The 126,829-nt window shown below is 42.4% G+C and overlaps 1 protein-coding gene across 2 annotated transcripts; it reads left to right on the plus strand.

Moving 5' to 3' along the window:
• Nucleotides 1-47,149: 47,149 nt before the first annotated feature.
• Nucleotides 47,150-119,533, plus strand: PDK3 (pyruvate dehydrogenase kinase 3). 2 transcript variants are annotated; one of them, XM_079764679.1, is made up of 12 exons: nt 47,150-47,912; nt 68,061-68,202; nt 72,114-72,185; nt 79,009-79,193; nt 82,303-82,392; nt 95,551-95,628; nt 105,281-105,357; nt 106,878-106,979; nt 107,395-107,505; nt 110,266-110,379; nt 112,585-112,724; nt 116,464-119,533. In XM_079764679.1, exons 1-12 carry the CDS (start codon nt 47,807-47,809, stop codon nt 116,492-116,494), a joined length of 1,248 nt encoding a protein of 415 aa, XP_079620805.1. In that variant the 5' UTR covers nt 47,150-47,806; the 3' UTR covers nt 116,495-119,533. The 2 variants fall into 2 exon arrangements, with proteins under 2 accessions (XP_079620805.1, XP_079620806.1); XM_079764680.1 differs by having other exon boundaries at nt 112,585-112,716; nt 116,464-119,532.
• Nucleotides 119,534-126,829: the final 7,296 nt, after the last annotated feature.

Here is a 126,829-nt window from a genome sequence, read left to right on the forward strand (position 1 = left end):
TAATAAGTTAAATAACTCAATTAAAAAATTAGCAAAGGATTTGAATAGATATTTCTCCAAAGAAGATATACAAATGGCTGATAAACGTATGAAAAGATGCTCATTATCATTAGTTATTAGAGAAATGCAAATCAAAGCCATAATGATGTATTACTTTCCATCTACTAGGATGGCTTATAATAAAAAAAGACAGACAATAGCAAGTGTTGTCAAGGATGTGGAGACATTGCAACCCTCATCCACTGCTGGGGGAAGCATACAATGGTGCTGCTGCTTTGCAAAACAGCTCGTCAGTTCTCTAAAATAGTAAACACAGACTTACCATATGACCCAGTATGGAGTATATTCTCTAATCCTCTGGACACCAATTGGATGTCCAACATTCTATTTATTTTTAAATTAATCTTTATTAATTTGTTGAGAGTATTACAGATGTCCTTCTCTCCCCGCCCCCCGCAATTGACCCTCCTCCACCCAGTTCCCGCCCCACCCCAAGCCTTCACCACCCTATTGTCTGTGTCCATAGGTAATGCATATATGCATATAAGATCTTTGTTTAATCTCTTCTCATCCTCCCATCCTCCTTCCCTCTGAGAATCGTCAGTCGGTTCCATTTTCATGCCTCTGATTTATTTTATTCACCAGTTTATTTTGTTCGTTAGATTTCTTATTCATTTATTTTAGATTCAATTGTTGATAGATATGTATTTATTTTCTTCTTCTTCTTCTTCTTCTTCTTCTTCTTCTTCTTCTTCTTCTTCTTCTTCTTCTTCTTCTTCTTCCTCTTCCTCCTCCTCCTCTTCCTCCTTCTCCTCTTCTTAAAGACTATCCTTCAACATTTCATGTAATACTGGTTTGGTGGTGATGAACTCCTTTAGCTTTTTCTTGTCTGGGAGTGGCAAGAAATATTCAAAGTGATGAATAGCAAGGACCTACAACCAAGATTACTCAACCCAGCAAAGCTGTCATTTAGAATTGAAGGTCAGATAAAGAGCTTCATAGCCAACATTCAATTTAATTCTGACACTAACTACCTGGAGTTAGTGTCAGATTCCATGTATTTAATGGTTCAGTCCCACAAGTCTGCCCATATTCCAGACACCATTCATAAGTACTGGGACACAAGTACTTCTGACTGGCTTTAAATCAAAGGTTCCCATGGCCCACTCCTCAGGTTCAGTAGTTTTCTAGAATGGCTCACAGAACTCAGGGAAAGACTTTACTTATATTTGTCAGTTTATTGTAAAGCATACAACTCAGGAACAGCCAGATGAAGCAGTGCATAGGGCAAGGTCTGGAGAGGGAAGGAGTTGTGGAACTTTCATGCCTCTCCAGGTGCACCATCCTCCCAGCAAGTCCATGTGTTCACCGATCTGAAAACTCTCTGAATCTTATTGTTCCAGAGTTTTGATAGAGCTCCATCTCTAGCACCACCTCCCCTTAGGTCTGTGGGTGGGGCTGAAAGTTCTAATCCTCAGATCACACAGTCTTTATAGTGATCAACCCTATCCTATGGCAATCTAGGGGTCCTACAATAAGTCACCTCATTAGCATAAACTCAGGTGTTATTGAAAGGAGCTTGTTGTGACTAACCACAACAACAAAAAAAACACTATCACTTAGGAAATTTCAAGGCTTTTAGGAGCTCTTTGCTAGGAACTATGGGCAAAGACAAAATATATTTTTGTATTAGACCACACCCAGCAATTTCACTCCTAGATATATACCCAAGGAAAATGAAAGCATATATCCACACAAAAACTTCTACATGAATGTTCATAGCAGCATCATTCATAATAGCCAAAAAATAGAAACAACCCAATGTCTACCAACTGATGAATGGATAAGCAAAATATGATATATCCCTACAATGGGATAACATTTGGTAATAAAAAGGAATGAAGTTCTGATAAGTGCTGTAACATGGATGATCCTGAAAACCATGCTAAGGGAAAGAAGCCAAACACACAAAAAACACATACCCTATTATTCTATTTATGTTTTTTACTAAAGCACAATGTACAAATATTTTTATATTGTAACTAGTCGATCTCAAACTTGGCTGCTTATTGGACTCCCTGGGGAGCTTTAAAATGTAATGGTAGCGCAGCTGGTGTGGCTCAGTGGTTGAGTGTTGACCTATGAACCAGGAGGTCATAGTTCGATTCCCGATCAGGGCACATGCCTGGCTTGCAGATATTGTAAGTGTGCAGGTGGACATATTTTCACAAACTGAACATATCTATGTAACCAATACCCAGAAACTGTCTTCATGCCGTCTTTTCAATTGAATATAAGCTGGCAATGCATCAAATCGGCAAGTGCACCCACCCCTTGGGGGCAGGGCCAGTAATGATGTCATAGACTGTCACTTAATGTGCACTCATGTCTTTGTTCTCTCTGCTCTCCTGCTTTCAGCACTTTGGTATCTGGTAACATCAACTCTCAATCTGAGCATCAGCTCTACCTTGAGTTTTGGGTGGCTTCAGTAGCTGAGTGGGCAGCTGGCGAGTTGGGCTGGCATGGGTGAGCAGATTGACTAGGCACACGGTGCCCTCTTACCCATCCCACACACCTGACAGAGGCCGATAAGGAAGCCTAAGCAGTTGTGAGAAAGGACCAGATGTTCTCAAACTTGGCTGCTTATTGGACTCCCTGGGGAGCTTTAAAATGTAATGGTAGCCCAGCTGGTGTGGCTCAGTGGTAGAGTGTTGACCTATGAACCAAGAGGTCATAGTGCGATTCCCGATCAGGGCTCGTGCCCGGGTTGCGGGCTGTGCAGGAGGCAGCCAATCAATGAATCTCTCTCATCATTGATGTTTTTATCTCTTTCTTCCTCTCTGACATTAATAAAAATATATGTTAAAAAATATAATGATACCTGGGACCTACCCCTCAGAGATTCCAATTTGATTGGCCTGGGCATGGAGATTTTTAAAAATACCTAAGTGAAAAATAAAATTAAAATACCTAAGTGATTCCACTGTGTAACCAAGGCACAAAACCTGTTCTCTAACCTCAGATTCTCTTTAGCTTGTGTGGGTGTGCTGCTCAGGGTCAACATTACTTGCGGATTGAACGCCATGTGTCACTGACTGTCATGTTTTTGTAATTCACATAAACCCTTTTTGTGTGTTGGCTTTCTCTAGAGGATTTGTGTAACACTATTTTGACAAGATCCACTCTCTCCATAGGTTGACTGACAGTGTCTAAGGTGAATGGATAAGCATGTGGACATGCCAGGTCATTTAGCCTGAATGGGTAGTAAGATGTCTTAAAACAGTGAGTTACAAAAGTCATTCTTGAGCATATTTGACATGCACTCCTCTCTCTCCTGAAGATGATGTGCCTTGATAAAATAGCATGCCTACTGGAAGAACTGATGCTTTCAGGGGTATAAATTACACAAGGGAGCCCAGCTGGCGTGGCTCAGTGGTTGAGCATTGACCTATGAACCAGGAGGTCACGGTTTGATTCCCAGTCAGGGCACATGCCCGGGTTGTGGGCTTGATCCCCAGTAGGGGGCGTGCAGGAGGCAGCCGATCGATGATTCTCATCACTGATGTTTCTATCACTCTCTCCCTCTCCCTTTCCCTCTGAAATCAATAAAAAATATATTTTAAAAAATAAATGACACAAGTGAGATTTGCAAAGCTCGGTGTGCCTGGCCCATTTGCATTGTTCCCCCGCTGTTTCCTGCAGAGGTCACAAGCCTTTAGAAGGGCACTCTGCAGCCAGGGGGCGACTTTCCCAAACAGGGACCTAGATGGCATACTTGAAAGATAATTAAAGAAGGCTTCTTTTAATAAATTGCCTTCAAGAGGGAAAAGGAAATGCCTGTTTTATGAGCCCAAAACAAATGGGCTGAACAGACATCAAACACTTCAAGTAGAAAAGGAAGAAAAAGACATTTGAGCAGAGAAGAGAGATGAGTCTGGGGTAAGCTGGCGCTCCCAGGGTGTGAACGGTGTGTGGCTGACCCCAGTAGGGGGATGAGCAGCTGTTGGCCGGTGTAAGCCGAGCCTTCTAGGTACCGAGGCACAGGAAACATGGGCAAATGTCTGTGTTAGACAAAGGAAGCAACAGTGAAAGTAAAAGCCCAGATATGGAAATACCTCCTGACTCCTGGGGAAATGGCCAGCTCTCCCCAATTGCTACTCTCCTATATGTTTCCATGAGAATGCTGACGTGTGGGCTGGAGTTCCCAGGAACCTCATCCTGTCCAGAGGAGTGCTTGGTGGATCCTGGCCAGAAAGTCTGTTCCAGCGGAGCTCAGAGCTGATACACTTTTCCCAAGCGATTTCAAAGCGGTGGTGGGTTCTGTCTTGTATTTATACAACCAACAGAAAGAATCTGTTTTAGAGAAAACAGCCAAAGAAGGCAGCTGAGGGTAGCAATTTCATAGCCTGCTCTGTAATTTAGTCTGGTATTCTCTGCTGAAGAAGAAAATAGTCTCTGTGTTAACAACAGACAGTGGAGGATGAGTGGAGGAAGGTTCAAGCAATTTGGACCCTGGTCTTGGAATTTTCTATGTCTTGGGAAGGGAGGAAAAACTTTTGACTTTCCTCCCCCACCCCATTTTAACATCACAGGAAGGCATTGCTTATTTTCAGAGGAGACAGACACGCAAATTAAGATATCGATGGACAGATAGATAAACATAGCAGGGTGGGCAGTAATAACAGAGAGAATGAGAGGAAATGAGAGTATTGGTCAAGAGCATGGGCTCTGAAGACAGACTGCTGCCTGGGATTGAGTCACAGCCGCCACTGAGTAATAATTGACCTTGAGCGGGTTATGCAACATCTCTGTGTCCCAGTGTCCTTATCTGTAAAACGGGATAATAAGAGTACATATGTCATAGAGCCTGGCATAAAGTGAGCCAATAAAAGTTCACTAATGATCATCATGATCATTAGAATAACTTCCCAGGATACTATGAGAGAACAGATGAAGATGAACTATCCTAGCCTAAAGCAGTCAGAATCATCTCCCCAGGCCAGGGAAGGTGGTGGCTTGGGCTGAGTCTCAAATGATGGAGAGGAATTGGCAAGAGAGGAGGGAGATGGCATTTCTAGTCTAGGCAGAGGTGTGGGATCTGTGGGTGAGAAACAGGGTGTTTGTAAGGAATATTTCCAGTGATTCATATTTTTTTTGAGTCAAAATTCCCTCCATGTGTGAAAAATAGGTGAATACATATATGGAAGTCACAATGTTTTATTTCCAGTCCACAGAAAATGACTGGGGTACAAGGAGGTGATGTCCCTGAGTCTCTCAAGGGTCTGTAGTCTACAGTTTAGAAATCATTGCTGGAGACCTGGCCAGTGTTGCTCAGTGGTAAGAGCATGGGCCCGTGCACTGAGGATCTCAGGTTTGATTCCCAGTCAAAGGCACATGCCTGGGTTATAGGTTTAATCCTCAGTCCTAGTCTCAGGCATCAATGTTTCCCCCGTCTCCCTCCCACCCTTCCACTCTCTCTAAAAATCAATGGAGAAAATATCCTCGGGTGAGGATTAACAACAACAAATTTTTTTTTTAAAGAAATCATTGCTGGAATCTGCTGTATTCTGCACCCAGGTCCTGCTTTCCTCCAATAGCGCTACCCCAATGGAGAGCCATGGAAGGTTTTCAAACGGAGTAACCACGACGGGAATGATTATTCAGCATCTATCTGAAACTTCTTCCAGTGCGCCTTTATTTATAGCAGTGTCTACAAATCAAAAAACTACATTTCCCAGACTCCTTGGCAGCTGTGTAATTTCCGTGGCATCAAGCAGATGCAGGCATGTGAGACCAATTCAGTTCTCCTTTAAGTGAAGAAAGAGGCTGGGGAAGCTTCTGTTTGCATGTGCAGCTTACAATAGGCCTGGTGTGCCTGGGAAGCCAATGGGTCAGCAGTGGCTTCCTGAATCCTTAGACTACACCCGAGGTCTGCGAGGCTAGAGCCAGCTGCTGAGAGGGCAACTTGCCAGTTTGCTCACAGAACTCCTTCCTGTGAGGGTGGTGGTTTGCTGTCTGGAGAACCAGGTTAGCACACGTCTAGCGTCTGCTGTATCCCAGACCCAGATCCTGCCTTCTTTCCACCTCCAGCCTGTGCAGGGTTACCCCCACTCTGCCTGTCTCTTTCCCCCCAGCGTGTGGCCCTTCATTAATGGCATCCGGTCTCTACTGCAGGCTTGGGAAGGGAATCTGCTCTGAGGTCTTGTTTACTTTCCTCCCAGAAGGCACCTGGGCTTCTTATGCAAACTTCCCCACATTGATGCAAACCTGACCATTTCCCTGCCTGGGAGCTTTTTGTTTGTTTGTTTAACCCACAAATTCTCTCCCAGACACCTTGGCACAAAGTGATGCCACTTTGCAGAGGAAGAGGGATGTAGCCCAGGGTGGTGGGGGAGATGATGATTCAGTAGGCCAAGCGATCTAGGTAATCTAACTGGAATGGAGAGGCAGGGATTTCCAGGTAATTCATACATTTTAATTTATTGATTGATTTTTTTTGAGAGAGAGAAACATGGATTTGTTGTTCCACTTATTTTATGCATTCATCGGTTGATTCTTGTATGTGTTTGTAAGGAAGATTTCCAGTGATTCATTGAACCCACAACCTTGACATATTGGGACGATGCTTTAGCCAACTGAGCTACCCGGCCAGGCCTCCGGGAAACTTATAAAGAAAGTGAGTTGAGCCCTAACCGGTTTGGCTCAGTGGATAGAGCGTCGGCCTGCGGACTGAAGGGTCCCAGGTTCGATTCCGGTCAAGGGCATGTACCTTGGTTGCGGGCACATCCCCAGTGGGGAGTGTGCAGGAGGCAGCTGGTCGATGTTTCTCTCTCATCGATGTTTCTAGCTCTCTATCCCTCTCTCTTCCTCTCTGTAAAAAGTCAATAAAATATATTTTAAAAAAATTACTTAAAAAAAAAAGAAAGTGAGTTGAAACTGTCTTGAAGCGAACACTGAAAGTGAGGTAAACAGTAAGCTGTCAGCACTAGCCGGGGGTGGGTGGCTTATGGTAGGCCTGGGGGAGTTTCTGCCAGTCCTAGACAGGGTCCCCATGTGCATTATGTGCGCTGTGTTCTGCACTCAGACACTTGGCTGAGGACACAGAGCAGGAGCAGAAATACAGCCCATGTACCACTTGCCGAACTGTGCCTCTTAAAAACCGCATTAAAGCCCAGCCGGTGTGGCTCAGTGGTTGAGTGTCAACCCATGAACCAGAAGGTCACGGTTTGATTCCCCGGTCAGGGGCACATGTGGGGCGTGCAGGAGGCAGCCGATCATTGATTCTCTTTCATCACTGATGTTTCTATCTCTCCCTCCTTCTCCCTTCTTCTCTGAAATCAATAAAAATATATTTAAGGAAAAAAATCCGCATTCAAGTGTCATCGATGTAGCCCTTGTTCCAGGTGGTGATGAGACAGAGAGGAGAAGCCCAGATGCCACCTGTGTCAAAGCCTTCTGACACCTGGAAAAATGCCCCCCCCCCCACCACATGTGTAGAGCTGTCTGCCCAACGCCCCCACAGCTCTGCATGAAACAGCAGTTCGCCCTTTTATTACATAACCACAAGGAAGGGCAAGGTGGCATTGACTTTGTTATTGTTTCCCCTGCCAAGTGTTCTCATGCCATAAACGGTGCCTTACGGAGTCTGCAATCCCTTTTTTTTGGACTTTGGAAATTGCTTAGGAAAGAATTCTTCATCTCAAGAGAGGCCGTGGGGCGGGAGGAAAGGGGAGAAAGAGGTGGAGACCAAGTCATCTTGGAATGCAAACTGCTGGTTTCCCTTCTGGAGTGACGACCTGAGTTTGGTCTTTTGTTCCTTGCCCAGGGAACGTGTTCAACGAGTATAAAACTGGCTCGGGTTGTTTGTGGAAATGCTTTGAAGGTGCCTCCTGCTGTAATAGCAGTGCGGGCCATGTTGTCAAAACCACAACCACCAAAAACAGACAACAGGTCAGACCGGAATGAGCTGCTGAGACCCTCAGCCCTCTGTTCACTGGGCACAACCTTCAGGAAGGGGGCGGGGTGGGCAGAGAAGAAGAATGTGTCCGCAACAGCAAGGGCTCAGCCCGTACACACATTGGGGCAAAACCCCCACAAGTCTGCACAAGGGACTACGGTAGATAGAAAGGCAGCTTTGGCTCTAACGGGTTTGGCTTAGTGGATAGAGTGTCGGCCTGCGGACTGAAGGGTCCCAGGTTCGATTCCGGTCAAGGGCATGTACCTTGGTTGCGGGCACATCTGAGGGGGGCGGGAAGGAGGGAGGGTGTGTGTGCAGGAGGCAGCTGATCGATGTTTCTAACTCTCTATCCCTCTCCCTTCCTCTCTGCAAAAAATCAATAAAATGTTTTTTTTAAAAAAAAGGAATCGTTGCCCCGGCCGGTGTGGCTCAGTGGATAGAGCTTCGGTCTGTGGACTGAAGGATCCCGGGTTCGATTCTGGTCAAGGGCATGTACCTGGGTTGCGGGCACATCCCCAGTAGGAGGCGTGCAGGAGGCAGCTGATCGATGTTTCTCTCGTATCGATGTTTCTAACTCTCTATCCCTCTCCCTTCCTCTCTGTAAAAAATCAATAAAAAAAAAAAGGAATCGTTAAAAAAAAAAAAGAAAGAAAGAAAGGCCGCTTTGGGAGTTTCAACCGTAAATGTAAATCACTAAAACCTCTTTTTAAAAAGCACCAAAGCAGCCCAGCCAGTCTGGCTCAGTGGTTGAGCGCTGACCTATGAACCAGGAGGTCATGGTTCCATGCCGGGTCAGGGCACAAGCCCGGGTTGCGGGCTTGATCCCTTCTGTGGGGCGTGCAGAAGGCAGCCAATCAATGATTCTCTCTCATCATTGATGTTTCTATCGCTCTCCCTCTCTGAAATCAAGAAAAATATATATTTTTAAAAAGCACCAAAGCCTTGGTATTACCAATGGGCACAGTTGCACATTATGAGTGTTCCCTTTATTGGACCTTACGCCATCAAAATTACTGAGTAAATTGTTAATCCATTCATCAATCATTAATGTGATTAAAATTACCAGCTGATTTTTTTTTCAGCATTAATTGAAAAAAATGCACCAAAGCGAACTAAAATGCTGGCATAAGCCTGTTTATTCCATCAGTAGCAGGCGCTTAGCTTTCCCAATGCCACTCCTCAGCAGTTACTGTTTCATGCACTCTGGCCCAACTTCAACAGCCAGCAATGCTGCTCAGCCCGAGACTCTGTCTGGACATCAGAGCAGCCCTCAAGCACGCTGGCTTCTCAGGCAGCGTGACTCAGATACATGTATTCTCTCTGGGCACCCAGTTCCCCAGCAGGAAGGCGCTCCAGTGGCCCACAATGGCGACTCGCTTGACAACACACCCTTGAGTGGCTTCCTTCTCTTCTCTTCCTTGTCTGATTTCCCCATTATCCTCCTGATGTTTCTAGAAATCTCCTCCTGAATCAACTACTGGCACTAGAATCTTTATATCAACTCGTACTTCTGGAGGAACCTGAGCTAAGACAGCCTCCTAACTTTGTCTGTTTTATTCAAATTTGCTCTCTTCCCTTGTTTAACTGTCCTCCAAACGGTTCATTCTCAAACTCAATGCCAAGTTGGAGCGGCTCCTCCATCCAAACAATGCATTTGATACACGGTATATACAAGGTTTAACAATCCTTTTGTGATTCTAAGGAACTTTCCAATTCTTTGTTAGACTAGAATTTATTACAGTAATTATTTGTTCTGGCATCTGACTCATAGATGGTATTTCACTTGGTAAATGTATTCTCTGATAGATTATATGAGGAAGGTCATGTTTTAAATATATTGGGGGAATTTAGAACTCAAACTAATTCTCTTGTAAATCCTTCCATAAACAAACCCAAATTTACCAATTTTCTTAAAGTGAGCTACACTCACCTTGATTTAAATGGAACTTGACCTATAGCGTTCCTGTTTTTTTTTTTTTTTTTATGCTATTTCTATTAGTGCCTTTTAGCCTATTACCAAGGATCTAATACAGAACGATCTGAAATACAATATTAATGGCACAGAGCATACAGGAAATTAGTTTTGTTCCCCAACATCACCCTAGGACTGTTCTAATATTTCTTTTTCTGTCATTAATTTGTTGAGAGAAGCTGGATAAATCACTGACTCTGCATTCTTCAGTTTTCTAGTATATTGATCAATAAATTAATATTTGAAGTTATATGAACTCAAGAAGGAATGGGACTATATTTCTTTCTTAGAAAATAAAATATTAGGGCTATTTCAATATTAAAGCGATGTATGCACAGAGAAAACTAGAAGAATTCAGAAAAGTAGAAGAAAGATAAGAAAAGCATCTGTGTTCAGATATCTTCCCCCTATTCTTGCAATTATAAATAATGCACAGTAGGATTTCGTGTTAGAGTGTGCTTCCCCACTCCTCCCTCCCCCAATAATTAATTCTCATTCATGGTGGATAGACCCTGTGCTTATAGATAACTAGGGGCCCAGTGCATGAATTCGTGCACCTTGAAAGGAACTGTGGGCCACGAGGCTGCAGTGGGCACAGGGTCGGGTCTTGGCCCATCCTCCGCACCCCTGCCCAGCCCTTCCTGCTGCGACCCCCAGTCCCCTGTCTGCCGGCAGCCCCACCCCCATAGCTGCCGCTGCCACACGCTGACAATGCCAACCCCACTCACACCCACTGCCAGTGTGGAGCGATTGGGGCCAGCGCCAGCAGCGGGTGCAAGTGGGGCCAGCACTGTCAGTGGGTGTGAGCAAGGCCAGTGCTGGCAGCAGGTGCAAGAGGCAACTGCCAGCCCCGATCGCCCCTTAGGAGCAGGGGGAGGTGGAGAAACCCTGAGGGGCGATCAGGGCCGTCAGCTGTCGCTTGCACCCACTGACAGCGCCAAGCAATCAGGGCTGGCACTGGCAGCAGGTGCAAGCGGCAGCTTTGGTGCCAGCAGCAGGTGTGAGTGCCTGGTGGGACCGTGGCACGCGGGAGCAAAGAATTTTCAGTAACCATCAGAGGCTCACCCTGATGACAGCGACCGGCGCCCCACCTTGGTCTGGCACCCCAGCTCACCTGCTCCACCATCCCATCGTGGCCAATGCCCACCATGTTCCGTGCTCTGCCACCTGCTGCTGACAACTGCCATGTTCCTCACGCACCCCCTGGTGGTCAGCGCATGTCATAGCAACCGGTTGTTCAGTTGTTCCACCATTCGGTCTATTTGCATATTAGGGTTTTATATATAGATAGATGGGTTTCTATGCCTGTCTTCTATTTATATTGAGTGCCTACTCTGTGCTTGGCATCTGGAAGGTGAACACAGGCCTCTAATCCAGAAATAACAGCAGCCCAATAATAGAGTTCTATACAGGTTATTTTAGCAAATCTCTAACTCCAGCTAGGGAAGGGTTTTAGAAGTACGATTAAGACTTTTCCAGATAGAGCCCCCAGATAAGGATAATAAGAAAATAAATCAGGGTAATGTGATAGCAATGGGAGGAAAGCAGCAACAGTAGACAGGGTGGATAGGGGAGACCTCTCTGAAGAGGTGACATTTGAACTGAGACTTGAATGACAAGAAGTTTCCAGCCATTCAAGGACCTGGTGGAAGAGTGTTTAAGGCAAAGGAACAGTAATCACCAAGGAGACTTGAGTGATCTTGGCTTGCTAAGGAAGAGCATGATGGGAATGACATGTATGAAAGGGAGAGTAGTACAGCTGACATCAGGGAATGGGAGAGGAAATAAAGTGGGTCAAATGAAAGGATTGCATGGCAAGTTTGAGAGTTCAGCTGATACTGGGGAACACAAATCAGAAGTGGTTAGTAGCAATAGAAGTAGAGAAGGCAGATGGTTAGATTGATATATGGTTGGAGATTGCAGAACAAGTGCAGCAAAAAGGCACTGGGTAGAGGGGAATATCCTGGGGGTGAAATTTGTAGTGTATTCTAAGGGCTAAGCTGGATAAGAGTGGAAGATGAGACTGTTGGGAAGAGGTAGGTGTGACAAACAGGAAGAAAACGGAGGGCCAAGGGATTGGAAGTCCTAGAGAGTTAAGAGAACATTTGTGATAGAAACAGGCAGAGAGAAAGCTAGAAGGACAAAAGTTTTCACTCTGAGAGTCTATACTGGGGCGTAAGACAGCATTGTTCAAACAGCTTTGGGTGATGTCAGGGTCCCTTGTTGAGGTAAAATGGAGGTGATGGTTGAGGAGGTAATCAGGGAAGTGTAGTGTAAAATGGGGTATTAGGACTTCATCAAATTAAAAACGTTTGTGCTTTAAAGGACACCATCAAGAATGTGAAAAGAGCCCTGGCCAGTGTGGCTCAGTTGGTTGGGTGTTGACATGTGCTGGTTCGATTCCTGGTCAGGGTACATGCCCGGGTTGTAGACTTAATCGATGGTATGGGGTGTGCAGGAGGCAGCTCATTGATGTCTCCCTCTCACATTGACGTTTCTCTCCCTCTCCTTTCCTCTCTCTCTCTAAAAAATTAAATTAAATTAAAAGAGTGTGAAGAGACAACCCACAGAATGGGAGAAAATATTTGCAAATTATTTGTGTGATAAGGAACTTGTACCTAAAATATACAAAGAACTTTTACAACTCAATGATAAAAAGATAACCATCCCAACTAAAAATAGGAAAAGATATGAAGAGATATTTTCCCAAAGACTATATACAAATGGTCAACAAGTACCTGAAAAGATGCTCAACATCATTAGCCACCAAGGAAATGCAAACCAAAACCACAATGAGATACCATATCACACCCATTAGAATGGCTGTAATCAAAGAAGTATATGATTAACAGGTGTTGGCAAGGATATGGAGAAACTGCAACTCTAATGCACTGCTGGTGGAAATGTAAAATGGTGCAGCTGTTTTAGAAAATAGTTTGGCAGCTCCTTCAAGTGTTAAAATTAGAGTTACCATATGACCCAGCAATTTCTCTCCTAAGTATATACCCGAGAAATGAAAGCATATGTCAACACAAAAATTTACACACAAGTGTTCATAGTAACATTATTCAATAGCCAAAAGTGGAAACAACCCCAGATGTCCATCAACTGACAAATGGCTAAACAAAATGTGGTATATTCATACAATATTACAACATGGATGACCCTTGAAAACTTCATGCTAAGTGATGGGGACAGTCACAAAAGACTACTTATTATATGATATATGATTCTCTTTATACAAAATGCACAGAATATGTAAATCTATAGAGACACAAAGTAGATTAGTAGTTGCTGAAAGAAGATTAGGAGTTGGGAGTAATGGGGAGTGGCCAGCATTCTGTTAATGAAAATGAACAGAAGAGAACAATAGAATAGAACCAAGTAGAATAGGATAGAATAGAACAGATCTTTACATTTCAGCTCAGGTGTCATTTCCTCAGGAAGTCCTTCCTAACTAGGTCAAATTCCCCTTTCTTCGGACCTGTCCTTGGTAACACTAAGCACAGTTGAAAGTTTGCATTTATTTGCATGATGATTGGATGGATGTTGGGATCCCAGGGTGTGGATATAAATCCATTGCATCTCCAGCACCTAGCCCAGTGCCTGGCACATAGTAGGTGATTTGTAAATATCTGGAAAGGAAGGAAGAAAGGAAGAAAGGAAAGAAGGAAGGAAGGAACTGGTAAATTGGGGGTCAAAGTTCTAGATGAAAAGAACAGAGTAACCTAGAGAGAAAGGAATAAAACAGGGGAATGTACTAGAGATCTCAAAAATAAAGGTTTCTAAGACTATGTTTTCAAACTGGGGGGTCACAACACATTAGTGAGTTTGTGAAAATGATATACTAAGTTGAGGCCAGCATTTTTTAAATGAAATTAAGCAAATAGAAAATATCAGCGTCTATTATACATATCAAGAGCGGTTGAGATTCTATTGCAGTGAAACTGGGCGGGAATGCTAGAATGGGCTTTTATCCAAGGGAAAAGTGAAAGGAAAGGAAAGGAACAGCTGAAGTCTTGGGCTTGGATGGGTGGATAAGAAGTAAAACGGACCGGCTGTAGGAAATAACCATTGGCTTCCGGAGGGACCTGGTAGTCAACCCGTTGGGACCAATGGCCATTCGGTAGTTCTAGGTTAACTGTGGTGTTACAAGCTGATGATGGGAGGTGGCCTATTGTTATATTGCCCTTTGGGGTCTATAGAGTGATAAGACCTGTGACCGGGATAGAGGAAGGAGCTACCTTAGTAAGAGACTGAATATAAGTACAGAAAAAAGGGAGGCTTGACTTTGCCTGGGCTGTAGAATAATTACATTGAAGGGTAAGACCATGGGGTATGCCCTGATAGTTTAGTTTCAGGTGGAATAGTTAGGAATACATGATAAGGGCCTAGCCATCGGGCTGTACATTATTTGATGGATGGATTGCTTTAGAAGGACCCAGTCCCTGGCTGTTGAGGAGCAGGGGGGATATTTCCTGTAAAAGGTTGAGGGAGCACCTGATCAGCATGTTCTCTCAGTAACTGTGGGATGAGATTTAAAATGGTGACATAAGCCCTAGTTGGTTTGGCTCAGTGGATAGAGCATCGGCCTGCGGACTAAAGGGTCCCAGGTTCGATTCCGGCTGAGGGCACATGCCTGGGTTGTGCAGGAGGGGCATGCAGGAGGCAGCCAATCAATGATTCTCTCCCATCATTGATGTTTCTATCTCTCTCTCTCTCCCTCTCCCTTCCTCTCTGAAATCAATAAAAATATATTAAAAAATAAAATAAAATGGGGACGTAGTCTCCTAGAAGGGTCTCTGGGGAAGGGAAGTTTCCTAATAAGAAGGGGCCATACATGAGTTCAAAGGGACTAAGAAAGGAGGGTGTGCAGGGGGTTGTCCTGATGCAAATAAGGGCTAGGGGTAAGAGAGTAGTCCAAGGTTCTTTAGTTTTGAGAGTTAATTTAGTTAGGTAAGACTTAATTAAGGAATTCGCCTTTTTACCTTGCCTGAAGATTGGGGCCAGTAGAGGGGGTATAAGTTCCACTTCATGTTCAAAGTGGAGGAGACCTATTGAGTTATTTGAGATATCAAAGCAGGTCCATTATCTGATTGTAATGAGGTGGCTAGGCTGAATCTGGAAATGATATGCTGAATGAGAGCTTGTGTGACCTTGGAGGACTCTTCAGATGCACTGGGAACGCTTCTACCCAGCCTGAGAAGGTAATCTACTAGGGTTAAGAGATACTTGGTTCTTTTATTTTTTAAATATTTTTATTGATTTCAGAGAGGAAGGGAGAGAGAGATTGAAACATCAATGATGAGAGAGACTCATGAATCGGCTGCCTCCTGCACACCCCACCCTGGGGATCAAGCCTGCAACCCGAGCATGTGCCCTGACTGGGAATCGAACCATGACCTCCTGGTTCATAGGTCGACACTCAACCACTGAGCAACACTGGCTGGGTGATATTTGGTTCTTTTAATAGGTGGCATGTGAGTGAAGTCAATTTGCCAGTCTTGTCCAGGGATTTGGCACCTTGCCTGATGAGTGGGGAAAGAAGAAGGTCTAACCTGTCCTTGGCGAGATACTGAGCAACAAGTAGAACAGGTTTTGGTAATATCTTGCAGCAGGGAAGCTAGGCTAGGACATGTGATGAGGGGTTTTAGGAGTTGTAAAAGCGGTTTGTATCCTATATGTAAGGAATTGTGAATAGCCTATAAGATATTGCAGGCCTGTCCCTGGGGAAGGATATATTGTTCCTGAAATTTTAACCATGGATCTTCCTGAGTGGCCCAAAGACTAATAGGGGCTGAAATTCCTCTGGAGTGTATTTGAGTGTTACATGAGGTATAGCTAAGAGTTGGGGAGATGGAGGCTTCCTCTGAGCTGCTGCCATGGCCTCCTGGTCTGCTTTGTTATTTCTCTGTATTATGGGATCATTCCTGACTTAGGGTCTTTGCAGTGTATGACCTTTAAGAAGGCTAGAAAAGGAGAGAGGTTCCTAAATACCAAGCAGGAAGACCTGTTGAGGCTTTCAATGATAGTGTCAAGGACTGTGAATGAGCAGTGGAAATAAATAAATGAGGTCTAGGCTCCAATCTAAGGATTTAAGCAACAGGAGAGAGCCTGGGTGGGGTTGCTTTAGGTCCGTGGTCGGCAAACTGCGGCTCGCGAGCCACATGCGGCTCTTTGGCCCCTTGAGTGTGGCTCTTCCACAAAATACCACGGCCTGGGCGAGTCTATTTTGAAGAAGTGGCGTTAGAAGAAGTTTAAGTTTAAAAAATTTGGCTCTCAAAAGAAATGTCAATCGTTGTACTGTTGATATTTGGCTCTGTTGACTAATGAGTTTGCCGACCACTGCTTTAGGTTAATAGGAGAAAAGGGGTCCCTTCGGACATCAGGGGTTTGTCCTGACTCACTGGACAAACTTTTCTACAACTTTCACAAACCTTCTTATATATATATATATATATATATATATATATATATATATATATATATATATAAAATTAATTTTTTACAGAGAGGAAAGGAGAGGGATAGAGAGTTAGAAACATTGATGAGAGAGAAACATCGATCAGCTGCCTCTTGCACACCCCCTACTGGGATGTGCCCGCAACCAAGGTACATGCCCTTGACCGGAATCGAACCTGGGACCTTTCAGTCCGCAGGCTGACGCTCTATCCACTGAGCCAAACCGGTTTCGACTCACAAACCTTCTTACCCATTCACAAATAACCCATTTTAGCCAAAAAGTAAACAGCCAGCATTTATAGATTTTCTGTAACAAAAGCTAAAATCAGGTGAACTTAAAACTTGTTGAAATATTTAGATGTTTATCATTTAACCCAGCAATCCTCCAAAGCCTTTAAGTTACCAAAGACTTTGGAAAATTATGTTTAGGCCTATGAGGCTGGAGAAAAAGTGGAGGGAGGAGGGAGCAGGCCTGCAGCCTGTTCTAGGACTGAGTTTCCAGCCCTCCAGCTGCTTGGATTTAAAACTGCCACATTTTTCCTTAGAGATAACATGTGAAGGTTTGGGTGATAATGAGTTCTGCTTCTGATAGTAGCAGGACTGTTAAGTATGCATTTGCAGTTTTGCAGTAAAGAAAATTGTTCTTTGGGAAAAGGGGGTGAGAAGGCGTTGAGGTGAGAGCAGTTTTTCAGAGCATTAAAGGGGGTGAGAATGCTGGCCTTGGGATCTAAAGGCTCAGTGAAGATTCCCTTCATTGTGTCATAGAGGGGCTTTGTGTCATAGAGGGGCTTTGTGAGAAGACTACCGTTGGAAACCCAGAGGCAAAAGTATGCTGTGAGCTCGAGAAAGGAGAGTATCTCTTGTCTAGAGGAGGGGACAGTCATGGAGGAGATAACGTGTTTACTGTCTGAGGTAATGGCTCGGCCTTGTGGGGTGAGAGAGTGAAACTGAGGAAGGTGACTGTGGTTTGGGACAACTGGGCTTTATGAGGGGATGCATGGTAGCCCTGGCTGGGCACTGAGGTAGAATGAGAAAAGAGTGAATGGGGAAATTTAGTAAGATGCAGTGTAGAGGTGAGGTGGCTAATGGCTGTGAGACTAATCCGTCAACCCCCATAATAGAGACTGAGGAGTGGACAAGGGTCCCAGTAAATTTGGGGATGGCAGAATAAGTGATCCCAGTATCAGTTAAAAAGGAGATCGGCTTACCTGCCACCACAGTCATTACCCGAGGCTCTGTCCTGGTGATGTAAGTCTGTGGGGCCCTGTCAGGGCTTGGGCAGCTTCAGTCTTCGGTGGCCAGTCCCAGGAGGCCTGGGAACGCCAAACTGGATCCAGAGGGTGGCCTTGCTGGACTGGCTGAGGTCCGACCTGGAGGGGCAAGACTACAGTCTGATTTCCAGTGGCCTTCCCTTGGGCAGGGCCCAGGCGGGGGTCTTGGGTTTGGGTAGGACTTAGCTCAGTGTCTTTCCTTGCTGCATTTGAAGCATGGGCCCGGAGGAGGCTTAGCCCCTGACTTACCCTTGGTTGGAGGACCAGCACTTTGTTTGGGGTTCATGAGAGTGGTGGCTAGGAGCTGAAAGGCCTTTGTCTGGGCCTCAGCCTTGGCCTGATCTCACCTTTGTTTTTGGATTTGGGTCTCCTTGTTTCTATTATTAAAGACCTTAAAGGCCAGGCCAATGAGGTCTTTTTGAGGGGTTTGTGGACCTGTGTCTATTTTTCGAAGTTTATGCATATGTCGGGGGCTGATTGGGATATAAAATGGGTGTTCAGAGGAAGGGTTCCCTCTGGGAAGGTGGGGTCTAACTAAGGTGGTCAATTTCTGCAAGGCCTCGGTGAGGCAGGAGAGGAAGAGAGCTGGGTTTTCGTCAGGGTCCTGAGTGATTTCATTAAGTTTGTCAGAGTTGACTGCCTTATGGGAAGGCTTTTTGAGTCTGGCAATGAGACAGATGATCATAAGGCTATGAAGCCAGCACCCTGGAGAATTAACCTGATAGTCCCACCTCGGGTCAGTTCAAGGGACACTGTCAGCTCCAACCGGGTTGGCTGCCCCATCCTCTCTATGGAGGGCACGGCATGGTCCTGAGCTGTTAGCCACACTCACTCCTCCTCTGGGGTGAGAGAGGAGGACAGGATGACATAGATGTCGTGCCATGTCAGGTCATAGGACTGGGTCAGGTACTCAGATTCCTTAGTACAGTTAGTCAGGTCGATGGAAAAAGAACGTAGTCTTTTTTTCAGTCTGGGAAAGCTCAGACATAGAGAATGGGACATGGACTCAGACTATGCCCTCAGTTCCTGCTATGTCCCTCAGGAGTAGAATGGGAGTGGGAATAGAAGTGGCTGTTGAGGAAGGTGGTCTTTGGGTGGCCTGAGAGCGCATGTTAGGTGGGGAAAAGGCTGTATTGGAACTCGTGTTCTCAGGATTTGGTCTCTGAGGGGCCGGGAGAGAAGGTGGTTGCTGGTTAGGAGGGTCTGGGTTTTGGGAATCTACTGCAGGTGATGGAGGGGGCGCATATGGGGGTGGAGGTCAGTGGTCTGCTGGGTTAAAAGTAGATTCAGAATCAGAAGTGTTAGGGGTATGATATTTTGTGTGAAGGAGAAGAATCTGATGGGTAGAGCAGGACTGACAGAGAGAGGGTCCAAACCGAAGGGTGAAAAAGGCCTGGACGTAGGGAATCTGACCATTTTCCATTGTGGTGACAGCAATGATCTAAGTTGCGCTCATTATCTAGTTTATATTGTGGCCAAACAGTGTTACAAAAGAAACTGAGGTGCTTGGGCCTGATCTCCCCTGTGAGTCTAAGGCGTTTTAGGGGGTGTGGAGGGAGTGTTCCCCATGATAAGGAGAATAAGTGTGGCCCACAAGAGAGGAGGGTGAGTGACAGACCACAAGTCCAAAGGTGACTGTTTAGGGCAGGCGTGCCCACCACTAAACAAACCACCACGAGAAACAAGGGGCGACCCTCTGGACTGGGCATCCCCAGTTCAGAAGGACTCAAGTAGCCGAGGAGTCTTCTGGCCTAGTGCTAGGACTTTTTTTTTTAATATATAAATCAAGATTGCTGGATGTTTTATTTTATTTTATTTTATTTTATTTTATTTTTTAAAATATATTTTTATTGATTTTTTTACAGAGAGGAAGGGAGAGGGATAGAGAGCTAGAAACGTCGATGAGAGAGAAACATCGACCAGCTGCCTCCTGCACACCCCCTACTGGGGATGTGCCCGCAACCAATGTACATGCCCTTGACCGGAATCGAACCTGGGACCTTTCAGTCCACAGGCCGACGCTCTATCCACTGAGCCAAACCGGTTTCGGCAAGCACTAGGACTTTTGAGAAGTCAGTGAGAGAGAGTGGGCAGAAGACTCAAGACGAGAGAAATTATGGAATGTGACTCACCTAGAGAAGATTGGCCGGTGTGGGATGGAGGGTCAGCAATGGAGAAGGAGAGGTTCCTGATCCGGCGTCCTCCTTGGTTGGTTCCGGAGGGCCTGTAAGGGAGGGAGGCCTAATTGAGGCCAGTCGATCCTGTCACTCAAGTATGATTCTGAGGTAAGCCCAGGATGAGCTGAGCTGCCTACCGCTCTCTGAGTAGCAAAGTTGGGGTGACTGAAGCCAGGACAATGGCTCCCCTTCCCTGTGGGACCCTCCTGGGTTTTCAGCACCAAATGTTAGGGTCACCAAAGGAGGAATGCATGAAGCCAAAGTGATAAGGAATTATACATTTACTAGAGGCCTGGTGCACGAAAATTCATGCACTTGGGCGGGGGGGGGCGGGGTCCCTCAGCGCAGCCTGCACCCTCTCGCAGTCCGGGAGCTCTCAGGGGCCTAAGCTGCAGTCTGGCCTCCCTCTGTGGGAGGTGACCAGCAGGCCGATTGGGGGACAGCGCTGGCCAGTGAGCAACCAGCCCTGCCCCCCCAATCGCCCCTCCACCACCACTGGTTGCCACCTCCGCCCCCCCCATCACCGTCCCCTCCCTCTGCCCGCTGGCACCCACCTTGGCTGGCCCGCTTGCCAGCCCCCCCCCACCATTCCACAGTTCGGTCGTTTTGCATATTAGGCTTTTATTATATAGGATTAGGTCATCTGGAAAACCAGATGGGCTGAGCCCCAAAATGGCACCAGTACCCAGAGATGGGAAATCGGAGGTTTTAAAGGACTCTAGGTGGGCTCTTTCGGCAGGGAATTCTCTGGGTGGGTCGGATCCTGGGAAAGTCCGGAGGGGAAAGATAATGGTCTTAGCAAGTGGAATGTGGTCTAAGCGAGAGGGAATGTCGGTTGTGAAATGGTCCGAAGGTCAGTTCCCAGGGGAGGGCATATAGATTCAATTATTTGATTAGACCTAACAACGCTCAGCCACTGAGCCAAACCGGCTGGGCAGTACCTTATTTGATGAAACACTGGAGAGCCCAATTTAGACTGATCTTTTCAGAGTTTTTAACAAAGTCTTCCTTTGTACTTCTGCAACAGGTGGCTCTTTCCTGGGAGCCAGCCCCAGGCAGTGGTATCTGGTGACTATTTAACAATAGGCTCTCTGGAAGTGAGGGTGTGTGGGTGGCTGTGGACCCGATTTGTAGCATTTGCCATTTCTGTGGTGTGAATAATTCCATCACCGCTGATTGCAGGCTCCCAACTTGATGTCACCAGATGCAGAGTTGGGAAGACGTGAGTGCAGGGAGCTCCTCTGAACTAACTAGAAGCAGCTGGACCCACGTCACTGGCCCCAAGACACATGGAACCCTACCTGAGGGCAGTGTTCTATGCACTCGAACTGATAATGTTTATAGGATATTTGATTTATATGTATGCTGCTAGTAAAGTATTTTCACAATTACTGAACATGTTTGAAGGACACACCTAAATGCAATAACTTCAGAAATGGAACAAAACCAATAATTACATTATTTACCTCTATCCTAGATCTGTATGGCACCTTCTCATTAAATTGCTCTCTTGATCAGACAACCTGCAGGGTTTTGCTCTTCTTTTTGCCTTGTGTCAGCTATTATTTTAATGACTAAAATACCAAGTAAGCATTCGCAAGAAAAAAACTACTCTGTAATTTTATTTATTGACTCTCTTGATGATCTTACTGACTCAGATCTTGGGAAATTCCCTTTTGGTGGGACTGTAAAATCAAAGATCAAATATTTTTTTAATGTGAAAGAACATTCACCACAAATAGGGGAATCGCTGAGGATATGGATCCTTTATCAAGGATATGTTTGAAGAGTTTAAAAACGCTTCCACAAATAAAATTTTTTACTTTATGTCAGAGGTAACACATGGGAGGTGGTATTTGGGAGACAAATTTTAGAAATTGATGGTGGGTTTTTTTTGGTTGTCACAATGATTTGGGGGGGCGGTATTATTGACATTTAAAGGGTGAAGCCCAATCATGCTAGAATTGGAAATAGTCCCATTTTCCAAGTGACCTTGTAATGTCCTTCTGAACCTTCATGTAAGTGAAATAAGCACCTAATTTCCCAGGAATGCAAGCATAGTATGACTGGAAGGATGCTTGCATTTCATCGTGCTTAGAACTTTCCAGGAGTTGTTCACTATGTTGGGAAGTCATAGCAAACGGGCAGTACAGATTTTGTAATGTGTTGCTACTAAAGTGCATCTGTGTCAGTCTCTGTCTCGAGCTGTCACTCACAGTGATGCGATCTATGATTAGTATAAGCATCTGTCTACTTTGCTGTTTTCTAGCATTGTGATGCCTGAGGTTTACATTTTGAGGTGCGTGATATTTTATGATAAATTACTTTTGTTTTTCCTTTCTACTAGGCCACTACATTGATTTTTTTTTTACACAATGATGTGTAAGGGTATGTGGTATCACCTATGAATTTCTTTTCAGATAAGTACAGGAAGACTGATAAATATAGACTATATTATAATAGGGATCGGTGGGTCTGAGACTACTGATCGGTGGGTCTGAGACTACTGATATAAATATGACAATACCATTTATGCTTCCAAGACTGCCAGTGTATCATATTCCCTTGGCTTTAAGATTGTTCAGTTCTGCCCCAGCCATTACCATTTGTGGTTTAAAGTCACAATTTTATCCATCTTTTTTTTTCTTCTGTTTCCTTATTGGCTCTTTCTTTTAAAACTAGAAGCCCGATGCACAAAGATTCGTGCTAGAATGGGCTTTCATTTCCTTGGCTGCCGGCACCGCCTTTCCACTGCAGCCCAGCCCCTTTCTGCTCCGGGAGCAGCCTCTTTCTGCTCCGGCCCCGCCTTCCCACGCTGCCTAGAGGCCCTGAGAGACTGGTGGTGGGGCAGAACGCCTGCGTCATCGCCATGGCGATGACGCCAGCATCCCGCCCATCACTTGGCGCCTGTGTATGCAAATTAACCGCCATCTTTGTTGGGTTAATTTGCATATCACTCCTGATTGACTGGTGGCGTAGCGGAGGTATGGTAAATTTACATGTTTGTCTATTATTAGGTAAGATTTTTTATCTTTATTGTTGAAAGTATTACAGATATTCCCCCCTTTTCTCCATTGACCCCTTCTAGCCCACACCCCCTTTAATCCATATTCTTGAGTACTTCCAGTTTTGCCATTTGTTCCTCAGAACATTCTTGAAAGAAGGACATAATCACAAAGTCCAGTGGATACAATCTTTGAGGCAGTTGTAAAATGAAGTGAGCCCAAATTTCCGTGAGTTTCGAATTGTCCCCTGAGAAATTTGGAGGCAAGTATTAACAAGCACATCTATTTCACCTCACACCATGCATATTGACAATAAACACCCTGGTAAGAAAATAAGCAGTTAGTGCTATGCACATAGTTACAAAAAAATAAATATATACTCTGAGCTGGATTCAAATACGAACCTAGAGTTCATGTTGTCAACACAGTGGATGAGAAAAAAATGCATCATCAGTGAATAAACCTGTAATGAATACACAGGGTTAACCTTTGGCAAGATTGCAAAGTAGCTGGCTTAGTTTCCAGCACCTTCCATCTTCTTTCCGTGGAGCCCTTTTCTTCCCTCAGCACCTCTCACAACCGCAAGCCTAAGGCTCTCAGTCAACGGACAATTAGCAAGCATTTTTTTTAGCTACTTCTACTGTATGCCAGGCAATGTGGTAGGCGTGGTGAAATCTTTTTCTGATTTAAAAAAAATTGATTTGAGATGAGATGAGAAAGAGACTGAGAGAGAGAGAGAGAGAGAGAGAGAGAGAGAGAGAGAGAATTTGTTGTTCCACCTGTTTATGCATTCATTGGTTGATTCCTGTATGTGCCCTGACCTGGGATGTATCCTGCAACCTTGATGTATCCAGAAGATGCTCTAACCCAGTGGTCGGCAAACTCATTAGTCAACAGAGCCAAATATCAACAGTACAACGATTGACATTTCCTTTGAGAGCCCAATTTTTTAAACTTAAACTTCTTCTAACGCCACCTCTTCAAAATAGACTCGCCCAGGCCGTGGTATTTTGTGGAAGAGCCACACTCAAGGGGCCAAAGAGCCGCATGTGGCTCGCGAGCCGCAGTTTGCCGACCACGGTTCTAACCAATTGAGCCACTCGGCCAGGGCTCTTTTTCTGATTTGAAGGAGGCTCCCTGTCAGGAGGAAAGGGGTCTGCTCAACCTTTTTTCCCTTACTAACTCTAGAATCTTTTTAAAAGCAGGTGAGCTTTTTATTGCCGAAACCGGTTTGGCTCAGTGGATAGAGCGTCGGCCTGCGGACTGAAAGGTCCCAGGTTCGATTCTGGTTAAGGGCATGTACCTTGGTTGCGGGCACATCCCAGTAGCGGGTTGTGCAAGAGGCAGCTGATTGATGTTTCTCTATCATCGATGTTTCTAACTCTCTATCCCTCTCCCTTCCTCTCTGTGAAAAATCAATAAAATATATTAAAAAAAAAAAAAGCAGGTGAGCTTTGTAGAGAGATCAGGATAGTGGTTATCTTGGACAAGGAGGAGTGACTGGGAATGGGCCCGAGCGCTTCTAGGGCGCTGGTAATGGTGTATTTCTTCTTTTATTGTAGTCAAAATATATAGCATAAAATTCCCCTTCACTGTTTCTAATTGTGCAGTTCAGTAGTGTTAAATACACTCACATTGTTGTAAATCATCCCCAGAATGTTTTCATCTTGCGAAACTGAAATTATACCTATTAAACACCAACTCCCCATTCTCCCTCCTCCCAGCCCCTGGCAACCCCTGCAAGTAGAATGGTGATTCTACAGCTTATTTCTATGAATTTGACTAGTTTAGATACCTCATGTGCGTGGAATGAGTCAGTATTTAGCCTTTTGTGACTGATTTGCTTCATTTAGCATAATGTCCCCAAGATGCAACCAGGAGGTCACAGTTTGATTCCCAGTCAGGGCACATGCTTGGGTTGTGGGCTCGATCCCCAGTGTGGGGCGTGCAGGAGGCAGCCGATTAACGAGTCTCTCTCATCACTGATGTTTCTATTTCTCTCTCTCCCTCTCCCTTCCTCTCTGAAATCAATAAAAATATATTTTTTTAAAAAGATGCATTCATATTGTAGCACATGACAGGATTTCACCCCTAATGTTATATGTCTTCTTCATCTGGGTGCTGGTTACATGGGTATGTTCACTTTGGGAACATTTATCCAGCTGTGCACTTATTAACTGGATACACTTCTGTATGCATATTGTACATCTAAAGAAGAGTTTACTTAAAAAAGTAGATGAAGATAAAATTTTAAGATCAATACTGCTATTTCTACTAAGGTATTAGTAACTCATGGTGTTAACGTTGCCTTGGGCTGTGTTAGAAGTCCGCGTTAGAGAAGGCAGTGCTTAACTCAAAGGACTATTTGCTGAGGGCAGAACCTCCAAAGAGACGGCTTCAGATAGGCCCTCTTCAAATCTCACTTGAAAACAAGACTCTGATGGAATACTATGCTGCCATAAAAAAGAAGGAATTCTCATCATTTGCAGCAACCTGGATGGAATTGGAGAACATTATGTTAAGTGAAATAAGTCAGTCAATGAAAGAAAAATACCACATGATCTCACTCATTTATGGATAATAAAGAACATTATAAACTTGAACAAAAAGATAGATACAGAGACAGTAAAGCATCAAACAGACTGTCAAATTACAGGGGGAAGGTTAGGGAGAGGTGGGGAGATAAGAGATCAATCAAAGGACTTGTATGCATGCATATAAGCATAACCAATGGATGCAAAACTCTGGGGGGTGAGGGCATATATGGGAGTGGGGTGGGGGGGCAATGGTAAGATATGTACACATATAATACCTTAATAAAAAAATTGGAAAAAAAAAGAAAACAAGACTCTGAGCCCCTTTATAGAGAAGAACATCACAATCCCAAATCACTAAAACAGAACACCCCCAAATAAAAGCAGAAGGTGAAGAAAAAACTGTCCTTAAAGAGGAGTATGAAATTGGGAAGAGAGCCCATTAAAATAAAATTTTAGAAAGAATAAAACAAAGTTGGAAGAAGATAGTCATGTAGGATTGCCAGATTTACCAAAAAAGAAAAAGAAAAGAAAAAATAATATAGGATACCCAGTAAAATTTGAATTCCAGATAATCAACAAACAAGTTTTGAAAGTGAAAATATGCTCCTAGTAGAGCCTGGGACATGCTCGTTGTTTATCTGAAATTCAAATTTCACTGGCCATTCGGCATTTTACCTGGCAATCTGTGGTGTGGGGGAAGAAGGAAGGAGATATACAGGCACTGATGCCCCCCCAATTAAAAATCTGTGTACAGCTTTTGACTCCCCCTCAGAAACTTAACTACTAATAAATAGCCTGTTGTTGACCAGAAGCCTTATCGATAACAGAAACACTCGATTAACACATATTTTGTATGTTATGTGTATTACATATTGGATTCTTACAATAAAAGAAGATAGAGAAAACAAAATGTTATTAACAAAATCATAAGGGCCCTGGCATGGTACCTCAGTTGGTTAGAGCCATGGTCGGCAAACTGCGGCTCGTGAGCCACATGCGGCTCTTTGGCCCCTTGAGTGTGGCTCTTCCACAAAATACCACGGCCTGGGCGAGTCTATTTTGAAGAAGTGGCGTTAGAAGAAGTTTAAGTTTAAAAAATTTGGCTCTCAAAGGAAATTTCAGTCGTTGTACTGTTGATATTTGGCTCTGTTGACTAATGAGTTTGCCGACCACTGGGTTAGAGCATCGCCCCGATGCACCAAGGTTGTAGGTTTGATCCTTGGTCAGAGCACATATAAGAATCAACCAATGGACGAATAAGTAAGTGTAACAACAAATCTCTCTCTCTCTCTCTCTCTCTCTCTCTCTCTCTCTCTCTCTCTCTCTGGATTAATCAATCAAATCATAAGGAAGAGAAAATACATTTATTGTATTTACTGAAAAACACCTGTGTATAAGTAAACCTGCACGGTTCAAACCCATATTGTTCAAGAGTCAACTGTAATTATAGGGAACATGAAAAATGTATTGAAAAGCCAGATTCTTTGACAAGTACCTAGTATTGAATAATGGTCCCTGCCCTAAGTGAGGGAAAGAAATTTCCACACTAGGATTAAGATTTTGCAATTAACAAAGAATTAGGGGACTTCTCTTGAATGTCTTGCTAGGGCTTTGGAGTTTAAACCAAATCCTGTCCCATTCACTATTTTCCAGAGAGCTGGGTGACAACTGCCTAGGATAGTGTGTGGGCTGCAGACAGGAAGACAGAAGACTTCTGAAAGGCCTAGTGCCTGGTAATGACTCGTCTCATCAATTTTCATCTGAAAAAATCCTTGATGTGTATTAGGGATTGTCATTAAAAGTGGTACATTAGTACTGGTGGGAAAACAAATTCCTAAACACTCCACTCTCCTTACTCATCAAAGCAAAAGCGTCCAGGATTTACTCAAGGTGAATGAGGGCAGTTGTTCTGGCAGAGTTGGTCTTGCCACACAATTTCTGATTCCCTTTGAAGCCCTGTAGTTGAACCCTTCTAATGTTGAGTCAGCAGAAGGGATAATCAGGCCAGATCAATGAAAGTGCTGAGGCTCATTGTTTAAAGATATACATTTAAAAATTGCAAGTATATCATGAGGATAATTAATAAAATGACCCTAAAATGAGGTTCTGCAAGGCCTATTTTAATGATTTCAGAAGTATAGTTGTACATAATTAAAGGCAAATGTCCTTTAAAGGGTTTGCCCCTAGGAATAGGTAAACTATACACTAAGTGGCCAGATTATTATGATCTCTGAACGCATAATAATCAGGCCACTCAGTGTATATCCTATATAATAAAAGGCTAATATGCAAATTGTCCCCTTGACCAGGAGTTCGACCAGCAGGCAGGCTGGCCAACCGCCCATGTCCCCACCCGCTGGCCAGGCTGGCTGGACCCCACCCATGCACGAATTCATGCACTGGGCCTCTAATATATATATACACTGAGTGGCCAGATTATTATGCTTTCAGAGATCATAATAATCTGGCCACTCAGTGTATATAAGTTCTATGATCTTTTTACACCATTAATTGCTTAGTAAACTTTTCTTTCATTGAGTGAAGTAAACTTTGACCTGGTTCAGGTTCAATTATTACAAAACCTTAAAACAATGAAGCTGAATTTATTATAGGGAAGCTGAATCTATGACTGTTATCAACTGGGTATGTAGAATCTTGGTTGATACTTTTTATGGCCTTATGAAACTGTCAACAGCCCTGACTTGCATGTCCTTGGATGATTTCCTTGGGTGTCCACACCTCAGCTACTCATCTACAAAATGAGGGGTGATCTCTACCCTGTAAGCTAAACCTTCATGACTAGATTGCACTAAGGGTGTGTCCATCTCAGGCATAGATAACTTACAACAATTTACCTAGATGTGTTCTTGGTAGTGATGGTTTCATCTTAATAAATAAAGGTAAGAAGAATGTAGAAAAAGTGTTTCAATTCCTTCTTGTCCCCTTAGAAGTCTTCATGGGTAAAATAATCAGGACTTGGAAAAAACCAGAATATCATAAAGCAGTACAGCCGGGGTCAGCTCTAGAGGGGAGCACGGATTAAAGAACTGAGAATTGGTTACTGCAAGGGGTTAATGCCATGAGAGAAAACACACCTGTCTTTGCTTCCACAAAAATCCAGATCATGCCTGTTGGGAACAAGAGATTTACTCCCACCCAGCCAGTATGGCTCAATGGTTGAGTGTTGACCTATGAACCAGGAGGTCATAGTTCAATTCCCAGTTAGGTCATATGCCCTGGTTTCAGGCTCAATCCCCAGAAGGAGGCATGCAGGAGGCAGCTGATCAAGGTCTCTCTCATCATTGATGTTTCTATCTATCTCTCCCTCTCCCTTCTTCTCTGAAATCAATAAAAAATATATTGATTGACTGGCATCAAACAAGGTTATGTCCCATCAGCTGCTTCATTGGACCTTGTTCCTGCCCTGTTCCATGGTTCTGCCTTCCTCACCAAGAGGACATGGTTCTGGATTTGTGTATGTAGACACTACAGAGTATATGTGCACACTCGAGGACAGACTAATGGAAACTAATTTACGAGAGGATCTAGGAGAGAGTTATAATGTGGTCCATGATGTGTATGGAGTATGTACAGTGTATGGTATTTTGTAGCAGGGTTCAGAATTTGCTCCAGAAAACTTTGCAAAATTTTTTTACCTCCTGGGCATGGGAGGTGTGGTAGGCTGAATAATACACACTCCCCCCCTCCCCAAAAATATGTTCACATCCTAATCCCTGGAACCTGTGAATATGCTACCTCACATGGATGAAGATACTCTGAAGGTATGATTAAGGGTCACATGGAGATGAGGATTGCAATGGGGAGATGATCTTGGATTATCCAGATGAGCCCAATGTAATCACAAAGGTTCTTACAGGAAGGAGGCAGGGGTGTCAGAGAAGGAGATGTGATGATAGAAGCAGAGATCGGAGTGATGCAAGGCCAAGAGCCACAGAATTCAGGCAGCCTCTAGAAGTTGGAAAAGGCAAGGAAATGGATTATCCTTTAGAGCTTCCAGAAGGAATGCACCCCTGCTGACTCCTTGATTATAGGACTTTTGACCTTCAGAACTATAAACGAATAAATTTGTCTTGTTTTATGCCCCTAAGTTTATGGCAATTTGTTACAGCAGCAATAAGAAACTAATATAGGCGGAGTCAACAGAGTGTTTTCAATTCGCCAAGCACAGCTTGGTGAAAGTATTACTGGAGCAGAGAGAATAAGAGCTAGAGCTGTACAAGAGGAAGTGGGAGGGTGAGTAGGAGCTAGACTAGGCAGGACCTTCTAGGCCATTGAAGGAGAGTGTCATGGCCATATTTACCTTTTGAGAGATCACTTAAGACTGCAGAGGAAAGAATGGAGCTCATGCTGGGAGACTAGTTGTAAAAACACTGCAATAGCCCAGGTGAGAAATATTGGTAGTCCTGGTCAGGATGGTGGCAACAGTTGGGATGGAGAGAAGCAGAAGGATTCAAGAGACATATGGGACAGAGAATCAAAAGATTTGATGATTGATGCAGTGTGAGAGGTGATGACAGAGAGGGAGGTGTCAAGGATGAAGTCTAGGTTCTTAGTTTAAGCAACCCAGTCAGCAGAATCACCATTTTCTTAAAAAAAAAAATATATATATATATATATATATATATATATATATATATATATATATATATATATTATATTATATATAAAATTTCAGAGAGGAAGAGAGAGATTGAAACATCAATAATCAGAGAGAATCATTGATCGGCTGCCTCCTGCTCTCCCCATACTGAGGATTAAGCCTGCAAATGGGCATATGCCCTGACTGGGAATTGAACCATGACCTCCTGGTTCATAGGTCAACACTCAACCACTGAGCCACGCCAGCCGGGTGAACCACCATTTTCTAAGGAAGGGAAGAATGCTAGAAGAGAAGAATTTTGGTGGGAAGATCAAGAATATAATTTTGACATGTTCAGCCTGAGGGTGTCACTGAGGCAATGCAGTGGAAATGGCAAGTAGGCATTTGAATATATAGGGGCAGGAGATTCAAATTAGGGAGTCCGAAATTTAATGGTAAATGAAGCCATAGTGGAGATTGCCTAGGAAGAGAGAAGCAAGTAAGAGGAGGGCCGAGGAAATAGCTCTAAGGAAACCTAAGATGAAGCAGAGGAGAAGATGTCAGAAAAGGAGATCTGGAAATGACTAGAAAGCAGGGAGAAAAAAAGGAGGGTGTGGAGTCACTGAATTCAAAGGAACAGAGAATTTTTCAACAAAGAGGAAGTGACCATGAGGTCAAGGAAAATAAGGACTAAAAGTATCCCTTGTACATGAAAATCATTGCTGACCTTTGCATGAATTTGATGTGGGGGAATGGGAACAGTACCTAGGACTTGCCATCTCCTCTACACTGAGTGGCCAGATTATTATGATCTCTAAACGCATAATAAATAATAACCTGGCCACTCAGTGTGTGTGTGTGTGTGTGTGTGTGTGTGTGTGTGTGTGTGTGTATACATATACATTTTTTTTAGAGGCCTGGTGCATGAATTCGTGCACGGGTGGGGTCCAGCCAGCCTGGCCAGGGGGAGAGGACATGGGCGGTTGGCCAGCCTGCCTGCTGGTCAAACTCCTGGTAGAGGGGACAATTTGCATATTAGCCTTTTATTATGTAGAATATACACTAAGTGGCCTGATTATTATGCATTCAGAGATCATAATAATCTGGCCACTCAGTGTAAGTGTTTCTGGCAGTCGTGAGAACACGCTCTTCAGGAAAAGTTACACGGTGGTGAGAAGACCACCACCAAGGCGCACACACACATGTACTTTGTAGGTGGTGGACAAGACTCCAGACCTTCACCACACTTCCTTGTTCACTTGTCTCCTTTGGCCAGGATGACTCCATCACTTGCTGTCTCTTAGCTCCCTAGTCCTTGCTTGGTGCCATCTTGGGCTCCAATCTTGGTTATTCTGAGACTTGAACCATGAATTCACCCACCCTCTCCTTCTCTTTCTTCTTTTCAGTCTCCTGGTGTTATTAGAGAGATTTTGTGTCTCAGGGGAGTCTGAGTTAATCAACATTCCATTGCAACTGTTTCTTTTATTTTTTCTTTATTTTTTTGTTAATCCTCACCAAAGAATATTTTTTCCATTGCTTTTTAGAGAGAGTGGGAGGGTGGGAGGGAGGGAGAGAGAGAGAGAGAGAGAGAGAGATAAGAGACACATTGCTTAGTTACCTCCCACACGCGCCCTGACCAGGGATTGAACAGGGAATCAAACCTGTGACCCTTCGGTGTGTAGGCCAACGCTCTAACCACTGATCCACACCAGCCAGGGCTCATTGCAACTGTTTCTTATCCGGTGTGTATGCAGTGGTTCTTTATCAGGAAAGTGGCCAGTCCTATGAACAAAGGACAGTAGGATATGAGGTAGGCAAGTTCAGGGAGAAGTTTAAGGGGAGGATCCAGTAAGTCTTTTCCCTCATAAGGAGCCAGGAAGGCTATTGGAAAAGCAAAAGAGTTGCCCTAGGTTGAAGGTTTACATACTCGGAAGAGAAAAGATTCCTCTACTTTTTTTGTCTACTGAAATTCAGCTTACATCTAATTCAGATGGAATTCTTTGAGCATGACTATGAGGTATATATAGGGATCCAACATTCTCCACCCCATGAGTCAACAGAGCATAAGAATGGGAATAGAAACAGGTGTTCCTCAGGCCATGCTGCCAAATAAAACTTACCCAAGACAAAAGTGACTCTCTCACTGAAAGTGGAGTGCCAACAGGAATGCTGAGAGAGAGAGAAAAAAAAAACAACCAGTGAAAGAATGAAGTCATTTGGAGGGAAAGGCATAAAAGAAGAAAAGGGTTATACAAGGAGTTACACAAGGGAAACACAATACAGTTCTGGCTTATGAAATAAGCTTGAGCGCTGAAAAAATAATTGCAGTAACTGGGAATAATATCAGAGTTCTGAACTTGGGTTTGAACACAAACATAGCTTTTTTTTTTTTTTGTAAATGTGGGGGTGGTTATTTTCCCCTTCACTAGTTCCTTTGCCCTTCAGATTTGAAAATTATGCTCTCAAGTAAAACAAAATAATTTTCTGGGAAAGTGCTTGTCCTGGCTCTTCCCTCAGGATCTGTTGAATAAGTTAGTACTTGAGGAATGATAGCCACAGGTGACTACTCTGGCATCAATAAATAATTGAGTATTGTAGTCAGAGTTCTTTTCATAGACTTGTGATCTCCTCTTCAGAGATCAACTGAAGCCCAGCCCTCTCACTTTACATATGAGGAATTGGACATGGAAAGATGAAGCAATTTTCCCAAAACCACAGAGCTACTTTGTGGCAGATGGAGGCCTGGAACTTCCAGGTCAGGTGTCTACTAAGCTAAGCTGTCATGCTTGAATGTATTGAAACAGCAGCAGCCCCCATAACTGAGAGCTTCCTGAGGCCAGGAGGTAGTATCTCCAGTTCTCACAACCAAACCTTTTTTAAAAAAATTTTTTTTATTGATTTCAGAGAGGAAGGAGAGGGAGAGAGAGAGAGAGAGAAAAAAAAAAAACAACCCCAGAAATGATGAAAGAAAGTCATTGATCAACTGCCTCCTGCACGCCCCATACTGGGGATAGAGCCCACAACCCGGGCATGTGCCCTGACTGGGAATCGAACCGTGACCATCGACGCTCAACCACAGAGGCACACCGGCCAGCTGTTAAGCATTCTTATAGAATCTATAAGCCTGCCCAAAAATAAGATTCACATCAGCTCTAGTTACTATTTATAGTAACTAAATAAATAAACGCATGGAAGGAAGGAAGGAGAGAGAGCGAGAGAAAAAACTAGAAACAACCTAAATGATTCCACACATAACATAAAATAAACCTTTGTAATATAATACTGAGTGTAAAAAGCTAGTTTCAGAAGTCTTCTTATAGCACACTACTCTTATTATGAAGTTCCTTCTTATTTATTTTTTGTTAATCCTCACCCGAGGATATTTTTTCCATTGACTTTTTTAGAGGAAGTGGAAAGGAGGGGGAGAGACACACACAGAGAGAAACATCGATGTGAGAGAGACACATCAATTGGTTTCCTTCTGCCCGTGACCCAGAGCCAGGGATCAAGCCTGCAACCGAGGCACGTGCCCTTGACCGGAATTGAACCCAGGACCCTTCAGGCCACGAAATTCCAACAATAGAAATGAAATAATCTAAGCATACATTGTGTGATAAAATAAGTTTTTGTACAAGCCAGAAAACGTTACAATTCTGGGCAGTGCATCCAGCAGGCCGAAAGTGCCAGCGAAATGCTTCACGCTCCCCAGGAGCAGCTCTCAGCTCCCCACGCCACAGGAATGGGTGGATGAAAACCCCAGCTCTCTTGCCTCTCTGGCTGGGAGAACTCTGGTGTCTGGAGCTTCCAAGAGTTCCCCAGAGGGATGGAGCTGCGGTTACCTGCCGGGTAACTCTCCTGATTGCAGGCCCTCCAGTGGGCTGGCTTCCCTGCACCCTGGTGGTGTTTTTTCCCATCATCTCACAAACAATCCACTTGCATATGGTCTGCTTTGGGGGAAAAACCCAAACTAATCTCATATCTAAGATCCTAATGGTGACACTTTTAGCTTGAACACAGGACTCTGGGAAAATTAATGGAAGATCCCTTTTTAAGCATGGAAAGTGGGCGCTTTCGTCCTAACCGGTTTGGCTCAGTGGATAGAGCATTGGCCTGCAGACTCAAAGATCCCAGGTTCGATTCCGGTCAAGGGCATGTACCTTGGTTGCGGGCACATCCCCAGTAGGGAGCGTGCAGGATGCAGCTGATCGATGTTTCTCTCTCATCGATGTTTCTAACTCTCTATCCCTCTCCCTTCCTCTCTGTAAAAAGTTAAAAAAAAAGAAAGAAAGTGGGTGCTTTCACCAACAATCTGGTATTATATGTCATCCAGATGTGACCCAGGGGTCCTCATCCTGCCAGGGACTGAGGTGAAGTGTCCTGCCCTGCTCCCATTCTCTTCTTTGGGTGTCCCCACCCCACCCTCAGATCCCACAGTCCATCACAGTCCTCAGCGGCCCCCAGGATGTCTGCGTGAACTAGGTTCTCCCAGCCACCTCTGTCACTGCTCTTCTTACAGCTGCTGCTGAAACAGACACCTCCTTCGCCAGAATCCGCATGGAACAAATCACCCCAAAAACAAGCATTTGCGAACGAAATGCCAGTTGCAAAATTGGTGGGGAGAGAGAGGAGACACGGGCAGTACAACCTCAGCCCTTTAAAACATTTTTTTTTAATTTTCACTTACAGTTTGCATTCAATATTATTTTGTATTCATTTCAGGTGCACTGTGTTAGTGGTTAGACGAGCACATACTTTACAAAGTGTTTCCCTGATATTTCCAGTAGCCAACCAGCAGCACACATAGTTATTATAATATTATTGACTATATTCCCTATGCTATACTTTATCCTCAGCCCTTCTTAAAGACCTGCCACCCCCCACCCCACCCCCTCTGTTTTTTCCTTCAGTCTACTCCCTCTCCCTGCCAAGATCAACAGGGAGTGGGGGGGAGGGAGGTGACATATACAACTCTCCACAGTTCCAACCCTAAACTTGTATCTCCAAACCCACCAAGATGCTCTGCAACAAAAAGGAAGTTATAGGGCTAATTAGCAAATTGTTCTTCCTACCACATCTAAGACTATAGGCAAATACTTAACAGGAATCTTTCTGTTTTGAATGGGGAAAGTCTAGCTCTTCAACAGCGTCCGTTCAAAACTTCTTTCCAAGTTATGGTTAGATGAAAAGTGAGGCGATACTTATCACTCCTTGCCAGTCATGTGTCTATCAACTTGACATGAAGGACTTGGGGGAGGTAGTTTTATTTATTTATTTAAAAATATTTTTATTTATTTCCGAGAGGAAGGGAGAGGGAGAGAGAGATTGAAACATCAATGATGAGGGAGAATCATTCATTGATTATCTGCCTCCTACACGCCCCACACTTGCGATCAAGCCCGAAACCCAGGCATGTGCCCTGACCGGGAATCGAACTATGACCTCCTGGTTCCAAGGTCGACAGTGAAACACTGAGCCACATCGGCTGGGCGAGTTTTATTTTTTCTAATGGGGCTTGTCTGTGGGAAGCAATTTCAATTTTACAGGACACATCTCCTCCTATTTTTTTTTTTAGTTTCACTTCCTCTGCTTGTTTAGGTTTTCAAGTCATGGCAGAGTGAGAAGCTTTGGCAACTGAATAACCCCCTCAGCAATTATCCAGTGCCGGATTTACTGGCTCTCCCATACTTCAGAGGCTGATTTTGGGCAATTTACATAACTTTTTTGAGCCTCAGTTTTCTCATCTGTAAATGGGTTACTCATGTGTGCTTTGCAGGATTACTGCACCTAACACAGCCCTGGCACAAAGAAGCCCAGCAGCCAATGTCAGGTACCTTTTCTATATACACTGAGTGGCCAGATTATTATGATCTCTGAACGCATAATCATCTGGCCACTCAGTGGATATCCTATATAATAAAAGGCTAATATGCAAATTGTCCCCTCGACCAGGAGTTCGATCAGCAGGCAGGCAGGCCGGCCAACCGCCTATGTCCCCTCCCCCTGGCCAGGCTGGCCGGACCCCACCCATACACGAATTCATGCACCGGCCCTCTAATACACACACACACACACACACACACACACACACACACACACACACTGAGTGGCCAGATTATTATGCATTCAGAGATCATAATAATCTGGCCATTCAGTGTAAAGAGGAGTATAAGGGATACCCTGCAATATATTGAGCTCAGCACCATCCAATAGAGATCTAATGTGAGCCCCAAATGTGAGCCCCAGATGTAACTTTACATTTTCTGGAAGTCACACAAGAAAGGGTTAAAAGAACCAGCTGAAATTAATTTTAATAACATACGGGGTGGGCAAAAGTAGGTTTACAGTGGTCCGAGTTATGATGATTACAATCGCTTTTTTTTTTAACTCAACAAGAATAAACTCTGTGTTTTGTGTAGTCACAACTGCAAAGCTACTTTGGCCCACCCCTGTATTTGACTTAGCCAACATATCAAAACGTTATCATTTCAACATGTAATCGATATCAAAATTAGTAATGAGAGAGTTTGTGTTCTTTTTCTTTTTTCATACTAAGTCTTTGAAATCCAGCATGAATTTTATACTTGTGACACGTCTTAGTGGGGGCCCACACATTTCAATAAGCCCCATGTGGCCAGTGCAGTCTTAGCACTATGAATGGGATTGAATCTCTTTAAATTTTGAGGTCTGGCCTTTTAAATTGTATTTTAGCACAGATTTTAAATTGGGGAAGTGCTTGGCCCAGTCATGTCCCCCCCCACCCCACCCCGCCACTTTTTTTTTTTTTGGTTACTCCTCACTGGAAGATATTTTTTCCATTGATTTTTAGAGAGAGTGGGAGATGTGGGAGATGAGGGAGGGGGAAGGGGGAGAGAGAAACATGACTTGGGAGAGCCACATCAATTGGTTGCCTCCTGCACATGCTCCAACTGGGGCAGGGAACTTGCAACCCAGGTACATGCCCTTGACAGGAATGGAGCCTGCAACCCTTGGGTTTGCGGGCCAATGCTCTAACCACTGAGCAATGCTGGACAGGGCAGTCCTGTTCCTTTAATATCACTAATTTATACTTGTCTCATATATGAGATAGAGCATGGGACTGATTATCCTAGAGCAGGAATCCCTAATCTCTTTGTGGGGAATGGCTGTTTTTCTTTTCTTTTATAAATCTTTATTGTTGAAAGTATTACATATGTCCCCTGTTTTCCCCCTTCTAGCCCGCCCCCGACTCCCACCCCAGGCCTTCACCACCCTATTGTCTGTGTCCATGGGTGAAGCCTATATGCATACAAGTTCTTTGGTTGCTCTCTTCCCACCCCCCACCCCCCGCCTTCCCTCTGAAGTTCATCAGCCTGCTCCATGCTTCTATGTCTCTGGATCTATTTGGTTCATCAGTTTATTTTGTTCATTAGATTCCACATATGAGTGAGATCACGTGCTGCTTATCTTTCTCTAACTGGCTTATTTCGCTTAGCATAATATGGCTGTTTTTCTTTTCCTCAAAACTTTTCTTACCCTTTGAGACACCATGGAGGGAGCTGAAGAGTATCATGCTAAGTGGGGCGGTGGGGAGGCTGTGACTTGTCAAACAGCTTGGATGGATGATAGCTGTCCTAGACTTGTGTTTCGCAGAGAATAGGTGGCACCTTAGATGTCAGAGTCCACTGCAAATAATGGCTCATGCTCAGTTAGTTATGGGCACTAAGTAAATATTAATAGAATTGATAAGATCGTGTTTTGGATAAAAACAGAAGAGCAGTAGACTCTGACAAGGCTCTGTATAATTAACCTTCATCTTTTGGGGCAAAGGAGAACTGAAGAAGGCCATTCATGTTATCTATCCTTGGTTCATATTTTTGGAATTTGCTCCCACCTAGGGATTCCAAGGATTTCCTACATGTCAATCTAACCAGCATATCACTCAAAGCACACTTTAGTGTTTCTTGTGTTGTTGGCATTTTGCTCAGTTTCCTTCCAGACGTTTTTCTATAAAGTTTTTGTGATCTCTTCATAGCTGAGCTCAAATTTAACACACAATTTTGTATCTCACTTTTACCAACTTATAATGTTTGCATTTTCCATGTTATTATATAGATTTCATATTATATATGTATTTTTTTTGTTGATTTCAGAAAGGAAAGGAGAGGGAGAAAGAGAGAGAGGTAGAAACATCAATGATGGGAATCATTGATTGGCTGCCTCCTGTACATCCCAAACTGGGGATAGAGCCCACAAACCACGCATATACCCTGAACGGGAATCAAACTGTGCCCTCCTAATTCATAGGTCAACGCTCAACCACTGAGCCATGCTGACGGGGCTCATGTAATATATGTTTAATGACAGTATAATGGTCCATTGAGTGCACGTGCCATGATTTAGGTAACCATTCTCCATTTTTATTTCCCTTATTCTGGATATGATAGGATATAATTTTGTTCCATAACACTTAGTCACCAGAAACATGACCTTTCTTTATCTTTAAAAATAAAATTAAATCTGGGTTTGAATTCCCACATGCATAGCTGACAAAACACCCAACAGCAGCCATCATTGGGGGGCTTTCTCCTGTGTGTATGTTCAGGGTATCTGGAGAATGCTTGGTATGAAAGTTAGACTATGCTTGACTCTAAGCTTGACTCTACCCTGCTGGCCTAAACCATGAAGGAGATGCATGGGCCTATAACTGGAACTTCAGAGGAGGTTTCAGGGTTGGTCTGATTCAGTCGCTTGACAACATCATTGAGGACCCATTTTGTTCCTATTTCTACATTTAACTTGACCCTGGTACTAGATGGTTGCCAATTGACGCTACATGCTTCCTTGTGTGCATTCAGAGATGGGAGGAAGTAGAAAGACAGAAAAGAGAGAGAGGGAGAGAGAGAGAGAGAGAGAGAGAGAGAGAGAGAGAGAGAGAGAGAGAGAGATATTATTCCAGAAGCTTCTTCTGAATAGCAAGCAGGTTTCTTTCACAGACGCCCCCCCCCCCCCCCCCCGAAATGTCTCCTCCTTTCCCATTGTCCTAAATTGGGTCACAAGCCCATCCCTGCACCAAGAGCCATAGCCAGTGGTCAGAATTAAGCTCATTAGTCTTTCAATTGAGACATGTATCTTTTTACTACAAGTAACGTGGGCTATTTCCTCCCAAAAGCACAAATGCACTGCATGGGGAAGTAAACATAGTTACCAATGGAAGAGGAATGAATTTATACAGATGACTAAAATGCCTCCTATACCTTCCAACTTCCGTTTTCAGCCCTAGAAACCAAAACACCCAGCTACACAAACACAGCTAATGAAATCCCCAAGGCACAGCTTCCTAAGCCCACACCCAAAGACCCCCTCTGTTGTAGCTGATCTTCCCCCTTCCTTTGCCCCTCCAAGAGAAGCAAAAACAAGTCACAGATTTACTTTTTCAATTAATGATCCTGCTATACAATCTCTGTACTTAAAATTTTTTTTCTGACTTCCTTTGGGGAGAAAGGTTACTAAGACGGAAAACGCCCCTTAATTACAAATGAAAAGACCAATATGAATGGACTTCAAGAAGATCTGCACCATTAAAATAGTTTGTCCAAAAAATCAAGAATCTGGGCACTTGGAAGAATAGAGCTACTGCTTCAAATCACACACATATTTGATTAAAGATAAATTTAGCAAAACTTTATTAAGTAGCCCTCACTTCTCTAGTTCACTCCTCTTCACACTCTCAAAGCCTACTTTTAAAATTAAAAAAAATGGCTGGTGAATGAATCTTGGACACAATGGAAATCACCTTTAATAGGTAAATGAATAAACAAACTATGGTATATCCAGACCATAACATATTATTCAGACCTAAACATAAATAAACTCTCCAGCCACAAAAATACATGGAAGAATCTTTAGTGCACTTTGCAAAGTGAAAGAAGCCAAATGGAAAAGGCTACATATTGTATCATTTCAACTATAAGATTTTTTGGACAAAGCAAAAATATGCAGGCAGTAAAAAGATCAGTGACTTGCCAGGGTTTGGGGGGAGAGATGTATAGGCAGAGCACGGAGGACTTTTAGGGCAGTGAAACTATCCTGTATGACACCATTTTGGTGAATATATATCATAATACATTTTTCCAAACCCATATAATGTGCAACACCAGGAGTGCATGTTAAGTATGGATTTTGGTTGCTAATGATGTATCAATGTAGGTTCATTGATTGTAACAAATGTACCACTCAGGTGCAAGATGTTGATGGTGGGGAGTTGGTGTGCATGGGGGTGTGGGGGTATGCAAGAACTCCCTGTACTTTCAGCTCAATTTCGCTGTGTACCTAAGATTCTTTTAAACAATTAAGTCTTTTTTTTTTTAAGTGCAGGCTGGTATTATGATAGAATTGAGAGTCAGGAGACCAGGATTCAAACCCAGACTGTCATTTACAAGCTGTGTAATCTTTAATTATTTTAACTTTTCTGTGTCTTAGTTCACTCATCTGTAACATGAGGATAATATTAATCCATCAGATTTACTGTGAAGAGATAACATAGGTACTTTCACAGAGCACACAGTAGTTGCTCAAAAAATGTTGGTTGAGAGTGAAGATGGAAGGAGGAGGAAAAGACAGGGAAACCAGGATTTATTTCATCAAATCAAGTGATGTTGGAGGCAATTTATAACAAGATCCACCAACTAGTGATGATGAGATAATCAGCGGTTATTTCCCCCCCTCCTATGTTCCACTCCACTTTGGATTTGGGCTTTTGGTGTCATCAAATTATGAATTAATAAAGTTTCCATTATTGCTTGGATTACTCAGAACACTACCTTTGCCTTTGTTCTCCATTGAACGCTGATGGGAAGGAATGCAATTTGGGGTGGGTTTTGTTATTGTTGTTGGTTTTCTTTTTCTTTTTAAATTTTTTTTATTGATTTCAGAGAGGAAAGGAGAGGGAGAGGGAGATAGAAACATCAATGACGAGAGAGAATCATCAATCGGATGCCTCCTGCACGCCCCACACTGGGGATCGAGCCTGCAACCCAAGCTTATGCCCTGACCGGGAATCGAACTGTGACCTCCTGGTTCATAGGTTGACGCTCAACCACTGAGCTACACTGGCCGGGCAGTTGCTGATTTTCATTTATCTAATAAATATTTACTAGTATTGTGAATCCAAATAAATAGTGACTGGTACTTAAATGCTGGACACTGGAGAGGAAGCAGTGAATAAGCCAGACTTGGGCCTAGTGGTCACAGAGCTTATGCCTAGTGCTGAAGATTGGCATTAATAAAATTATGCCAGAGTATTTTGAGGGTTAGAGTAGGAAGTACAGAGAACCAGGAAACCATATAGCAAGGGGGAACAAATCACCTTTACGGTCAGGGAAGGCCTCCCTTGATGTCAAAATGCAGAGTATGCCGAGGTCCGAGGAATTAACTAGAAGGAATAGAGGGCTGGATTAGAGTGCATAGGGCAGGACAGCAGTTCTCACTCTTGAGTATGCATCAGAATGAGTTAACTGTTACTGCATAATAAATCAGCCAACGGACAAACATTCAGTCAACAAACTGGGAGAGTTTTTGTGGGTCAGGAGTCCAGGAGCCCACTTAGCTGAGTGCTTGTGGCTCAGAGTCTCTCAGGAGGTTATAGTTGAGGTGCAGGGCAGGGGAGAATTCTGCTTCTAAAGGGACCTGCTTCCAAGCTCAATCTTTTTTTTTTTTTTTTAATTCAAAAGCACTTGTGAGCATTTAATGAACTTTCCTCCTTGTAGCTTCAAGCTACCAGGACACAGGCCCCGCCAGCACCCCTAATGTTCTCCTCAGCTCTTCTGCTGGGGAACTTGGCCTTCACCATGACATGCTGCTTTGGGAGCCTTCCCTTCTTCCCCAGAACGTGGTAGCAGCCCGACCGCACCACGTCAGTGACAGGAGCAGCTCCAGTCTTGTTTTTGGCAGCATTTACCCGTGTCTGCTCATGGACCAAGGTCCACGGTTTATCAAGGTTGACAGTTGGGCAGAAGGTCTGGTTCCTCTTTAAGTAAGGTGACCAGATTTTAACATTGGTAAAGCGGGACACCATTGACCGGGGAGGGGGGGGGAGGAGTTCTTGATTAAAAATTTGGTCTATATGGAGCAACAAAAATTTTCATAGAACGCAAAAATAGTATTGTATTATATTTTTTTAAATTTCAACATAAGTACAATTTACAAATATAATAAATAAAAATTATGTATAGTATTATTTTATTCTTTGGCATATTTCTCATTTGAGTGAATTTTTTTTAGTAGATTGCTGTCGTTGTTTAAAAGGTCATGAATTTGCCGTAACGTAAGTCGTAAGTGTCACTTTCAAGGCCGGCGCTAGACTTTTTGCCGCCACTATAAAATATAAATAATACGAGGACTGTCTGCTAAATTCAAGAAAATTTATGTATTTATGAAATAAGTAAGTAAATTACTTACCTAAATGATCTGAATAGCTGATTTGTAATGACATCACTTGTTTAACTAGCTTACTAGCACGCAGTACGATGTGTATCGTCTGAGAGACAGTTACAAAATGTTTTCGTCATTGCCAATCCCAAAAAATGCCTTTGTTCATTAAGTCCAAACAATGGTGGTCGAATTCTAACAACTGATCAACAATGCGAACTTTGATAAGTAGTTCTCGATAATCAGTTCTCAACAATTATTTGTTATTATTAAAGTTTAACATTATAAAATTAACAAAAATAATATAAAACTCATATCCTGGCTAAATAGCCACATGGCCGCCGAAAACCGTATATTCCCTTCCCGTTCTCCCGCCATTCCCTGGCTTGTCGTGCATTCGTTCCAAAAATCGGGAGTTTTTTAAAACGCTGCGGGACGCGGGACAAATTGTTAAAAATTGGGACTGTCCTGCCAAAAGCGGGACGTCTGGTCACCTTACTCAAGATGGAAGCCAGTCTTTTTTTAAATTCACTTTATTTTTTAAAATATATTTTTATTGATTTCAAAGAGGAAGGGAGAGGGAGAGAGAGATAGAAACATCAATGATGAGAGGGAATCATTGACCGGCTGCCTCCTGCATGCCTCCTACTGGGGATTGAGCCCCCAACCAGGGCATGTGCCCTTGACTGGAATTGATCAGTCCACCGGCCGATGCTCTATCCACTGAGCCAAACCGGCTAGGGCTGTTCACTTTATTATTATTAGTTTTGCAATATGTGTCCTTTAAATGTTCAGTAGTTATTCTATGGTTATAACATTTTTATTGTTATCATATTTTTTCATTATATTATCTGAATATATTTTATTTTACAGCTTGTCATCAAAAGGTACTGATTTTCCCCAGTTTAATTGAGATATAATCGACATATACCATTGTATAAGTTTAAGGTGTACAACATGATGATTTGATATATGTATACTAGTATATTGCGAAATGATTACTGCAATAAATTTAGTTAACATCCATCAACTCATATAGTTATAAATATTTTTGCCTTGTGATAAGAACGTTTAAGATCCGCTTTCTTAGCAACTTTCAAACCTTCCAGTTATAAGATAAATAAGTTCTGGGGATGTAATGTACAACATAATAGCTATAACCAATAATACCATATTGTATAGTTGACTTTATTTTTTAGAATAGTTTCAGATTTACAGCAAAATTGAGAAGATAGTACAGGAGTTCCCATTCTTGCATTAGCTTGGTACATTTGTTACAATTATTCGGGAACAAATGTTGATACATTATAATTAAGCAAATTTGGTCCCAAGCCCATCCTTTATTCAGAATTTCTTAGTTTTTACAGAATGTCCTTATATCTGTTCCAGAATCCCATCCAGAATAGCACCTTATATTTCGCCACCATGTCTCCTTAGGCTTCTCTTGGCTGTGACAGTTTCCTTGTTTTGAATGACATTGATGGTTTTGAGGAATTACTGGTCATGTACACTGAGTGGCCATGTTATTATGATCTCTGAACGCATAATAATCTGGCCACTCAGTGGATATCCTATATAATAAAAGGCTAATATGCAAATTGTCCCCTCGACCAGGAGTTCGACCGACCAGCAGGCAGGCCGGCCAACCGCCCATGTCCCCTCCCCCTGGCCAGGCTGGCTTCTGAAAGGCCTGGTGCCGGAGCAGACAGGCACCCAGCTCCCCCACTTTTGATGGTCTGCAGCCGCTGAGGGGGGCTACCCTGCTGTTGAGAGGCGCAGGGGGCGGGACTCCCGCCCCCTGCGCCTCTCAACGGCCGCTGAGGGGGGCTGCCGCGGACACCTGGCTACCCTGCAGTTGAGAGGCGCAGCTGGGTGTCCGCGGCAGGCACTCCCGCCCCCTGCGCCTCTCAACAGCAGGGTAGCCCCCCTCAGTGGCAGCGGATCCGTGCCTCTCAATGGCCGGATAGGCCACCCCGAGTCCCGCCCCCCAGCCTCCCGCCGCCCGGAGTGATGGTAATTTACATGTTACTCTATTATTAGATAGGATATATATATATATATATATATATATATATATATATATATATACTGAGTGGTCAGATTATTATGTGTCCAGAGATCATAATAATCTGCCCACCCAGTGTATTTTGTAGGGCTGAAGTTGTTTTTTTTTTTTTTATAATTTTAAATATATTTTTTTTATTGATTTTTCACAGAGAGGAAGGGAGAGGGATAGAGAGCTAGAAACATCGATGAGAGAGATACATCGACCAGCTGCCTCCTGCACACCCCCCACCGGGGATGTGCCCGCAACCAATGTACATGCCCTTGACCGGAATCGAACCTGGGACCCTTCAGTCCGCAGACCGACGCTCTATCCACTGAGCCAAACCGGTCTCGGCTGAAGTTGTTTTATAAGCTACTCTTTGAAGTGAGGTCTCATCACTCTAGCTATCCTCTGTTCGTGAGAAGCGAGTACCGTATTTTCCGGCGTATAAGACGACTTTTTAACCCAGGAAAATCTTCTATACGCCCAGTCATCTTATACGCCAGAAAATACGGTACTACTAGGTCTCTTGAGGAGAAGAATATAAAAGAATTTGTGGCTATATCTTTAAAACCCCCATAGCTTGCCAGACCCCACCCCGGAGTTTCTGATTCAGTAGGTCTGAGGCGGGGGTCCAAGAATTTGCTTTCTAACAAGTTCCCAGGTGACACTCCTGCTGCTGGTCCAGGGATCTTGCTCTAAAAGCCACTGGAAGTGGGGCCTCTGGGCAAGACCTTGGTGTGTGCAGGAGTCAAAAAAAGTTCATCAAGATCTATTTATTTCTCTCAAGACCTTTCTCTTATAACTACAACTCGCACTGAAAGCAACCCTCTAATTTAGCGTCTGGATATTGCCAATTTACACAAAACTATTAGCTAAAAATATATGTGTTGCTGTATAAAAGAGGTACAACAATATCTTGTGTTTATATTTATATCAAATGATTTATTTCATTTGATTGTCACAAATGCCAGGGAGAGAAATCAGGTATCTTCATCTGATATAAGAGGTAACTGGGACACTGAAAGTCTAAGTGACTCGCTTAAGGTCTCACAGCTACTTAACGATAGAACCAAGCTCGGGACTGGGTCATTTGAGCACAATTTCTATAATAATTATTCCCATCTTCTAAGATTTGCCACTTTTTGACCAATCAATAAAACTACCCACAGGACAGTTTAGGTAATCAAATCAACAGAATACATATATTTAAAGTAGCATTTTGTGTAGTGGAAAAGGAAGGAGTGAATCAAGTGATTTTGAAGCTCAGCAACATCAGCAGCATTTGTAGTTTAAGTTGGAAAAAATCTTCCTCTTTACTGATATTCAAATTCTTCCTGCTCACTGACTCCCACAATAGCCAACAAGTACACGCTGCCTACAGGTAGCATCTAAGAAAGTCACTGGAGGAACCACAGGCCGCAAGGTCTTCTTGCCTACCCACACGCACCAACAGGATTGCTCAGCTCTGCTAGCAAAGCTCCTGGCTCAGTGGTTGAGCGTCGACCTGTGAACCAGGAGGTCACGGTTAGATTCCCAGTCAGGGCACATGCCGGGGTTGTAGGCTCGATCCCCAGTGTGGGGCCTGCAGGAGGCGGCCAATCAATGATTCTCTCTCATCATTGACGTTTCTATCTCTCTCTCCCTTTCCCTCCCTTTCTAAAGTAAATAAAAATATATTTAAAAAATAAAGAGGTTGTTAGTATTTCTCTTTCAGGCTCTGGTTTGAATGGAAAAGACCTGGTAGTCCATATACCATACCACCACCAAGATGACTTGAAAATCTAGAAGTGGAGAAGGCCATTGGGTGTCTTTGAGTGTATGGGTTAGAATTGAATGCATAAATACCAATTGGAGGCACAAAAGCTAAGTAGCTACACACCAATAATTTTATTCAGTGAGAAAAACAGTCTAATCAGACCAAAGGAGTGGTTTCTAGCTACATTTTTACCATTCCTTAGAAAATACCCAGCCTTTCATTTTAATTGATATTTACACGTTGCCAAAAAAATAAAATAAGGCTTGGTGGAAATGGTTAAAGCAAGCAGTACTTCATATATTCACATTAGGAAATAATGATTTCATACACTGAACCCTGAGTTCAAGTTCACTCTCATGTAGACAAAGAATACCCAATACACAGTGTAAGCATACACTTGTGTCCCAAAGTAGTGGTGCTGCTGATGGGAAGCAAGAAACAGAGTCAGGAAGCTGTCCTATGGTGGTGGCGGTGATGAGGGTGTATGAAAGGTAGTGCCAACGACCTTAAATTTGATCCTTTCAACCCTAGTGGAGGTGGGGGCATGAAGCAGGGAGTCAGTGACCTTATAATTAATCCTGCCCAAATGGTTTTAGGGGGAGTGCACAGGGGGCAGAGGGAGGAGGGGAGGCACCAAACAGAGTGTCAGTGACCTTAAATTTGATACCATCCAATGGTGGTGGTGGTGACAGTGACTTAATTAACTTGTCTAAAAGTGTTGGCCCCGTGGGAGCGAGGGGGGGAGGTGGTGGGGGAGCAGGAGCCGCGGGCCACCAAGCAGAGCCTATGACCTAACAATCCTGTCCTAAGGTGTTCGCTAGAGTGGGGCTGGGAGGGATGGAAGGGGCGGGACGAAACAATGAGTCAGTGACATTTCAGCGAATCCTGTCCAGTAGTGAGGGGCGGGAACGAAGCAGAGCCAGTGAGTTTACATTTGATTCTGCCCAAAGGTGGTGGTGGTAATAGAGAGCATGAAACAGGCACTATAGTTAAGTGGCAAACAGAACCTGAGAATCAAAGTGTGGAGGTGTAAGGAACACTTAGAAGCGCAACTGCCAGCCTCCTGAAAAGGCCTCCCGGAAGAGGTACCTTCGCTTGAAGAGAGGCCTGGAGCGGCGTGTAGGATCAGATTCCCGACGTGGGCCCAGGCCTGCTCCCAATCTTCCAGCACCTCCGCCACCTTTCGGCCACTGAGGACCCAGTCGGGGGCGGGACGTGCGGTCGCGGCACTTGCCAACTCGGCTGAGACGCGGGAGCGAGGGAGGAACAGGCGCCGCGCCACAAAAGAAAGCGAAGGCGGCAGCGGCCAATCAGCGGCCAGCGCGTGCGGTGGCCGCGCTCCACTCGCCCCGCCCCTTCGCTCCCCTCCGGCGCCGCGTACGTGCGGCGGCTGGCTCCGCCCCCCGTGGGCGGGGCCTGGGGAAGCCGCGGGCGGTGCGCCGTAACTGGAGAGCTGTTGGTGCTGCTGCTGTTGCTGAGGTAGCTGCATCCCCGCGCCCAGGCCGAGGCGGAGGCTGCGCGCTTGGCGAACGTGACTGATCCGCGCCTCTCGGCTGCACCGGCCCCTGCGGCCGCCTGAGTGTCTCGGCTGGTGTGTGCGCTGCCCCGGCGAGGATGCGGCTGTTCCGGTGGCTGCTGAAGCAGCCGGTGCCCAAGCAGATTGAGCGCTATTCCCGCTTCTCCCCGTCGCCGCTCTCCATCAAGCAGTTCCTGGACTTCGGTAAGTGCGGGGTCCCGAGCTCCCGTGGTCGCCACCGTCCCCACAGCCCCGGGGCGCGAGGCCGCTGTTTTCCGGGCCCTCTGTCGCCGCAGGTCTCCTCAGCCTTGAGTCGTGGGAACCGCAGGCGGGGCTCCGGGATGCCCGGGGGCTCTCCCAGGGGCTCGGATTTCGGGGCGCGCAGGGACCAGGCCTGGTACACCGGTCGGGGGCCTAGCAGTAGACACAGAACCTCATCCCGGGTGGGACTCCCTCCCCCCAAACCTGCCTGTTTTGCTTCAAATCTACTTGCTCCAGACCTCCCCGCCCTTAAAACTTCCCAGCGGAATGCGGATGGCTTTTTAAGTTTTTATTTTTAGATTCTTTTTTTTTTTTTTTTTTGGGTTGGGTAAGAGCTGTTTAGAAACACCTTGAGGTCGTATAAATTATGCAATGGCATTTTGTTCCTTTCCTGCTGTAAGACAGTGCTCGCGCGCGGCTCGGGCAGCAGGATTCGAACTATTGTCTTCTCGGTGTTACCTTCAACAGTTAAGAGAGGCCTGGGCTGTGTACGCCGTAGGTGCTGGGGGAGGGGAGGGGGCGCTTGGGCGCCTCTCGTCAGAGCAGGGTCCGATACAACCCAGGCACCTTTGGTGGCGCCTCAACTTTTGTGTCCTACCCACCGTCTCCCCTGTCGGTTGGGCTGGTGGGCAGTTTTCAGGGATTGCGGTGGGAGCCCAGAGGACCCGGCCCCCGCCCTGCCCGAGGCCTAGCTGAGGTGGGAATAGATTCCACCACCTTATGCTAATTGGATTCGTGTTTCCCCAGTGGGGTGCCTTTGCAGTCGCTGAGCAAATACTCCGGATTGCTGAACGCGAGGGGGGCTGGTTGTGAAACACCTGAAAGTTTCAAACCCCAAGTACTAACCCAGGCATCAGAATGGAACTCGGGCATCCTCGAAGGCAAATAACATGGAGCAGCAAAGATGTTCTAAGTTCGCAAGGGAAAAGAACCTATTATTCACATTTGTTCATTTCATAAGTTTTATGTAAACGTCAAGGGATGATATCAGGGGGACATAAAAACTAACGTGTGTAGTAGGTAGAATACTCCGGGAAGACCCAATGTACAAAATGCGATGCCCACGCTTACGTTGGAATAGGAAAGAGGAATAGGGTCAAGTTGCAATAACATGAAATTTTAAGAAACCAATTTTCAGAGAATGATGAGGAAAATGGAAGTTCAATGAGGTGTTAACTGTTGGATCTTTTTTTAAAAAAATATATTTTTATTGATTTTTTACAGAGAGGTAGGGAGAGGGATAGAGAGTTAGAAACATCGATGAGAGAGAAACATCGATCAGCTGCCTCCTGCACACCCCCCACTGGGGATGTGCCCACAACCAAGGTACATGCCCTTGACCAGAATCGAACCTGGATCGAACCTGGGACCCTTGAGTCCGCAGGCCGACGCTCTATCCACTGAGCCAAACCGGTTTCGGCGACTGTTGGATCTTAAACGTCACTCCCGAAAGCTTTCCAGTAGTTTTACTCTACCGTATCTGGCCACTTGTGAGAATTTTAGAGGTTTGAGGCCACTTCTGACTTCAGAGTTTAGAAAGGAAATGTCACTGTTGCTAGAAGCAGCATGTTTGCCATCTTTTAATTTATGGTTTAGAGGAGATTCTGAAGGTGTCAGCCTTTTATTAGGGTAAACTGAACCAGGCTAATTCACAATAAAGAACAAAAGAAACCCCCAAACGCCCAGTTCCTCCTTTCCCCCTCAAAGTTGAAGTGATAGCTCTAATAGCTTGGTGAAATGTCGTTTGATTTATTTCTAGAGCAGCTAGTATCTACCCATGTTAATTAGGTGTCTTGGCAAGAATGGTATCTGAGTAGAAAAACCACAGTGGGGGATAGTGCTAGTGTGGAAAACCCATGGGACCAGTATCTGGAAATTAATGTTCTAATTCTTGCTTCTGCCACTGACTCAAGAGTGTGGCCTTGGCTAAGGGACTGAACCTCACTGGGGTTCGTTTTCCTCATGGATAAAATGTGTGGATTATACCAGGTAATCTCTAAAGCACAGCTCCAAAACTTTGTGGTTGTAATTTCAAAGGAAAAGTGATGAGCTTTTGAAAAGAAAATGACCTAACCTTTTGATGGACATTTCACATAAAGGCCTCTGACCTGTTTTGGGAGGGGTGGAGGGACACACTAATCTAGGATACTGGAAGAAGCCTAGTAATTGAAGTCTTTTCCTTATAAGGAATTTCACAGAAGAGCCATGCAGAATTGTACAGTAGTGGAATTTCTTAGAACCTGAAGCTTGTTTGTAATACCCAGAGATGAATTGGCTGGCAGACAGCCTACCTTTGATGATAACAGCTAGAAGAGAGTTGTCACACAAAGACCATCTCAAAGAATACCTTCTCTCAGTTCTTCTAGCTCCTGAAAGAAGCTAGAAGGTCATAAAGCTGGTTTCATTTTGGCAAGTGATATGGGAGCTTTAGAATTTAGAATGGGTGTGGGGGTATTTTTAAGGTGAGGTGGGAGGAATAGAGGCTTTCTGCCTGTGTATGATTACGGAAGACTGCAGGGAAGGGCACCTCAAATGCTTCAAGGACTAGGAGGGGAGAGGCAAACTCCCAGGTATATGCTGGCTCCAGAAGGGGCAGCTGATTGGCACCAGTTCAATATATAGAGGAAGGAAGAGGGAGAGAGACAGAAACATCAATGGTGAGAGAGAATCATGGGTCGGCTGCCTCCTGCACACCCTCACTGGGGACCCAGCCTGCAACTTGGGCATGTTCCCTGACCGGGATTCGAACCTTGACCTCCTGGTTCATAGGTCGATGCTCAACCACTGAGCCATGCCGTTCGGGCAGTTCAATATATTTTTTAAAAACTTACAGCTCCAATGAAATAGATGCATGAGCCATGTTGACCCACACACTCCCACTTTGTGAACTTTATGACCTCCCTGGCTACTTGACAAACGGGACATAAATGTTTGACTAGAGTAACTGGACAGGGGCCAGAGAAAGGACATACACAGAATGTTATGCTTCAGTATTTGTTAGAACCATGTCAACAAGTACATTCTTGCTTCTATGGCCACTGGAACCGCTTTATTATACCAATTCCTTGTTTAGGAGTGAAGACTAGAACTGGTTGTTATTTCAGAAGCAATGCTTTTTTATTTTATTTGTTTTTTATTAGATTTATTGGGGTGACATTGGTTGAAACCTATATGATCTTACTAAGCAGCACTTTTATTTTAAAGGAATATTTATCAGTCTCAGCACTCTTGACAGCTTGTAACAGGTCACGGTCCTGGGGGTGATGCCCTGCGCATTTACTAAAGCAGCATCCCTCGCCTCTACCCACTTGATGCCAGGAACAACCCCAACCCCCGAGGTGTGACTACCAGACAGGTCTCCTGAGAGTGCCATGTCCCCTGGGGGAGCAATATCACTCTCTGTTGAGGACCACCGCTGTGAAGTATTTGGATCAGTGGTCTGCATACCTGGGCCCCATCACCTCAACTTCTCATATAAATGGTCTGGGGGCGGGGTGCAGGGTATTGGCATTTTTAGAAGATCCCCAGGTTCTAAAGCATAACCAGAGTTGAAAACCACTAATTAGATGATCTGGATCTAGAGAGCTGTCTATCATCTGTGTGCCTTTTTTTTCTCTATGCCCTTTATTTTTTTCTGTGTTTTATTTTTTGAAATAGGAAGGGAGAGGGAGAGAGAGAAATATCAATGATGAGAGAGAATCATTGATGGGCTGCCTCCTGCACACCCCACACTGGGGATCAAGCCCACAACTTGGGCATATGCCCTGACTGGGAATCAAACCGTGACCTCCTAGTTCATAGGTCGATACCAACCACCGAGCCACGCCAGCTGGGCTCTTTGCCCTTTAAAATGATAAAAGTTTCTTGAACTCAACTTTTACTTGAAATATGTTCTTCCACACAGCAAAGTGTAGGAAGAATAGCAAGTGGTCTAAATGGATCAAGAGTTTATAATGGCAATAGTGCGTTCTAAAGGATAGGATTTTGAAAAAGGAAATTTTCTTTGTGGTCTGAGATTATAGTCACGTGGTTCCAAATTCAAAAGGTGCAAAAGGACACAGAGAAGTCAGTTTTCCACTTTAGGCCGCTAACCTCCCTGTCTGTGCGTCAACAGCAGCTTATACTTTTGTCTGAACTTGCTTTTTAAACTGAATACCTTACAGCAGGCATCCTCAAACTATGGCCCGCGGGCCACATGCGGGTGTTTTTGCCATTTTGTTTTTTTACTTCAAAATAAGATATGTGCAGTGTGCATAGGAATTTGTTCATAGTTGTTTTTTTTTAAATTATAGTCCGGCCCTCCAACGGTCTGAGGGACAGTGAACTGGCCCCCTGTTTAAAAAGTTTGAGGACCCCTGCCTTAGAGAGCTTTCCATAGTTGTATCAGCAGAACTTCTTTTTTATGGCTTTGGAGAATTTATTTATATGAGTGTGCTATATAATTCACTAGCCAACTCCCTGTTGATGGCTAGTAGGTTGTTTTGAATCTTTGCTATGACAACCAGTGCTGCAATGAATTACGGTGAGCATTTGGTGCATGTATGAGTGTGTATATATAGGACACATTCCTAAACATGGGATTACTACATCAAAGGGCATGTGCACTTGAAATTTTGATAAACATTGTCAACCTGCCTTCCTTAGAGGTTGTCTGTTTTATCTTCACTAGAAGTTTGAGAGGTCCTATTTTCCTACACATTCACCACCTTGTTATAACTTTGGATAAGTGGAAAATGGTGTCTAGATAGCATTTTAGTTTAGCTTTTTATTATGGAAAATTTTAAACATATGCAGAAGTAGAGAGAATAGTATGATGAATTCCTGGGTTTATTATATTGCTATCCAGGTGCTGTTTGTCTGCAGATGTTGTGTGTATGAGCAGTCTGTTAGATTTTCTTATCAATGTCATGCTTGTTTCAGAAAAAATATTTTTTTTCTATATTAAGACCAATTTATCCTTCTAATGATCTGTTCTTTAAAGATTTGTTAGAATCCTCCCCCCTCCCCCGAAACCTTTTAAACCTAGTTGTTTTGGGGTCTATTGTTTTTTGACAACTTTTGGTATTGATCTGTATAGGTTTTCTGTTTCTTCTAGAGTCCATTTTGATGTATTGCTCTAGAAAATTATTCTGGTCATTGGGATTCAAAGTCAGTTTTCATTGCTGAGATAGTAGTCTCTTATCAGTCTTAATTTTCTCTGTGGCTCTTTCCCCTTTATTTTATATTTGTTCTCTCCTCTCCCCTTTCTTGATTAGATTAGATGGTGGCTTATGTGATTGGATTCGTTGATTAGTCTTATGACGTTTGTTTCTAGTTCATTAATGTCTATCTTGACTTTCTCTTCTGCTCTGTTGTTTATCTCAGTATGCAGGGCTACAGTTTTATAGCCCTAATTTTCTTTATGATTAGTTCTGTTGCATTGTGATCAGAGAATGTTATCTGAATCATTATTTTATTGACATTTATTTTGTAGCCCAATATTTGGTTATTTCTTGTGAATGTTCTTTGAGTTATGCTTTCTTCTCGGGTTACAGAGAAGAGAGCGTAACCCATATCTACCATATTAATTATGTTGTTTAACTTTTCACTTTTATTATTTTTTTGATTAATCATCACCAGAGGATATTTCCCTCCCATTGATTTTTAGAGAGATTGGAAGGGAGGGTCTGGGCGGGGGTGGGGGAGACACACACACACACACACACACACACACACACACACACATCGATCCGTTGCCTCCTGCACATGCCCCAACCCAGGCCAGGGTTGGGCCTGCAACCCAGGTACATGCCCTTGACTGGAAATTGAACCCAGACCCTTCCATCTGCATGTCGACACTCTAACCATGGAGCCAAAATGGCCAGGGCTCTACTTTTACTTTTTTAAATTTACTTGATCTGTCATGGCCCAAGAGAAGTTCAAGTTTCCTAATAATATATTTTATTTCTTCATATATTGCCTATGGTTTTTGCTTTATGCTTGTTAATGTTATGTTTGCTGCGTAGATATTGTTAACTGTTGTGTCCTCATTGTGAGATGTACCATTTAGCAATAGAGTGCTCTCCTTTTACTAGTTTAATGCTTCTTGGTCTGGATTCACCTTTATTTGACATTGAGATCTAGATCCCTATTTTCCTCTTGTTTATATTTTCTGGTAGAGCATTGCTATTCTTTTTTTTTTTCAGAATTACTTTGTTTATAATATTGCCTTGAAATACAGTATAAAGTTAGGTTTTGCTTTGTGCATTAAACTTTTTCTTTTGCCCTAGCTCAGTGGTCGGCAAACTGCGGCTCGCGAGCCACATGCAGCTCGAGAGCCACGGTTTGCCGCTCTGTTGACTAATGAGTTTGCCGACCACTGGGATAGGGGCTTAATCACAAGGAACAACAACAGCCTGTAATTATTGGAATCGAGAGTCTAGCTGGTTTGGCTCAGTGGATATAGAGTGTCGGCCTGCGGACTGAAGGATCCTGGGTTCGATTCTTATCAAGGGCACATGCCTGGGTTGTGGGCTTGATCTCCAGTAAAGGGGGTGTGCAGGAGGCAGCTGACCAATGATTCTCTCTCATCATTGGTGTTTCTATCTCTCTCCCTCTCCCTTCCTTTCTGAAATCAATAAAAATATATTAAAATTTTTTTCTTTTATGTTATTAAGTTTAACCAATTTATATTTATTGATATAACAGATCTGTCATCTGCTATGATAAATATTTATACTCTGTTTCCTTTCTATTTTTAATGCCTTAATTTTCTACTAAATATATCTTATTTTATTTCTTTAGCCTTCTTTGTCTAGTATGGTCAGCACTAGCCACTTGAGCCTATTGAGCTCTTGAAATGTGGCTAGTGTGGCTGAGAAACTGAATTGATTTAATTGCAATTTAAATTTAAAATTGATACTTGATTCAGTTAATTGGAAAACTTTTAAGTGTATTTGGAACAATTTGGATATGTGAATCTACCTTAACTATAAATTTGATGACATCTAATTATAGGTCAGTTATTTCTGATAGAAATTTAGCTTTGAATTGATATTTTTAAGTATAAGATACGCACTGGCTTTCATGGACTTAATATAAAAATAGTAAAGTATCTAAATATATTTTTGTATTGATTCCATGTTGAAATGATAATCTTTTGGAGAGGTTGGGTTAAATAAAATGTCAAAAATTTCACCTGTTTCTTTTTATGTTACTGTGCTGCAAGGAAGTTTAAAATTACATATGTGGCTGACATTATATTTCTATTGGATAGTACGGCTTCAGACATAAATTTTTACTAGAAGTAAGAGGAACATAACATTTTTTAATGATCAGAATAAACATTTTATTTCTCAATATAACTTTTCCTCTTTTTTCTTGAAACCTGTTACTCTCAGAATTTGGGGACCAATTTATTGTTTTGGGCAGTTAATGTTATGGTAGTTCTCTGTTATATTTGCAAAAGTTTGAGGTCTTTCTGTTAAGTAGTTGTTATGAATTAAAAGTTCTCTTAGTGATCAGTGTCTTCCCTTCTTCTTAACTCAGGTGCTCTCTCTGGAGCCTGCTTGAACCTTTCCATTCTCCCTCTTCTCCCCCCCTAGGCATGTTACCTTTGTCTTTTTCCTAAGCTCTAAGGGCCTTTCTTTTGCCTCTCTTAACTTTTTTCCTGAGCCCATGCAGTCCTGCTGGCTCACCTTTTCTACCCTTGTGACTTTCTAAAGAAAATTCCTCTTATAATTGGAGTCTTGACTCTGAATCCTTTCTTAGAACTCAAATTCCAAGGTTGCTGGACTGAGGTCTAACTCTGGTGGTGTTTCACTGCTAACAGTATGAGTCACTGTAGATCCTACTGTCAAGGCCAGACACTGGATCCTTTTAATTGGAAAACTTCTAAATTAAAAGAAGTTTTTTTTTCTTAGTTGTCTCTTTGTTATAATAGCTAGTCATTAAGATTCCCTTAATAAGATGGAGCAACAGAAATTAGAACAAAAATCAAAGTCTACTCAGACTCTTTCCTATTGCCTTTAGACATTTGCAGATATTGTAAAAATCAGGACATTGGAAGTACAATTGTCCTGCACTTAAGAAGAAAAAGGCAAGAAAAAGAACAAAATCTTAAAGACAAGCTAAAATTTTATGTCCTAAAAACTCTACTTGGTAACTGTCAGGTTGGGAGCTCCGGAATATTGCCAGACGCAAATGTGGGCTAAACTTTTTAAAAAATATATTTTATTGATTTTTACAGAGAGGAAGGGAGAGGGCTAGAGAGTTAGAAACATTGATCAGCTGCCTCCTGCACACCCCCTGCTGGGGATGTGCCCGCAACCAAGGTACATGCCCTTGACTGGAATCAAACCGGGGACCCTTCAGTCTGCAGGCTGACGCTCTATCCACTGAGCCAAATCAGTCAGGGCTGGGCTAAACTTTTATAGCTAGGTCCTACCAAACTGCTGCCATCCCTCAAGGAAATGATAATCTAATATTACAATGGCTATTATGAGGAATGTTCCAATTAGGAAAAAATGGAATACATAACACAGACATTAAAAAAGGAAAAATAAATGTAAAAAATAAATGTTTAAAAAGTTCTCTTACTGATATAAGAAAAGGAGAACTTAGACTGTTACTACAAATTAAACCAGAACCTTCAGAATCTTGAATGAGTTCATAGGAAATGATTCACATTTTCATTGGGACGTGCTTTACATCATTCAGTCTCAACCCGTCCATTTCTGGTTCCTTGATTAATCACTTTTATCCCTCCCTGCAGACTTTAACTTTGTATTTGTTTTATTTTCCAGTTCCTTTGCACTTAGTCTTTTGCATCGCTGCACTTTTTGTAGGAAAGGCATTTGCACCTGGCTTCTGTTATTTCATTTTATTCTAAACTGTTTCTTTGCAGAGGGTAGAGCTTTGCTTCCTTGTGACCTCTCACAGCCTCCTCAGATGTTTTGCTCTCTGCAGAGAGTGGGCGCTCCACAAATGGCAAGTACTGACTCCATATAAAGGTTATTAAACACGATGCCATTTTAACTGAAGCAGTTGTTCTGTAAGTTTAAACTTCTATAATGTCCCCACGTTTAAATATAGCATCTCCCAAAGGAAACCACCAGAAAGCAGGTTGTCTGACAACTCGGCCTTCTTTTCACAGAAAAAATTTCTACCAGAATCACACTGGTTCTGTGACCCTCTGAGCCTTTAGCTGTTAGAAGGTAGCAGCCATTTTCCCAGTGTTAACTATTCTTAGGTTTAAAGGCGCAGCCACCTCTGTTTTCCTTTAGAAAGTATTTTAAGATTCTGATACCCACTGAGAAGTTGACTTCAGTTCCAAATGACTGCTCTTCAAAAAGTCTTGGGTTTTTAAGTAATTCTGCTCCTTAAAACCAGGGGAGAACAGGGATTTTGTTTCTGGAGAAGGTAAGTTTTTTTTTTTTTAAATTGTGGGAAGAAAAGGGAAAAACAATCATTTTCTGTTTCTGGGTGTTTTTATTTTGTACCTTTACATATATGCACAAGACACACCTTTCCTGTACGCAGTAGGGTTTTTCTACTGTGAGGTGTTGCCAAGAATTAGACTAACCTGTTGGGAGACAGAATTAAAGGGGAAGATAACAACTTCATTCAGCTTCATGTGTCTTTGACCAGCATTTCAGCCGAAAGAAAGAATTGGCCTTTTGGGTCTTATTGATTTGGTAGGGCTGGATTTCAACAGAACCTGGTTTTATCAGAGTCTGCGTACTAAAAGTGTAGCTCTGGTTTCATTCCGTGTGTTTACCCTTTTGTGTGCTTTTGAAGGGGAGGCGTGAACACACTTAAACTGACGTAGTGTTGACTGAGTGGTTTCCTCCCAGTAAGCATTGGGAAATTGACCATACTGTTGGCGAGATTTGGAAAATCTTGGTTTTGTAGAATCAGAAAATACCACCACTGCGCCTTTTCTTGTTTTTTTAAGTCCTCACCCGAGAATATGTTTTTATTAATTTTAGAGAGAGGGAGGGAGAGAAAGAAACATCAATGTGTGAGACACACATCCATTAGCTACTTCCTGTACATGCCCCACCCAGGGATTGAACCCAAAACCTAGGTATGTGCCTTTGATGGGGAATCGAACCCACAACCTTTTTTTTTTTTGGTGTATGGGACAATGCTCCAACCAACTGACCCAGCCAGGGTTCCACTTTTCCTTTAAAAAAACATATTGGTCCTGGCCAGGTAGCTCAGTTGGTTTAGATCAGTGGTCAGCAAACTGCGGCTCGCGAGCCGTGGTTTGCAGCTCTGTTGATTAATGAGTTTGCCGACCACTGCCTTAGGGAAAAACACTTAAAAAAACATTTTAATAATGTACTAATGTCTTTAACCTGAAGTCAAAACTTCTGGGTAAGGGTAATGCCTTACAGCAGTGGTCGGCAAACTCATTAGTCAACAGAGCGGCAAACCGCGGCTCTCGAGCCACATGTGTCTCGCGAGCCGCAGTTTGCCGACCCCTGGTAGAGCGCATCGTCCCGATACACCAACGTTTTCAGGTTCGATTCCAGATCAGGGCACATAAAAGAACCAAAGAATGCAACAAATCGGTTTCTCTCTCAAATCAATAAATAAAAATTTAAAAAATTGTATATGTGCATTCAGTAGTTTTACTTCCATGATAATCTGACTTCAGAGTTGGGCACATCCTCTTGTTTTCAGAATACTGCACTCTAAGAGAGGTTGTGGGACAATAGCCTGATGGCCAGCCACCTGTTGTTTTTTATGGATAGACTATTTTTAAGAGCAGTTCTAGATTCACAGTAACATTTGGCAGAAAGTACAGGGAGTTTTCACGTAATTCCCCTCCCCAGATATCAACATCCTTCACCAGTGTGGGACATTTGTTTCAATTGATGAAGTCGCATTGATATATCATTACCTCCCTAAGTCCATATTTTACTTTAGGGTTCCTTCTTTGGTACACTATGGATTTTGAAAGCATCTGTTTTTGTAAATAAAGTTTTATTAGAACACCCAGTCATTCCTGTTTGTTACATATTGTCTGTTGCTTCTTTCCCTCCACAACAGCCGTTGAGTAGTTGTCACAGAGATGGTGTAGCCCACAAAGCCAAAAACGTTGACCATTTGGCCCTTTACAGAAAGTTTGTGACCTCTAGACTAAGTTAATTCAGTTCCCTGTTAAAGAAGCTTGAAGTGATTGCTCTTAATTTGCATTTAAATTATAAAGCTCCTTTTCTCCCCTTTGGTATTAACAGTAAACCTTGGCTATCAGGAGTGTGGCTTTTGGGATAGCTAAGACTTTTCCTATATGGTGTATGGAATTACCATGTGAAAGGCTTAGGAAATTTTACAGCTTTTATTATTATTATTTTAGAATATCGGAAAATAATTTTAAAGATTTTTTAAAATTGATTTTTAGAGAGAGGAAGGGAGAGGGTGAGAGAGAGAGAGAGAGAGAGAGAGAGAGAGAAAGAGAGAAATATCGATATGACAGCGGAACATCAATCACTGCCTCCTGCTGGGGACTGAGCCCACACCCATGCATGTGCCCTGACCAGGAACGGAACCAGCAACCTTTCAAATGCCGCTGAACTAACTGAGCCACACCAGCCAGGGCTTATAGCTTTACTCTACAGGGCTATCATGAAAGTTTTAAGTGAACCAGTTTCTCCACAGCCCTGTCAAAATGAGGTTTTAGGATTTTAATTGTGTAATAGGTAACATAGAAGCTAAAAGTTGTATTTCCACCACGCTCCCATGTGGGTTTATTGTCTACATTTTGTTGTATGTAAAGCACCGTTGACCATTTAGTAACTGGAACCTGGAGTTTTAATCACTTGCATGAATTCCTTGTCTATCTGGCATAGTGAGCTTTTGTGCTATGTAAATATTGTTTCCCACTGTGTTCCCTTCTTTGGTAATTATCAAAGCATACAATTAAAGGCATTTGCAAAGAATATCACTTACAATTCTTCCATTTTTTTTTTATGATAGCCTTCCAGCTTTTGCCTGTGTATACATAGGTTAACACTGAAGGTTGGTTTCCTTTTTATTTAGCGCACAGTCCAAGTTTTTATACATTCAATCATTTATAGTACTTTGATCATGGTCAGCTTTATCACCTAAATCCCTCCAGAATTTATTGCTCTTTCTGATGAGACTTTTTGCTTAAGCCCAAAGGCTATGAACAAAGAGCTATATGTCAAAATGGGTGAATCCTATGAGTTTGTGGCATGCTTTCCTGCTGTCCCTACCTGTTTGTGTAATAGGGGTGGTTTCTGGGAATATGTGAGGTGTTAACTGAATTGTCCTTTATTCAAAGTGTCCTTGGAGGCTTTCTGGATGGGGGACACAAGTAGAAGAACAAATGTAAACGTGTATTACTCTTTCCCTTGATTTTTAGCTCCTTTCCTTGGCTGCTTACTCCTATCAATGCTCTCCAGAGTTGTTCCCAGATGTGTATTACTAGGCAAGGTTGGTGTAGGACAAACCAAAATCTTCTCTTAGATTCATTCAGTGGGGGCTTGAGCTTAGAGATCATCTATTCAAACTCCCCAGTTTCACACATGGCCAAGTAGGAGCCCCAGGTAACAAAGAGACTGTCCAAAGCATCAGCTAGTTATTGACATAACATCTTGGCCACTTCTTCCAAAGTTGAGCCAGAAATAGATTCTTTTTGGAGGTAAAGGCAGCTTACCTTTTTTGTACCAATCTCTAGAAGATGCAATAGTGAGATGGGAAGAGGTAGTTGTAAGTCTCACAACATCCAGATGGAATAGATGTTTCCATTTCTTGGATGAAGATGCTAAACTTTAGATGACTTAAATCTTGACTAAGCAAAGTTAGGGGCAAAACCACAGTTAAAAGCTCAACTTACCTGAATTTTAAACCTCTGCATTTTTCATTCAACATAATAAACCATTTCTTTCAATATAATATACTATTGTCAGAATGCAGTTATTTCTAGCCAACAGCGTTTTAGTAATGCTGAGGTTTTGTCTAAATGTGTTCCGTTAGACAATCAGGAAATCGCATAATCTAATGGTCATCTAGTGTTATTATTTCTGAACTGTTAGATGGATACCTACTTTCTTACTTACACTGAAGTAATTCTGATTCTGAAGACCACCACCATTCGTTAGTCTGCCTATTGTCTCTGAGGATGTGGGAAGCAGTCTATGTGTAGACTATACTCAAGTCTTGATTTGTGGTGCCTACCACCAGTGGGAGCTTGGGCTAATCGCTTAATCCCACTACACACCAGTGACCTTTTCTACAAAATGGAAATGATAGCATCTAATCATAGGCTTGTTGCACTGATGACATTAAGAAGTGCAGCACAGTGCGTGGTACCTGGTAGGTGCTCTGTAGATGTTGGCTATGCTTTTATTATGGGAAATTAGTGACACAGCATTTCCTGAATGAAATCAGCTTTCTGCTAAGAATAAAAACTGCGTAGGATGCTCTTGATCTCCAGTATTAATTATCTTAAAGGTTGTTGGCTGCAGCTCCCAGCTATATAAAGTGATCATTTTCCAAGAAACAAAGCACTTTCAGCTCATTTGTGCTTTGAGCGTAATTGGCTTGGCTCCTTTTCATTCACTGTAATGGTTAACTTAACATTTAACCTTGAAGATGAGTACACTGTGACCTTTACTTAACTATTCCTGCTTCCATGACAACAAGACATCCTGTAACTCACCAATCCACCCTTAGTACTAGATCCTAACCCTCTGGAATTAGGTTGATATGGATCTGTGTGTGGCTTTGACTACGATTGTTACTTACATGTTCTTGCTGGTCAAAACTTATTTGTGATATCAGTTCTCAACATTCATGCCTATTCTATCTACTCTCTGGCCAGGCACATCATGTTGACAGTTACTGCCACCATGTTATCGCCTTCCTGTCTACCTTTCGGCTCTCCCCCTAACTCTTAAGGATTTCAGTACCCCTAACCAAATAGTATATAGCAGGCATCCTCAAACTACGGCCAACAGGCCACATGCGGGTGTTTTTGCCGTTTTGTTTTTTTACTTCAAAATAAGATATGTGCAGTGTGCATAGGAATTTGTTCATGTTTTTTTTTAAACTATAGTCCGGCCCTCCAATGGTCTGAGGGACAGTGAACTGGCCCCCTGTTTAAAAAGTTTGAGGACCCCTGGTATATAGAATGCAGTGATCTGTCTATAAGAGGAATTTACCATTACCAGCAAATGTTAGCTTGAACCATTGAATTTGATTTGCTATAGTAAGTTTATACTGAAACTTAGTAGGTATTTTAACTTTCAGTTCTAATCGGTAAATATTAAACACCTACAATGTGCCAAGTGTGCTAATGGACTTCCATTTTCTGAGGTATACTGGGACCTACAGGATTTGGTCTCAGTGATTCGGGGAAATGGCAGGGGGATTGCTCAAGGGGTAGGCACAAATTGTGGGCCCTCAGTGAAATCCATGTACAACTTGATTTGGCCTTATCGGGCATACAGTGGGGCGGGTTTCTCACTAGTCTTTTTATGAGCATATACACTGAGTGGCCAGATTATTATGCGTTCAGAGATCATAATAATCTGGCCACTCAGTGTATCTTTCAAAAGAGTAAAACAAACAGGATTTCTCAAGAGAGGATCAAGGCACTAGTGGAATCACTCACTTGCCCTCAGCACAGACACAGATGCCCTTCAGGGAAGGATCCACAACCCTCTCCTACTTTCATTATAAGGACCCTACCACAGTCACCCTGTAAACTCGATTCCTGTGACAAAACAAATAATCACATGGAGGTACGTACCACAGGCTTCAGACACCATCAGGAAGGTCTGCTTATAGTAGCACATTATCTATGAGATCTTTTTTGTGTGTTTTTTTAAAAAAATAGACTGATTATAGTTACAAGAAAACCTTTTTTATTTTGTTTATTATTATTTTTAATACATTTTTATTGATTTCAGAGAGGAAGGGAGAGGGGAGAGAGAGGTAGAAACATCAGTGATGAGAGAAAATCATCGGTAGGCCGCCTTCTGCATTCCCCCTACTGGGGATCAAGCCTGCAACCCAGGCATGTGCCCTTGACCGGAATGGAACCTGGGACCCTTCAGTCCGCAAGCCGACGCTCTAGCCACTGAGCCAAACCAGCTAGGGCCAAGAAAACTTTTTTTTAGAAGATTGTGTTTTTCTTTAAAAACACCTTTTAAAAAATATATATTTTATTGATTTTTTACAGAGAGGAAGAGAGAGGGATAGAGAGTTAGAAACATCGATGAGAGAGAAACATCGATCAGCTGCGTCTTGCACACCCCCTACTGGGGATGTGCCCGCAACCAAGGTACATGCCCTTGACCGGAATCGAACCTGGGACCTTTCAGTCCGCAGGCCGACACTCTATGCACTGAGCCAAACCGGTTTCGGCTAAAATCACTTTTTAATGACTGCATATTTCCCCATGTAAATATACACTATTGTAATTTATTTTACTGTTGCTTTATTGTTAGATATTTAGGTTGTTTTTAATGCCCCCCCCCCCCAAACCTTTTATTTGAAGAAATTTCTGACCTTAGGAAAAGTTATAAGAACAGTCAGTTAACACTCATATCTAGCACTTAGATTCACCAGTTAACTGTGCCATCCAGCAGGTCCTTGAATAATGTTTCATTATAATGTTGATGAGACACCATAGGAACCTAACTCTTGTCTATATATCAGTTAGCCTGTGGTAAAGTGGGTTTTGTTATCTGTTGTTTCACCAAAAGTTGCAGAACCTATTGAAGGCATGAAGTGGGGACTTACTATATTTGCTTTTTATCTCCCCCCACAGCCCATTCATTCTCCACTGTGATATAGTTATCATGCTGAAGAATGAACTAGAAGTCTTCAAACAGAAGGGTCACCCTCCACCCTAACCATCAAAACTTTATTAGGCAAGCAGTTACCCCTAGGCAAAGTAAAGGGCAAAAAGGAGGTTCTTATCTAGCAACCCTGAATAAACTATTTAAGAAGGATTAGGAAAGCTGGGGTGATGTTAGGACCCCCTCCAAAAAGCCCTATGTAGTCAGGAGTTTTGGGTGCTCACTTTGTCAATCTTTAGGTTGCCTCACTCTCAAACATGACTGAATAAGCAAGGACCACCAGCCATCTGAGGGAAGTCCGCAGCGAGAAAGAAAGAAACTAAGATAAACAAATGGCCCCCCCAAATGACCCCAGAGGAAACACTCAGGCCATAGAAGAATGCTTTAAAATGTAATTTGAGAGCCCAGCCTGCGTGGCTCAGTGGTTGAGCTTCGACCCAGGAACCAAGAGGTCATGGTTCGGTTTGATTTCCCGGTCAGGGCACACAGCTGATCAATGATACTCTCTCATCATTGATGTTTCTATCTCTTTCCCTCTCCCTTCCTCTCTGAGATCAATAAAAATATTTTTAAAAATGTAATTTGAGAAATAAATAATGTACACCTTCTCGTGAACATCTTAGGCGGGTGTCATTTTTCCAAAGATGGCCATGATGTTGCTTTTCTATGATGGGCCTTTGCCAGCCCTCCAATCAAGAGGGGGAGTTCAGTCCGATCCCCTTCCTCTGGAGTCTGGGCAGGCTGTGACTGCTTTGACCATTTGGGTATGGCAGAAGGGGGCTAGCTGTGTGACTTCTGAGGCTGGGTCATAAAAGGCCAAATAGCTTCCACCTTGTTTACTAAACCCAATTCAACTAGCCCAAGGCTGCCATGCTGTGAGGAAGCCCACTGACAGGTGACCCAGCAGTGCTCTGGTAGGCAATGCTTGTAGGGTCAGACTTGTGAGTAGGAAGCCTTCAGATACTACCACTTCCCCAGCATTTGAGTTTTCCCAGCTGACGTCCCAGACAAGCCATCCCTCTGGTGTCCTGTCTAAACCCCTGACCCACAACATCTGTGAGCATAATAAAATAGACACTGGGCCAAAAGAGTCGTGTAATGTACGGGTGCTGTTGGGGTATTGAATGTGATGGGGAATGAGGTGTGTGTGAAACCCTCAGTCTTCTTTATTTTTATTTTATTTTTTAAAATATATTTTATTGATTTTTCACAGAGAGGAAGGGAGAGGGATAGAGAGCTAGAAACATCGATGAGAGAGAAACATCGACCAGCTGCCTCCTGCACACCCCCCACCGGGGATGTGCCCGCAACCAATGTACATGCCCTTGACCGGAATCGAACCCGGGACCCCTCAGTCCACAGACCGACGCTCCATCCACTGAGCCAAACCAGTTTCGGCTTCTTCTTTATTTTTAAAATATATCTTTATTGATTTCAGAGAGGAAGGGAGAGGGGGAGAGAGAGAGAAACATCACTGATGAGAAAGAATCATTGACCAGCTGCCTCCTGCACGTCCCCCTACTGGAAATCGAACTCACAACCTAGGCATGTACCCTGACCAGGAATTGAATGTGACCTCCTGGTTCTTTGGTCGATGCTCAAACACTGAGCGACACTGGCAGGGCGAAACCCCCAGTATTTGGCTCTGGAGTTTCTGGCTCACTGTTAGCAATAATGTCAGTAATAACACTGTTAGTAATAATAACAAGGCCTGGTCTGGAGTTGAGAGCAGCCTCAAGTTTGGTAGACCCCAGATCTGCTACCTATTTTCATCTCTTTTTATATTCAGGAATAAATTTTCACAAACAAAGGAAAACCTTAAACTTTTCAGGCAGTGAAATAGTACTTCTAGACATCGAGTAAAAAAAACATTTTAAAAGTATAAATGAAGCTAAAAAAATAAGGGATTCTTTTGAAGGCTATTCACAATCATTTGATAGCTCTCTGTTCACACTTCAGGCAGTTTCTCTGAAGGACTCTTCAATTAATCATTGTTTAGCCTTGGTAAGTCCAAGAATTAACTACTTATAGTTCCAAAATGCAATGTTTTCAAAAGATTGAAATCTTACAGCTGGAGAAAAATCAAAGAGCTGCCCTGAAAATTCTATTTTCTTGGTTAATTTATCCTTTTTAAGATGGTTAATGGTAAAAATACATTGACAGTATTTAGAAAAAGCAGCATTATCTGAATGAGCTGATCACTCTGTTGGGTTTTGGTGCCTTGCTAATAATTTTTCCATTTGTTACTCTCCTTTTCCATTCCCTCTTTCCATTACTTCTATTCCCAAACTATCCCCCACCAAGTGTTAAAGGTGAAAGTGTTAAAGGACAAAGATAGCCTTTAAGTAATCCAGACAGGAGATTCTACATGTGGCTATGAGGTTTCTTAGCTCTAACTATAAGATAAAAGGTCACTTCATTAACTGAAGAAATAATTGTGGGCTTTTATTTTTTTATTTTTTCTTCCTGTAAATTAGTTGAAAAGAGTATTAAATATTCACCAGAAATACAGGTCATTCTGGAAACCAGGGATAAAAAATAAGTCTGAACTATTATTCTTGCTCTCAGAAGGGTAGTCAAATGCTCCTTTCTTATGGCGACCATCACTGAGAGGGCTCCCTGCATTAAATCGAAAGTCATTTGTGTTTTTATGTATAATTCATTCTATATCTTGGTGAATGGAAAGCGATTTGGGACCTTTCTAGGCAATGCCAATAATACCTTTTGCAAATGTAGACATTGTCTCCAGCTTTTCAATGGAAGGGTAAAGTGGGAAAAACAAACAGCTGAACAGAACGAAAGGCTCATCAAATGAGGAAGAAGAACTGAAGAAATAAACATGAGTGTGTTAAAGCCAATGATTACCCGTAATTTGTGTTCACTAAAGGCAGAATTTTCCACGTCCTTCACCCACTCCTTTGTCATCTTCTGAACTGATACTAGGGAATAATTTAATTGGTAAATTTAAATAACATAGAGTAGAGAAATGCAGAATAAAAATAGAAAATCAAAATGAAGGAATGTAGAAAAGCCACAGAAGTGGGGAAAAAGTGAAGTCAAATAACTGGAAAGAAGAACTGGAAAATAGTATGCCAGAAGACGTATAAAAACAGAACCCTTTTGAGAGGACATTCACTTAAAACCAGAAGGATTTTTTTGTAAGTTTACTTTAAAAAGTTTATTGGAACCCTTTGATTTAAACTGAGTATCCAGCATTAATATAGAGGATAAAATACTTTCAACTTACATGAGGAAAACCACAGAAAGGTTTAAAAAAATCAGGTATTTCGTATTTATTTTTAGGTTCACTAATTAACTAAGTATAAAAGATGTATTCCTCGTTTAAGCTGATGTATAATTATGGTATCCGAGTACAAAGAATTTGTCTTGAAAGCTAAATTAGAATGTAGGAGGCAAAACCGGAGATTTTTCAGGTACTCTTTTTTAAAACTACCAACTTCTGAAAGTATTATTCTCCAATAAATCATTGAGAAGCTACCAATAGTGAGGCACTTTAATTGGTGCCATGGGGTCTGTGGCTGTTTCCCTGAGTGGCAGAGTGGTCCCTGAAAAAACACATTTGAAGAAAATCTCAGTATATAGTGGGGGAATATTTGTGGAATGAATGGATCTGTTGCCTTCTGGAAATGCCTCTGAACAGGAATCGATTTATATATTCTCTTACTTTTGTACTTGGCAGTTTTCCCACAGAGTTTATTTGAAAACAAATCCAGATTACACCCCAGGTCACTTTTTTTGTTTTGTTAATTCTCACCTGAGGATATTTTTCCATTGATGTTTTAGAGGGAGTGGAAGGGAGGGGGAGAGACAGAGAGAAACATCGATGTGAGAGAGACACATCCATTAGTTGCCTCCCGCATGTACCCTGACCAGAGCTGGGGCTCAAGCCTGCAACCCAGGTACATGCCCTTGACCAGAATCAAACCCAGGACCCTTCAGTCCACAGGCTGACGCTCTACCCACTGAACCAAACTGGCTAGGACCCAGGTATCTTTTAGATCGCCACTGGTAACACTAGGGGCAGATTTGTGTTAAGGAGAAAAACTGCTTTCAAGATGGCCTCTTGGAATAAATGTTCTTTTGCTATGCTTATTAAATGATTTTCTTAAATTTGCTATTTCAGAGGATAAAAATTTAACTAGAGGTTGCAGGATTATTTAATTTTCTCTTCCTGACCAGTAACTGCTACCAAGGCAACATTTATTCCATCTATTAGATTGTAAATCATGGACAATTTTTCATCTCTGAATAGGGAGAGACAATGCGTGTGAAAAAACGTCATACATGTTTCTACGGAAGGAGCTTCCTGTGCGCCTGGCTAACACCATGAGAGAAGTTAATCTTCTGCCGGATAATTTGCTTAACCGCCCTTCAGTGGGATTGGTCCAGAGTTGGTAAGTAAATAATGTGCCTTCAAATGGGTCTTCCCATGATGCTCTGAACATTTGGCATTGGGACCATTCTCCCTGAAAGTGCACGCAGCGCCTGTGTAGGAGTGAGTCATTCGGGATAGCCGGGTTTTCCAGGCAATTAGGATTTTTTTTTTAACTGACAGTTTAAAATCGCCTTAATGAAAATACTTTTAAACTGTACAAGACACTTTCTTGACCTTTCAAATTTTGTTTTTCTGCTTATAAATGTGATGGATTATTTAAAAAATGGGAGAGTACAGAAAAGTAGAGAGGAATAGCAATGCAGTTACCGATGTACGCAAGTCTGCAATCCTTTAGATGGGGGATATTGCTTCCATCAAGTCTCAGCCTTGCTCCTTTTTTCCTTTTAAAGAAGTTCCTTGAAGGCAGTACTTCTTTTAGAACACATTAAGTCATTTAAAGGGACCTTGGATTGGAAAAATATCACTACTTGCTATGCTGCATTTGCCCTGTGAATAGTATGAAAAATTTTAACAAGTATCACTCAAAGCTTCATCAGATACAGCTCTGAGCTTAAGGCATGTGTTATTTTGAGGAAGTTGAACTTGTGAGTCAACACCTGACTAGGTCAGCAGGGTGAGGTTGGTGAGTGGTAGGATGTGGGAGAGTGGGAGCATTTTTAGAAAGGGATTTGCATAGATTTGAGAAACATAGGCAGGGCTCCTCTCGATTATAAAAGCGAGGTAGAAGTCACTGGAGAAAGCTGGGGAAGAAAGGGAGGCCAGGTGCAAAAAGTGCTCTCAAGCAGGGACAGAGGAAGTGCTGTGGGACAAGTGGTTTGGTACTGCCCCTTGATGGGGGGCTTGAAATGACAGGGACAGGGAGAGCATTTTAGGGGAAGGGAATGATGTCGACAGATCCAAGGAGAATGGAACTATTAATTAACTTGCATTGAGAGGGTCAGTGCAGGCCAGGCTACTGAAAGAGAATGGCCATTCAATAGTCATTCCTCAGTGGTACAGGGGTGAGCAAAAAAGTAGGTTTACAGTTCCTATGGAAAATAATACAATACAAAATAAAGAATAATACAAGAATAAACTCTGTGCTTCACGTACTCACAACTGTCAACCTACTTTGGCCCACGCTGTATTAATTGTAATACATTCTTAGGGCTGAGAATAAGTTATCTGAGAAACACTATTGGGAGGTCTAGGAGATCCAGTGTCCAGTCCCTGTTCCAGACACACAGCACAGGGGCCCTGGAACCCAGGAGAGATGACGACCATGGCTTCGATCTCATAGTCAGTTGCTTTCTACCTTAAATGCATAGCTTGTTTCAGAAGGAGCAGCAGGTTTGCATGAGACTTCCTTATTGCTCAAGGCCATCATTAGAGATTTCCAAAAGCAAGTATATAAAGCACTATTGGGGCTACTGTGGGTGGGGGTTCCAGGCAGGCTAGATGACTTTCAAGTCCCCTGGTCTTGGTGGCAATGACAGTCAAATATTTACTATCACTTATTTAAAAGGTAATTCAGGAGCTTCAAAGTGAATTGCTGGCAAAGCATAGACTCAAAATACTGTGCCAACTCTTTGTGTCTCCTCACCATTCCTTTTCCATGGCCGTTCTAAACACACACGCGTCATTTCCTCCTTTTCTTAAACATTCAATTTCGAAATAATTTCCTACTTAACAGAAGGGTTTGCAAGACTAGTAGCAAGAATTCCCATGACGAACCTTTACCCAGATTCACTAATTGCTAACATTTGACATTTGTTCTACCATTCTCATTCATATTCTTTCTCTGTATATAAATGTGTGTATGTATATCTGTATGTGTGTGTATATATATGTGTGTGTGTGTGTGTGTGTGTGTGTGTGTGTATGGCAAAACACACACACATATAATACACGCACATGTTATTTTTTTCCTGAAACATTGCATTAATGCTAGACATCATGCCCCTTCTACCCCTAAATAGTTTAGTATATATCTACTTAGAACAACTCTTAGAAAACCACAGCATGTTAAATTTGGGGATTTAGCACTGATCCAGTACTATTTTCTAATATGTAGAACTTGTTCTTATTTCATCAATTGTCCTAATAGTGTTCTTTTTTAATAGAACACCCTACCCCCAATTTAGGAATCCAACGCACGATCATGCATTGTGTTTAGTTGTTATTTCTTTTCCCTCTTAAGGGTGGCCTTGCAGGGTGGTTTGACCTGATGATTTTAGCACTATCTAATCCATAGCTTTATCTGCCCAGAGACTTAAAAAATATACCCAGAGATGAACATATGTTATGCATAGTCACAAAGGTCAAGTGAGGCTGATTAATAAAATGTAATTTCTATCTATTTATGTGCTTAATGGTCACTTTTAGTTGCTTAAATAGCCTCTTCCTCTGTCAGAGCTAGCTAGTAGGATTAGTGTCATTAATCTAATTGTTAGACATAATTAGAATAAGAGATAATTCTTTCAGGACATGTTAAGATCCAAAGCAGAGATCACACACCTGTGAGTAATTGAAATCTCTGCATCCCCACCGGATCCAGCAGGTCCTGTGTGAATGTAGCTGCTATAGTCAAGTACCTCCCTGGGTCCCATTTTTCTGTGTTCTCTAGATCTTTATGTTGGACATATCATTTCTTATACTGGCCCTGATTGAGATAAGGAGCTAGTCTTTTAAAAATACATATTTTTATTGATTTCAGAGAGGAAGGGAGAGGGAGAAAAAGCTAGAAACATCAATGATGAGAGAGAATCATCGATTGGCTGCCTCCTGCACAACCCCCACTGGGGATCAAGCCCACAACCTGGGTATGTGCTCTGACCGGGAACCGAACTGTGACCTCCTGGTTCATAGTTCGATGCTCAACCACTGAGCCACTCTGGCCAGGCGGATAGGGAGGAGCTATTCTTAATCCTGAAGCTGTTTCTGAGTGTTTAAGAGAGTTTAACTCTGAGAAGGAACCTTCATTATTTCTGGTTTCTAAGTTCTTAGCGCACAATTCAGTGTCACACATGTGCTTCTTACAATTTATGTGCACTTTTTTTGGGTAATTAAACTCTAGATTTGGTGTGTCAGTTAGGGTATGTTTGTAAGAAATCCAGCTAAACCTGGCTGAAACAATTCATTGGCTTGTTTGTCACTATAAGATCCAGCCATATCCGAAACCGGTTTGGCTCAGTGGATAGAGCGTCGGCCTGCGGACTCAAGGGTGCCAGGTTCGATTCCGGTCAAGGGCATGTACCTTGGTTGCGGGCACATCCCCAGTAGGGGGTGTGCAAGAGGCAGCTGATCGATGTTTCTCTCTCATCGATGTTTCTAACTCTCTATCCCTCTCTCTTCCTCTCTGTAAAAAAATCAATAAAAATATATTAAAAAAAAAAAGATCCAGCCATAGGATGAGCTTTTGGTGTTGCTTTGATTCAGAGGTTTCTTGAGCTTCTCAAGGTCCTGCTTTCCATGGAGTTGGCTTCACTTTCAGGCTGGATTTCCTCCTGGTGACAGAATAGCTGCAACAGTCCCAGGCTTCACATCCATACAGCAAACTAAAACAGCAGAGCAAGTTGATTTCTCTCCCAGAGACCTCCATTAAGTCTTTCTTATTTTACTGTTCTGAATTGAGACAGTATGCCCATTCCTGAGCCAATCCCGGTGTCCAGGGATATGTGACGCAGTAACAGGCTTAGACCTGGACTACCAGACTAATTAGGAATGAGTGACAAGAGAAATAGAATTGCCCAGAGAAAAGTCAGGCCACGCAGGAGCTGTGCGTGGCATTGGCTTTTCCCGAAGCACTTGGACTGCGTGGGGGAGGGGAAGGGATGTTACTTGAGTGAAAATTTGGGGTACTCTACGGAAGAGGGAAAGGAGAAATGGGTGTTGGGTAGACAGCTAACACAGTAGGTCTTCTTTTTTCAGGTATATGCAGAGCTTCCTTGAACTTTTGGAGTATGAAAATAAGAGCCCGGAGGATCCAAAGGTCTTAGATAAGTAAGTATGGTACCAAACTCATCTAAAAGTCAAAAGGTCTAGGTAAAAAATGGTTTGGTGAATGGAGCTCATGTCAGTAAGAACCAAGAAGTATAATTTGGATGGAAGCATTAGATTTCTTAATGGGTAATGACTCAACATTGCCTTTTTTGAAATTTAAAAATTGAGTTAAAAATATAATAGTTACAAAATGAATAATGACACTTCAATTATAGTTCATTATCTAATTCTTTAAAAAATTTTTAAATTAAATTTGTTGGGGTGACATTGTTTAAATAAAAGTACATAGGCTTCAAGTGTACGATTCTATAATACGGCACCTATATATTCCATTGTGTGTTCACTACCCACACTATATTTGCTCCTCTTTACTCTTTACTACCACTCCCCCAACCCCATTTCTTTCTGGCAACCACCATACTGTTGTCTGTGTCTAGGAGTTTTTTTTGTTTGTTTGTTTGTCTTGTTTGTTCATTTGTTGCTTTCAGTTTTATATCTTACATATGAGTGAAAGCATATGGTACTTGACATCTTCCATCTGACTTATTTTGCTTAGCATGGTATGATCTAATTCTTAATACTTTTGTGCTTATGGGGAACTGGTGCGGGCCCTCACTCTAAATGTTGCAGTAAATGTTCCACCTAGTGGTCGTTTTAAGAATGCAGTGGTCTCTTTATATGCATGAATCTATCTACTCAGTCCTTTTCAGTATTTTTTTAAAATATATTTTTATTGATTTCAGAGAGGAAAGGAGAGAGAGAGATGGAAACATCAATGATGAGAATCCTTGATTGGTTCGAGCCCGCAAGCCGGGCATGTGCCCTTGACTGGAATTGAACCTGGGACCCTTCAGTCCGCAGGCCGATGCTCTATCCACTGAGCCAAACCAGCTAGGGCTACAGTATTTTTTAAAAAATATTTATTTATTTAGACTTACAAATTCTTTACTTTTATAGCTTAAAACAATCCAGATGCAAATTGCATACAGTTAACTAACTAGGCTATTTGTGACAGTGATAAAATTTTTTCTCTTTTTATTATATCATGACACATCTTAAATCTTCATGTAGTCTTTTTAAAGTTAGTAATCCTGGCCACTGATGAAGTTCTTGCATTATATAGAGTGTCTCCCAGAAATGTATACACAATTTGAATGATTATAAAGTCCGTATTTATTAACATACAGTTCATTTTCAAAATTTAAAAGAAAATACAGAAATGAATAATTTTTTTTGTCAATGCCTTTTTTCAAACTGATGACCATTCTGGTCCAGGCACTACTGATAATGTAAAGCAATGGAATCGCAAACATCAAAAATCATTTTGTTTGGTATTTGTGCACCTTTAATTAGTCAAGTCTTGCCAGTTTTGTACCTTAAACTTTTATCTTTTATGTATCCCCATAAAAAAGTCCAGTGGATAAATTTTCTTTGTTCAAAGCTTAGTCTGGCTTCACCCACTATATCAAATCAGTTAAACCTGAAATCGAGTGAAAATTGAGTTATCAGCTGTTAAAGTGTGTATATATATTTTGGGGTACCCCCAAAAATGTATACACACTTTGAATAATTATAAAGGCAATGTTTGTACTTCAACTGCATTTTCAAACTTCCAGTAGCATTTTAGGATGAATTTCCTTTGTTCAAAACTTAGTCTGGCTGAAAAGAAAGCAACGTCAATTGAGCTATCAGCTGTTAAAGTGTGTGTGCATGTTTTGGACACCCTGTATGTTGTTACTCTGAGTTGGTGACATTTTACAAAGACATTTACTTAAGATATTAATTGCATAATTCACTTGAAATGTGTTTTACATTAAAATTACTACTTCCTGGTTATATAATTAAGTACCACAGACAGTTCAAAGTTTTGCTTGATGAATTATAATCACAAATTGTAGTCTGCTCTATTACATATAGATTAAGTGGTTTAATAGTGTGTGATGCAAAAGAGATGTTTGAAATTATTCACTAAAAGCATTTAAAACTTTTTGCGTGACACTGAAACGTATATTAATGCTTGAATTATCCTTTGCAAAAATATTTTTACATATGACAGTCTAACCTCTGTCATCCACACCCCTGAATACACCAGTACTTTGGCAGTTGACTGTTCTTTACAAATCTGTCTTATAGTCTTCTAAATCTGCTACTCTTGCTTGCTCTTCCTTGTTCATCTATTTAGCCACTTGTAGAAGGACCAGTGAAAAGCTGAAATCTTTTCTTCTAAAATCAGGACCAAGACAAGGATGCCCCCTCTTGCCCCTTCTATTCAGCATAAGTACAGGAATTCCTTCATATATTTTTCTCTGTTGCCTTCTGATTGATTGGTGAGAGCTCTCCTGAGTTCTTGATTTGCTCAATGCCCATTTCTTGCACTGTACCAATAAGCTATTACACACTCTTTAAAAAATGTTCCATGTGTTATTACATTTGAATGCAGAAAACCAATAATGGTTTTATTTTGGAGAAACAGAAAAGAGTGTGCTTTTTATATGACAACTTTGATTCTATTGCTGCTATTATGCACGAAGACCACTAAATTCTCATGCTGATGGGAAATATTTCTGTTTTTCATTTTCATTTAACCAGAAAACACAAACCCTAGCTCTGAGTGTGGCTCTTTCCCTCAAGAGAAATGAAGTATCCTTTTCACATTACTTTCTCCCTGTTTCATAAACACATGAGTGAATGCATATGGCAGGCCCGTTGTGCTGAGGAATTTCTGAGTAGAAACCTGGTCCACACAATTATGAGACTGAGCACCTTACATATAGATGTTCCATTAAAACAGTGGTCGGCAAACTCATTAGTCAACAGAGCCAAATATCAACAGTACAACGATTGAAATTTCTTTTGAGAGCCGAAAACCGACTTCTGCACATGGGCCACGAAGTTTCAATCGCACTGTACGTGCGCGCCCGCACGTGGTATTTTGTGGAAGAGCCACACTCAAGGGGCCAAAGAGCCGCATGTGGCTCGCGAACCGCGGTTTGCCAACCACTGTATAAAAAGAACTAGAGAAACTACACGTTATATAAGACCTCAGTGCCAGGCATTTGACCCAACCCTCTCAATTCACCGATAGGGAAACTGAGGTCAAGGTGTGAGGTGACTTGCCCAAGATCATAACATTAGTTAGTAGTAGAGCTGGATCTGGAAATCACATTTCCTTTTCTGTAGGACATTGTTCTTGACCATGTACCATACTGCCAGCACTGCTGGGTCAAGCCATGAGTAGCTAGGTCAAGTTTAGTTGTAAATTAAAATATAAAGGGGAAAATATTGACCTGTTTTATACTTGGCTAGGTGTTTGTGCAATGAATCTGTGAAACGTGGAAGGAAGGTTAGAGCCCCAGATGCAGTATTTTCCTTACTATCAACTTGTTTTTTAAAAATATTTTTTTATTGGTTTCAGAGAGGAAAGGAGAGGGAGAAAGAGATAGAAACATCGATGATGAGAGAGAATCATTGATCAGCTGCCTCCTGTATGCCCCCACTGGGAATTGAGCCCATAGCCTAGGCATGTGCCCTGATTGGGAATTGAACCATGACCTCCTGGTTCATACTCAACCACTGAGCCGTGCCAATTGGGCATTACTATCAACTCTTGCTGTCATTTAAAGTTTTAAAATTAAATGAATCCAATCCAGAAGCTTTGTTTTCTCAGAAGTCATTAGCAAGTAACAGTTTGCTTGGCTGATAACTTAAAAATTAGGACTAGCCTCTTTCTAGCTTCGAATTTTAGGACACAGATTTATGGAAGTATGTGATATTCAGTTTCTGCTGTGTGGTTCCCAGAGTCCTGTCTCAATTTCTGGAACAGGTTGTCAGTCTGATGTGATTTATGGTCATGAGCCTGCATTGTAAACTGCCAAGTTCTGGATCCAGTGTGTACAAGATCTTGGTAATAATAGCTCTCACTCAGGGAACTTCGGAAACTTGCCTAGGTGCACGCAGCTAGTTAGGATATTTGGGATTTTTGAAGCCTGGGGCCCATAGTGAAGGAAGGAGTGAAGATGAGTCATGTTACTCATAGTAGTAGCCTTTTGTGTTCCGTGAGAGGTTATATAGGAGTCACGGGCAGGGAAGTCATTTAAGTAGAGTGAAAGTAGCTTAGAGGACAAGCACATTTATGTAATGACTAAGTGACCCGGTGCATGGATTCGTGCACATTGAAAGGAAATTAATTAGAAAGTGTCTGGTGGGGCAGGACTGGGCGAGATGGGCCGGACACTTCCTGGAGCCACCTCCAGCAGTCCCTCCCAGGCGTCTGCAGAGTGAGCGGGGTCCCTCTGGCAGGTGGGGTCCCTCAGCTTGGCCTGTGGGATCGAGCTGAAACTGGCTCTCCGACATCCCCCGAGGGGTCCCAGAGTGCGAGAGGGCACTCTGCAAAGTTGCTGTCGTACAGGATGTGGAACGTAAACGCAAGTGTGCAGTAAACTAGATCCGGGACCAACAGTGCCTCAGCAACAACATAACCCATGGCCAAAGGTGGAATCATGCTGCCCTACGAGGAATCAGGCTCTCTCCTCTCTGGTTCCAGGGTGCATCACCCGAGAACTGCCGCTGCCAAGTCACTGCAGCTCGGCAGCTCCTGCATTGAGTGTCTGGCCCCTGGTGGTCAGTGTGCATCATAGTGACCTGTCAGACAGTCGGACACTTAGCATATTAGCTGTTTATATATATAGATAAGCTTAGAAGAGCCCTGGTAGATTGGGGAAGTAGCTGAGAACTGAACCATGGAGGTAAGTCTCCTCCCTTCAGATAAGTTGAGACACAGAGCATTATGGCCCTAGACAGTTTGGCTCAGTGGATAGAGCATAGTCCCGAGGACTGAAGGGTCCCTGGTTTGATTCTGGTCAAGGGCATGTGAGGATTAACAACAAAACAAAACAAAACAAAACAAAAAATAAAGAGCATTAGGTAAAGGACAAATTGTCCACCATAAAATTTCTTGTGAATAATTATGACCTCCTAATTTCAGAGTTGATTTACTCATCTTTGCATGCATTTGTTACAGACATATTTCATCATTGGGAAAAATAAGACTATTCAGATAAGTAAAAAGAAAGTCACTCCACATTTCCACTGCCAGGGGACAACCATTGTAAACATTTTCCTTCCATCCCAACTTTTAACCAGGCATACATAGACATTTGTATGCTTTTTTTTTTTTTTTACAAAAATAACGATGTGACGTTACAGATCTATAGCAATATTCAGTTTCATAATAGTCCATCTAAAGATAAGTCATGGGATTTGAACTCCTATCTTTGGGTTTTAGAAGGCTTTACAGTTTTCTTGTGACTACGAACAGTGCTCTTAAGCAGTGGTTGCCAACCTGTGGTCCGTGGACCACTGGTGTTTCATGAGGTCCGAAAGGTTGGCGACCACTGCTCTAAAGAACAGCTCTTAAATACAGCTGTTGCACTGTTTTTAATTTCTTTTTCTTTTATTATTTGCGAAGGGGAAGTTTTTGGCATTTGCGTTTCCTCTGGTAATTCCCCTTTGATACCAGATTACTTGCCTAGTTTTCCTTTAGGGGGCTCATCTTTTTTTTTTCTTTTTTTTATTTAAGGATAGTAACTCTTGCAAATAGACTTTTCCCAGTTTCCCTTGTTTTTTTGACAGAATTGCTGAAATTCTACCCAGTCATATAATTTCTTTCTTCCTGGTTTCTGCCCTTGGTATTAAATTTAGAACAGCCTTCCTTACTCCAAGGTTACATACTTTCTCACCTGATTTTCTTTTATCTTTTATGTGATTTTGCGCTTTTGCATTTAAATCTCTTAACTCACTGTTTGGCTTAAGACGTGAAATTGGGTTGTGACTAAATTGTTAACCAGCTGTCCCAAGTAATTTGATTGTTTCCCTATTGATTTGCAATGCCACTTTATCGATATGCACAATTTTTATACACATACACTCACTCACCCTTCGTCCTGGTTCCAAGCTTTTTATTTGGTTCCATTGACTTGTCTTTCTCTTCTTAGTTATTTACCATCCATAATACATTTTCATTCTGCATCTTTACAATAATATACGACAATACTTAAATAGGTTTGTTTTAATTGTCTTTATCTACATTTCATCACTATATTTTACTGCTATGAGAAATATATTTCAAAATTTTACTCTTCACAAGTTTGACATTATTTATTCATTAGCATATTGAATAAATAGGCTAATATGCTAAGTGTCCAACCATCCAAACCTTTTGCTTTGGAACTCCATAATAAATCCTTGGAAATTTTTTTGGATTGTCCTCATGTTGTCAGAAGAAATAATATGCTCTGCAATTATTTATTCAGCAAATATAGAACCTGTGTTATATGTAACTAGAGGCCTGGTGCACGAAATTCCTGCACGGGTAGCGTACCTAGGCCTGGTTGGCAATCAGGGCTGATTGGGGCCTTCCTTCATTCCACATCGCCCCCTGGTGGTCAGCGCATGTCATAGCGAGTGATCGAACTCCCGGTCTCCCAGTTGAACTCCTGAGGGGCCACTTTGCATATTAGTCTTTTATATATATAGATCATTTATTCAAAATGTCAGTGGATTCCTTAAGAAGGTATTTGAGCATTTTTTCTTTACTGGAACTATTTACTTATTGTGTCTCCGAAAGAATTTCTGTAGAAAGTTTCAGGCAAAAAGTTGGGTAATACTTTTGTTTCCCATGAGTTCTTCCTTGTAGCCTGTAATGATTATGATGTCTCTACATATAGAAATACCAGAAGGTAAGTAGTCTGGAGATGGAACTGGGAAGGTTATGCATCAGCCATAAGATATAAAGACGGACTATTTTTGTTTCTCTCCCACACAGCTTTCTACAAGTTCTTATTCAAGTCAGAAATAGACACAATGATGTGGTTCCTACAATGGCACAAGGAGTGATTGAATACAAGGAGAAGTTTGGGTTTGATCCGTTCATTAGCAGTAACATCCAGTATTTTCTGGATCGCTTCTATACCAACCGTATCTCCTTCCGCATGCTTATTAACCAGCACAGTAAGTTGGGCTTTGGTCCAGATTTGAAATGGTAATCAGAGTTATTTCTTCCATATGTTACAGATCTGCATTTTTGCTGTCTGTAGAAATTTCATTCCTAGTTAAGTTTTTTTCTAAGTAAATCCTATCTATTAAAAAGCTATTCATTAGTATTCTTTGTTCAAATAAGTCATTGAAAGGCTTTTTGATGCTAAGCCTTTGCTGTCCCATTCCTGATGGGGGCGAAGGTCCAGCTTTAATGATGCTGTATTAATCTCCAAACACTTTTATGTGTCTCTGAGAGGATGTTCTAGTATTTTATCCAGGATATTGGATGGTTTCCCTTTTGGTTTTAAATACATTGTTCCTGGGAATATTGAATTGGCATGTTGACAATATGAGCAATTGGTCTTTTATGTCATAGTGATCAGTGAAAACAGATTAAGCGAGTTACCAAACCATAATCCTGAGAGATTTAGTCCACTCTCCAGGCTGATAAGCAAATAAAAAAAAAGCAACTAAAATTCTCTCCACAAAAAATTTGGGGCTTATTTTTAGCATTGTCTCTTTGCCTGACTTCATAATTCTTTTTTTAAAAAAATACATCTTTATTGATTTCAGAGACGAAGGGAGAGAGGGATAAAAATACCAATGATGAGAGAGAATCATTGATTGGCTGCCCCCTGCACACCCCACTCTGGGATCAAGCCCACAACCTGGGCATGTGCTTTGGGAATCGAACCATGATCTCCTGGTTCATAGGTCAATGCTCAACCATTAAGCCACGCCGGCTGGGCTGATTTCATAATTCTTATAAAAAAGCATCCACACATCTAGAGTCTAAATCATCATCTTTACTGAATCACAAAATGGCTAGTGTATCTTTATTTTACTAATTTTATTTATTTGGATAAATGAATGTTATACAACTATTACATGAAGGTTGGACCCCCTGGCAATGGGCAAGGAGACACCAGATTGGTGGTGTCGCTCTTACATCCATCAGGGGCAAAGCAGGCGCACAGTCCTTATTTCATTCTAGCTGATGCCTGTGTTGTTGGCCAGCTGTTTCATGCCTGGGCACATAAAAAAAATAAATGTGGGTTGGTTCTAAATGTATAGCTTTTAAAAATAGAAATGTATGCTGTGTACCTGAAACCAATATAATATTGAATGTCAACTGTAATTGAAAAAATCATATTAGTTACAAATAAAACATATAACTCTTCACAACAATAATCAAAGCATATCACTCTGATGATATGACAATAAGGGTAATTTATTATTTTAAAAAATATGACAATTTATAGGAGACTTGAAGGAAAAAAAGAACCTATATACTATTTAACTAAACTACTTAGATAACTATAATGTCTTTCTGACCTAAACCTGTATTTGTGTATATATGTACATGTTTTTATTTATTTTTTAATATATATATATTTATTGATTTCAGAGAGGAAGGGAGAGGGAGAGAGAGAGAAACATCAGTGATGAGAGAGAATCATTTATTGGCTGCCTCCTGCACACACCACACTGGGGATCAAACCGTGATGTCCTGGTTGATAGGTTGACACTCAACTACTGAGCCACACTGGCCGGGCTATACATACATGTTTTTAGATCATGGACTAAGCTTGTCACTTCTGATTTTCTTTCACTTAATCAGTTGGAACTTTATGTATTGGCCTCGTGCCCATATTCAGCATTTTTATAATTTAAACTCCCCCCTAGATTATTTAAGCATTCTCCTTTTGTGAAATCTAAGTTGTTCCCAATTTTTGTTTGATTTAAAAATAACTACATCAAAAATAAATAGATGTCATATATATATACACCTATAAACACTTGAATTTAGGTTACTTTTTCCTTTGGGGCTCCTTTTGGCTTTTTTTCAGAAGTAAAATTTGCCAATCTTGTGTATTTTGAAAGAATTTATACTTTTAAAAATACTTGAACATTCCTGGCCAGGTGGCTCAGTTGGTTGGAGTGTCATCTTATACACCAAAAGGTTGCGGGTTTGATTGCCAGTCAGGAAACATATCTAGGTTGCAGGTTTGATCCCCTCGCCTGGGGTGCTTACAGAAGGCAACAGGCAACAGATCGATGTTTCTCTCTCTCCCTTCCTCCCTCTCTCAAATCAATAAACATATCCTTGGGTGAGGATAAAAAATTAAAACAACTTTGGGGTTAAAAAGTACTTGAACAAATATCATTTGTGTATACAACATTGAAAAATAATCTCCATGGTGGAGGCATTTGAAATGTTCACTGTGAAGACATCTCACAAGCCTGGCCTAATGGTGCAGGCTGTGTTTTCTAACTATTTAGTGAATGTTGGATTAAATGTCCGCAGTAGTACTGAGAAGGTGGGTCAAGTTGAAAGGTCAAATTTTTTTCATCCAAGTTACATTGGGTCAGGAAGAAGGGATTGGACACTTGGCATGTGTCACTGCTTTAGGACCTGCTGAGTGCTACTGACAGGTCTTAAAGCACATCCTTCCTTCTTCGTTGTCCCATCATCATATTATATTCAGGGTGGGGCAAAAGTAGGCTTACAGTTGTTGATATGCAAAGGATACAATCTATATAACAAAAGCCTAAGCGACCATTATGGCGGAACAACCAGAATGACCGGTCACTATGATGCACACTGACCACCAGGGGGAAGATGCTCAATGCAGGAGCTGCCCCCTGGTGGTCAGTGTGCTCTCACAGGGGGAGCGCTGCTCAGCCAGAAGCTGGGTTCATGGCTGGCGAGCGCAGCAGCGGTGGTGGGAGCCTTTCCTGCCTCCGCAGCAGTGCTAAGGAGCAGCGAGCAGGCGGGCGGTAAGGAGCAAGAGCTCCTGGACTGCGAGAGGGCGCAGGCCGGGCTGAGGGGAATCCCCCCCACCAGTGCACGAATTTTGTGCACCGGGCCTCTAGTAATAAATAATAATTACAAAAATGAACTCTTGTGTTTCGCATACAACTGTAAACCCACTTTTGCCCCACTCTGTATTCTGTTACTTTAAGTCACTGTGGATGCTAAAATGATTCTTACAAACACAAGAATCCTCCATTTTTCTCTGTTTGACCATCCGAGCCTGCTTTGTTTATAATCTCTCCCTTCCCTTTTGTGTTTGCTTAGCACTTTTGTTTGGTGGTGACACAAATCCTGCTCATCCTAAACACATTGGAAGTATCGATCCCACCTGCAACGTGGCTGATGTCGTGAAAGGTAAGGAGACCTCTGTAATGTTAGTGATTGTACTTCAAATAGGATGGTGGTGCTATCAAGGCAGCTTGGCGATAGGGTTATGTTGCCGAGTTGTTTGCCGAGTCCTTAGGCCCAAATATGAAATGTTCTTTTTAGGCAGTTCAGGAAAAGATGCATAATTCACGCTGCTCAAAATGGGAGTTTCTACTTCATTGACTAGGGTTTTACTTCTAGTTCTATGTTAAACCATGAACATTTGTCAGCTTAAGTAGGATTCTAAGTTTTGATTGCCACCATTATCTGAAAATCTCAGAGAATGCAAATCCTTGTTATAAAATTTGGCTGAATTCACGTGTTTGTAAAATGGAAGCATCTTTTGACGTGCACCCAGGCTTTAGAATCTACATGGCATGTGGGCTTCGTGGGGTCACTAGACATCGAGCTGGACACTGTCCCAGTAGCCTTGGTGTAAAACAGAGCCCTAAAACCATTTGTCCCTAATCCCCGGGCGCTTTGAATCTGAGCTGCAGTTTCCTCATTATTCATTTAAGATAGATGCCAGCTCCAGGAAACCTTCCTGGTTCCAAGTGATCCGCCACATTTCTAGACCTCTTTTTCAGTTGTCTTCAGGAGTACAGTTACTCTATGCAGCCTCACATTCCCAAATTGTCCCTTCCCAAGATGATATCTCCTATTGTGGCCGTCCTCTCCTTCCTCTAAACACACAGAAGTGTTCGTGGCCACCACTCTCCTGGTCTTCACCAAGGATCTTTGTTGCTCTTCCATTTTCTGAACTGTGTAGCTAGGTCAGTAGGAGGTAGAAGAGGGCCTTGTCTGCTTGGTAAAGCACTCAAGCCCACCTCGAGCAGAGTGACCTTTGCTGCTGGAGTTAGAGCCAAGGGAGGTGGCCCAGTGTGTACAGCCTCCACACTGGAGGAATAGCGCACCATCAGCAGCCAGTGCTGCTTATTTACCTTGTGCATTCTTTGTATTATAAACTAGAGGCCCAGTACACAAAATTCATGCACGGGTAGGGTCCCTAGCGGCTGCTGGCTGCTGGCCGGGACCTTCCTTTGTTCCGCGCCACCCCCTGGTGGTCAGAGCACATCATAACAAGCAATCGAACTCCCAGTTGGTCAAACTCCCGAGGGGACACTTTGCATATTAGGCTTTTCTATATATAGATACTAGAGGCCCGGTGCACAAATTCATGCATGGGTGGGGTCCCTTTACCTGGCTGCCTATTGGGGCCATCTGGCCCAGTCCTGATCGGGGCCGATTGGGGCTGGCCGGCCAGCCGGAGGGGAAGGACCACGGGAGGTTGGTTGGCCGGGGGGAGGGACCGTGGGAGGTTGGCCGGCTGCGGGATGTTGGCTGTGGGAGCACACTGACCACCAGGGGACAGCTCCTGCGTTGAGCGTCTGACCCCTGGTGGTCAGTGCGCATCATAGCGACTGGTTGTTCGGTCGCTTAGGCTTTTATATATAGACTAGAGGCCCAGTGCATGATTTAATCATGCACCTGGTGTACCAGCTGGCTGGCTGTCCGCTGGTGCCCCAGGCCTTCCGAAAGCCTCCCGCGCGGCGGAGGCTTTCGAAAGGCCTTGCGCCGGCGCAGACAGACAGACAGCTCCCCCGCTTTGGCTTTTGATCGCGGGGGAGCCGGCTGTGTGTCTGTCCGCCGGTGCCCCAGGCCTTCCGAAAGCCTCCAGCGCGGCGGAGGCTTTCGGAAGGCCTTGCGCCGGCGCAGACAGACAGACAGCTCCCCCGCTTTGGCTTTTGATTGCGGGGGAGCCGGCTGTGTGTCTGTCCGCCGGTGCCCCAGGCCTTCCGAAAGCCTCCAGCGCGGCGGAGGCTTTCGGAAGGCCTTGCGCCGGCGCAGACAGACAGACAGCTCCCCCGCTTTGGCTTTTGATCGCGGGGGAGCCGGCTGGCTGTCTGTCCGCCGGTTCCCCAGGCCTTCCGAAAGCCTCCAGCGCGGCGGAGGCTTTCGGAAGGCCTTGCGCCGGCGCAGACAGACAGACAGCTCCCCCGCTTTGGCTTTTGATCGCGGGGGAGCCGGCTGGCTGTCTGTCCGCCGGTGCACCAGGCCTTCCGAAAGCCTCCGGGGCAGCCATGACACAGACGCTGAGCTCGCGGCGCCACTGGCGCCGCGAGCTCAGCGTCCTGCTGGCCCAATCAGCTACCCCGGCCACCCTGAGTCCCACCCCCTGCGCCTCCTGCTGGCCCAATCGTGGGCGTAGCGGAGTGATGGTAATTTACATATTACCATTTTATTATGTAGGATATTTTTATTGATTTCAGAGAGGAAGGGAGCAGCAGAGAGTGAGAGAAACATCAGTGATGAGAAAGAATCATTGATTGGCTGCCTCCTGCATGTTCCACACTGGAGATTGAGCCTGAAACCCAGGCATGAGCCCTGACTGGGAATTGAATTGTGACCTCCTGGTTCATAGGTCAGTGCTCAACCACTGAGCCACACCAGCTGGGCTACTCTGGGCATTCTTTTAAAAAAATATATTTTATTGATTTCAGAGAGGAAGGGAGAGGGAGAGCAAGATAGAAACATCAATGATGAGAGAGAATCATTGATTGGCTGCATCCTGCACGCCCCACAGTGGGGCTCGAGCCCACAACCCAGGCTTGTGCCCTGACCAGGAATCAAACCGTGACCTCCTGGTTTACAGGTCGATGCTCAACCACTGAGCCATGCCGGCTGGGCTACCCTGGGCATTCTTAAATTCAGGGAGGAGGACCCAGGCCTAGGGGCCTTTGCCCAGCCTGGAATTGCCAAGCTGTTCTGGCCTCTGTTTAATTAGGAAACATTCACTCAAATTCTTTCCATTGTAAGATGAATAGATCCAGCCTCAGCTCCCTAAGAATCCTACAGGTAACTCTCTCACAAGAGAAGCCTGTGGTTAATCATGACTTCTGCAGGCCCCTGCTGGGGGAGGGGAACAGGATTGGTCTTGGCATAGTTGTATGTTCATTAGACCATAGCCCAATGTCTTTTATGAATCAGAAAGCCAGGTTCAGATAGTTGACTGCCCTTACGAAAAAAAGGTGCACATTCATAATGCAAAAGTGCATTATTATACGCTGCGTATGTGCCTTTTCTCTTGAACTGCAAGCAATTGGAGGTCAGGGTGTGTGTCTTAAACTTGTTTTGTAACTTACATGGAACTTAGTATATGCCTTTTAGATGGTCAATAAGTATTTCTTGGTTTGATAAATTTGAAACTGAAAATTTACTTCTTTAAAAACAGCTTTATTGAGATATAATTTATATACATACTATATAATTCACCCACTTAAAGTGTACAATTCAGTGGTTTTTTTTAGGATATTCACATAGTTGTATAGCCAGTGCCACAATCCAATTTTAGAACATTTCCATCACCCCCGAAAGAAACCCCCATACCCTTAGCAGTCAATCCCCACTACCCCTCTTCCCAGGACTAGGCAACCACTAATCTACTTTCTGCCTATTCGGGACATTTTATGTGAATGGAATCATACAACATGTGGTCTTTTGTGTCTGGCTTCTTTCACTTAGCATAATGTTTTCAAGGATCATCCATGTTGTTGCAGGCATTAGTACTTCATTCATTTTTTATAGCCAAATAATCTTTAGTTAAATGGATAAACCACATTTTGTTTATTCACCGGCTAATGGACATTGGGTTAGCTGAGCGATTTTGGACGTGTTATGTAAACTCTTTGGGCGGCCTCAGTTTCTTCATTTATAAAATGGTACATTCACCTGTATCATAGGGTTAAATGAGTTACTATATGCAGAGCTCCTAAAGCAGCGCTAGCACCCAGTCAGCGCGGTACACAAGTTTACTAGCAGAAGTCCTTGGCCTTCACGCAAGTCGTGTGGCTTCTCATTTATACCACTGATTATATAACAGGTTGGTGCCTTTACATTTATTTTTGGCACAAAGTCTAAAATATTTTTAGAACTCACGTAGGACATTTAGAAGACAACTGGATATTTGACATTCAAGAAAGATTGTTAATTTTTGTAGGTGTGATATTGGTATTGTGTGTTTTTTTAAAGGAGTCCTAGCTTTTTGAGAGAGGTATTTCAAAATATTACGCATGATAGAAAATGACACGTGGGATTTACTTTAAATTATACAGAGGGGAGGGTAGTGAAAAAGATTTGGCATGTGTTGAACACTGTTGAAGCTAGTAATGGGTACGTGCGGATTCTTTATTCTGGGCTCACTATTTCTTCACAAATACAGTCTTTCATTAGTTTTTAGGGAGTTTTTAAAATATATATATATTTTCAGAGAGGAAGGGAGAGGGAGAGATAGAAACATCACTGATGAGAGAGAATCATTGATTGGCTGCTTCCTGCACACCCCTCAGCTGGGATCGAGCCCCCAACCCAGGCAAGTGCCCTGACTGGAAATCAAACCGTGACCTCCTAGTTCATAGGTCGGCATTCAACCACTGAGCCATGCTGGCGGGGCAGTTTTTAGGGAGATTTTAACCATGAATCAGCGACAGGGAGTTCTAGGCAACTGTTAGCCCTTCCGTATAGCAGAGGAATGAGCAGTGCTAAAGTGAGTCAGAGGCGTTGGAGAGGGTGAGGAGGAACCTGCTTCAACTTGCCTCTCGAGGCCAAAAGAATCTTGTTTTGCAGCGCTTACTGTCTGTACTGCTCTTATTGCACTCATTACCAACTACCCGGCCTTGACAGCTGTACTTCTGTTGATCTCTCTAACTGGGGTGTAAAGTTCGAGAGGTCTGCAATTACTCTCACCCACGTGTGCATCACTCCTCTTAGGGACAGAGATTTTGTACCAAAAACCAGCTGAAGATCACGTGCAAAACAGTTCAGTCAATATTTTAAAGAAAGAAACCGAGAGTTCTGTCTACAGCCTGCCTCACAGCTTCCTGCTTCCTTTGTCCTGTGTAGTCATGATTTTGACCGCGGGCCAGATCCTCTCCTTTCCCCTCCCTCTTCCTGTGCTCGCTCACAGCCTTATCTTCACTCTTTCTCTTGACCCTTTTGAGTTTTCACCCAGTGAGACCACTATTGCATAGTGAACAAAATTTACTCCACCCTCTCATTTCCTCATTTCTACCACTTGTTTGGCGTAATTTTTAAAAAGTTACATATTTTTGCTGATTTCAGAGAGGAAAGGAGAGAGAGAGGTAGAAACATCAATGATGAGAGAGAGTCATTGATCAGCTGCCTCCTGCGCGCCCCACACTGGGGATCGAGCCCGAAACCTGGGTATGAGTCATAGATCGATGCTCAACCACTGAGCCATTCCGGTCAGGCTGTTTGGCATAGCTTGAAGTCTGGCTTCCTGGTGAGACTGTGCCCAATAAAAGACACCTCCAGGTCCCTCTGCCACTCAGAATGCTACTTCCTCCAACACATGCATATGCATGCACACTCCTACCCCCCACACTCACGGAGGAAGGAGGGACTGGCATGTCCCCTGCTCCCCACTGCCTCTTTGAAACCATGCTTTTCATTTCTCAGCAGCCTCTTCCCTTAAGGAAAAAACAGTGGAGGATGGCTTCAGATTCTCAAAATGCGTAAACACATCAAGCAGCATCCATGCAGTCAACTTCTCTGCCACCCTTCATTCCCTTCATAAGTCACACCTACTGATACCCACAGCACACTAAGTACACTGGCTTGTACATACTTACTTGATGCTGTTGTGTCCCACCCATCTGGTGAGGCATATGTTTAGTAAAGGTCACTTATTTGTCCTCAAACCATTGGTATAAGTTATACCACCTGTTGTGACTACATAATTTATTAAAATATTAGGGGCCCAGTGCATGAATTCGTGCACCTTGAAAGGAACTGTGGGCCCCGAGGCTGCGGTGGGCACAGGGGCGGGTCTTGGCCCATCCTCCATGCCCCCACCCGGCCCCTCCTGCCGCGTCCCCTAGTCCGCTGTGTGCTGGCAGCCCTGCTCCCGCCGCCGCCGCTCCCACCCACTGACGGTGAAGAGCAATTGGGGCTGGTGCCAGCAGTGGGTGCAAGTGGGGCTGGCGCTGTCAGCATCTACGAGCAGCAGCTGCTGCCCCGATTGCCCTTCAGGAGCAGGGGGAGGTGGAGAAGCCCTCAGGGGCAATCGGAGCTGGCAGCCGCTGCTCACACCCACTGACGGCGCTGAGTGATTAAGACCAGTGCTGGGCTCCGACAGCGGTGGGACCTCAGCTCAGCGCATGGGAGCAAAGAATTTTCAGTAACCACCAGAGGCTCGCCCTAATAACAGCGACCAGTGTCCCGCCTTGCTCTGGCACCCCCGCTCACCTGATCCACTATCCCGCAAGGCCAACGCCACCATGGTCCGTGCGCGCCCCCTGGTGGTCAGCACATGTCATAGCGACCGGTTGTTCGGTTGTTTGGTTTTTCATTTCTCAGCAGCCTCTTCCCTTAAGGAAAAAACAGTGGAGGTCTATTTGCATGTTAGCCTTTTATTATATAGGATGTGTAAACTTGCCCTAGCTTGTTTTATCAGTGGTTAGATGGTTAGAGTGTTGGTCTGTTGACTGAAGGGTCGCAGGTTTGATTCTGGTGAAGGGCGTGTACCTCGGTTGCAGGTTCGATCCCCACCCCTGGTCAGGGCACATGCGGGAGGCAACCAGTTTAAGTGTCTCTCTCACATTGATGTTTCTCTCTTTCTGTCTCTCCCTCCCTTCCACTTTCTCAAAAAAAATCGATGGAAAAAATATCCTCAGGTGAGGATTAACAACAACAACAAAAAAGACATGGGAATTGGAATATTCATAGATGTATATGGTATTTTTCAATCTAGATAGATGAGCTAGAACCCTATCCATATTCAAAGAAGAGGCTTTGGCCTTATATGAAAAGATGGGTAGAGGAATAAATGATGTATTTACATGTGCATTTTAAATCATGTTTATGATAATAGTCATATTTTATGGTTTCCCACTTTAGCCAACATTTTTGTCAATCATCCAATTCCTGTTCCCAGTTGAGTCAGTGAAGGAGACTAATCCTATGTTACCAAAATAATAATAAAAAAATGCTCATTGAAGACAATAGAAAATGTGGAACAAGAGAGAAGAGAATAATAATGACCTGCTTTTTTGAATTCATACCAAATTTACAGATTGGTATAAAACTGGGAATGATGTAAGTAATCTTTATCTCTACAAAATCCATGGTCTTTGTGTATTTCCCCATCTCCAGCACTCATGTCCATCATACATGGCCTCCTGGGCGAATTCAGTACCTGAAGATAGGAGCCTCTATTCTGCCCTCTGTATCAGTATTGTTGGAATCCTTCCTATGTCTGATCTGCAGTGCACATAATCTCTATAGTCAAATGATTTTTCCAGCCAGGTGTGTACAATCTTTATTCTTCAATGGGGCCTTAAATCAGTTACCTTTCCTGCCATGGCAAAATGGGCTGGGCCACCTAGCAGGAACCCTGAAGGTCTCTCTTCTCCCTGTGTAGACTGAAGCAAATGTTAACAGTCAGTTTTCTATTTCATTCCCCATGGGCCCTATTAATTAATTTGGTGAGTGTCAAAATACCTGAGTAGATGCTCTTTCTGGCTTAAAAATAAGACTGTGAAAGGACAAATAAGGCAGAGAGCACCAGTGGTAAAAATGCCTAGAAATTCTTCCATTTCTTCTAGCAAAAATGTACTGGAGTGTCCCCCCCAAAGGCCCCAGGATCAACAACACCCAGAAGGGCTCAGAGTGCCCCGGCCTCTCCAGTTGTTGTTGTTCTCTTCCTCCTCCTCCTCCCCCTCCTCCCCCTCCCCCTCCTCCCCCTCCTCCCCCTCCTCCTCCTCCTCCTCCTCCTCCTCCTCCTCCTCCTCCTCCTCCTCCTCCTCCTTCTCCTCCTCTTCCTCCTCCTCCTCCTTCTCCTTCTTTTTCTTCCTCTTCCTTTCCTTTTCCTCCCTCCTCCTTCTTCTTCTTTTCTTCTTCTTCTTCCTCCTCCTCCTCCTCCTCCTCTTCCTCTTTCTCCTCCCCTTCTCCTCCTCCTCCTCCTCCTCCTCCTCAAGGAAGGGAGAGAGATAGAGACATCAATGCTGAGAGATAATCATTGATCGGCTGCCTCCTGCACACCCCACACTGGGGATCGAGCCCGCAGCCAGGGCATGTGTCCTTGGCCGGAATCGAACCTGGGACCCTTCAGTCCACACGGCGATGCTCTATCCACCGGCTAGGGCCAGCTTTTCTTCCCAGTACCCACTAGTGCATGTCAGTTTCCTTGGCCTCTTAGTGAAGTTTAAGAACACTTCCTTCCTCTTTTTAGAGTAGTTGGTATTTTTGACGAGGTTTTTACCTTCTCGTATGCTCTGAGATTTCTCAGTTAATCTTCTAACTTGGCATCTCTATCTCTAATATTGTTTCCCTTCCTTTTTGTTTTAGGAAGCTTTGTGTGGAGGGAGTTGGGCTTCTGGGTTTTAATTACAGCTCTACCATTGATTTTCTCAGCTGGAAAGATCCTGGTTTAGGCCAGTCAGATGTCCAGCCCAGATGATCTGTGTGTGTGTGTGTGTGTGTGTGTGTGTGTGTGTGTGTGTGTGTAGTACACACGCGTGTGTTTGCCTATGCATGCACGTGTGTTTTATAGCCTTAGGAAGCCTTAATGAACTAACAATGATTCTGTGCTTAGATCTCTTGAGACAGACTAGAGAAAACTTTTTATGTAGAAGGGTAGGGACAATATTTTTATTTTTGACTAGCCAGTTGTATAAATGTATAAAAGTGGGGTGCATCACATACATTAATTGAATGTGCAGAACGCTGAAGCATGCCTCCTTGTCGCTTATTTAGCACATTAATATCTACCTTTACACATCTGCAAATTATAGACTCGAGGTAGTGAATGCTAGAATTAGTATTGTAAAGCAGTTTCTGGGAGGTTCCTTCCATTGTGACCCTTTCCTCCTTTCTTTGTGAGAAACCAGGAAAGAAAATGGAAAATCCAGTGGGAAGATAATTTTAAAGGTACAAACTTAAATACTTGGTACAAAAGTCACCTCTCGCAGCGATGTTAGCCTGCCTGTGTTGTTCCTATATGCCAGTAGGCTTAGCATAATGGCATACAAATGGCATCCTGAAAGTGTGTCATTATTTTGGTTCGGAAATAATGTCTTGTGCTCTCATGTGGGGCTCTTCAGTTTGCGAATAACAGAGACCCACTCACACTAGTTCAAGAAACAGATTTATTGAAAGAACCTAGTAGGTCCCATGAAAATCCAAGGGCAGGAATCACTTCACAGTCGGAGCTATAGACATTGGAACTGGGAAACAGAAAACAAGGCTGTTTTCTGTGTATCTTTGTAACTGGGGTTGCCAAGTCCTAGCCCCTCTGCCTCTCTCTCTTGTCTGTAGACTGGCAGACTTGTTTAGGGCAATGGCCAACGCAGGCCTTCTAGATGATGATAACTCTCAGAGTTTCCTTTTTGTCTTCTGCCCTGCCCGAGTCTTGATCTGAAATTCTCAAAAGATGAAGTTCATTGGCTCAGCCTGTCTTTCTGCCCACGACCACAGGTTGTAGGATTTTGCTCAGCCTGTAGATTGGTTGCCCTTTTGTTAGATGCTCTGCCCCCCCACATCTCCAGTCGGCTGTGGTTTGAAGGGTGAGAAAGGGTCTGGAACTTACAAATATCTGGTGGTTCTCACTCGGGGTGCACTTTATTTGGAACTGTTTACAAGGGTTTCTAAAAAGCAGCACATCTGTGACTTTGCAATGCTTTGTGGCCATGTACACCACCTTGTTCTGGCACTGGCTTCTTAAACTTGAGCCTCACGGTTTTCTGTATCCTATTAAACCTGTTAAGGACCTTGGCACCTTCATGTTTGTTTTTTCAGCACTCACTCAAATTCATCCTTGCCCCGCCTCTTCTAAGATATTTATAAACAAATGATTATGTGTATTCACAACAGAGGCCAATATTTGATAGCAGAGTTCTATGGTGAATTTTGAATAGGCAAATCTTCTAATAAAAAATTAATAAAATAGCCCTAGCCGGTTTGGCTCAGTGGGTAAAGTGTCAGCCCATGGACTAAAGGGTCCTGGGTTTAATTCTGGTCAAGGGCATGTACCTCGATTGCAGGCTCATCCCAGGCCCCGCGAGCGTGTGCTGGAGGCAATCAATTAATGTGTCTCTCTCACATAGATGTTTCTCTCTCTGTCTCTCCCCCTTCATTCCACTCTCTCTAAAAATCAATGGAAAAATATCCTCGGTGAGGATTAACAGAAATTAATAAAATAACCTCCATAATGTATTAAATTTTCCTGTGTGCTTTTTCTTAAATTCCTGGCTAGGTTGGATCTGTTCAGCTAGTTGCTCGGTGAACCTTCACCCTACTCTTTATGACTTGGCCTTTTAAATAAATAATCAGTCTTGTGTGTTTACAGGTTGAGTGTTCTAGCCTGGGGGAAGTATATATGTGTCACACCCACAGTTTTGTTAGGTACTTTATGATCATTATCTTATTGTCCTTGAAAACTGATCCTTAAAACAATGAATAGCATTTATGTTTAGTGGCAGTAATAATAATTTCCTTTTAAAGATTGTTTGGAGCCCAGCCGGTGTGGCTCAGTGGTTGAGCCTCAACCTATGAACCAGGAGACACGGGTTTGATTCCCAATCAGGGCACATGCCTGAGTTTCAGGCTCAGTCCCCAGTAGGGGGCGTGCAGGAGGCAGCCAATCAATGATTCTCCCTCATTGATGTTTCTAGCTCGTTCTCCCTCTCCCTTCCTCTCTGAAATCAATTAAAAAAATTTTTTTAAAGATTGGTTGTAATTACTTGCTCAGATGTATTGCAGATAAAAGTAATTTGGTAAATTATATTTAAAATTTTGGTTTCTAATTAAAATTAGAAAAGTCTTATTTGAAAGCTTGTTGTTAAAAGTAGAACTTGCATTCTACCCCAAAATGAAAGACATGAAATTATAAGCCAGTAGTTAAATTTTGGTTATTTGGTGATGTTTTAAAGTTTTTACATTTTTATATTAGTTCACTTAAATAGAAGTGAAATAGAAGTTTGAGTACATGTGTGTTGTATACACCCCAGTACCCCATGATCATTCATGTCCTGGGAGAGATAGTGACTGAGTTATCATGGCCCAGCCTTGGCTTTCCCGGCAAGTGGTCCCCAAATCTAGCTTCTCTTCGGAATTACTTGCTAAGCTTTTTAAAATATAGATTTCCAGGCCTCAACACAGACCTACTGCATCAGAATCTCTATGGGGCTTATTTTATAATCTGCATTTTTTAAAAAAAACTTGGTAGTGAATTCCACATACAATGAGATTTGGGAACCACGCAAGGCCTCTGGTTCCCAGTCTGACAAAAAAAGAACATTTCTCATCCTGGCCTGGTGGCTCAGCTGGTTGGAGCATCATCTCATGCACCAAAAGGTTTCGGGTTTAATTTCAATTAGGGCACATACCTAGGTTGTGGGTTCAATCCCTGGTCTGGTGCATACGGGAGACAACTGATCTATGTTTCTGTCTCTAGACTCCCCTCCCTCCCTCCCTCCCTCCCTCCCTCCCTCCCTCCTTCCCTCCCTCCCTCCCTCCCTCCCTCCCTCCTCTCTAAAAATCAGTTTTTAAAAAACCCATATCCTTGGGTAAGGATTCTAAGAAAAAGAACATCTCTCATCAGTATAATTGATTTCACCTTGAGAACTTTCTCATGGGCAAGAAGATTGTTCCATTTATCAAATTCTTGCTAGCTGTGTATCGTGTCCAAGGCATTATGATGTGCTATGGGAATTTATAAAGATGTGTATGAATGTAGATTTTACTTTTACTATCCCCCAAATACTTGACTGGCTGGTGTATGTGAGTCTCATTGTGGTGTTTTGAGTTTTTCAAGCATCATCATGTGATTTTTAATTACAGCACTGATACACCATAATTTGTCATGATGTTTTAAAAATTCTTATTCACATGTGGTTTTAGGAAACACACTGGGTCTTTGGGTCCCAATTTGGCGGCTTCTATCTGGGTTCTACCATCTCTTCCGCATGTTGCATTTGTGTAATACCTTTTCTTAATAATACCATTATAATCTCATGCCACTGGGCAAGCAAATGCCATGAGGAGATACCACAGTTAGTGGATACATTTCCTTTTATGGTGAATGGAAGAACAATCTCAAAACACCTTTAAAGGTGTTATATACTTGGAGGAGTTGTTTTGAGGAGGGGGATTGGCTTTGTGTATGGATAGCAGAGCATCATTTTTAGATTTTAGGATTTGTTGGTTTAAATAAAGTAGCCCTGGAGGTTCTTGGTTGGCTTAGTGCTATTGTGTCACTAGGTGGAGATGTAGCATTGTTTGGTGCTATAACCAAAGCAGAAAGAGTGCATCTTGATTTCTTTTTACAAAAGTACTTTACAGATATTTAATGAGGTTTATTATAGCCTAGGGAAAAAAAACCTGCAAATTTAATATAATTCTATATTTTAACTTTTTATGGTTTCAATTAAGTCCTACTTTAATATCTGTTTTCACAGTGATGAACTCTTTTTTTTTCCTCTCCTCTTACTAACATTTCCTCATTATTTCATTTTGTCAGTTGTTCTAATGTCTCTGTCTGTGGTTCTTTTAATGGTTTAATTCTAAAAGTTGAATAAAGTAATCAGAATTTTTATTCCGAGGTCAAATATTATATACAATTTTAATTTGCTAGCAATATGAGGTCAATGAACCAAAACTTACAGTCTGAACACACCTGAATCTTATCTTTGTATTATTTTAGGTTGATATGTCACGTTTTAACATTTAAATTCTATAGGGCTTGAAAAAATTTTTTTATTGATTTCAGAGAGGAAGGGAGAGGGGGAGAGAGACAGAAACATCAGTGATGGGAGAGGGTCATTGATTGGCTGCCTCCTACACGGCCCCCACCTGGGATCAAGCCCCCGTAATCCGGAATCAAACCGTGACCACCTGGTTCATAGGTCAATGCTCAACCACTGAGCTACACCAGCTGGGCAAGCCAAAAAGGCTACTTTTTAAAAAGGAGGTAATTAATTAAAAATCCAACAAGTTAGAAATTGTCCTTGTTTGCTGATCTGTTATGTCTGTCTATCTATCTATCTATCTATCTATCTATCTATCTATCTATCTATCTACTTGTGCCTGTGTTATTAGTGCAGCAGCTAAACTTTTTTTCTTTCTTTGCAGATGCGTATGAAACTGCCAAGATGTTATGTGAACAGTATTACATGGTAGCTCCTGAGTTGGAAATTGAAGAATTCAATGGTAAAAGAATAACTTTAAACTTAAGTACAAAGAAGTTGACCCAAATCTGATTACACCTGAGCTATATTTAAGCGAGATCCTAAAGTTTTGCTGATTTAAAAAATCTTTTCTATATTTTTAAAACCTTTTCTATATCTGTGGTCAACTAGGTATATTGTTGTAAGGAGTTTTTGTACAGGAATGTGTAATCTATTAGAACTCAAAGTTCGTGGCACAGAAGAAAATGCACAAAGGTATAAATAGGCAATTCTCAAAATAGCAAATGCAAACAATAAACCTATGGGAAAATGTTTAACTTTATTAAAGAAAGAAGTACAAACAAAACCAAAGAGAAATGCCATTTTTGTCTTTCAAAATGGCAATGATTGAAACATTTTCTTGCCTCGAATTGTTGCCCAGAAAAATACTTTCTTACCAACACTTATACATTTCTGGTATAAGTTTAAATTGGTCCAGCCTTTCTCAAAAGATGCCACCAATATCCTTTCTCTTTGACCCAGTAAATTAAATTAGTAATAGTCATATTCTTTTTTTCATTAATAGTCATATTCTTTGGCCCAGTGAATTAAACTCAGAAAGTGTATTATAAGAAAATATTGATATGCACAGTCGTATGTACAAGAATGGTGATCACAGTGGTTTCCTTATAGAGAAAAATGAGAGGATCCAAGTTTTCTACAGCAGAGGTCATAAATTGTGGTTCACTCATAAGATAGAATACTATGCAGCCCTTTAAAATAATGCTTTAAAAGAATCTTTTAAACACATGCTATAAAAGTTTGTAATAGTGCAAGTTCACTGGAAAATATTTTGAAAGATTTCTAGCACCTAGGGAGAAACAACAGCTGTGTGGAGAGTAGGATTATAGCTGACTTTTATATTAATCATATGAGTCTATATTTCCATGTTAAATTTTTTAAATTTGTAAGTTACCAAAAAAAAAGAGACATACTCATTGTAAAAATATAAACAATACAGAAATATAGAGTAAAAGTGAGTCTCCACTGCTCTCTCAGTCCCATACAGAGCTTCATTTTTCACATAAATGGGGTTGGAAATATTCACGTTCTATGATGTGTTTTTCACTTTGCTTTGAAGATCTCTGCCTATGTTGTCATTTAGAGATTATCCATAGTGTAGATTACCATAATTTATAATTTATTTAATGATTTCCCAATGAAGGTGTGTGTGTGTGTGTGTGTGTGTGTGTGTGTGTGTGTGTGTGTGTGTCTATGTGTCTGTGTGTCTGTGTGTCTATGTGTCTGTGTGTCTGTGTGTCTATGTGCCTGTGTTTGGAGGGTTGGGAAAATTTGTGAATGTGTGGAAGTATTTCTGCACATTAGATTCCTAGAAGTGGAATGACTGAGTCTTAGGGTATAGGTATTTACAATTAAAGATAAGCCTGGATGGCATGGCTTAGTGGTTGAGCGTCAACTTATGAGCCAGGAGGTCACGGTTCGATTCCTAGTGAGGGCACATGCCCAGGTTGAGGGCTCAATCCCCAGTGTGGGATGTGCAGGAGGCAGCTGATCAATGATTCTCTCTCATCATTGATGTTTCTACCTCTCTCCCTCTCCCTTCCTCTCTGAAATCAATAAAAATATATTTTAGAAAAGATAAACCAAATTCCCTCTTAAAATATATCAGAACTGTATTTCACTTATCACATGATCTCACTCATATGTGGGATATAATGATCAATATAATTTGAGATCAAAAATATCAGAGACAAATGGCAGGGGAGGTGGGGGGGGGGGTTAGAGAGCAACAAAGGACTTGTATGCATGCATATTAGCATAACCAATGGACACAGACACTGGGACGGTGGGGGCTTGCCTGGAGTGGGAATGGCGGGGGGGGTCAATTGGGAAAAAAGGAGACATATGTAAAACTTTATTTTATTTATTTATTTATTTTAAATATATTTTATTGATTTTTTACAGAGAGGAAGGGAGAGAGATAGAGAGTTATAAACATCGATGAGAGAGAAACATCAATCAGCTGCCTCCTGCACACGCCCCACTGGGAATGCGCCCGCAACCAAGGTACATGCCCTTGACCGGAATCGAACCTGGGACCTTTCAGTCCGCAGGCTGACGCTCTATCCACTGAGCCAAACCAGTTTCGGCCATATCTAAAACTTTAGATAATAAATTTTAAAAATATGTATAATGAGATCAAAATGTGAAAAGACTTCAGGCTGCTGTTGTAAGACATTGGCCCCCTACATTTTACTAGGAAGTAGTGAATCAAAGCTGCTTTCAAAGTCCATTGGATCCTCTGAGTTGTGCCAATGTTTTGAATCAATACACTATGGGAACCGAATGGACTTGGCTGGAGTATTCCTGAGTAGAAGCATCAGAATATTCTCTCTCTCTCTTCCTCCTGGCTAGGCGGGGCCTGACCTCGCTGTCCAGCTTTCTGTTTGTCAGACATGGAACTTACATTCACAGATAGTAACCAGTTGCTCTTTGGCCTGAATAGCAGCCTCACTCACTGAAGGCCAGAGCAGTGAGCCTGTTCTTGCCGATTCCCAGGTGCAGCTGTGTCAGCCACTCCTTCCCAGCGAGGTGGCCACGCTGGGCAGCACACCCCGCCAGGAGCAGAGCTGTATGACTCCTTTTGTCATTGTCTCCTGCATGACTTTTTAAGCCCCTTTTCCCCCACCACTAAGATAAATGAATGCTGGTGGTTAGAGGCAGCCTCTAGTTTCCTAGTGCTTTCAGGTAATGTATTTATGATTTATATTTATGATTTCTTAAATGTCAAAGCTCTTTACGAGCGCAGTTAAAGACTCTGCTTTGTCTCTAATAAGTTCTGTGTTAGAGTTGCAGGTTGAAGGTTGGCCCTGAACAGCGTAAGTAGACACTATCGCTGCAGAATGAGAGAGAGTGCGCGTGTCTCCCACAGCATGATGGCTGACTGTTTTCAGGGAGCGGTCAGATCAGATCCAGTTACTTATGGACTTATTTTCAGAGCCTGTGTGAACTAGCATAGCATTGCCTTTCAGGATGCTCCCATTGCCCAACGGGTGCCTTTAACAATAGTCAGCGACATGCTTGCTGCCCTCGCTCTACATTTCAGACGAGTAAGGCTGCCATTAACCCAAAAGAACAGTCCATTGCTACCTGAGAATGTAAGTTTGGCTAGTTTTACATACCACCTTTTTTTTTCCCTGAATTTTTTTTCTTTTCCAATGAAGACCCCTGAGAAAGTGGTAAATAGGATTTTGTAGGACACATACTGTGTGAACACCACAGTATTTACCAGTCCTCACTAGAATTCAGAATATTGGGGGCCAGTTATAGTAAACTTCCTTTATTGTCCTTTCTGTAACACATTTAACAGCCTTACTTACCTCAGATATTTCTGACTGGCCACTTGCAGCAACCTGTGTGGGTTCCTCCAATGACAAGTAGCTATTTCATCACACTTGTCCTCATTTCTCTTGAGAAATCAGTTGCCAATACATTAAGCAAATAAAAATTTCTAATTGACCTTTTCAGCATCCATATTGTAAGGCAGCAGGGCTTAGGGGGAAGATGGGAACTTTGTAGCTTAACCAGGCGGTAGAAATCTGGATTCAAACATTTAGATGTGGGCCTTAGACAAGTCACTTCCTGTCTGACACTTGGCTTCCTCATCCATAAGCTCACCCTGTGGGGCAATCCTATATAATAAAAAGCTAATATGCAACTCGATTGAAAGGTGGAACAACCAGTCACTATGATGCGCACTGACCACCAGGAGGCAGATGCTCAGCCAGAAGGCAGGCTCATGGCTGGTGCGCACAGCGGCGGTGGTGGGAGCCTCTCCCGCCTCTGCGGCATCACTAAGGCCGTCAGTTGGACATCCCCCGAGGGCTCCCAGACTGCGAGAGGACACAGGCTGGGCTGAGGGGACGACCCACCCCCCCTCCCCCGAGTGCACGAATCTTGTGCACCAGGCCTCTAGTGAAAGGATAATGTTACTGGGACCTCAAATACAGCACCGGGCACATACTGGATATTTTTATTTTTATTATTTTTTAGAATATATTTTTATTGATTTCAGAGAGGAAGAGAGAGAGAAAGAAACAACAATGATGAGAGTGAATCACTGATTGGCTGCCTCCTGCATGCCCCACGCTGGGGATCGAGCCCACAACCCGTGACCTCCTGGTTCATAGGTTGACACTCAACCATTGAGCCATACCTGCCAAGCATACTGGATATTTTTAAAAGGGTGGCTACTGGAATTTAGGATTGACTTGGGAAAGATAAGACTTGTATGGTTATGACTTGAAATTTTTATTTCTAGATTAGTCTTTCCTCTCAGGAGGTTGATTGATAGCTTTAGTTTTGGTGGGTAACAAAAATTTGAACTCATGCTGTTTTGTTATAACAGGTTTCATCAAAAGGGTATATATCTACCCTGGGATAGTTGACCTCTAGTTTCTCAATATTGGGTACTTTTGTGGATATTTTCAGGCAAATGGTTCTATGCAGCAGTCAAAAAGCCATTACTGATAGCTCCATTAATACTGTAGAAATTAATTTTTAGTAATGAGACTAGGCAGCATTTATTGACTGCTTACAATGTGGCAGGCTCTATGTAAATTAGTTTATCACCATGATCTCATTTCATCCTTATATTAACCCAGTGAGATAAGTTCTGCGCCATTTCAGAAATGGGATGCCAATCCCAGATGGGTTAAGTTCCTATTAATATATCTATTAAATGCCTAAGTCAGGACTTGGCCCCAGTGTGACTGAACTATACTATATATTGTCTCTAATAGCCTTATTCATTGATTTTGGGAATTGATTAACCATTTCTAAGTGCCCAGCTACCATTTCTCTCTTTTTTCTTCTTGAATCTCCTATTACAACTGTTTTTTTCTCTTAGAAATCTGTTTTTAATTTAAATTTTATTTTTAATTACAGTTTATATTCAATATTATTTTGTATTAGTTTTGGGCATACAGCATAGTGGTTAGACAATCAGATATTTTACAAAGTATTCCCTCTGATATTTCCAGTACCCCAACTGGCACCATACATAGTTATTACAATATTATGTAATTGCTTATAAGGTAACTGCTTTTCTTTTGCTGCTTTTAAGATTCTTTGTCTTTAACATTTGGCATTTTAATTATGATGTGTCTTGGTATGGGCCTCTTTGAATCCAATTCATTTTGCTTGGGACTCTCTGTGCTTCCTGGACTTGTATGTCTTTTTCCATCACCAGGTAGGGGAAGTTTTCTGTCATTATTTCTTCCAATAGGTTTTCAATATCTTGCTCTCTCTCTTCTTCTTCTGGCACCCCCATGATGCAAATGTTAGCATGCTTGATGTTGTCCCTGAGGCTCCTTACACTATCCTCATTTTTTAATTCTTTTTTCTTTTTGGAGTTCTGATTGGGTGTTTTCTGCTTCCTTATCTTCCAAATCTCTGATTTGAATCTCTGCTTCATCTACTTCACTGTTGATTCCCTGCAATGTATTCTTCATTTCTGTTTATTTTTTATGTTTTCTAGTTTCATTTTTATGTTTCCTATCACTTTATTGAAGTTCTCACTAATTTGACCTACTCTTTCCCCTAAGTTAATTGAGCATCCTTATAAACAGTGTTTTTAACTCTACATCTAGTAAATTTTTTGTCTCCATTTTGTTTAGTTCTTTTTCTGGAGTTTTGTTTTTTCTGTTTTTTTTTTCTTCATCTTGGAATGTTTCTTTGCCTCTGCATTTTGGCAGCATCCCTGTGTTTGTTTCTGTGTATTAGGTAGAGCTGCTATGTCTCCTGGACTTGGTAGAGTGGCCTTGTGTAGTAGGTGTCCTATAGGGTCCAGTGCTATTGCCTCCCTAGTCACCCAAGCAGGGCACTCCAGGTGTACCCTATGTGGGGGCTGTGTGCACCCTCCTGTTGTAGTTGAGCCTTGATTGCTGTTGGCACTTCAATGGGAAGGATTTACCCCCAGGCCAGTTGGCTGCAAAGACTGGCTGTGACCACTGTGGAGAATCAGCTGTGCTGGGCCCACCCCATCCATTTTCAAAAAGATACTTCTGAATGCACAGGAAAATGTAGTAGAGCATATCTGGATCATAGGGTTCACCTTCTCCATTTTGAGCCTCCAGTGTCATTAGATAGAGACCATAATTCAAGTTGGCCACAGCAGAAGAGATGAGATCTTCTTGGAATCACAGAAGCTGGCATCTCCCAATGGGCTTCAGTCTGTTCTGGAGCATCCTTCTCTAGCTCAGTGTTCTTGGTCTGAGCCCAGTTTTTTCCATACTTCAAGCCCTTCTTCTGGCTTTAGACAAGTTGGAAGCAGAAGTTCTGGGGAAGGCTGTGGTGCCCACTGAGTCTGCCCTTTGAGTGAGTCACTTGTGGATACGGTTGGCTGGTGCTTCGATGTGGTCTGAAGCTGTCTGCCGAGTGTACTGGCTCTGCATTTCGCTTATGATTAGTGAACATCTTTTCATATGTATGTCCTCTTTGGAGAAGTGTTTATTTGGGTCCTCTGTTCATTTTTTTAATTGGATGTTTGTTTGTTTTGGTGTTGAGTTACATGAGTTCTTTATAAATTTTGGATATTAACCCTTTTCCCTTTTCCCTTGAATGCATTTTTTTTCTTTGTAGCTTCCATTTTTTTTCATTCTTATAGGAGAATTGTCTGAAAATAAAAAAATTGTATATGCTATGTAGAGTTCTCTTGGTACTTAATAGATGTTGTTTTAATGAATGATATTTGGAGCAATGACTGTGCAAGATAGAGATTTCATTAAGTCTTGAGCATGAAAAACCTGGACAATTTTTTCCATTGACTTTTTAAAATGTACCCTCAGATGGAACATTCATATTCCATTTGTATCTTATTTTAGAAAGTCAACAAATGTTTATTAAGACTCCACTACATAAAAGCTACTGGATCCAGGATTAGGAAAGAGTCATGGACAAAACATTTGGCATGATTTTAAAGGGAAGGACAGACATGTAAACTATATTGCTCCCAAAGAAAAGTCCGAGTAATTGAGCAAGTCTTCAGAAGGCTCCTAGAAAGTGTTGATTGAACTAAAACACACACAATAAAACTATGAAAGGTATCTTAATTTCCCTGAGATTTGGAGTGAAAAGGGTTGAATTCAGAAGGCTGTTTGTATAGCTAGTCATGCCTTTTGCTACAAGATAAACATTTAGTGTACTCCTGGAGTTCCCATTAAAATGATGATAATGGAATACCAACAAAAACAGCAAAGAAACCAGGAGGTTCCTCAGTGGACCACTGCTATCACCTCTTGCCGTAGGGTAACCAGAGGGAAATACATCGAGCAGAAGCCACAAAGGAGGCAGCAGAAGAGATGGCACCTGTTGCCAGAGGTTATCCTGGAGGGACTCCAGGAGCAGAGCCAGGAGGTGCAAAGGACTGAAATGGGAAGTGAAAGGGTAGGGGTTAGTTGGAAGCTGGTGTAAGTTAGAGCTACCTCAAATGATTAATCCAGTCCCTCATTCTTCAACAAGAATATTACAACCAAGGTGTATCAGGCCTCAGGTGAAAACCAGCAGTGTGAATGAAAATGTGACTGGCATTTAAACTTAGCAGCTGCACTGTCAGGGCCAGAGGGCCACCCCCCTTTCCAAATTCTGAGAGAAAATGATTTTGAATCAAGAATTCTGTACCCAGCCAAACTTTCAATCAAGTGAATCAGAGGACTAAGGATTGAGAAATGTACCTCCCTTGCACACCTTTTTGCGGTAGGTTATCTGACGGTCTTGATGGTGTGTTTACTAGAGATAGAAAAAGTAGCGAAAACATTCTAGAACTTCCATCAAAAATGATTTGAGGATGATTGCTATGCATTATGTTTGGAAAGCAGTTGATTCTAATTTGAAAACTCCTTAAGAATGGAGTAGGCACCATGCAATAGAATAAAAAAGCTGGAATATCTTAGTGATATGGAGAGGAAAGCATAAGTTTCTGGTGCAGTTACCCAAGAGGAAGGGTAGTTAGAAGTTCCGGGAAATATGTAAGACTGTATCAGAAAGACATGGTCCAGATATTCGATGACTTAAAAAGGGTAGTCTGAGGACGATAAAGAGAATCCATTTCATCTTGAGACAGACATTCTTCTTCAAGTGATGCCATTGGACTCACAGGGAAGGAAATGTTATCCTGGTACACTGTTGTGGGGGCTCTGCAGTGATCGGTATAGAATCTATAGGCAGAGTACAGAGGAGCTCATTAGGGTCACAAAATAGAATGTAAATATTATTAACCAGAAGACTAAAGCAAAAATAGTAACGAGTGGCTGCCTCTGGGTGCAGTCTGGGGGCGGGGGTTAGATAGGAAAGGGTGGAGGGACTTGTTTTCTTTTTAACACATTTTAAAATCATTTGCATATATTAACTTAATAATTTAAAAAATAACTGATTATCAAAGAGTTCAGGATTTAGAATCACAAAAGCTCTTGGTCCAGGTGTCCAATTTTAGCGCCTCTTCTGTTACAATGGGCAAGTCACGTCGCCTCTGCAAAGCCTGTGTCGTCACCCATAATAATGCCACCCACCCTATGAGCCACGCAGTATTATCACAAGGATTCAATTGGATAATGTATGTTCAAGCTCTTCGTAAACTAAGAACCAAACGAATGTTCTCTCTACTTTATACTGTTAATTATGTACTTCATTAGAGGAAGTAGTTAGGTTGAAATTACAACATGGGTGGGTATGTCTGTGGTCTACTTAAGAAAGTTCACATAGTTTCAGTCTCTAAAGTGATTTTGGGTCACAAGGACTACATTTTCTAGCATCTATTCTATAGCTCACACTGTTCTTAGTGCTTGACATGGAATTAGACATTTCTTAGATTTCCCCAGAAAATCGCTGATGCAAGGAGAAAGGACTGTAGGTCTCCAGGGGGCTGTCTGTTAGCTCCTAGTAGAAAAAAGTCATGTGAACCTTACATTCTACTCTATAATATGCCTTGTTTGTCATCATTTAACATTGCTCTTTAGTCCAATTCACTAAAAAGATGTGCCCCTTTTCCTCTGTGGCTTCACATTCCCCCTGCTGACCACTGGGGTCAGTGGTAGGGGTAGGTGTCTCCCAATTTGAAAAACACTGAATGAGCCCTGGCCGGTGTGGCTCAGTTGGTTGAGCATCCTCCTGTGCACCGACAGGTCACCTGTTCAATTCCTGGTCAGGACACATGCCCAGGTTTCAGGCTCAATTCCCAGTAGGGGGCATGTAGGAGGCAGCCGATGAATGAGTCTCACTCATCATTGATGTTTCTCTCTCTCCCTTCCTCTCTCTGAAATCAATAAAAACATTTTTTAAAAAGAAAAAAACACACAGTGATAGTTGGATGGCCTTATTGTAATGCTTAGAACATTATGATGTAGGTGATAATATTCCAATATTACTCAACTAAGTTCCAAAGCAATTGAATAATTTGCCCAGGGTCACATAGCTGGTAAGTAAAGGAACTGGATGCCCCCCCCCAAAAAAAAATTTTGTTGGACTTCAAAAACATTTGCTCAGCCCTGCCTTTAGAAGTGGAAACCTAAATTAGCCTTTTGTAGAGTTCTTTTTTATGTACTCAGAAAATAGAATGCAAACATTTTTTACTTCTAGTTTTGGTCCTTATTCATTGACGATTTTGTCTCTGTTTTCAGCCAAAGCTCCAGGCAAACCTATTCAGGTAGTTTATGTGCCCTCACATCTGTTTCACATGCTATTTGAGTTGTTCAAGGTAAGTGGAATTTAACAACATGGGAAGAAGTCTTCATTTTAAATTACTTTGATTCAGGGCATAATGGATTCATTACATTAGCATAAGAAAAAGGTTTTGCATACCATTTAAAAAATTCTATTTCTGATATCCTGTGGGTTTTATAATTTGTACACTGTGAGCTGAAAAATTGCTGTGTACAGTGTAGTCTTTGTGAATATTAGTATATATTGATTTTGAAGCTTAATTGTACTTTAGTGATTTGATGTAAAATCCATACTGTTTCTTCAGTTAGGAGATTAGGGATGCTCTTTAGTTTCCAAACCTGGCAAGGTTTTATTGATGGTACACAGATCAAAATAAAAACAATTTTACACATATTTACGCCTCTGAACATTAACTGTGATGGTGCATTAGTAGTAGTTCTAGTCCTGAGAGCTACCATAACCCTTTTACATATTCGAGTCAATTTAGAAGATCTGACAGAGGCAGAGGAGAAAGATATAGAAGGGTTAGACTAAAAAAAGACACCCCCAAAAAAGAGAGTCTTTAGAATCTGGCTTAAGCTGCTGCTTTTGTTAACCAGTAGCTAATGGCATTTATGGTAGCAGAATTACAGGTACAAGGCGTTGGAGCTAAAATTTTAGTTCTTCCACTATGCGTGAAACTCGAAATTGAACGCCTGAAAATCACTTCTGCTGATTTGCTTCCCAAAACGATGCTGTTACTAATGCAACACTTAGAGGTGGAGATGGGCATTCAGTTGTGAACTTTCTCCTCCTCAACAGCTGTGGCTTTTGCAGAACTTTTTAACGGACGTCTTCCACTTTTTTTTCCGACCAAATGGTTCATTCTGTGGGAAGCAGGTTTTCCACCTGCTTTAGAGGAAAGGCGCTCTGAAACCACAGGCTGATAAGTAGAGTTCAGGTTCTCCAGTGAGCCTCTGCGACCTCGTGACCTGCGATAGAAAACATTCCTCTTGGTTGAAAGTTGAATGGCTTGAATACCCTAAAGCAAAACTAAAAGAATAAAGGGAGGAAAGCCCTAGCCAGTTTGGCTCAGTGGATAGAGCGTCGGCCTGTGGACTGAAGGGTCCTGGGTTCGATTCTGGTCAAGGGCACGTACCTGGGTTGCAGGCACGATCACGGCCCTGGTTGGGGCGCACGCAGGAGAGTTCTTTTTTGGATGTGTCTCTCTCACATCGATGTTTCTCTCTGTCTCTTCCCCTCCCTTCCACTCTCTCTAAATATCAATGGGAAAATATCCTCAGGTGAGAATTAACACCAAAAAAGGAGGTGGGGGAAGAATCAATGTGCAGTATGGTAGATGGGACTTAAACTAGATGAAAAACAAAGCATCAGGGAGTGTTTCTTTGATCTGAACCCACATTGAGCTAAGTTCTTTAGAGGGAAAAAACGTCATATAAATGCAACCAATATTCCCCCCACCCCAAAAAAATTGTGCATAAATAAGCTCGTGTGAGTTTCTTTTTTTAAATTGTGATTTGTGAGGGTTGTAAAGAAAAGGGTTTATTATTTCAGAACTCAATGAGAGCAACAGTTGAACTCTATGAAGACAGAAAAGAGGCCTACCCAGCGGTTAAAACCCTCGTTACTCTGGGTAAAGAAGACTTGTCCATTAAGGTAACTGCTTTCTTTGCACATGCACTTGAATTGTCAGTTCATGTCATAGTATCTAGACATTGTGGAATCAGAGGGAAGGGAAGAAGAATGACGTTTGCTGAATGTCGTATTTGTAAAGTACCATATTATAGATCTTTGACTTAAGTTACCTCGTTTAAACTATATAAGTAGCCTGTTTTTCAGGGAGCTAAACAGGGTCTCAAACCCAAGCACGTGGGATCCCATGGCACTTTCCTACCTCCTTTGTTTTAACACTCTTCATATTTCATTGGGGGTTCAAAGCCCTTGTACACTTGAGAGTAATCTCATAAGGGCTTTATTTAATAAACTTGTTGCCTCCTATTAAGTATGGAATGACTCCTCCTCCCCGCCTTCACCACCTCCTCCTCCTCCTCATCCTTCTCCTCCTTTACAGATCAGCGACCTAGGTGGTGGCGTTCCCCTTCGAAAGATAGATCGTCTTTTTAACTACATGTATTCCACTGCTCCTAGACCAAGCCTGGAGCCTTCAAGAGCTGCCCCTCTGGTAAGCATCTTAAACTGCTGCGTAAGGAAAAACCGTTAACATGGGCAGGGACTCCCCACGGCCGGGCAGAAGCCTCGTTGAATTGGAATGCTCCCCGTGTGGGCCTGGTTTGGAGGCGGGAGAATTTTATGCCACTGCTACTTTCTTTGTGAAGCCTTTGGGCTTAGATTTCTTCTCTCATTTGTGTCGGAGACACACTCCGAGCTCCGTGCCTTACTCCCTAATACAGAGAAAAGGCATTTCCTGTGGAGGGGGTGGAAGTCCAATTGCGGGTGAGCAAAGGAACAGTGCAGCGTGCGTGGCTGTAGCGTGGTCCTGGCACTTTTCGCGTGCATACCATAGAGGCCAAATCACCCCGGGCCCTTGAACTTCCCCACCAAATTTGTTTATATAATTAAAATGTTAAAATTAGGAACACTACATTTTCTATATTAAATAACACAAGCAGGAAACATATAGGTGGTGTATGCATTTTCAGAGCCCTTTCTGTCTCACTCTGGAAATAACCTTCAGCCCTATTAAGGCAGTGAGGAAAGTCTGGTTACCATGGCAGCACTGAGATCCTGGTAGGGCCACACTTTCTTCCCCCGCTGAGTGTTTCTAATTGACAAACAACAATTGAGCCCTTTGTCATTAAACACAGCAACATCTATCAGTCTGCAAAATGGTTCAGGGTATAAATTAAGCTTCATTTTCGAGTCCTACCTGACTGGTAAGCACGTAAGATTATATTTTATTTGCATGAATAAAAATCTTACATTTTGCATTGTTTATTCAAGACAGAGTTTATTAACTCAGCGTGTTGAACACAGAGTGGGAGTCACTTACATTGGATTCAAGAAAATTCATGAAAAATCAATTTTGAAAGGCATTGCCTTGACCAGGCTCTGGTACCTACATAAATAAATGTCAAAAGGTGGGGGGCGCAGGGCGGGGTGGAGGGGAACACCCACTACGAGCAAATCTAGAGCCTTCCCCAGTTATTTAAAAGGAATTTGAGTTGTCTATTCCAGGTCTCAAAATACCATCCTGGGGATAGCTGTTATGTCATAGTTATTTGTTAATGAAACTGAACACCTGAAGCAAGAGACTTTAAAAAAAAAATACGTGTGCACCATCCCATTTTATAGAGGAGAGAATAAGCTTAGTACCTCGCCCAAGGTCATTGAGCTCATCACAGCGCTGGCTATGTCTGTGTTCTTTCCAGTTTATCATATACCCTCTCCTTGTGATTCTTCCACTAATCCCTCCCAGTCAGTAAACTGTCCTCGGCTTTAAAGTGTGGCCCTGGCCGGTGTGGCTTAGTTGGGCGGGTTGCTGGTTCAGTTCTCGGTCAGGGCACATGCCTGGGCTGCAGGCTTGATCCCCGGTAGGGGGCGTGCAGGAGGCAGCTGATTGACGGTCTCCCTCTTTCTCTCTCCCTCTTCCTGGAATACACTGGTTTCTTTACTGTGGGGATCTCAGTAACTATTGTGGCTGTTTTGTCTTTACTACTGGCCATACTCTGCCAGTCTTAATGCCCTTAAATGACGGGGTGCACTCCTCTGTCACACCCAGCCCTTTGAGTTAGGCCCTGCCCTGAGGAAAAAATCTAGGGAAGATGGTAGAAATCCATGTAACATGGTTAGAATTGCTCTTCTGTAGTAATTTCCATGCATTTAGTTTTATTATGTCTTAAGAGTTAAGGTGTTTTTTTTTATTATTACATTTTCTGATGAGAAGACATTCTCACAGAGGTGCAGTAAATTGCTCAGAGTTGCCTGGCTGGTGTGGCTTAGTGGTTGAGCATCAAACTATGAACCAAGAGGTCACGGTTCGATTCCCGGTCAGAGCACATGCCTGGGTTGTGGGCTAGATCCCCAGTAGGGGGCGTGCAGGAGGCAGCCGAGCAATGATTCTCTCTCGTCATTGATGTTTCTCTCTCTCTCTTCCTCTCCCCTTTTCTCTGAAATCAATAAAAATATATTGGGGGAAAATTGCTCAGAGTTGCATAAAAAGCGAGTTTCAATGTAAGTGTATCTGAGCCTAAAGCCCATGCAACTGCCACTCTAGGTGCATGACCCCACCAGCTCCTTTGTTAACTGTAGCAGTGGATTTAACCAGAGGGACTGAAGCTTCCCCTCTACCGAAGCTTCAGTCTCAGTTTTTATTGTTAATACTGGAGGTCTTCCACTCCCCCCACCCCCGCCCCAACAACCTATTACTAACAGTCAGGGTTCTACGATATAGAGATATAGGCGGGTACTGGAATTCTTTTCTTGTCTCTAAAAATACTAGTATTTGCACTACCATATATCCAAATCTTGTAGTATTCCTAGAACCTTAGGAAGTAGTCGCTCAGGAAATTTTCTTTCCAGTGTGTTAGCCTTGCACTGCTGTGCTATTCAATTTATTGTTTTTGCTTCAGAGAGCAAGGGAATCTGATAATGAAACTTTGAAATGATGTGGTTTCGTTTTGTTGCCAGTTCAAATTCCACTCGATTGGGATTTGCTTTAAAAATGTGCTTTCAAGTGCTAAGAAAGCATTAGTCAAAAATTGCAGTATTCCTATTATTTTCTAAACCTACAAGAAGTGTTTTTGTAGAGTGAAAATAGTTTGTTTGCCACAGACGAGCATATACATCATTGCAGAGGTTGAATCAATTGTTTTTTTTTCTTTAAGTCTGAATCAAGAATTTATTTTTAATCTTGAATGATCCTTATACCAAACGCGATAGCAAGTATGCCTGTCTCACGGAATTCATTTTCTTTCCCCTGTAGGCTGGATTTGGTTATGGCTTGCCAATTTCTCGTCTGTATGCTAGATATTTCCAAGGAGATCTAAAACTGTATTCTATGGAAGGAGTGGGTACGGATGCTGTAATTTATTTGAAGGTAATGCATTTTTTTTCTGTTAGCATGAAGGCATCTACACTTTAAAGCTGTAAGTTCTAATAACTAATAGATAATAGACCATAGCATCTGTTATCCTATATTATAAAAGTGTAATATGCAAATTGACTGGACGGTGGAATGACCAATTGCTTTGATGTGCACTGACCACCAGGGGGCAGACGCTCAACTCAGGAGCTACCCTATGTGGTCAGTGCGCTCCCACAGGGGGAGTACTGCTCAGCCAGAAGTCGGCTCACAGCTGGTGAGCGCAGCAGCAGTGGTGGGAGCCTCTCCCACCTCCGTGGCACCCTAAGGATGTCTGGCTTATAGCTTAGGCCTGCTCCAGGACTAAGCTGTCAGTCAGACATCCCCCAAGGGCTTCTGGACCACGAGAGGGCACAGGCCTGGCTGTAGGGCCCCCCACCAAGTGCACGAATTTTGTGCACCAGACCTCTAGTCTCTTATATTCATCTCAGATTTACTTCAGTTTATTGTGAAAACCATGTTATGCCTCACCCTTGACAGTACACTCAGATATAGCAAAATGTGAAATATGGAGTTATAAAGAGTAAAATGATTGATTTTTAAAACCATAATTCAAAGTTGTGATTTTCAAAAGGTTGCATATCCATTGAAAGGATTCATCTAGCAGGAGACAGATTATCATAAACTGGAATCTTTCAGTCTGTTGCTTTAAAAACTTGCTGGCTTTCCCAAAGCCATAATAATTCAGTTATCATAATATAGTCATTAAAAGGCTGATCTAATAACAGAGTTCTCTGTGACACAGATTACCTCATTCATTGATACTGTTATACTTTTCTTGATTTCTAAACTCTAGAATATTTAAAGTATTTTTGAATAGGTTATATAGGTACATATGACAGAATTTTAATGCTATAAAAGGGAGAGAACTAAGTCTCTCCCATTACTGGCCCAAACTCACCCTGTTCTGTTCCCAGCAGTAACCAAAGGTACCAGTTTCTTGTGGATCGTTCTAGAAAAATTTAAATTTTTTTCACACAAATGATTATTTCAGCACTTTGCTGTATATATTTTTTACTTACAGGTATATATTGGAGATCTTTCCTTATCAGTTCACGTAGAACTGGCTCCTTTTTAATGGCCATATAGTGTGCTATCTATACTAATAAAAGGGTACTATGCTAATTAGACTGGGAGAACTTCCAGGAGACCTTCCGGACATTCTTCTGGACAAAGCCATGGTGTCAGGGCTGAGGTAGAGGCGGTTAGAGGCCAAGAGGGGGGTTGTAGGTGATCAGGCCAGGATGGGATGGCAGTTGTGGGTGATCAGGCTGGTGGGGGGCGGGGCCATTGGGGGTAAGCAGACCAACAGAGGGGCCAGTTGGGAGCGAGCAGGCCGTCAGTGAGGGTCAGTTGGAGGTGATCAGGACAACAGGGGGGCAGTTTGGAGTGAGCAGGCCGGCAGGGGAGGCAGTTGGGGGCGAGCAGGCAGCAGGCAGAGTGGTTAGGGGCAAACAGGCAGGCAGGCAGGCAGGTGAGCGGTTAGGAGCCAGCCGTCCCAGATTGCGAGAGAGATGTCCGACTGCCAGTTTAGGCCCGATCCCTGTAAACCAGCAGAAGGACATCCTTTGAGGGGTCCCAGATTGGAGAGGGTGCAGGCTGGGCTGAGGAACATCTCCCACCTCCACCCTCCCCCCCGTGCATGAATTTCATGCACCAGGCCACTAGTATGTTATAAAATATAACATGCATGTAATATATTACAACGTAACTTCACCAGTATTTGGAGTGTTTATCTTAGATGCCGGTGCATTTGAATGTGTGATATTTGATAACACTTTATGGCTTTATGTTTGTAAATCTACTATGTATGGAATTTTATTTCTTTCTGAGCCCCCTGGGAGAATGGTTGCCCAGTGAACAGGAGTGCTTGGTCTAAGACTGTATAGTCCAAAGTATCTGAAAGCAGTACTAACTGGATTCAAATGCTTTTTGTTCTGGTCATGTATATGTCAGTACTGGCTTTGAATGAGGGAATATTTTTATTCCTTTAAAAAAGCTTTCATCTTCCCAGTCTAAGTAATCTACTAAAATAGTATAGTTTTAATATAATTCAAAAAGTATATATTAAGGTTTCTAATGTTTTATATAAAATTTGAATTCGTATTTCATGTGTGACAAATGGCACTGTGGCCCTTTGGTGTATATTTTTTCCATTAGGCTCTTTCAAGTGAATCATTTGAGAGGCTTCCAGTATTCAATAAGTCAGCATGGCGCCATTACAAGACCACACCTGAAGCCGATGATTGGAGCAATCCCAGCAGAGAGCCCAGAGACGCTTCTAAATACAAGGCAAAACAGTAATAAATTACTTCTCTTTCTATCCTAGAGTATCTGATTTTCCCCACAGCGTGCCATTCAGGCAATTGTTACTTTCAGCCAAATCTTCTTTGTGGTTTTATCACGGGAAAAGCAAAGTGAGCCCTGGCCAGTGTGGCTCGGTTGGGCGTCCTCCCGTGCACCAAGAGGTCCCTGGTTCCATTCCCAGAGTACATTCCCTGGTTTCTGGCTCGATCTCCACTAGGGGGCGTTCAGGAGGCAGCTGATCAGTGTTTTTCTCTCTTCCTTTCCCTTTTTATCTCTAAAATAAATAAAAACATACTGGGGGGGGGGGGGAAGCAAAGCAAAGTTATCCTTTAAAAATATTGAAGCAGCTTTCTCACCCCAGACAGGAAAGAGAACAAGAATTGGGTAACCAGAATAGCCATTCAAATAGAGACCCTGCTCTCCCAGGAGTCCTTGCACTGTGGAGATCTTAATAGCAGGGAGCGGAGTTTATCATACCAGGAATTATATTTGAAAAGTAATTGAGTTGGCAGTTTATCATCATCCACCGGGCTTGACAGAAAAAAAAGCTAGAGAAATTCTGTGGGTTCAAACTGAAAAAAATCAAGAAGTTAAAATGATCAGTCAAGATAAATAAAATGTGGTATATCCACACAATGGAATATTATTATTCACCTTTTAAAATGAATGAGGTCCTGGCACATGCTACAATATGGATGAACCTGAAATCATGACGCTAAGTACAATAAGCCAGACCCAAAAGGACAAATACCATATCATTCCACTTATATGAGGTACCTAGTGTAGTCAGAGTCATAGAGATGGAAATTAGGATGGTGGTTGCCAAGGGCAGGGGGAATAGGGAGCTTGATGGGGAGAGAGCTTCAGTTGGGGAAGATGAGAAAGTTCTGGAGGTCAGTTGCACAACAATGTGAATGCACTTAACACTACTGAACTGGACATTTAAAAATGACCGATCATATTGATATTTTTTATTCAAATTTAACATTGCAATGTTCCTCCCTATCTTCTTCTATCTTCTATAATAATAAAAGCATAATATGCTAATTAGACCAGACGTCCTTTCGTACTTTCTTCCGGACGAAGCTGGGGCTGCAAGGGAAGCCCGGTTCCCAGGTGCCAGAGGGAAGCCGGTGCCGGCAGCTGGGGGAAGGAAGGCCTACTCTTGCACAAATTTTGTGTATTGGGCCTCTAGTTATATTTTAATTGCATATATCTCTTCTTACCCTGAAAACCTTATCCTATATAATAAAAGGCTATAATAAAAGGCTAATATGCAAATCGACCAAACAGCACAATGACTGGTCGCTATGACGTGCACTGACCACCAGGGGGCATATACTCAACACAGGAGCTGCCCCCTGGTGGTCAGTGCGCTCCCACAGGGGGAGCGCTGCTCAGCCAGAAGCCGGGCTCTCGGCTGGTGAGCGCAGCAGCAGTAAGGACCCCTTGGGGGATGTCCGCCACAGGGGAGCAGCCTAAGCCGGCAGGCGGATATCCCCCTAGGGGTCCTGGACTATGAGAGAGTGCAGGCCCGGCCAAGGGACTCCCCCGCCCCACAGTGCACGAATGTCGTGCACTGGGCCTCTAGTCTTAACATAATGCAACAGAAAGCTATTTGTCTGCAAATATATTTTATATAGCTTTGTCATTTTGTACCATTATCATATCATTGGTCTTTTTGATGAAGGACATAAAGAATATCTACACTGATGTATTGTGTTTTTTCCTATGGAAGTCTTGTGATGGACCTCTGAGCAATATTGTGGGACTAGTCACTTACCTCAAATGATAAAATTTAGAGGAGTTTGGCTTGTGCATGTGAGTGCAAGCACACACGTGGTTATGCATATGTGCACACACACACACACACATACACACACACCACCACCACCACCACCACCACCACCACCACCACCATCCCTGGCCAAGATTAAGCTGCATCACCTTAATACACCTGGATCAATTTCATTCGATTCCATTCTCAGTCTGTATGTAAGCCAGGTAGTGTGTTGGGCATCAGTGTGACCAGTTAATTCAAACTATTGCTCTGATGGGGGAGTTGTTGAGTAGTACAGAAGCAGTCTTTTAAAATAACATCCATTTGAATTGTAAAAAGATGGCTTTAATTGAATATTGTTTTAAAGGCAGTTTTAAAGCTAAAACAGTTTAGATGTATACTAATTAAGATGGGCTTAATTAGTATACAACACTGTTCAACACTATAATTTCTAATATAGTGTTAGACAAACCTTTTAGCAAAAGACAAATTTTTAAAATTCTAAAATGGTTAGCCTGACAATTAAAATTGTTAAATTATACAAGTAGGATAATCTTGGGAAGTATTCACTAAGTGAATGAGAAAGTCTAAGACAGTAGTAGGCAAACTCATTAGTCAACAAAGCCAAATATCAACAGTACAACGATTGAAATTTCTTTTGAGAGCCAAATTTTTTAAACTTCTTCTAACGCAACTTCTTCAAAATAGACTCACCCAGGCCATGGTATTTTGTGGAAGAGCCACACTCAAGGGGCCAAAGAGCCACATGTGGCTCACGAGCTGCAGTTTGCCGACCACGGGCCTAAGAAAACTTACTTTCTAATCAGGTTTTTAACAGTTTTATTGATATAATTCATATACCATAAAATTCACCCATTTAAAGCATACAGTATTCACAGAGTTGTGTGACCTTCGCCACTCCCTAATTTTATTTTATTTATTTTATTTTATTTTTTTAAAAAAACATACAGTCTCTTCATATTTACAGAAATTAAGATTCTCCCACTTAAATATATTTTACAATGAGTCATTTTTAGGTGGAGGAAGATAGCATTGTGGAAACAAGAGAATGCTCCCTCTGCTTTTTGGGTTTGTTGTTTGTTTGTTTTTTAAATATATTTTATTGACTTTTTACAGAGAGGAAGGGAGAGGGATAGAGAGTTAGAAACAACGATGAGAGAGAAACATCAATCAGCTGCCTCCTGCACACCTCCTACTGGGGATGTGCCCGCAACCAAGGTACATGCCCTTGAACGGAATCGAACCTGGGACCCTTCAGTCTGCAGGCTGACACTCTATCCACTAAGCCAACTTGGTTAGGGCGCCACTCCGTAATTTTAGAAAATTTTCATCTCCCCCAAAAGAAACCCTGTACCCGCTAGCAGTCATTCGTCATTCCTCCTTTCTTTTCTTTTCTTTCTTTCTTTCTTTCTTTCTTTCTTTCTTTCTTTCTTTCTTTCTTTCTTTCTTTCTTTCTTTCTTTCTTCCTTCCTTCCTTCCTTCCTTCCTTCCTTCCTTCCTTCCTTCCTTCCTTCCTTTCTTTCTTTCTTTCTTTCTTTCTTTCTTTCTTTCTTTTTTAGGTTTGTCATATAAGGCTTTTATTATGTTGAGGTATAATCCCTCAATTCCCACTTTGTTGAGAGTTTTTTTGTTTTGTTTTGTTTAAATTTCTTTATTGATTAAGATATCACATATTTGTCCTCATCCCCCCATTCCCATCCCACACCCCTCCCCATTCCTCATTTCTAATCAGATTTTTAACTGAGAGTAAAGTGTATATATAAGTAATTAAACAGTAAATCGTTTTCTGTAGTAACCATAGAGAATAATTCTGAGATAAGGCAAAGGTTTTTGAACTATCACTCTAATTAAACACTGAGTAAGTCTTGGTTAAAATAGAGAAGGTTATACTCATAAACTCACTATGGATATTCCCGTTATTTTCTTTGTAGAGACAAGATCAAGACTAATAGAACTTTCTAGAGAACTGAATGCTCTGGTCCTCTCTCTGAAGAAAGATCATCTTCCGCAAGTCAACCTCTGAGCTCCTTTCCTCTATCAACTCTGAGCGTGACACCATAGTTATTCCAGTGCCGGACATTTCCCAGAGAAACTTTCATGTAGCTACTTCAGATCTTCCAACTAAAGTAGTAAATTGAGTACCTTTATAGTATGTTGTGATTTGGTTGGTGCCTGTCATACAGAGCACAGAGCCTCGTGAGCGCTCTCGTGTCCTCATACCTCTCTCCTCATTATCATAGAGTCGTGTCTACAGTATTCCCAGGGTTCCAAGCTCCCTCCCCATCCCAGATACAGATCTCTACTGTTGTACTTTGTGATCAAATACCATGTTTGTCCCAAACCACTGACTAAGGCCTGGGGAATCTGGAATTGAAGACATTAGCTGAGCGATAATTCAGTCCCAGGGCCCTTTCTCCTCAAATGCATCCCTCCTCGCTCTCTGGTGGAGAGTTTTGCCTTCTGCCATCTGATCGCATTCTCATTGTGAGGTGTGTGTACTTCCACATTTAGTCTTCGATGCATTGGTTTTATTTTAAAATTCATGTATATACTTCTATTAGGTCCATGAAACGGTTCCAAAGTTGTCTTGAAATGTTTCACTTAACTGCTTGGCTTCAAAGATCTTAAATGAAAAACTACCTTCTGGTCACTGTCAAGTTTGTAAAGAGTGGGCAGTGGAGCTTTTATGCTTATGTAAACTTTCTACTAATCTAATACTGTACCTTTGTCATATGATACTCCTTTGTCGTTTTCTAAGGAATTGGAAGTCCTTGTGTGATGTACTTCACTAATTGTAAAAAAGACTATCGAAGGGTAAAGTTCTTTCTACTTTATTTTGGAAAATGCCCTACATCTTCATAATTTTCATGAATTTTGGCCAGTTTTAGAATTGCCGATCTGATTTTCACAATCGTTTGCATTTGGCTGAGAGTTGGAATTGGCGGAGGACTTAAGGCGAGGAAAAAGGAGCCGTTATTATTGCCCCATAGAAATGGAAGCTATCGGAGAGTCCGGATTGCAACCCGCCACTTACATAGCTCCATGGGGTGTGTTTCTTTCATTTCATTATGCGCTAGTTCCCGTCATCTTTAGAAAGAACTCGCTCATCTCTTCCATCCTTAGAGGATCTCATCAGAGAAGTCATAATCAGTTCGGTAAAAGAAAGGCCACTGTACATCCAAAACAGGAATGACAAGATGGTCTTTATGGAGGCCGAGTCAGTCTCTTGGGGATAGGGCTTTTCCACCGGATTATTTCCTTGTGTAAAAAATGTAAAAATAGTAGTTCTTTGCATTTAAAAACCCTGGCTTCCTTATAAATGTTAGCTAGTATATGAGTATCTTCCTAGGCTACCATTTCTAACATACTCCTGCCTTGTTCTGTTTCACTGTGCTTGAAGAATGCCCATTGATTGTTATGCCCTTCCAGCAAGATCTGTGTAAAGGTTGAAGGTGAAAATAGGGTATGGGAAAATCCTATCACATTCCTCCCTTTACAGATCTCTTCCAAAAGAAAAGATTTTTTCCAATGTTTTAGTGACTTCATTGGTAGTCCTTTACTAATAAGCTTTCTAGTTGACTCAAATCCGTCTGACCCAAGTACAATCTTGCCTCCTGTTTGTTTTCTGCATTAAGAATTGAACTTGGCTCCCAAAGTAACCATGAGCAGCGTTTCAGGAACATCTGGCATTCTCATAGTTCAGTGACCCAGTATTCAATTTATTGTTTTTGTTGGCTATGCATGATTCTTTGAACTTCACTGCATCCCGTTGGCTGTTTGAGGGTTTGTCTCTGAGCAAATGGTCAGATGTCTGTGTGTAAGTTGTAATATAAATAGGCATTGACCCCTTTCCTGCAAAATTCATTTAGTTCCCCCAATTCCTCTGTTTGCCTTTCATTGACTTGATTTTATTTTAAGTATTTAGAGACTGTGTCTGCTATTTGGAACAGTGCCAGGCACATAGTAGGTGCTTAATAAATATTAGTGGAATTAAGGAATGCAAATTTGGAGACATTAACCTTGGGTGGAAAGCAACATCTTTAAATTCTTAAACTAGCTTTTGGTTCCAAATTAAAAATCATTCCATTCAGGAGCTGTGGGGGTATTGAATTTCCTATTCATAGTGCTAAGCAGTGACCTGGAAATGTACAGAGATGAAAGAAAGGAAGTAGGGATAGAGCCACAGAAGGTTTCTGGCCCTTTCTTTGTCTTTAAATATTCAATTTGACTCCTTGATACAGTGGTCCTTTCCATCCAACCAAGTGGCATGGTTTTATGGCCTTGCTTGTAGATTCCAAAGAACTTTCACATACAGCATCCCTTGATCCTTACCGTGCCAGGAGGTGGACCATGCAGGCATTATCTCTGTTTTTCATGAGTCCCAAAGCAGTGCATTGTTTGCCAAGATGGCATGGTAAGTGAATGGAAAAACCAAAGAGAGTAATGGGTCTTCTTATTTCTAGACCTACACACTCAGCAATGAACCAGGTAGTTAGCATTCTCTTTTTTGGAGTGTGTGGAGAAGATACAAACCAGTTTTTCTATCGTGCAAGAGAATTCCATTCAGGAGAGGTTTTCTTTTGTGTGTTTTCATTTTGGCATGGTTAGTTAGAGGAGCCAATCGAATAGATTTGGCAACTTTCACCGAGGAAGACAGGCAGCTTAAAGTGCAAGGCAGTCGGTAATTGCTAGAGTTATTTAGATTTAATTTTATGTTTGAATGAACTCAGTGCTCACTGCCAGCCCTTCATACAAAGACTTCTCATTTGAGAGTTGATGGTTTTATCTTTTGGAGGACTGGTTGCAGCTTCATTTAGATTTTCTTGCGTATTTACAAATGTTACAGTTCCTTATGTTCAGTAACTTAGCTGCCTCTCACGTTCTTGGGTCACATCCTTTGTCCCTCGATTCTTGGGGCACCTCACTTTATTGTCTTCCAGTGCCTGCTGGTACTGAGCCGAGTCTAGATCTTTCATCCCCTTTGCTAGGTGACCTGCTTGTTTGTCTGGGGGTACTTGTGATTTTTTTCCCCCCGAGTATAATTCGCTTTTTAATGAGAAAAATGTGTATAAATGACAGAACGCCACCGTCGTGTGCAGATGGCGGTCGCGAATACCCATCGAACACATTCTGCCCTAGGAAGGGAGGGAGGGAGGGCGGGCGCCAGGGCTGAGCCAGTGGCCCGCCCCTCGGCCCGTGGACATGACGCCAGGGCCGCCAATGGGGGCCTGCACGCGCCTCTTGAATGGGAAGCGATCGAAAGCGCAGCAGCAGTAATACTGGGTGAATCCTTCCTTGCGTAAAACCTCTGAGTTAATTCATTGAAGGTATCAAAAATATACCCTGTAAACCAATGATTTCTTTCTTTTTTTTAAATATATTTTTATTGATTTTTTTACAGAGAGGAAAGGAGAGGAGAGGGATAGAGAGCTAGAAACATCGATGAGAGAGAAACATCGATCAGCTGCCTTCTGCTCACCCCCTACTGGGGATGTGCCCGCAACCAAGGTACATGCCCTTGACCGGAATCGAACCTGGGACCTTTCAGTCCGCAGGCCGACGCTCTGTCCACTGAGCCAAACCGGTTTCGGCTGATTTCTTGTTTATCCTTGAATTCAGTAACTTCATTCAAGTATGTCTCAGAGTTGACAGTCAACTGTTGGCTTTTTCTGGTTCTTAATGAGCATTAGATATTGACATTTGGGCCTAACTGTATTTCTTTTTTTAAAACATGTTTTTATTGATTTCAGAGAGGAAGAGAGGAGAGAGTTAGAAACATCAATGATGAGAGAGAATCATTGATCGGCTGCCTCCTGCACGCCCCCTACTGGGGATTGAGCCTGTAACTCATGTATGTGCCTTGACCGAAAATCAAACCTTGACCTCCTGGTTCATGGGTCGACGCTCAACAATTGAGCCACGCCAGCCAGGTTTGACTGTATTTCTTACTGGTTTATTTGTTCTCTTCAAGTTTGTACCAGTATTGGCTCTCTGTTATCGGTCCTTCACATTTACAGAGTGGCCAGATTATTATGACCACCCCATCAATACTTCGTTGGGCCACCTTTTGCCTTCAAAACTGCGGTGATTCTTCTTGGCATTGATTCCACGAGATGTTGAAAGGTGATGCGAGGAATCTGACACCATGCCTGATGAATAGCACTGTCCAGTTCTGTGAGATTTGATGGTTGTGGAACCAGCTGCCTGATGGCTCTTTTAACTTCGTCCCACAAATGCTCAATTGGATTGAGATCGGGTGATTGTGGGGGCCACCTAAGCAAGGTAAAGTCTCCCCTCATGTTCTTGAAACCACTCCTGCACAATATGAGCACCATGGCATGGCACATTGTCTTGTTGGAAGAAGCCATCTCCATTGGGAGATGCCATCAACATGATAGGATGAACTTGATCAGCAATGATACTTAGGTATGTTGTGCTATTCAGACGTTGTTCCACACGAATTAAAGGGCCCAAATCATGCCAGGAAAACATGCCCCAAACATAACACTGCCCTCACCAGCTTGAAGGGTTGTACTCATGCATGTGGGGTGCATGCTTTCATGCTTTTTCCGTGAAATTCTCACTCTGCCATCTGCATGATGCAACTGGAAACGTGATTCATCGGACCACATGACTTTTTTCCAATGCTCAACTGTCCAATCCTTGTGTTCCTGTGTGAATTGGAGACGTTTTATCTTGGTAACTGCAGACAGCAAAGGTGTTCGAACAGGCCTTTGGCTTCCATACCCCATACGATGCAGTGTACGGCTAATTTGCCTACAAACGTCAGGTGGTCATAATAATCTGGCCACTCAGTGTATCTCTCCTTCCATCACTGTCATCTCCTTGTCTTTTTTCCTGCGGTGGGATTTCTTTCTCTGCTCCCAACCTTCCATCTCACTGACTCTGTTTTCTGTAGTGCTGATCCTAGGTCTTGATGCTTGCAATGTGGCTTTCACTTCCGCCCCGAGTTTATTTTTTTTCTCTGTTTCTTTCCTTAGCTCTGCCAGCTTTTTTCTCTCATCATATTGTCCTCTTTGGCTCCTTCTTTTGTTACATTAGAGGCTGACCTCTGTTGTCTACATTGTTGGGGTTTCTGAAATCATTCTCTTTCCACAGTATGTTTATCTGTCTTTTGTTTCATTCATTCCTTTTCTTCCATGTTGCTTTGCTCTATTATTGTTGCACAAGTATCATGATGGCCTTTTCTGCTTATTATTTTTTATTGCATGGGACCAGTTCTGTCTGCCCAAGAAGAGTGGAGAAATCCTCCTTGACTCCTTTCTCAAGTAAGAAGAGTTTGAATGATCACCTTAGCACTTGAACTGTAAGGCCACATCTTGATGGTCTCTAATAGTGAGGCTGTTGTTTTGCTTTTCATTCTGCTCTCTGGATATGGGGAAACAGGGAATGAAGCAAAGCCCCCTTGGGCCATGTTGTCTGTGAGCGCCTTCAGTGGACCCTTCGGGATCCTCTGCCCAGGAGTAGCCATGTCTCACTGAAAAAGAGGGGTTCCCCTTGACTTTGCCCATTTCCGCTAGGTGTCGCACTAGCAGGAGTGTAATGGGTTCGTACTTAGGCTCTGCTGGAGTCTCTGTACAGCAGGTCCTCGAACAACATTGTTTCACTATAACATTGGTGAGGTGCCGTGGGAATTTAGCTCTTGTTTATATCAGTTAGCCTGTGGGAAAATTGCTTAAATTGCTTTAGTTTTACATCATTTCATGTCAAGCCAAAGACCCTATCAATGACGTTAAGTGAGGACTTCATGTAGTCAGCGTTTGTGGCTCCTGAGTTGCTGTCTCTCTCCACTGCACACAAATGGTGCACCTGAGATCAACCTCCCCTTTTAGGTTTGCTTGTGGAAATGCGCCCACATAGTATGCACTCAGCTTCTCCTGCCTGCCGCCAGTCCTTTTTTCTCCAAGTTCAAAGGAAATGATTGGTAGAGAGTCCTTTGGAATGCTCTCAGGAATAGCCCAGCAACTGTGGCTTGCTTGACCAATTCAAGGATCTTCCTTTGATGAGTCCCCAACTCCACTGGATATGTCAGACACTCCCCTGGAGTCTTTGGGTATGTGGTGGTAGCTGTGATTAGTTTCATTATAGACAGCTTTTTCTGTTTTTGGTTGTGTGTATTGAAGGGCAGGAGTACTTTAATAGGTTGCCTCCTGTACGTGTCCCGACCAGGGATTGAACCTACAATCTTTGGGTGTACAGGACCATGCTCCAACCAACTGAGCCACCGGCTACGGCACCTTTGTATCTTTTTAAAAATATATATATTTTTATTGATTTCAGAGAGGGAGAGAGATAGAAACAACTTTGGTAACTTATCAACTGGCTTAATCCTTTGTTGGGAACAGCATTAAGCTCAGGCTGGGAACACCTTGGCTTGTAAGTTTCAGGCACTCACACCTTTTTTTTTCCTTTGCAAACTTGATGCTTTGTTTAATAATTAGTGAATAGTTAAAATTATACCTAAATATTTGAAAAAAAACATAATTTTGTTTCAATTACAGTTGACAAACAATATTATATTAGTTTCAGGTGTATAATCCAGTTGTTGGACATTATATAACCTATTAAGTAGTCACTGTGATAAATCTAATACCCATCTGGCACTATACACAGTTATTACAATACTAGAAGCCCGGTGCACGAAATTCGTGCACGGCGGGGCGTTGTCCCTCAGCCTAGCCTGTACCCTCTCCAATCTGGGACTCACATAGATGTTAAATCATATGGTATTTGTCTTTCTCTGACTTCACTGAGCATAATACCCTCTAGGTCCATCCATGCAAATGGTAAGATTTCATTCTTTTTTATGGCTGCGTAATATTCCATGGTATAAGTGTATCACAGCTCACTTACCCACTCATCTATTGATGGACACTTCGGTTGCTTCCATAACTTGGCTATTGTAAATAACGCTGCAATGAACATAGGGGTGCATATAGTCTTTTGAATTAGTGTTTTGGGTTTCTTTGGATATATACCCAGAAGTGGAATTACTGGGTCATAAGGCAGATCCATCTTTTTAATTTTTTGAGGTAACTCCATACTGTCTTCCACAGAGGCTGCACCAGTCTCCATTCCCACCAGCAGTGCATGAGGGTCCCCTTTTCTCCACATCCTCGCCAGCACTTGTTTGTTGATTTGTTGATGATAGCCATTCTGACAGGTGTGAGGTGATATCTCACTGTGGTTTTAACTTGCATCTCTCTGATGATTAGTGACTTTGAGCATGTTTTCATATGTCTCTTGGTGCCGAGAACCAATTGCAGCATGTAATAATTATAAGAGTTTCATCAAAAGGTTGATGAAGCTTGGGCGGCTCAACAAGGGTAAGCCACATATGTAGTTTACCTGTTGGAAACGGCTAAACGGCACTACCCCCAAATCTGAATAGGATAATCGTTTGCTGCCAGAGAGCTCAGGGCATTTTATTGCCTCCTGTTGGCCAAACACCTGAACAGCTGTAGGCTATTCCCCAAACTGATAATGCTTCTGTATTCTACCCTTTGATACCCTACCCTTTGAAGTGTATTATGTCCACCTTGCCTTAGGACAAATTGTGTGAAATAAAAGCAGGGTCCTGAGTTGAGGAAAGAGTCTTTAGCTCCTTCAGCTGAAGATCCTCTGACCCCCAATGCCTTTCAAAATTATCTTTCGTCTCTGGACTCTTTAACCATCTACGCGCAGCCCCTTTCTCCAGAATGCTGAACGCTTTGTAAGGCTGGGAAAAGAACCCAAGCATTATGACGCCCGAATGAGGGACACCAACATCTTGGCCATCTATATATCTTCTTTGGAGAAGTGTCTATTCAGGTCCTCTGCCCTTTTTAAATTGGATTGGTTGTGTGGGATTTTTTGGTGCTTAGTATGTGTTCTTTATAAATTTGGGATACTAACCTCTTATCAGATGTATCATTGGTGAATATGTCCTATCATTTAGTAGATTATCTCTCTACTTTTTTGATGGTTTCCTTTGCTGTGCAAAAATAGTTTAGTTTGATAGAGCCCCATTTGTTTATTTTTTCTTTAGTTTCCCTTGTTTGAGGAGATACATCAGAAAAATATTGCTACGAGAAAAGTCTGAGATTTTATTGGTATGTTATCTTCTAGGATTGTTATGGTTTTGAGTCTTACATTTAAGACTTTAATCCATTTTGAGTTTATTCTTGTGTACGGTGTAAGGAGGTGATCTAGTTTCATTTATTTGCAGGTATCTGTCCAATTTTCCCAGAAATATTTATTGAATAGACTGTCTTTACCCTGCCATATGTTCTTGTCTCCTTTGTCAAAGATTAATTGGCCATACAGGCGTTGGCTTATTGCTGGGCTCCCTATTCTGTTCCATTGATCTATGTGTCTGTTTTATATCAATACCATGCTGTTTTGTTTACTATGGGCTTATAGTATAGTTTGATATCAGGTAGTGTGATACCCCAACTTTGGTCTTCTTTTTCAATATTGCTGAGGCTATTAGGTATTTTTTTAAAATATATTTTATTGATTTTTTACAGAGAGGAAGGGAGAGGAATAGAGAGTTAGAAACATCGATGAGAGAGAAACATCGATCAGCTGTCTCCTGCACACCCCTTACTGGGGATGTGCCTGCAACCAAGGTACATGCCTTTGACTGGAATCGAACCTGGGACCCTTCAGTCCGCAGGCTGACACTCTATCCACTGAGCCAAACCGGTTAGGGTGGTATTTTGTTTTGTGGTTGTTTTTCTTTTTTTAAATCAAAACTTATGCCACAGACATCTGAGAATCTAGACACTTCATATCAGTGTTTGTTTGTTTTTTTAATATTTTTTATTGATTTTTTTTTTTTTTTTTACAGAGAGGAAGGGAGAGGGATAGAGAGTTAGAAACATCGATGAGAGAGAAACATCGATCTGGGGATGTGCCCCAACCAAGGTACATGCCCCTTGATCAGAATCGAACCTGCGATCCTTCAGTCTGCAGGCTGACGCTCCATCCACCGATCCAAACCAGTTAGGGCCATATTAGTGTTTTGAAGTGTTTCATTGATACCTTAAGACAAGTGTTTCAAAACGGTGGCATGATTTAATTTCAAGTCGCCAATTTTGTTTTTACCAGCATCAGAAAGTTATGGCTACACTGCCAATGCCTGGTCGGCTTAATTTGACTTAAGAGTTTAATATGACTTAACATTAAAAGCTCACACTACCCTGAAATATATAATTTCACACATACGGTGACATTCAACATTCAAGTGCCAGGGTTTTTATACCCTTTGGGTCAAGTTTCTTCAAACTTTTAAAGAATCACTTTTAGGCTTATAAAAATAAATATTTGTCAAAATGTTCAATAAACATTACATAAAACTAGCAGCAAAAAATATCTAGAAATCTGTTGTATGCAAATAGTTTTCTTCCCAACCATGGGAGGGTGTTTTTTTTTGTTTTGTTTTGTTTTTAGTTGTTTTTTTGTTTTGTTTTGTTTTGTTTAATTTTTAATGTTTTTATTGTTTTCAGAAAGAGGAAGGGAGAGTGAGAGAGAATCATTGCTCGGCTGCCTCCTTGCACGCTCCCTGCTGGGGATTGAGCCCACAACCCAGGCATGTGCCCTGACTGGGAATCGAACTGGGACCTCCTGGTTCATAGGTCGATGCTTAATCACTGAGCCATGCTGGCCAGGTGGTGCTTTTTATAATAGAACTAGTGGCTCAGTGCACAAATTCGTGCACATTGAAAGGAAATTAATTAGAACAAATATTTTAATATCGCTGTTCGCCCTTTCTCTATAATAGAAGTGTCAACCAAATTCATGATCGACAATGACAGATGGAAATACATGTGCGATTGGCCCCAGTGAGAGTTTTATATGATCGCACATGCACAAGTCAACTTAGCCTTTTATAGATATAGAATAAACTTGCTTAATTAGACCTGCTTTCTGATATAGCTAAACTTTTTCCAGCCCAGTGAAGCACCCCAACTTCTCTTTCAGGTAATTGTCAGCAACACAGCAGTAAGTATCAACATGAAGCACATTATTATTGTAGATCATGCAGGGAGAACAAAGGGTAAAATATTTAACTGCAGCAGTGTTTGACTATATTCTGTGCGGTGAGAAAACCTGAAGTCATTTTCAAGGTCCACCATTTCTTACTTCTTTTCAGTTGGGTCAAGTTTCTAAGCTTTCTAAATCTCCATTTTCCAGCTAATGAAAAGAAAAATAGGATCCCACCGAGTCTCCTATCTCCCTACTCCAGGACTTCTGTGAGGATCAAATGAGATGAGGCACGGAAAATGCTTCACA

The sequence above is a fragment of the Cnephaeus nilssonii genome (genome assembly GCF_951640355.1).
Source record: "Cnephaeus nilssonii genome assembly, chromosome: X".
NCBI classification, from domain to species: domain Eukaryota; kingdom Metazoa; phylum Chordata; class Mammalia; order Chiroptera; family Vespertilionidae; genus Cnephaeus; species Cnephaeus nilssonii.

Bases quoted from the DNA above. Each gene is read 5' to 3' on its own strand.
- PDK3 (XM_079764679.1), top strand. From the start codon at position 47,807: ATGCGGCTGTTCCGGTGGCTGCTGAAGCAGCCGGTGCCCAAGCAGATT. The intron at 79,194-82,302 runs GTAAGTTGGGCT...GTGTTTGCTTAG, and splicing joins CATGCTTATTAACCAGCACA to CACTTTTGTTTGGTGGTGAC. The intron at 82,393-95,550 runs GTAAGGAGACCT...CTTTCTTTGCAG, and splicing joins CGTGGCTGATGTCGTGAAAG to ATGCGTATGAAACTGCCAAG.